Here is a 109,193-nt window from a genome sequence, read left to right as displayed (position 1 = left end):
CCAGCCTGAAAGAAGCAATTCCCTGAATGATCCTTGGCCTTATGTCTATGTGCTGCAGGTTACAACGATATAACTTCAGTGTTATTCCTTTGGGATGAGTACTGTGGTGGTGGTGGTGGTCTGTGTGTGGATTAGCTTGCTTGGGGATCTACCAAAGTCAGAACAAATAATGCAAAATTAATCACAATTGTATAAAGCATACAGAATACAGAATACAATTTTGGGTTTCAGTTTTTGATATTGGCAGAATTTGGGGGAGAATGGCACAAAGCATATCCAACTCTGGCTAAAAAAAATAGAAAAGAGTGCTAAATATTTAGCACTGATATATATAAAACCCAAATTTAAAAACAAAGGAACAGCAACATCTAAAATAGTGGGACTCTTACATGGGAAAACCTTAATACACACATGCACATTAACACACTCAGACATTATCATGCACTCTGCAGGGTACAGTTACAAGACATAGGTACGCTATTGGGACTGGAAGAAGCAAAGATCACCAGCGTCGAAGCAATGATTCTTCAACATCAACTTCTTTGGACTGGTCATGTTGTGTGGATGCCTGATTATCATCTTCCAAAGCAACTACTCTATTCCCAACTTAAGAATGGAAAGCAAAATACCAGTGATCAACAAAAGGTTTAAAGATGCTCTCAAGGCAAATCTTAAAAAAGTAGTATAAGTACTGGTAACTGGGAAGCACTGGTCTGTGAATGCTCCAGTTGGAGAACAGCCTTTACCAAAGGTGTCATGGACTTTGAAGAAGCACGAGCTCAGGGTGAAAAGGAAAAACGAGCTAAGAGGAAGACACTTTTGGCAAACCCTCACTGTGATCAACTCCCACCCGGAAATCACTGTCCGCACTGTGGAAGGTCGTGTGGATCCAGAATTGTCCTCCACAGTCACTTACGGACTCACTGTTAAGATTGTGTTCATGAAAGAACACAAAGAAGAAGAAGAAGACATTGTTGGGGTAGCCAGTCTTGGGTGGCCAGCCTAGAGTGATGAGGAGAGGAATGGAGGACGAAAGGGTGATAGATGCATCATGCAATTCAAAGATGGACACAGGCCATAGCTCAGCGGCAGAGCATTGGCCTTGCCAGCCGAAGGTCTCAAGTTAAATCCCTGGCATCTCAGATAGGAATGTCCCCTGCCTGAAATCCTGCAAAGCCACTGCCAGTCAGTGTAGACAATACCGAGCTAGATGGACCAATGGTCTGCTTCGGTACAAGGCATCTTCCTATGTTCCTATCAGGGGATCTGTTGCTCATGCCTCCTTCTTTCATTCTTTTATCTTGACCACAGGCTGTCAGAATTGACCCGAGACCTGCAACAGAGGCGACTGAGTATGCAGTAATCTTGGGGTGCTGTCCTGCACTAAGGTCATACCCACAAGCGCCTGGCTGGATGCTGCTGTTCCTTGTAGTTCTGATGAGATTAGGCATCTTGATTTGGTGTCTTCAGCCAGTTTTGTTGTGCGTACCAAGCTTTGTATGGCACTACAAGGAAGGGCTCTCGCTCAGTGGTACATTTTATCTTATGTATTTATTTACTAGGGATGCGGGTGGCGCTGTGGCTTAAACCACAGAGCCCAGGACTTGCTGATCAGAAGGTCAGCGGTTCAAATCCCCACGACGGGGTGAGCTCCCATTGCTTGGTCCCTGCTCCTGCCAACCTAGCAGTTCGAAAGCACGTCAAAGTGCAAGTAGATAAATAGGTACCGCTCTGGCGGGAAGGTAAACGGCGTTTCCGTGCGCTGCTCTGGTTTCACCAGAAGCGGCTTAGTCAAGCTGGCCACAAGACGCAGAAACTGTACACTGGCTCCCTCGGCCAATAAAGTGAGATGAGCGCCGCAACCCCAGAGTCGGTCATGACTGGACCTAATGGTCAGGGGTCCCTTTACCTATTTATTTACTATTTTGTGCCATTAACATTTATATCCTCCTTTTTACTCCAAGGAGCTTGAGGTGGCACACACACTTCTCCCCCCTTTTATCTTTACAACAACAACCCTGTGAGGTAGGTTAGGCTGAGAGAGAGTGACCGTAGATCACCTAGCAGAGCATCTGCTTTGCATGCAGAAGGACGTGGGTTCAATCCCTGCTGCCACCCTCCCCCCCCCCAATCATCTCCAGGGCTGGGAATCCCATGTGTGGAATCCTAGAGAGCTGCTGCTACACAATATGAAACTAGCTGCTGTTCAGTGCATGAACAGCTGGAAAACTGTTGGGAGTATATTATAAGTGTAGTTGTCCTATGTAGAAAATGTCTGATGTCTTTCTGGTTCTCATTTTGCCTGGTGAATCAGATAAGGTCTAAAATGCAGCACTCTATTTTTAGGCGCTTGCTTACAGACCCACCCTCTGTGTCTATGTGGTGAAAGTTTACTTTGGTGGGGAGGTTTGGGACAAGGGAGATGAGCTGGAATGACAATAGAGCCATAAAGATCCACTGATAACTTTTCCTTTTGGTCCCTTTTTATTACAGAAGAGAATCATGTTTGGAAAAGTTTGTTTGCAAAAAAACCCCACAACCCTCCTATCCATTGTGGTCGTACTACAGAGCATCTCCACCTCACAATCATCGCTTCTACAAAGTAAGGACAGAGGTTTGCCATTTTGTAACTTTCCCTTCCAGGTTGGATAGTACAACTCCAGTACAATGTCTGGTAAGGAGTTTTCTTTCAGAAGTACAGCCAGCTTCACTTTCTTGCTGTAAGGAAAAGAGAGCAATGGTCACTTAGAAACAAAAGACCAGTGTGGTGTGGAGGTTAGAGCGCCAGACTAAGACTTGGGAGACCAGGGTTCATAATCCCCCTTGAACCATGAAGCTCACTGGGCAAGAAATGTTCTTGCTTGAAATGATAGTTTCTCCTAGATGTAATGCAATAAATGAAGGTTAAAAGCATGTATAGTTGTACCGTGGAAGTCGAACAGAATCCATTCCGGAAGTCCGTTCGACTTTCAAAATGTTCAGAAACCAAAGTACGGCTTCTGATTGCCTGCAGGAAACTCTTGCAGCCAATCGGAAGATGGGGAAGGCCCGCCAGACATTCGGCTTCCAAAAGAATGTTAAAAAACCAGAACACTCACTTCCAGCCAGAATGTTCAATTCCCAAGGTGTTTGGGAGCCGAGATATGACTGTATTACATTTGGGAGAAGCTATCATTTTAAACTAGCAAATTTCTTGCCCATTGCCTTTTTCATGCTTTTTTTGACCACTCGTGCATACGCTTAAGGTGGTATAGAAACACAAGAATGCCACAGAAGAGTGTGTTCTAGCACTTAAAAGTGTAAAATGTTGTGTGTGTGCACACCCCTTGATCCTATTCAAATCATAACCAGGGCATCAGTCTTTCTTATAGCATGGCCTACCTCACAGGGTTGTTGTGACATTCAAAAGCAGGGAGGTAGGGAACAGAAGAGCCCTATGTTGTCCTGAACTCCTAGATGGGAGGATGGATTAAAATGTAAGAAATGACTACAATATTTTCCTCCTTGTCACGTGTACATTCTCACCAATGTACAACAGCTAGGTTTTAAATTACAGACTCGGCACATGCAGAAAATTATTGTAGGCCATGTTTGAAAAGTCCTTTAAGAGCCCAAAGGGCATCTGTATGAGCCTTCCTGCTTGGTTTCAAGGTTCCTGCACTATCACAAATTAGAATACCCAACACTTGTCTATTGCCTTTACTACAGTGTTCCATGAGTCTTATGTATCCTTCTCCAGTTTTTCTTTTCATCCCATATCTGTCCCTTAACCCCTGCCCCATTTTTTATTTTATTTTTAAAATTAAAGCCAAACTATATGTCACAGCTCAGCGATAAAAAAGTATCTTGGCTGCAATCATGGTAAGTATGCAGCAGAACACCGCCCTTGGCAAACGAGGCCTCTGATGTCATTATCAGAGATTATCAAAGGAAGTTTCAGGATGTTATCACTCTGCTCCCTCTCCCCTGGGATCTTTTAAAATTCCCAACAGCTCTGAATATAAGGGGGTTTCTCTTGTCTCTCAGAATTTGTCATGAAAGATGGTGGGTTGTAGCTCATGTTAGTTCTGATTAGAGGAGACCTATTGAAATTAATGAAAGTAACTTAGTCAGGTTCATTAACTTCAACAGATCTGCTCTGAGTAGAACCAAAATTGAATGCAACCCTGTATTATTTCACTTTCCTCCTTGTCCCTATTATTCTTTACACCCTGGGGCCTTTTAGTGCTACTGAGGCATTGCTCTTCTGCAGTTGGTAAAGGAGGGTCTATCGTAATTCTGTACAGCACTTAATACATCTTTGTATTCCCTGTATCTCTGTATTCCCCTTTACAATTCCACATTATCCATCTCCAAAACATAGGACAAAAAGAAGAAAGTGTGAACATTTGCTTGTCATTTCATTTTTTATATGCACAAAAACGAAACAAAAAATATAGAAAAAAGCAAACATGGGCTACTGAAAATAATCATGGAAAGAAATGGGCCACGCTTCAGTTTATGCAAGGTGGTAATTTTATTTTAATTTTTTTTTTATTTTTTTCATCTCCATGTTTTAAAACATAATCACACATCTGAATTGACAGATCCAATTAAAACATCCAATCACTGACCCTTTCCCCCTTTCTGTAGTTACTTATGTTATATCCAGTTCATATCTATCTACAGTGGTACCTCGGGTTACATACGCTTCAGGTTACATACGCTTCAGGTTACACACTCCGCTAACCCAGAAATAGTGCTTCAGGTTAAGAACTTTGCTTCAGGATAAGAACAGAAATCGGCCTCCGGCGGCACGGGAGCAGCAGGAGGCCCCATTAGCTAAAGTGGTGCTTCAGGTTAAGAACAGTTTCAGGTTAAGAATGGACCTCCGGAACAAATTAAGTACTTAACCCGAGGTACCACTGTAATAGTCATCCTTTATATTTTATTTAAGTTATTCTCACTGCACATTTTTATATCAGTCCTGCTAGTGATTTAAATTGTTTACAATAATTCTTTAGATCCTCAATAAATTGTCCCCATTCTATATTAAAACACCTCTCTTCTAGACTTCTTAATCTTCCGGTGAATTTCGCCATTTCCGCATACTCCATCAGTAAGGTGGTAATTCTAAGCAGCTTGTTCTTTTTAATTTTTTACTTGAAAGCTTGAACAATTAACATTTCGAACATGAAGAAAATGGCAAACATAGGCATTGAAGGCAAAAACTCGGACAGCATTTTCTGCGACTGCATCCTCCCATTTCTTCTTGTGAGAGGATGGCAGTCATTTTGGGCGCTGTGATCTCGCCACACAACTCCCCCCCCCAAAAAAAATGTTTTTTTCAGGCACAGTGTGCAAAAAACACAAGCTTTGGAGCACCACACAAGATTGCAGCCCAAGAAAGCACAGCATGAAATCACATTAGATCATAGCACCCAAAATGGCCGTCATCCTCTCACAAAAAACCCCAGGATGCCCCAGTTTTTCCAGAACACTTGCAGGTTATGTATCTTGTCACTCATGTCGCTCAAACCATCATTGTTTGTAAATCAAAGCAACTCACCTGCTTTCCTTCAAGTGCAGAATTTGGTGTTTAAAGTGCTGAATTGTAAATGTCCTGATCCTGGTGGCCCAATTGCCATCAGGCCTGTGCTATTCCAGACAGTTAAGGAAGTGGCTTTAATCTGCTATGGTTTTTTCTATGAGTGTGGAAGACAAAATACCTTTTTTAAAAAAGAGGGTTTGTGTAACACATTGGAGAACCCCAGACTCAGGATGGAAAAAGGTAAAACAAGACCTGGACATCTTTCCAAAGCACAAGTAAAACAAAATGTAGCAGTAACAGGTCATCCCCACCAGCAGACATTAGCTGTTAACAGTCATTGGAAGTAACAGATATTCATCTGATGATGTCTGAACTCAGTGTTTATCACACTTTAGTGCTGATATTTAGAGCCATCTGTAACTCATCATTAGCCTGCATGTTTGGCATTGGAACAATTGGGAATGGGTCTCTTGGAGCAGTATTACTATGGGGGGGAGGGGATTACCATTTATACTGAAGCAAATAATTAACTTGCTTCAACTTAATGCTTCACAGAACAAAATGGACTGAAATTGTCTGTTCCAAAGCTGACCATGTTACTGTGTTGTTCATGTGACTCCATTCAGTTGGCAGTGAGCTCCCCATCCTACTCACTGATTTTGGGTTCAGTTCTGCAGCTCTGCTTCTGCGTGAATGTGTTATAGAATAAAAATAATCATATTGTGAACGGCTGATTCAAAGTGACGATACACATGGAAATGCCCATACTTCACAAGGGTCGGCCCAATCTCCTCAGCACAGCCCAACAAATGCAGGCACTGAAAACAAAACAAACAATGCCCTGGGTGCTGAAGCTTGGGAAGAAGCTGCTGATTTATTTATTTATATACATATCGTAAGATTTATATACTGCTTAATTGTAGAAAACCTCCAAGCGGTTTAGAAAAGAAGATTAAAAAGCATATGGTGCACACAGGGGCACCCAGCAGGATAGTCACCATAAATTTAGGGACAAGTTTCTTATTCCTAATTGCAGGAAACTAGGAAATCACATTCCTCATCCAGGCAGGAAGTACTACATGTGTAAACACAGCCAGAAGTGATAACCCAGTTTTCTGTCACCTGTCAGCATTCTGTGACCACCACACATGCTCACTGCACTGTTTTTGCAGTCCCCACCTTTAGGGTTTCTTATATGAAAACTTCTGCAAAGCTGCTTGGTTCCCCTAAGCTGGCTGACACTTCCCCTCTTCTGTGTAGATGGTGCTCTTTTGACTATATAAGGACAGCCACCCAGAGATGACTATTAGTATCTATAATAATCTAGTGTTTAAAATACTTTGGGTGGTTGAGCATATAGGTGCACAAATGCATGCATTGGAAGTGTGTAGTGGTGTGTGAGTGAAATGCGGAGAAGCAGAGGTGAGGGTCTCATGGGCAACTTCCAGTGACAAACTCATTCCCTTCTCCTCAGGGCACTTGCCCTTTGAAAAGTAGCGCTTGCTGTATACATGACACATGTAAGTATCTGGTTACAGATGTAACTATCACCAGTTCTCGAATTATGGGGGCAGGAGTGTGGTGATGACAAGCAAAGGTGAAAACTACAAGTCCCACTCCTGACTCCACCAAAATATGAGCCTCCTCCCTCACCTTCTAAAAACTGTAACTAATGGGCCTACACAATTGTTTATGAGGTAAGTGGCCCCTACTACACCACCACCTTGACTATTGCTGTTACTACTGCATGGTTTGGGGTTTACCAGATCTGACTTTAACCTCCTTTAGTTCAATTCAGAGTAATTTAGGCTGTGTGCAAAATCCTGTTGACTCTTCATACAGTGTGCTTGCACCACTGACTTGGGAAACGGTGTATGTGTGACGGAAGCCACAATCCATATGTCCATACCATCCAACATCCTGGGAGTGCATATTGGGACGCATACACTCTGAGAAAAAGAACTAGATGTCTTCTAAGCCACTTCAGGTGTACCCAAACTAACGTGGGCAAAAATAGACTAGATGTTGCCCCTGAGCCTAAGAAGTTTATGTTTCTAGGGCAGCCATCCCTGCTCGCTCCACTCACTCACCCTCACTCCTTTGTACCTCCCAGCCCCTTTCCTCTCTGACAAGGCTGTTATGGAGGTGCGATTCCATAACAGATTCTTAGATTCCCTAAGAATAGGGAATGGATAGCCCATTCTGTATTTTTTGCAAACTCTGTTGAGTCTTCCTACTTGATAACTGTTAAAGACGGGACGCTGAATGAGATGGACAACGGGTGTTACCCAATACAGCTACAGCTATTTACTATTGCAATCTCTCTAGGAAATCCTAGGCAAAATCTTACACTGATGCAATACCAAACAACAAACAGTTACCCCAATTTATCTTCCAGTCTTGCTCCTCCCGATTCCTTGGGAGGAGGAGGAGGAGGAGGAGGAGAAAACTTTGGCCAGTGTCAGAAAGCAGCATGTCTGGCACTGAGTTGCCATGTTGCAAAACTGCTGCAAAGGAGCTTGGACCCGAGTGCTGAAGCATTCTGCTATAAAGCACTACTGCTGTGTGGGTTGGTGGTTGATGCAGTAAGACACACCCAAAGTTCTGGAACTTGGAGAAAGCAGAACGAAAGCTGGCCTTAGTCTTCCTCCTCCTACCAGCCTTGCTTGCTGTAGTCTCTCTGCATGTTTGCACTGGGCGGGGAAGATGGCAGCTTCCTTGTTGCAGTTCCCCAAGTTGCAGTTGCTTTCTCCCTTCTGTACTTTTCCAGTGATGGGTGATCTCGGCAGCTGCAAGGCCTCAGAGTCCTTCTACAAACTCCTCTGGGCAAGAACTACTGCAAACAATGTCCGCTTTGGAATACCCTCTAGAAGTCCTTGAGCCCACCCAACCTCCTCTCACCTGATTACGAATCACAGAATCAAGAGGGAGCAGCAAACCAAGCACTTTATTGTCCCAGAGTCAGATGCATCAGTCTTTGCCTTAATCTTTTACAGCCAGTCAAGGGCAGATTAAAGCAAAGGCTAGAGGCCCTTGGCTCTGTAATCCCCTGAAGCCTAGATGCAAGAACATGGATCAATGGAGGCAGAGATCAAAGGGAGCACAGAATAAAGAAAGGAAAGATGGAAGGAATTGTTTATTTAATTCCTGTTACTTATACCCCACTTTTTAAAGAGTTGCCAAAGTGCTTCACATTACAAAGAATGGGAGAGAGATCAAAATATGCCAACCATAAAACATTAAAAATAGTGAGTAAAAATGCATTAAAACCACCAGAAAAGAGGTGATCTAACTAGAACAGCAATAATTCAATCAAAATTATCTTTTGGGATTTTTTTAAAAAAAGTTTTCATCATTCATAGTAAAACAGGAAATGGTGATCTTGCTGGATCTCCCCAGGGAGAGAGTTCAATAGTGGTGGTGCCATCACCGAGAAGGCCCTGTCCCTGGCAGGGCATCAGTGATTGGAGATGGGCTCTGTGGCATTGTGCAGCAGGCCACTGCTGTCACAATCTCTTGAGTTTACTATACTTTACAAGGCTGTTGTGAAGAAAACTATATATGCTGCCTCGGAGTCACTGGAAAAAAGTGGGGCAGGGGGAGGTGAATGCAATAAATGAATGCAACCACTGACCCTTACGTATATGAACAGGCATGTGCACTGCAGTGAGAACAGCTTAGGTAGACCCCACTCCTCCATAATATTGCATCCTACAGTTCTGTTTCCTGGTCAAAGGAGCCCAATTCTGGCCTTTACACTTTTGTCTGGGTAGCACATCAAAGGGTGAGGTAGTGAGAAGATTGCTCAGTTAACAGAGCACACGACTCTTGATCTCAGGGTCGTGGGTTCAAGCCCCATGTTGGGTGAAAGATTCCTGCATTGCAGGGGGTTGGACTAGATGATCCTTGTGATCCTTTCCGACTGCTGTGATCTACCAATGTCTGCTTGTCTTCAAGATGGGGTTTAGGAATTCCAGCACCCTAGGAGAGACAGGCTTCCCTGTACTCAGTTCTCGGACAAAGGCTATTCATTTATCACATTGATTATATACAGCCTGTTCTAACTCCCATGTTTGTTTCTCCTTGATACGTTAGATAAGCTGCTTGGATGCAGCAGCTGCTAACAGCAATGCTCTGTCTTCGCTGCAGAATATCTGTAGGCAGAAGCTGGCAATGCTGCTATAATATAGGAAGAACTGACAGCCTGATGTCAAATTGATCTTGCCACTGGCTCTTGCCACTGTCTTTCTAGAGAGTTGCTTAGTGGTGCCTAGCAAGGAGGGGATATCTACACAGTTTTCAGGGATATTCAGGGCAGGTGAACAGATGCTATTGTCAGTTACAGTATGAAATGGCCCTGCCAGTCTGATTTCATTTCATTTATTTATTGCATTTACATCCCGCCTTTTCCTCCAGAGAGCTCAAGGTGGCGCCCATAGTTCTCTTCCTCATTTAATCCCCACAACAACCCTGTGAGGTAGGTTGGGATGAGAGTCAGTGACTGGCCCAAAATCACTCATTCAGCTTCATGGCTGAGTGGGGATTTGAACCCCGGCCTCCCAGGTCCTGATCCAACCCTCTGACCACTACACCACACTGGCTCACTAGATGCAGGGCCAGAGATGCTGTAGGAGACATACAGTATTGTGATACTGGGCAAGATATCCTTGTTTCTCAGTTTGAGTTTTATTCATTCGACTTCCGCATCAAGTGGAAGAGCCCTTCATTTTGAACCAGTTACAGTGGTGCCTTGCAAGACGAAATTAATTCGTTCCACGAATTTTTTCGTCTAGCGAATTTTTCGTCTTGCGAAGCATGAAATCCCATAGGAATGCATTGAAAATCAATTAATGCGTTCCTATGGTCAAAAAAAGTCCAAACAAAGCCAAATTTGGTACAACAAGAGTTTATTAAGTGCTCTTTAAAGTCACACATACTGTAAAGAGCATTTCAAAATTCAAACCCAGAATTTTTTTTAAAAAACAGCAGAGTGGCCCAATGATCACAGAAAATCATAAAATGCAGGAAAAAAATCACAAGCTTCCAGATTCTTGCAAACCCCTCCCCAACTGTTCCCCCAGCCACCCAGCACACAGAAATTCAAATCCAGAATTTTTTTTAAAAAAACAGCAGAGTGGCCCAATGGTCACAGAAAATCATAAAAATGCAGGAAAAAAAACACAAGCTTCCAGATTCTTGCAAACCCCTCCCCAACTGTTCCCCCAGCCACCCAGCACACAGAAATTCAAATCCAGAATTTTTTTTAAAAAAACAGCAGAGTGGCCCAGTGGTCACAGAAAATCATAAAAATGCAGAAAAAAAACACAAGCTTCCAGATTCTTGCAAACCCCTCCCCAACTGTTCCCCCAGCCACCCAGCACACAGAAATTCAAATCCAGAATTTTTTTTAAAAAAACAGCAGAGTGGCCCAGTGGTCACAGAAAATCATAAAAATGCAGAAAAAAAACACAAGTTTCCAGATTCTTGCAAACCCCTCCCCAACACCAAGTCCTTGAATTCCAAACACCCCAACCCAAAATCCAACCCCCCCCCCAAAAAAAAGATTTAAAAGCTTTACTTACCAAATGGCTGCCAAAGAAGTTTTGGAAAAGCTTCAAAAATCACCAAAGTCTTTAAAAACCTCAAAAAAGGCTACTATGTACACTGCGTTCTATGAGTTGCTCCTCAAAGTCAAGTCGCAACTGTATTAATGGTGTTAAGAAAAAGGAAACAAACTTGCAAGACGTTTTCGTCTTGCGAAGCAAGCCCATAGGGAAATTCGTCTTGCGAAGCAGCTCAAAAAACGGAAAACCCTTTCGTCTAGCGAGTTTTCCGTCTTGCGAAGCATTCGTCTTGCGGGGCACCACTGTACATTGTCTTACTGAGCTCTTCCTTGCCTACAAATGCCAATGGTGTTTCCTGCTTTGTGCTTCTGAGTCTAGCTGGTGTAATATGTTAGTGTTTGAAATTACTGTAGAGTCCGGAAGGTCAAGTCTTATGCATCTATGGATTTTAATTGTGACATGGTTCTGTTCCCCCCTTCATTTGTCATCTCTAGAAAATGTTTTTTATTCTTATTAAAAAAAGACAGAATCCAGAAAGTAAACTGATAAAAGAACGACCAAGCTTTTACGCACAAAGTCCTGGGCAGAATAAAGTAGGGAAGTCTTGGGATGCTAAATAATAGCCAGAAATTAGCCCATAAAAAGCCATCACACTCTCTGCTTTCCAAGTCACAGGTAGCCAGGTTGGCCCATAAGAAAAATATCAAAATCCACATTTGGGCAATACCTTTTTTAATCTAACCGATATGTTACAAAATAGTGAACTAACTTTTGAGTTCTCCAGAAATCAGACTAGATGATAAATAAGAGCATAGGCCTAATTTGAATGTATGCTGAATGTCTGCTACTTCCTCCCACATTTCTTCTTAAGACTGTGAGCACAGACTGTGATGGTGAATTTAAGAATCCCTGGCCAACTTTCTTTCCATCTAGCTTGATGGAACAGTTGGGGAGAACTCAAAAGCCTCCACCCTCTTTTGTGACAGATTAGTTGGCCTAATTTATTCCCCTACGGTAGATCTTAAAAATAATGTATTCTGTATCTTTCTCTGTGGGGCACTTCTTGTTATCTCTGATATAACAGTGCCACCTTGTGGGAAATGCAAAGAAACTTAAGGCCACACAAGATGTCCAGAATGCAAGGAAGGAAGGAAAAACAAACAGAAAGGGAAGTGACTGTTGCAGGATTGAAACAAGAGGCATAGAATCTGTTTCCATCTCTACAATGAGTTGTTCATTTGCAGAACAGTCTGTATCAGGAAAGATCTGAGGGCTATTTCACATAAGGATATTGAATGATTTACTTTTAGATGTATGGCTTGTTTTTCAATTCAAATAAATCCCCAAAGTAGTTGATAAGGATATAGAAACTATAATTATAGAGTTAGAAGGGACCCCAAGGATCGTCTCGTATTCAAACCTCCTGCAATGCAGGAATCTCAACTAAAGCATCCATCACAGATGGCAGGAAGAGAGCATCATAGAAGTATCGGCAATACATTTAGTAAAAGGAACAGATAAAATAATTTTAAAACTATGAACAAATATATTTGGCCGAAGTTCCCTGTTTGGTCAAAAATGAACAAGAATTTTAAAAGTTCCGCACAGGCAACTAGTTCTGCTTGGTGTGTGTGTGTGTACACACACACACACACACACACGTAGCCCTTATAATATGTGAAAAGCATGGATAGCACTTTTGTGTGTGTTCATAATCAGAAATATTAATGCAAGTACTTACAACTAGAAATGTGCTACCCTTTGCGGACTATCATCATATAGTTTCTCAGTCACATTTTCAAGGCAATGCATGACATTTTAAAAAAATATGTTGCATAACAAGGTTTATGCTTTTCCTTGGCAGAAAAGGTACAGTAATGCATGAAATGACTTTAAGACCCTACATATACTGTTGTACAAAGAAATGGTCAAGTGCATTACACTTCACAGTTCGTATGGCACACAAAAAAGCAACGTTTCTTGTATGTAATGGTACATTACCCTGTGGTCACCACTGTAATGTAAGGATTCTAAAGCTGCAATCCTACTCTCACATACCTGGGGTTAAGGAAAAACAGAAGTTAACTCTATACAATAGAGATACTATCTGGGGTAAAAAAATCTCCACATAGAAGATTTGTAGGATTGCACTGTGAGTCATTTTTTCTGATGGTGGGGGCAGACTTACTGTTTGTTGCTCCTCTGGCTTCTGTTGTGTGTTTGTGTGTGTGTGTGTGTAATGCAGCATAGAAGTTTGAAAGAAATCCAGCATGGTCAGTGGGGGCATTTGAAAATGCATGTTAACACTCATCAGGGGTAGACAACCTGGTTTCCTCCAGACGTTATTGGACCCATCAGCCCCAGCCAGCATGGCCAGTGGTCAAGAATGATGGGTGCTGTAGTCTGGCAACATCTGGAGGGCTCAAGCTGGTGGTGGCTGCTGTAGATTATGAGAGCAAAGATGCACCCCATCTGGGTTCACACTTGGTGATGGAGTTTAATATGACAGTGGTTCTAGGCAAAGCAAGGCACAGCTTGAAGAAAAGGCTCTGGCAAGTAGCAGGAGCTTGGTGGAGCCTTTTTATTATCCAGAAATGAGACTTTAAGTTTATATATGAGGGAATGTCTAGTTATTTGAGTCTGGGGATTGTCTGCCTGATTATCTATATAGTTATGTATAACTCTGTCTCCAAAGGCAGCTTCTGCTTGGACAGGAGTACTGCTGCAGTTACCTCCTGTGATCAGCAGGTGGTGCAGTGAGTAGGGAATTGACAGCAACTTCCTCATACAGCGATACCTCTGGTTACGTACTTAATTCGTTCCGGAGGTCCGTTCTTAACTTGAAACTGTTCTTAACCTGAAGCACCACTTTAGCTAATGGGGCCTCCTGCTGCTGCCGTGTCGCCGGAGCACGATTTCTGTTCTCATCCTGAAGCAAAGTTCTTAACCCGAGGTACTATTTCTGGGTTAGTGGAGTCTGTAACCTGAAGCGTATGTAACCCGAGGTACCACTATATTAGGCATGGCTAGAAAACTATAGTGCCCCATGTACATCCAACTGCAGCCCCTTTTTTCCAGGAGCAGTCCCAGATTTACAGAAGCCGTAACAGTTTCTGCTTTGATCCCAGAATGCCCCGCTCCTTAGGACATCCCTATTTTCATCGGATAAATGTCAGAGGATATGGAGTAATGCGACCCCAAGCCAACCTTTAGAAGACACCTGAAGAGAGTCCTGCATAGGGAAGCTTTTTAATGTTTTATGTTTTATTATGGTTTCTATATATGTTGGAAGCTGCCCAGAGTGTCTTGGGCAACCCAGTCAGATGGGTGGGGTATGAATAATGAAATTGTTGTTGTTGTTATTTAATAGGACGTCCCTATTTTCATTGGAGAAATGTTGGAGGGTATGCAAGTACAGTGAGGTACTTGGATATTCAAAGATTAGAAGCAAGGCTGGAGGACACACAGAGTTTGATGTAGAGTTTGCTACATTTTGCATTGAGTTTGCTACAGTTTGCATTTGCTTAATATGCAGGGGGAAATGCAGAAAGAATGGGGAAAGGCAAAAATCAGCTGATAAAATGTGGCCTTGTCTTTTTAATTATTTTTTAACTGGCAATAATTCCTGCCCCACGCAAGTCCATTCCAAGGCATACGTACCGCTGAACTTTATGCCTGTGGCATGCTGAAGGCAACAGAGGCAGCTCAATCTCTGCCTCAATCCAAATAATTTCAAGTATTTGGAATGCATTGTTTCCATTCCTGCAATCTAGTGAGATGAACTCCCTTTGCTTGTCCACTAAGGGGACCAAAAAGCAAACAAAATAAAGAAACAAATAAAAAGCAGCAGTGGAATTTAACACCTATGTAAAAGGTTTTTTTAAAAGACCATGAAGGAATTTTTAAAAAATAAAATAACGAGAAGCAGCTTCAGGCTGAAATAGCAAAATAGCAGAAAAAGGAGGGTTACTAATTTCTCTACCAGCCACTTAACTGCTCCAAATTAGTCTGCATGCATTGGAAACTTCACAGAGGAGGCAGAAGGGGCATACAGGGAAAGAGTTAAATATTCTTTCTTCCCCCTCTCGCAGCTTCCCAACTCTAGCCTCCCCCCTCCAGAAATTAATTAAAAAATGAAGGCTGATTGGATTTTTCTGCATGCACTTGTATGGAATACATATTTAGGCAGATACAAAATCTATATGCTTGTTGACACTCTCAAAGAATCCTCAAAAGTTTGTGAGAAAGAAGCCATGCTGACTCTGCCTCAGTATTGTTCTTCTAGATCCCTGATTATTTTATCTTTAACAATACTTTCCATTATTTTACAGCTGACTAGCTAACAGGGGTCAGTTGCCAAGGCTCAATTTAGAAGTCACAGAATTTGATCTCCAAACAATGGGAATGTGCTATGAACTCTCTCTGCTCCCTCATCCCCTCTCATGTGCAGATTTGCACTCTACCCCACGGAATGACAATATTTTTGTCATACTGCCCAAATGCAGTAATTATGATTAGCACCAATTAGGAATTGTCCCCTAACTGGTGTTTGAAGCTATGGTTTAAAGTAGGTCTGTAAACCATGGTTTGATGCAAACCCCTTGTTAGCCCTGTTAGCTCAGTTCAGATGCCATTGCAAAGTCTATGATTATTGCAAGCCATGAAACGGAAGGAGCATCTATGTGTAAGGGGGGAAGACAGAGGGGAGGGACCGTGCAAGCCCAAGAGTTAATAAGTTTCTAGATGTAGGTGGGCCCAGGCACACACAGCATTTGCAGCCCAGTACTAAATCTGCATAACTTGCAGTTTCTAGGATTAGTCTCCATTTTTATTTCTCTCCTTTCTGCAGGCATGCAGTAGATCACTTTAAAAAACATCAGCTCCACAACCCACCTTCTCTGAGAGGTTGTTTGTGGAGTGAGTGGAGAATATCCAGTGTGATAAGTTAAAGGTAAAGGGACCCCTGACCATTAGGTCCAGTTGTGACCAACTCTGGGGATGCAGTGCTCATCTCGCTTTATTGGCCAAGGGAGCCAGTGTACAGCTTACGGGTCATGTGGCCAGCATGACTCAGCTGCTTCTGGCAAACCAGAGCAGTGCACGGAAACGCCGTTTACCTTCCCACCGGAGTGGTACCTATTTATCTACTTGTACTTTGATGTGCTTTCAAACTGCTAGGTTGGCAGGAGCACAAACCGAGCAACGGGTGCTCACCCCGTCACGGGGATTCGAACCGCCGACCTCCTGATCGGCAAGCCCTAGGCTCTGTGGTTTAACCCACAGTGCCACCCGCCTCCTGTGATAAGTTAGAGGGATCATCATCATCATCATCATCATCATAAATTTTTATTTGTACCCTGCAGCTAACATCATATAAATAATACAATATGGGGGCAGGGGGCTTGGTGCCTGCTGTGAACAGCACTCCCTCCCCTCCCCTTGGACTTGCAAGAATCTGCAACAGCTTGGTTAGTAAATGGTTAATCTTCCCAGAATGTAAGTGGCTCCAGATGTGCTGCAATGACTGGGTGACCGGAAGGTGCTTCTATTAATATTCACACTGGAGTTGGGCCGCTGCCTGTGAGAATGCGGATTCTCCCACCAAGTTCAGTTAGGAAAGCACTTAAGGGAAGAAGACTCCAAGGAGCAGGGATGTCCGCAGATGGAAAATCAGCTTCACGTGGTGTTTCACATCAATGCATCATCATCATGGGAGAAATAAAACTGGTTTTTCCAGAATGGGTGTATAACACACTTAGATGCCCTTCTGTTCCATATTACTTCTGCTTATCTTTTGAATCCTCAGCCAGAAAACTCTGTTCTGAGTGACAGGCCTCCCTTGCAATACACATGAATAACATTAGCCCCTCCCTCTTTCCTTTCCACCACATTAGGAAATAGGAAATATCAGCCACTTGAACCCTGGGCAGGCAGTGAGAAAATGTGGCTTTCACACTAGCAGTTATTTATCAAGCTCCCGGTTATCTCACCCACCTCATTCAGATTTTTTGAGACTGGTTTTTTGTATTAGGCAAAGTGGGGAATATGTAAAAGCTTTGCCAACCTTGTTATTAGAAAAAAATTAGGGTGTGGGAAAAATACAAAAACTTATTAGAAAACAAAACACCAAGGTGGCTATCTCCAATAGAAGCTGAAACAAGGAAAAAAATTAATATGAGCGGAAACTGGGGTACCTATAACAATTTGTTAGACTTTTCAGAAAGAGAACCAAAAATGGGGGGGGGGGGGATGGAGAGAATATGTTTCAGACTGGCTAAATTATTATCAAATCAATTCAAGGTACAGTGGTTAAGTACTTAATTCGTTCCGGAGGTCCATTCTTAACCTGAAACTGTTCTTAACCTGAAGCACCACTTTAGCTAATAGGGCCTCCTGCTGCCGCCGCACCGCCGGAGCACGACTTCTGTTCGCAACCAGAAGCAAAGTTCTTAATCCGAGGTACTATTTCTGGGTTAGCGGAGTCTGTAACCTGAAGTGTATATAACCCGAGGTACCACAATAGATAAGAAATTGGGATTTGCAGAAAAACCATCACAATTTGCAAAAGTAATATTAAGATCCAGAATTAAAAATTTATCTAAAATGTGCAAGATACTATTAGAATGGGAAACTAAGGAAGAACTTGTGAAATCGTCTATGATCAGAATGGGCACAAGATGTAGGTCATAATATTGATCTGAACTTGTAGGAACATCGGTGGAAAATAAATTCAAAATTTACTGCTAGTTATGTGTTAAAGGAGAAGTGTTTAAAAATGATCCACAGGTGGCACTTGACACCAAGGAAACTAGCTAAAATGTTTATAACTAAAAGTGACCTATGCTGGAAATGTAAAGAAACAATAGGCACCTTCAATCACTCATGGTGGTCTTGTACAATAATAAGAGAATTCTGGGACGTGGTTTATAACAAACTTAAGAAAATGTTTAAAAGAATGTTTCCTAAAAACCCAGAAGCTTTCCTTCTGGGAATAATAACAACAGAAATCCCAAAAAACCAAACTACTATCTGGATGTATGTGACAACAGCTGCCCGAATTCTTGTAGCACAAAAGTGGAGAGAAGATGCAGTACCATCAAAAGAGGAATGGCACATTAAAATATCAGAAGATATAAACTTGCCAGCATGACATCTATTAAAGAAATAAAGATGATAAGAATTTTAAACTGGACTGGATATTATATATAGAAAATAAGTGTAACAGACTGAAAAAAGAATACTCAGCAGTAGATGTGACAAAGTGGGATAATGTGTAAGGCAATGAAAATAATTTAGTAGAATAAGAAAATGCAGTCAAAAAGATAACAGTAAAGAAACCAGGGAAAGAGTGGAAGGGGAGTTAAAATTAAGGCTCATAAGAGTCAATTAAATTGGATGAATAAGTTATGCTACTATTATTACTTACAGAAATATATTTTATAATTATGTTATCTCCCCCTTCCTTTTCTTTTCTACTTTCTTGCTACCATCTGTTTGACTGTAACATACTATGCATTGATGATGCATATAATGATGCAGAAAAGCAAATAAAAAAAGAGTTTTTTTGTGTGATCTTAGGTAAAAACACACACCTCGTTTTTTGTGGAAACAAACAGAGGTGAGTGTTGATTTAGATCTACAGTTCTGCTTAGGATCCATTGATAGAGTAAATAAACTGTGTAGTTTGTTAATCAGCTTATAATAATCAACTGATAATAAAATTTGAGCAGAGCTGCAACAGGAGAGGCATGCTTCACAAACAATTTGGCCCTGCAAAGGCCTTTTGGGTGATTTGTTTTATTTTTTTGCAGCCCTGTCTGAAAAGGTTCAAAAATTTTTGCTAGGAATGACTGTCTGGGGAAACAGGGATGCGTAAGATCCCCATTGCTGAGACAGCTGAGCTAATGTACTTTCAGCCCAAACCAACCACACATATTTTACTTGGGGCAGATGTGAATAGGGATATGCAATCATTTGTGCATTTGAATGCACATGTCATTTAAAGTGGACAACATCTTGTCACAGTGGACTACATCTGTATCTGGATAGTTATCTGAATTCTATCAATCTATCACATGCCCATTACTTCCAAAGTGACGTGCATCCCCATTCTGCCTGCCTGCCTGAACTAGTCACATGACTTAGGGCTGTATTGATGCAGAAGATTTGGTTTCCACTGCTCTTGGGAAGTGAAGCCATCGGTGCTGTGTGGCAAAACAGGGAGCATTGCCATGATTGCCCACGCAATAGCAGTGCATTTTGTCTTTTCTCCCATTCAAGGTGAGGGCACTGGGAAAGCTTTGTTTGTGCTCAGAGGCGTTATTATGTAGCCAGATCTAACTGGCTCTGCGGCATGGTGAAACAATCATTACCAGTGCTTGATCCCCGTGATCACACAGTGAAGGAATAGTGTGAGTAATGAGGGAGGAACTGATGCCAAGGGAGCAGCAGATTAAAATAATAATTCCAAATGAAAGCAACAAAAAATGTGAAAGCGTAGAATTTAGGGGATTTTTTGTAGATAGCCCCACCCCAAAGCATCAGATTTCACACAAAAATTGAATTTTGCACACCACTAAGCAAAATACAAGAGAATTTGTAATCTGCAAATTACAGCATCTGGTGAACTTGATACAATGTCCTGGTATGAATCACATGGATGAAACCAAATAGATCCTGAATGGGCTACATAGAATAGCTACCCCACTCTAACCTCCATCCTTGTAAAAGGAAATGTGTATAGCCTTTTAAAAATGTCATTGGGACTGTATAATCTTGTAAAACACAACGAACAATGGCTTTAAAGCAGATATCTTAAAGTATTACAACAAACCTATAATCACATTCTGGTTAATCAATGTAACCTGTAATCAAGACCATCCTATGGGGAAAACCTGTTACAATTCTCCTCTTCTCTAACAAGCTTCTCTTAAAATATTTGCATTTGAATGAGGACTGAGTCTGTTCATGGCTGACAGTTCATGAATGCTTTGAGGTGTGTTTTTTAAAAAGCAAAAAACATTAAAAACCCCACCAATCAGGCAATATATAAATTTAAATGAATAAATGTGCTTTAGGGCAGTGTTTCCCAACCTTGGGCCTCCAGATGTTTTTGGCCTACAACTCCCATCATCCCTAGCTAGCAAGACCAGTGGTCAGGGATGATGGGAATTGTAGTTCAAAAACAGCTGGAGGCCCACGGTTGGGAAACACTGCTTTAAGGTATAGGGTGTACACAGCCTCACCTGATAGATGGCACAGCAATTGACCCAGATGAAGCCAGACTGACTTCCTCCCTCCCATGGACGTCATGAACTGCAGGCTTGTGAATATGGGGGTGACCCCACTAATTTGCAAAGCAGCTGATTCTCAGTAGTCTTACTCCATGAAAATCAGTTGCCAAACTGAAAGTCTCTGCCTCTTCACAGCCGTCTTATATTCTGTCCTCTCCTGGGCTTTTCGCAAGCAATAAGAGACTATGCCTGCCTGAAGCCAACCTGTCCTCTGCCCTTTTCATGCCTCTTCTGGTTCAGATAGACAACAGTGATGGGCGTTTGTCACAGCAGGAGGGGGAGACACATGTGACTCTTCACCAGCCTGACTCATCTCTGCCTCTTGGCCTCCCTCCTCCCGTTATCCTGCTCCAGCTTCTTCCTCTGGTTCTGGAGTACTTTCTGCCACAGACTCTCCCAGCTCACTAAACCCTGTTATCTCTCCAGCTTCTGACACCTCCTCTTCCCACTTTTCTCCCTCTTCCCACTCATTTTTGTCCCACCACCACTCTCTGGGCTCTGAGCCTTCTTCCCTTGATAGTTCCCCACCTACTGTTCCCACCATTCCTCTGCTTCGAACCAGTCCATGACATCCAGATTTGGTGGTGGTAGTGGGGACTGTTGCCACTGTTACCCTACTGCTCTCTCTCTCTTGGGGCCAGTCAACACCACAGCTCAGAAGGAAAGGACAAGGCAATTAGAAACTGCTGCACCCCTTTCCCTTTGTTGCAGCTCAAATGTTGGAGGAGACAAGTGAGCAAGTGGCAAAAACAAGGAGGGAGCGTGCAGGGGGCTCTGGGAGTCAGCAGATTCCCCAAGATGTCAGGCACGCAACTCCAGTCAACACAGCAACCACTGGGGCTAAATTCAGAGGATGTCAGAGCCAGACATTTGGTGAGGGGTCAAGACTAGCAAAGGACCTATGGCATTATCCCAGTGGTGCTGTCTTCCTCACACTGCAGAGAGCACCTGAGAAGCTCGCTCAGAGGCAGCTTGGGAGAATGTTCAGCATGCATGTGCTCTTTCTTCCAGGTTACCACTGAGAGTGGTGCGCCCAGTGGTCCCTCTCAAAAGTCACTGACAACAGGTTCAACATGAGCCAGCTCACACAAGGATAATGCTTTCCGACCAATGGATGAGCCCAAGAATGTGTGAAATGAGAGGAGGACAATTCTGGCAATGCAAAAGGGGTCTTTGCCTCATCTGTAAACAGCTCCCTAGCCCCACAAAAGGAAGGGCTTTGGGTTGGGGACAACCTGGAGCCCCGGAATTTCCAACCCCTTAAAAACTATCCTTGCTATTTGGTGAGTCAGCCATTAATCTTCGGCTGCCCCTGATCTCATCTCTACAGAACATGTCAATTTTAGGACTGCCTTCCCTTTAAAAGATAATGCTGTCAGCGCCATAAAAATATATAATGTAGAAACGCCTTCAGCTTTATGCCATTCGTACTTGGTGCAGCTTTCCAGTGTTTGCTCTTTTCTTAAAGAGAGAAGGTCCAGGAGGGAAGCAACTCTACAGAACAGTTACTCAGTGCCTGGATATGTGATATCTCCTGACATCACACCAGTACTTCCTGTCTCTTTCTGGGCTCCATTTCAGCATTTGCTGCTATCGTTGCAGATAAAATAAACCATTTGCTCTTTCATCTGGGGACCACATTGCACCAATTTCCAGTCTGCTAAAATGGTTCAAGATGCCTTCGTCTCAGCTGTCCCAAAGGCAAACACTCCTTTCGAAGCCTGTGAAAAACCTGGTGCGCTGCCACCCCCACCCCAATGGAGTATTGTTGTTTTCTCTCTTGTTGCTGTTTGGGATGCCATCTAAGTTCCGTCATGAGCATTAATACACCAAGCCAATAGTGCATCTTGTTTGGGAGTCTGTTGTTGTAATCCCACATTCCATTTAAAGTTATAAAGAATACCAGCATCTTTATAGCACACATGCATACATTAAAAACTTACTGGAGGAATGGAAAATGTACCAAATTTTAATGTCAAAAACGGACAACTGGCAGCTGTGACTGGATAAGGCTTCAAAGTGATTTTACTCAGCCTCTAGTGACCCTATCAAAGACCTTTTAAAAAACAGATTCCCATCATTTATACATTTTTATGCAATATGTACATAGGGATATTTTTGTGTATTGAGCACATGTGCTGTTTAATGGGTAAGCTTTACTGCTGGCTAGTGCCAAACTTATTATGAAACTAACCTTTTCCAGCCTGGAGAACAGAGTGCCTGTCAGAATACAAAAATGGACCATCTTCATTTTAGAAGAAAATGGTAATAGACCTGTTCACATACGCTGAGTTTTCTAGAAACAGGCCCAGATTGGGGGTGGGGGGGGGGAGGAAGCAGGCATGTGTCCCAGGTAGCAGGTTGGGTGTGTGTGTGGAAAAACAGCATCTTGCATGGAAGAGAGAGGAGAGAGGCACTCCACAGGCCCACAGCACATGCTATACCTCCTTATGTTCTGCTCATAGTCTGCTGATTAAAAGGTGGCTGGCTGGCCGCACATCTCTTCTAAAAAGTGGAACCCAACTGGGAATGTTAAGGAGTGGCTGAGCATGTGCTGTGGGCCTATGACATGTGTCTCTCCTCTCTCTCTCCCACACTACATCCAGTTGTCAGGGCCTTACACCCCCTTTATGCTCTTATGGAACCAGCAGGAGCATACAGGAGACAGATGCACTGTGGCTGGCTACAGCCCACCTGCCTCATCTTAGAAGAGGTGGGTGGCTGTGGAAAGACCCATCCGCTTAGCTATAAGAGGATGGGTGGGTAAGGTATAAAGGGAGGAGAGTTTAGTCAGGGGTTGGAGAAGGGTAGTTGGCAAAAGTGTGGTGGGTACGTGAGGTTGATGAGTGGAAAGACCAAGGACAGCAGCCCTTAGTGTATATACATCTCAAGATGCTATTCCCTGATCATGTTCTCTTTATCTACTTTCTTCGAATTATATTATAAAAGATGAAGATCTAGAAAACTAAGATGCTTTGCAAATCCTCTGGAACTTCTTTACTGATTTTTGTTTCCGTTTCTGACATTTTGTCCCTGATATCTTTGGGGGTTTTGTCATCTTGTTTGTGCTACTTAAAGCAGACTGTTCCTTAAAGAGCTCTCTAGGGATTAAAAGGATCCCCCCCAAGCGAGCAAATTTATAGCACTGCTTTTGCTATAAAAAGACTCAAGTTCAGTAGAACTCCACATCTTCAAATACTGATATTTTAGTGTTCACTGTTTTTGACATCTGCTAAAAACCTTTTTGTCTAGGCAAGACATGTAATTGTATTACGTACCTGTTTTTAAAATTCATTGGTTGTCTCTAATTGCAATATACCTATGCAGTGCTTGGAATGAATTAGTTCGGTTTAAGAAATTTAACTGCATTGGTTCAAAAATTAGTTCAAAAATATACTACACCTGATAATTGCCTGGTGAACTGAACAAGTTTGTTTGGGGGTAAAACTTTGACAAACTTCATAAAATTATTGGCCTAAAGCCTGGATAAATGAAAAAAGGCTTTACAAGTTTCCTGAGTGCAGGTAAAGAGGAGAACATCCTGATTTCCCCTGAGAGAGAGTTCCATAGCCACACTACCGCCACTGAGAACGTCCTATCTTAGGTCCCCATTCTTCATCCTACAGCTGTTGAGAAGAACATGTGCAGTCCTCAAACTGCAAATTTCTGAACAGTACCTTCTTTTAAGTACCTGGCTTGCAAGATATTTAGGGCTTTGTTAACTGGGCTTGGTAGCTCACAGGCAGCCAGTGCAAAGTTGAAAAATATATACATCAAGGAAGATATATGCTAGAGAATGCAGCCTTCAATAAGGTTAAAAAAACCAAAAACAACCAAGAAGATTCATAAATGGAATTGTGTTGCAGGTAGCATTTGATGGGATGGGGCATGTCGTTCTCCGTAAATGATGTCAAGTACTGTCATGAGATGATTGTGACCCTTGCCCAACCACATTACATACAGTACTTGAAGCTGCAGTGGTCCCTCAGCATTTCCTCAGAACAATATATTGTGAGTCAAGTGCTCAGAGAATGCAATACCCATCAGATGGCCATGCTTCTTCAAAGGAAAACATGCAGCAATTGAGCAATGACACTCCTTTTAAAAAAGGACCAACTCAAGAAGCTCTTTGACAGTTTTTATAAGCAAGCAGCTCAGCTGATTAGCATCTCAAATGCACAGTGCAGTGACTCGAATGTCAGCAAGGAAGTCTTGAGAAACTTTTGAAACAGCTGATAAATTTTCCCAAACCTTAAGATTTGCCTGCTTTCCTTATGAAAAACCAACAAGGGTGTGGCATGGCAAGAACTGTTTGCAAATTCTAGTTGCAAATCCAGAGTTCAACACAAGTATCTCAGGTATGGATGACATTGATGCTTTCCGTCATCCATCACTATATAAAGAGTCTTCAGAAAAGCTTGCTCGCTATATTGTGACATTTTGGTTGGTCTTAATTCCCAGGTATTGGCTGACTATGAGTTTTGGAATTTCACAGGATTATTTCATACATTATGCATATCTGAGTCAGCCATTGAGCCAGCCAAACCTGGGCTGTACTGGTAAAGAATGTACTTGTATGATATGTGTGTGTTTGTTTGTTGCATTCACAGGACCCTAGGTAGATACTACTGCCAATGTACTGGAAGAAGCAAAGATCACCCATGTCAAAGCAATGATTCTTCAACATCAACTTTGTTGGACTGGTCATGTTGTGTGGATGCCTGATTAACGTCTTCCAAAGCAACTACTGCACTCTATTCAGAACTTAAAAATGGAAAGTATAATGCTGATGTCAACAAAAGAGGTTTAAAGACTCTCTAAAGGCAAATCTTTAAAAATGTAGTATAAACACTGACAACTGGGAAACACTGGCCTGCAAGTGCTCCAACTGGAGAACAGTCTTTACCAAAGGTGTCATGGGCTTTGAAGACGCTCGAACTCAGGACGAAAGGGAGAAACATGCTAAGAGGAAGGCACACTTGCAAACCCTCACCGTGATTAGTTCCCACCCGGAAACCTATGTCCCCACTGTGGAAGGATGTGTGGAGCCAGAATTGGCCTCCACAGTCACTTAGGACTCACTGTTAAAACTGTGTTTATGGAAGACAATCTTACTCAGCTACGAGTGATCGCCAAAGAAGAAGGTGAGCAAAATTCACAGTGGTGTGTGCATACTGATAAATCTTGCACATTCTTCAAGTAGGGGAAGAATGCACATCCTCAATATCCAGCAATGAATGTGCTTCGTTTCTCTTCCAGGCAAGGCTGGCCCACCCATGAGGCAACATGAGGCGACTGCCTCAGGTGGCACAGTATCTACAGGGGCAGCAGACCCCGATGTTGTAGATCTTTATTCCCCTTCCTTGTTCCTGGTGTATCTCTTCAGTCACCCCTTCTTCCCATGGTTTGGTTCACCTCAGATGCCGAATTGTCTTGCTTCCAGGCCTCCATCAGAAAAGAGAACCGCACAGTATGCTAATTTGCGGAGGGGCCTGAAGATGGATGGCTAAGCGGCCTCCTCTTGGCCCGCTATCAATCGGAAGCAGACGATGCTGAGTCCCACTCGGGCCTGTGAACCATTCCACAAGCTCTATTGTTCGGCAGAAAAAGAAAAAAGAAAAGCCTCTCAAAGGAGCTTGTAAACAGCGGCTCCGCCCAGCAAACAAAGCCGCCCTGTAGCAAAACGTTATCTCGGCGATAAGGAGCTGGGCAAAGCCCACCGTGGTCGCCCCCGTCAGAAACCCCCACCCCGCACGGCCCTTCCCGGGGAAGGCTAGGTGCCAGCGAGCGCGGGGTGTGGGGCAGGGGGGCCAGGGGAGGCCTGGCGCGCGCAGGGATTTTAAGACGTGGAGGCAATTTTAAGGCACAGGCCTCTCTCTTCTTTAATAAAAACATGAGTCAGCGGCTGGCGTGGGCAGCGGATTTTCTAAACATCCCCTCATATCCTCAGAAAGGGGAGAGCAGAGAGAGGAGGGGAAAGACGGGAGGGGCGGAGAGGGGAGAGAGAGGCCAGAATCGAAAGGAGGCGCGTTCACACGCACACACAAACAGCAGCGTGTGAGGGAACTTTCACGGTTTAATTCGTTAAAAGTCCAGTCATGAATTAAAACGCGCACGCTTTTGGTTCCTCTTGTTTTTATTTTGTTTGGCGCCTGGAGCTTTCCCAGAGGCTCCCCTCGCCCTCTCCCGCCCAAATTCGGCGACTGAAGTTCTGCTGGTGTCTGTCTCCTGGTACCCCACCTTGGGGCCGACGGAGGTGTTTGTTGTGTCTACCCCACGGAAGCGTCTTTCCTCTGTCTTTCCCAACAAGAAAGAAGAAGTAAATCGAGTCAGCCTTATTCCCCTGCCCTACATCTTTCTTTGCGAGAGTGGACCAAAAGGTTTGAGCCAAGTAGGAGTTCAAACACGCGCGCACACGCACACCATTCGTGGCATCTTGTTCTGAAGGAAAATAGAAAAAGGGCTCCGGAGCTGCGAGAAAGCCGCGGAGCCTTGGATGCTGGCGAATGCTCTGGGGGGTAATAAAATGCGCTAGAGGCACCAGCAAGGCAGCCGGCGCGCTGGACAGCGGGGACACCCCACCCCCACCATCGCCCAGTCCCGCCTCTCCGGGCTGCAGACGACTCTCCCTCCCCTCGGGCTCTGCAAAGGGCTGCGCAGCTCAGCCGAAGGAAGCTGGGGTCGCGGACTCAAAGCAACGGGGGGAACTTCAGGAGAAGGATAAAAGAGAGAGGTGAAAGTCCCCGCAAGTTCCGGGCGCGATTTGGCGAAAGCCGTCCTGCCCCCTCTGCGAAGTAAGGTAAGCGCTAAGCGGTCTCTCTCCTTCGCTCCCAGCAGCTCGCCTCCTTTTCGCTTTTCCAGCCTGCGAATGGAAACTCTCCTTTAACAAATCCAGATGTGGAGAGCCCGCAGCCTTGTTCCTTTTCCCCATGACAAGTTTCCAAAAGGCCAAACCCAGCCAGTTTCCTTTGCAGACGCCTGGATCCTTCGCCTGCATCTCTCGCTTTCTTTCTCCGCTGCTTTCCCAAGGCGCCGGGCAGAGGGGATGCCCCTCTATGGACGAACTCCTGGGATGCCCCTCTATGGACGATCTGTTCTCAGCATCCTGCAGGCTCCAGAGTAGAGCCGGGTGGGGAGGAGGAAGCCTGTTGCTTCTTGCAAGGTCTGGTAAGGAGAGGCAGCAGTGCTCCTGCATCTCCCTCGCTGTGCTGTGTGTTGCCCCTCTATGTGTGCAAAGGATCTAAGTTAGATCTAAGCTATGGGATGCACAAAGTGCTATTATTGGGTCTGTCTTTTTTTTCTTTTTTCTTTAATCAGCAGAAAGAGAATGCCTGTGATCCTGATGCCTGAAAATAACTTTCTGATGCTCAAAACTTCTTGGAGCTTAGATTCCTGGGGTGGATGATGGATTGATTGGCCAGAGAAGGAGAATCTTTCCCCATGACTGCCACTCTAACATCCGCAAGGAACATCTGTCTTGCATCAGAACAGGCTGTTTGTCTGTTGAAAGATTAGATTCTAACCCATGTCTGGGGTTAGAACTGTTTATCATTGAAGAGCTGCAGAGGGGTCGCAGCTCACCGTTGGCAGGAACTCCCCAAACCTGTAGGTGGGAGGGTCAGCAGATGTCAGTTGGACTAGTAGTGCAGAATCAAAACGTGGTTAAGTGCTGATTTGGACACTTTGTTTACTAGCTGGAAAGATAACAAACAAATTTCTTACACACCCTTTCACACAAGAGCAAAAGCACCAAGCACTTTAAAAGATCTTAAGCAAAGTAGAAAGGAGGGACTCTCCTGCGCTTGATGTTACCTGCATTGGCAGAGAGTTTGCCTGGATGTTATATGCGCTTCCAATGCTGCACCAAATGTTACTATTAACTTTATGCTAAAAGCTGGCAAAGCCATTGGTCAATAACATTCCCCTCCCCAAATAACAATAGGTTGTTTCAATCAGTAGAAGAGCTCCTTTGGGAGGAAGGGTGGGAAACAAATTTAATAAATAAATGGATAGGTTTCCTTCACTATATCCTGTTTTTGGTGACTTTTCATAACCACAAGTCTACCTGAAACTGATTGGCACCTCCTTCGTAACCACAAAATGTTCTATCACGCTTTGTGTCTGTCTTGTTTTCTGTTCCAGCAACAGCTAAAATACTTCTAAAAGCCTCTCACTTATGCCAATATGATTTTCTATGCCTACAAAATCTAATAAGCTTATATAGGCATATATGTTAGTGCAAAATGAATAAAGCCATTCTTGTGCACTCTGGAAGTATCTCGCCATGGTCTCTAGGCAGAAAAGTATTCCATGTTACTTGCTTCTTAAGCTTTCCTTCCTTCTCTATTTTCAGAGGAACCACGACTCTATCTATGGTTCCTTCCAGACATCTGCAGTTCTTATACATGGGACTAAAATTCCACTAAATGAACTCACACACTGGTGCTTCTCAAGGTGTAAAACAGATATACTGTGCAGTAAGAGACATCACCTGTTGCTGTCATACCTTGCATCTCTGTGCCAGGAACTAAACTACTTTAAGTTTTAGGGGAGAGGCTGTAGCTTGGTTGTACAGCACACGTTTTAAATGCGAAAGGCGTCAGGATCAGTTCCTGGTATCTTTAGATAGTGCTGGACTCCTGACCCCAAACCCTGCTTTCCAAAGGGCCAGTGAGCGCTGTCAAAACTGAGCTAGATGGACCAATAGCCTGACTTGCTGTATAAGGCAGCTTCCTATGCCCTTTTGCGAGTCCCCCTTCTTATTTATTTCTGCTGCAGCCACTAGAAAAATGCCATATACTTCTTAGATTATTGTTACTCAAAAGAAGGTTTGGACTAGAGTTCTAATAATTCGCAATTGCGCATCTCTACAACCCAACACTGATGTAGATACTGTAGACAACTTGCTTCTGTTTAGCATGATCATTTTTACTGTTTTCACAGTCAACAATCTAAAAGCTATGTTTTTACTGAGCACCGGTAAATTGACTGACGATTTGCAACTATTGTTACCACATATGCTTATCACTGTTTGATAAGCGCGTTCATTCTGATCCTTACTGGAAGCAGAGTTTCTGTTGTGACTTTCTTGAGTGCCTACACTGTCATTTCATTATAATGTTACAATCATAACAATATGGTGAGGTTCTCTACTTAAAAAATAATTTTAGAAGGGACAATAAGGACCATCTAGTCCAACTCCCTGTGATGTAAAGATATGCAGCTGTCTCATGTGGGGATCAAACCTACAACCTTGCTGTTATCAGCACCACACTCTAAGCAACTGAACTATCCACTTGGATTGGGCTATTCCCATCCAGCAGTGCTGTGCCCTTGACAAAATACCATGCAAGTATGCTAATATTACTCATCATGCTAAGGACCCAGCATATGTTTTGCCAACTACCCATATTATATATTTACATGCATAGAGAGGCACGTCTCTGAATACTAGCTACTGGGGATCCTAAATGGGGAGTGCTGGAGGAGATGAAGAGCGCCAGATCTATTCATTGATGAACCTCTCGTCTATCTATTGAGAAACAACAGAGAAGCAGACCTGGAATATTAGTTTCTCAGAGGCCAGGGTTACCCAGGGCTCATTGCTGCTCAGTTGACTGAGCTACGAGAAATAGTTAACCCATTCTCTGATACTACTTGTATACATTTATTTATTCATTTGGAGTATTTAATTTGTCCCGCCTGCAAAAAATTCATGTGTATGCCCATGAATGATATGTATGTGGATGCATTTTAAATTGGTCTTCTTGTGTGAAAGGTATGTAGCATGGACAAAAAATGCACAACTAACACATATTTGCATACACAAAACCTTTGCTGTATCAGAACCCAATCAATCTATATACAGATGATCAGCACTATCAACTGACAGTGATTATCACAAGTTTTGAGGATGGAGAGAAAAACTGATTGTAGCATCTGTTTCCCATTTTACACTTAAGGACAACCATCACAGACAGTGCTATACATCTGTTCAAAGGGCAGATCTTCATGCAAATCAACATCTCTGGATGATGACCTGAGTGATCAAAGTACTGAAACAGCCTCTAGTATTAATGTTTCAGCATGTTTATCACTCTCTTAAAAAATGGCATCTTTCTTTTTTAAAAAAAGGTTTCTTTTAAAAACAATAATTCAAAACTGCTTGCCACATTTCAAATGAAAAACTGCCCACCACTATATGCTGTTGTATGATAGTATCAGCACATTCAGTACCATTTTGTTCTTGCATCATTAATTCATTAGTTCGTAAAATGTGTATCCTACTTTTTTCTGACTATATCACAACCAAGAAATAATAGAGCCATCTGTGACAATGGCTGTCAATCACAATAATAATACCAGCAATGACAGCACAATGCAGTGAAAATTGGAATAGATATTCACACTTAATGGCTTTTTGAGAAAATAAAAGGGTGTTTCACCCCACTCTTCCAGCACATGAGTTATTCCAGATTAATTAGCGCAAAATTTTAGGATGTGGATTTGTGTGTGGTGTGGGGCTGTTTATTAGTATTCACACAATGCTTTTCTTCTATATGTGAACCATCTTGACCCAAAGGCCCAAGCTGTAATAGGATAACTCATGATAATAGATATGGCCAGAAACATTACCTGTGGCAATACAGTTTTCTGCCATGCTGACTGCAGGATGTGCCACAGTTGCTGAGTGATAGGACAGTTTACACATTACTTTTCTCCATGCAAATATGTTTTCTTCACAACAAGAAGAAAATTATTTGTTTCCAAGAGTTGTTTCCCAAATGAATAGATTGTACGCTGTAGTCCCATTGACTTCTTCCATTTCCTTTGACTCTGGTGTAAAAGGACATGTGGTTCCCACTGACCCCCCCCCCTTTCACAAAACATCCAGGGCGAGCTGTGACTCTGTGACCTGGGAATTGCGGTTTGTGTCCTTTAGTCCTGTTACAGTTTCTCAGAATGTTCTCATTGATTTTAATGGAAGAAGGCTTTGTTAAAACTTTGGAATTATTTTGGGTTAACTTATTCCAACTCAAAAAAGTGAGGCAGAGGTTGGAGTTAAGATGCTGCTGGGAGTTTAATTCCATTTAAAGAGAGAGAAATCCCAAACAGAATATTTTTGATAGGAACATCATGAGCTGTGCATTGTTTCCTGAGATGCTGAAACAGCTCTAGAGAACCTTTTTGAACTGATGGATAAACAGGGCATAATTAAGTACATAGCTTATATAGTCTCCAAATATATATATCAGTGTAGCAATTCTTGCAATTGATAGACTTATCTTAGTAGAACTCATAAATCATAGGCCTGTTCTCTTATTCTCCTCTTCCTCACATTGCTAACCTCTCTGCTGACACTAAGCAATCCAAAGAGCCATTTCTAAAAGTCTACCACCACCCAGACATCTGGTATAGTGCAAGCAGCTGGTAGCTAGAAGAGAACATTGCAAAAGCTCTTCTGCATAATTTGAGATGCTTATGGGTGGGCATGGGGACTTGAATCCCATCCATTGTTTACACATGTCTGTTCAAGATGCAATAGTGCTGAAAGGTGTTCAGAGGTCTCTGGTAGTAATGCTCCTGGGATATAAAGCTCCATTTCAACGTCAATCTTCTAATCAGGTCTTGATTTGTGTCCCTACTCCATGTGAGCTACTGTCACAACTAGAAGTAAAGCCTCTGTATCAGTTGCTTGAAGACAGTGGGGAAAAAATTGCTGTCCAGAAGTGTGTAGTGCCTTCTCACTGGCCTTTTGGGGTGAGGTTGCAATACACATCATTTTCATGGACATATATTCTTGTGGTCTGTTCATTTTTTTAAATTGGGCACTATTTTATGCTTGTTTGGGGGCGGGCGGGAGGGGTGGAAGCCACCTTGGAAACACATCATTCAAATGTTTGGAATAAATCAACAACCATATTTCTTTCAAATATGTTTTATTTTTATTTGTTGTAAACTGCTTAGAGGTTTTTTTTATTACAATCAAGCAGTGTGTCAATTTTGTGAAATGAAATGAAAATGAAACAACTAGCTATATAGATAGGTTGCTCTCACTGTGGCCCCACGACGTGTTTGGAAAAAAAATATAGAGCAATGGAAACAATAGTTTCATTACAAACAAAGGAAGAACCTTTTCAAGAACTGATCATTAGAGAAAAAAAGCAGAATAGATAGCAAACATCACCCTAACAATGCAGTTATCTTCTACTCTCCTCAAATTTCCTGGACTAGGATAAGAGATCAGGATGACTCAAAAAAGCTTTCTGTCAGCATTGTTTACATCATTTGCTCCAATAAAGAACTGTCCTACTTGCTCAGTGTTTGTAGTGAAAGTTTGCATTCATAAAAATCTAATAATAAATGACACAGATGCTGCCTAGTCGTAGGATCAGTGCTCTAGCAAATCATCCAAAGAAAAATGGCAAATTAATAATACATTTCAAAATAGCACAGGGCCATAATTCTCAAATACATTTTATTATCTGTATCTCACACTGTGATGTTAACAAGCAGGTTTTCAATATGATGATGATGATGATGATAATAATAATAATAATAATACCACCACACCCATGTGGCTGGGTTTCCCCACCATTCTAATTCAGCCTCAAGAGCCACACACACACACACACACACACACACACTTATAATATTGTTTTAAAGTTATATTTATTTGCACTTGAAAGTTAAAGTAAAAGTTGTGCATTTCACAAAACATGTTTAGTTTGCACAATTTGGCCAAATACAGATTTTTATGGACGGCCTTTTTTATTCCTTCTAAGAATGCATAATATTTTGGCAAGGTAAAGGAGAAAACCAAACTGAAGCATCCATTGGACTGGGAAACAGTAGTGACAAAGGAGCAATGAATGAAGGAATGAAGGAATGTGTGCTATTTTCCCATATTTGAATATTATTATACTTGAGGAACAAGTAATGGGACAATAAGACTACAAGATTTCATAGGGCAGCATCCAAGTAATTTGTCTCATAAATGCAAGGATTTCTCCTTGTGCAAAGAAACCCTTCCCTTTGTGTGCCCCACACACAACGCAGATCTTCTCTGAGCAGTACAGCTTCCCCCCTGCACTCCACCCCATCCCCATGTATGCTGCATACTTTGCCCCTGGCATCAGTGCCAGCTTCACCTTCCATCCTGGTGCCACCTCCCTTGTTGGATCAATGTCTTAGCTTGCTTTACCATGTATGGCACCTGCTGCAAAAGAGAAGACCTGAGTTTGAGGCTATCACCCAGGGGAAACCAGGACATTTCTGTTCCTAAGAGAAAAATAATTCTGGAAGATAATCCTAGAAGTTTCCAGTGGGATGGAATGGGTACTAATTGCTGACTTTTTCAACACCTCGCCATAACCTGGCTTCCATGCTTGGATAAGCCTTTCTTGCATCTGCTTGTTTAGCAGAAAACTATGGCCAGCAGATAGACTGCAAGCTCAACAGGGCTAGTCATTGGTACAGGGCCACTTTTCTGAGCACTACCTTCTTTTTCTTGGTGTTTGCAGTATTTTAAGGAGCTGTGACTAAATTCTTAATGCTACCGAGAAACAGTAATTGGCACCAATTAAATTGCTACATTCATGTTTGAATTGCTTTAACTGGCGAGACACACTGTCTTATTTATACTGAAAGTATGTTTGCTTTGTGGTTTGCTCTGAATCAGGGCCAGGAGAAACTAAACCATCTTGAGCCTCTTTCTCTGAAGGCATATTCTCCCTTTGCAAGCTGGATGCCACCTCAATTCCAGAGTACTGATTTATTCATTTATTTTTGCCTCCAACAAGCTGTAAAATAGAATACCTGCTTGTCTGAGGCTAGTGCATTCTCTCTCTCTCTCTCTCTCTCTCTCTCTCTCTCTCTCTCTCTCTGTGTGTGTGTGTGTGCGCGCTGTCCCTTTTTCTTAAAGTACTGCACATTTCCCCCTTCCAAACTTGGGAATTTTCCAATACATAGTTGCAGCTAAGAGAAGAATTCTTTCAAGATGGGGAAATCAGGGCATTAACTCTTCAGTACTCATAGATCCCAAAACCAGATCTTGATTCAAATGCTCAAAGTATACGTACATGAGAAGAGCCCTGCCGGATCAGACCAAAGCCCAATCTAGCCCAGTATTCTGTCCCCACAATAGCACACCAAATGCCTATGGGAAACTCCCATGCTGTTTAATAGTTGGGATTGGGTACTAGGAGATTTGTGTCATCATTATGAGACCCAGTTCTGTTTCACTGTGATATCTGAATCAGGACTGGGCCAGTGTCTGCATGCAGTGCAGGCCTGGATGAGGGCTGAAACCGAAACTGAATTCTGATATGACAGAGGTCCTGCAACCAGTGGTTCTACTTTCCAGGGCAAAGGTCAGTTCCCTGTTCTGATTGGGGTTGCATTCCCTCTGAAGGAATAGGTATGTATTCTGGAAGCACCATGTTGGGCTGCCCTTCTGCTTGGTCCAGAAGCGGTAGCTAGTGCAAAATGCAGCAACATGGCTTGTGGCCAGGATTGCCTTGTTATGTATCAGCACATAACATCATTGCTGAGGGAACTGCTAAAATGCTATTGGTCCAAGCTTAAGATTGGTCTGAGCTTCAGCTTTTATTGTTCATGTACATAAAACCCTAAAGAACTTTGGACCAAGATAGCTGAGGTACCACAATATACCTGCCTGTTCAATGCAGTTGCATGTGCGGGTCCTTCTTGAAGTGCTGCATGTGGCCAGAGGTACATTCCATGGCAGTTCAGACCAGGGCCTTCAACACAACAGTACCTGCTCTGTGCAACACACAGCCCATTGCAACTCCAGTAATATTGATAACCTTTTGTCAGGTGCTAAAAAGTGCATTATTTTTACAGGCTTCCCCACAAGGATGTTTATTCACTGGATGCTTTTAAAGAACAGTTTCACCTGTTTCTAGTTGTTCTGTTTTTTATTGTTGTATTCTGATGTACTATTATGATGATGCAAAGTGGGCTTATAAATATACCTAATAAACAAACAAGACCACAATTTATGAGTGCAACTTGAGCACAAGAGCACTCTCTCCACATGCACTCCCTTGTAGCTGGTATTCAGAGACATACTGCTCTCTGACTGTAAGTATATACTAGGGGTAATTGGTAAAGATGCACTTTTTTGGTGTTGAGAAAGAAAAGGAGACTTGAGATTTGATTGGCTGTAGTTATGTCCCTGGTAAGCACTGAGAGTTAGATTTGTTTGTTTGTTTGCTTGCTTGCTTGCTTGCTTGTTTACTCCAAGGATGTCAGATTAGGAGGTTAAAAATAAGATATATTGCAGGGCTATGGTGTCTGTGCTACCAGCTGAAGAAGGATACAAGTCACAGTGGTCTAGCTTTTTTCCTTATTATTATTTCCATACTGAGACAGTTAAGAAAAAGACTGTAAGACACTAAAGCACAACACACCAAGCTTCTAGTTCCAGGCTAGATGACAGAATGACTGTGACCTGATTCAGTAACTGTGCCTATTAGCACAGAAAAAAAGAGTATTTCCCCAGTTGAAAGGACGTACTGTCTGATGGACCATTTGCCTCTTTATTTTGCTAACTTCATGTTTCACACCATTTTCTATTTCTGTCTGTTTTCATTCCTTTTTGGCTAGAATCTGCTGGAAGTTGGTATCATGTTGCCTTCTGCTATTTCACTGTAGGTTTTTCCCATGACACTCCTGGTGCATTTTCTCCCTGGAAGAACAGGTATTCATATCAATCCAGAGCACGCCATGAAACAGTGACAGCCCTGTTTGAATTAGCATCCAAGCATTCACACCTGGGATATCCTTTCTGTATCAGTTTGAACGATCCCCTCTCTTTCTTTCGTGTGCATTGATTTTAACAATGTTTGGGTGCATTTTAGTAAATCCCAAGCTGCCTTCACAATGGCATCATTACTATAAGGGAATTGTGAGTATGTGTGAAATGCACACTATTTCTCTCTCCCCCTCCCCCTCTGTCTCTCTCTCACACACAACACATGGCTCAGGTCCAAATGAAGGCATGGGAATCTTTCTCCTGGCTTTAAAACAACTAACCAACCAACAAAACCTTAAAAGACTGTGAGTTTAAATGGAAAAATAGCAGGTGGTGGGGCGGATTAGCCCTTCCTTGGATGGCTAGTTTTCCACTCAAAACTACTACCTAAACTTCCAGGGCCAATCCCTGTTAGGCAGAGTGAAGTGGCCACCTCAGGTGTTAGATACTGGGTGGTGTGGGGAGGCAGTGGTGAAGCCCCTTCAGCCATCCACCTGAACCCACTGACTGTTGAAGGTCGGAACCATGTGTGCTTATGTGGTCTGAGCCCTTCCCCATCTTGTCCATTTCCTCGGGCAGCAAAGTATATTGGGCTGACCATGAAAACAGCTTTATATCTGAACTGGGGTGGGTGGGGAGGCACAGCTAATATCCAGTACACCTTGGGTTACATACGCTTCAGGTTACATATGCTTCAGGTTACAGACTCCGCTAACCCAGAAATAGTACCTCGGGTTAAGCTTCAGGAGGAGAACAGAAATCAAGTGGCGGTGGCGCAGCGGCAGCAGGAGGCCCCATTAGCTAAAGTGGTACCTCAAGTTAAGAATAGTTTCAGGTTAAGAACAGACCTCCAGAGCAAATTAAGTTCTTAACCTGAGGTACCACTGTAACTATATCCCATCTGTCTGACTGAAGCGTCCTGCAAAACCTAGCAGCAAGTTTGCTGCTTGGCATTGTGCAAAAAAGCTGGAATTTCTGTGTGTGGCTGCGGCTGATGGTATGCCAGGCCTGGAATGAGTATATCTTGGCTTGTTTCCCCCTTTTCCTTCTTGTGGCTTTCGTATCCCTGAGAGATGGAGAGGCTTAAGGAACTAACAGAATGTTCTCTGTGTACCAGGCCTCCTCCTGCTGCTACAGAGGGCTGAGCTTTGCTGAGGATGGAGCGGCTAACAAGCCAGTCATTTCAGTAGCATTTGCATTTTCTGTGCCACATAAGAAAAGGGGCACTTGTTGAATTGTTTCAGTAAGCAAGGCAGATGAGATTGTCTGTGAGCTGCATGCATGGTGAATAATATCCTTTTCCCCGTGGTGGCCAGTGGGGCGTGTGAATAGGGTTGTATTGCTCTCCTGCATTTCCAGTACATCACATTGCTGTTGCTTACTGAAAGGAGAAGGGGTGAGGCACAGGGAACTTGGTGTCCAGACTGGCTCCACCACCATGCTCCATGCTGAACTCCCCGTGCCTTGCGTCTCCTCTCAGTTAAGTTGCAACAATGCAGCTCTGTTGTAAAGGCGGAAGAACAAGGCATTCTTGCCCAGCCCACCCCATAAGGCGCTACTACACCTTTCTAGGAGATCAGTACCAAGGAGGACTGATAGAAGAAAGAGACAAGGATCAAGCAAGGTCTCCTAGTCAACTGCAAAAGCCATGGCAGAAACAGTACTACCTTCCCACCATCTGTGCCCTGCTTACTAGGTGGGTGTGAGCGTAGATGGCTGCATTGGCTCTACCAGTGCACCCATGCAGCTCCAACTTCCTCCCACCATCTCCAAGTAAGCAGCAGTGATTTCAAAGCCAGAAAGCTAGTGTCACTTGCTTCCACCCTACCAGGCAAGCAGCTTCTCTCTCTCTCTCTCTCTCTCTCTCTCTCTCTCTCTCTCTCTCTCTCTCTCTCTCTCTCTCTCACACACACACACACACACACACACACACACACCCCACTCCATCCTTCATACAGGCAAGCGAGAAGCATTATTACACTTCAAGGACACATTCCAGTTGGGCAAAAGCACTCAATGAGAGTGCAGAGCAGGGCAGGCGATGGGTACGGCCTGAGGAGAGAATGTGGCTGGGGCAGATAGAGAGGCCTGGAGGGCCACATTTAGTCCCCAGACCTGAGGTACCACTCTGACTCTTGATGTAGAAGAGTGGTTTTGCTTATTATAAGTATTTTTATTCCACCCTTCAACCATATTTGCAGGGAGGCTTACAGAAATACCTTGCTCTTTTGAAATACATAATTTGCATGCTAGTTGGGTTTGCACACCTTAAGTGAAGAGAAGGGGTACATTGTGCTAGGCCCTGTGCATATACATATTTACTCAAAGATTTACTTTGTAGAAAAATTTAAAGTGGCATGGGGTTTTTTAAAGATTTAATGTGGAAAAGAATGAGTCACCAAAACACCTTCTTTTTAACCAAAAAGGTAGAAGCAGACCTGGAAATTAGGCCAGGCTGACACCTGATCCATTGTTTTTCCACTGAAAAAAAATTCATTGAAAATAATATATCCATGAATGTGTGGATTTGGGACATTGGGATCATCCTTGGTAATTGCTTGTACAGAGCAATAGGGCCTGAATAGGGCCTACGTGTACATGATCAAGTTGCATGATCAAGAATCCTGGGAAAGGCAAACGTTCTGTTCAGTTGCACAGCTGTAGGCTTTGATCGGACCTGTGGCTGAACTCTCAGAGGTCAGGGGCAAGTCAGAGGCAGCAGGAGTGACCATGCATCCTCCAGTAAATACATTAGTGCTTGCAAATATGTTGCATGCACAGGGTTCAGGGTTCTCTTAACTGGAAGCTGCGCATGCATCAGCTCATCATATTGTTACATTATTGTTAGATATACAGTGGTACCTCGGTTGTCAAATGTAATCCGTTCCGGAAGACTGTTCGACTTCCAAAACATTCTAAAACTGAGGCGCATTGGGCCGTCAGCAAGTTCAATGGGGAAAATTGAGAAATGCGCCTTGGAAGCTGTTTGTCTTCTGAGGTGTGTTTGAAAACAGAAGCAGTTACTTCCGGGTTTTCGGCATTTGGGTTCCAAATCGTTCAGCTTCTGAGACGCTAAAAAACTGAGGTTCCACTCTACTTCCTTTTTCATCCATGTTCAGCATTCCCAGGCTTTGTTCTGCAAGGAAGACAAAGGGCACCTTAGCCATGCAGGAGGCTTCATGGAACTTGGGATCCTGCTTTTCTATTATTCCCATTTATACAGTCAGAATCTATGTTCATCTTGTACCCGTGTAGGCTCTGTTTTGCTTTTATCTAATAGCGGGAGATCCAGTCCTGTTCCACCCACTCTCTGCACAGCCCTTCTGAATGGTAATCTGGATTCCTTTTAACCACTTAAAACCCACTTCTTAACCTGAATGAAATGGGAACCCTGGTTAGTGTTAGTAATTGTTAGTGCACTGTCCACATAAACGTAATGTTCAACCATGGTTAAGTTCAACGAGGAAAGTGAGCAGGGGAGTTCATATTGGTGAGTGCAAAATAGAAGGTGATTGCAGTGTATGTTCCTGGTATTGGCTTCAGGCCTTCCCCTGGGAAGCAGCATGAAGACATAGGGCTTTTCCAGATGACCTGTTCATTGAACATTCATTCTGATTTGTTTGTTGAAAAATTATGCTGAGGTTATATGACATCACTGTTTATTGAGCCTTCATTCTGATTTGGTTGTGTGGAACTTATATGTTGTTGCCATTATCCCACATTTCCACAGCACTTTCCTGCCTCTTTTCTTACCACAAAAATGCAGGGTTTCATTGGAAGCAGGTTTGTTTGCAAGAGCGCTAAATCCATTTTAACTGCGCAAACAAAATTTGCTGGGTTTTGATTGACTCATACCTGCAAAATAGTGACAGTCTGGAAACAGCCACAGCACATAGCCTAACATGGGGTAGGCAACCTAAGGCCTGGGGGCCGGATGCGGCCCAATCACATTCTCAATCCGGCCCAAGGACAGTCTGCAAATCAGCATGTTTTTACATGAGTAGAATGTGGCCTTTTATTTAAAATACATCTCTGGGTTATTTGTGGGGCCTGCCTGATGTTTTTACACGAGTAGAATGTGTGCTTTTATTAAAAATGCACCTCTGGGTTATTTGTGGGGCATAGGAATTTGTTCTTTCTTTTTTTCTTTCCAAAATATAGTCCGGCCCACCACATGGTCTGAGGGACGGTGGACCGGCTCACAGCTGAAAAAGGTTGCTGACTCCTGGCCTAACACAAAGTATCCAGAAGGACTTTGGGCAGCAACTTGAAAGGTTCATGTTACGCAGAAGTTCTCCTATGGTGCTCAGATTAGGTGAACAATTCATGCTGGGAACATACATTAATTGGAGTCTGTATATTCAGGTCAATTAGTGAGACTATAAGATCCCTTTTACTGCCTAGATTTGTTTTCTTCTCAGCACCCTCATCCTTGTTATTCTTAATGATGAGGATTCAAGAGAGGGTGGATGTTTCCTGACTTTTAAATTAGCTCCCTTCCTCTTTTCCTCTTCATCTGGTCTCTCATTAAAGAATGACTGCAGCTGGTCGATACATGGGAGGATGTCTGAATCTGCTCCTAGTTTAGTTTTTACCACAGTGACAAAGTTGAAGTGATTGTAACTAAGCAGCTGAAGGATGTATCCCTCCCACACACCAGTAGCATATTGGTCTTTCTTCCTTTTTGTTCTTTCCTCATGTACTCCTTAGAAAAACATTTTTCTTTAATTAATAAAAGCTGATGATGGATCACAGCTTCCTAGCAGTTTTGAATTTGTCTGACAACACAAAAACTTCTCTGTCTGTTCATTTAAAGGGAGTCTTCTCCTCACAACCAGATAATTTTTCTATCCAGTTCTCTGGTGTTTTGTTTTTTTAAAGCTTTTTCTCACCCACTTGAATTTAAACCAGTGGTGCAGTATGGTAATTTTAGATTTTGGTTTAATAGACACTCCACACCCTTAGACTGCTCTTTAGACAGCAATGTGTATTAACTTTACTTGATCCAAAGTATATTAAGCCAGCCCATCTGTGCTTGGACACATAGCCATGCCCATTCTGCTGATCTAGGCCCCACCCATAAGTCCTGATCTGATGGCATCATTGACCTAGGTTTCTTGCTCACCAAGGGTGAGCTGGTCCCAGAAACGCAAGGGGTGTCCTCATCACTCAGGATGGTTCCAAACTGCTTGCATTTATAGAGAAAGTGACTTTGCGAACCCAGACAAACCTTATGTTCTAGTGCCTGCTGCCAAATATGCAGCTTGTGGGGTGGGGTGGGGGAGAGACAGTTGCAGTCTGGAGGGCAGATTCTGCAGATGGTGCCATGAGAAAGTGCTCCGTGCCATTAGAAGTGACAACACATCTCAAATGGAGCAGACATGCAAAATCAGCAGAATCAGAGACACAGCCCAGCACTGATCTTAAAGGGCCAGTGAATGGGAGCTTAGGAACCAGTTGGAGTAGTTTCATCTATAGAGACGGCAAATCTGGAATTATGGGATAGGAGAAGAGGGTTGTGATAAACTATAGAAGTAATCAAGTGGTTGCATGTAATTGCATCTATATGTGTGCGTTTCTCTAAAATGAACTAATAGCAATGGCTACAAAGTTGTGTGGAGGTATAACTAGTCCTTCCCCACTGTTTTGTTTGGGGTTTTTTGCTCCTAGCACTATCTTCAGGAAAGCCATTCTGCATTCTCTGTGCCTGCCCCATCTATATACATTAAGATATTTTCCCATGAACAGTTCCAAGATTTCTCGTTATTCAGAAGCAAGCGAATGCACTGTGGGGCTGTTCTTTTAACATGAAGCTGGGGGCAGAGGAAGCATACACAGTGAGTGGGGTGAATAATATCAATGCTCCAAGACTGAGGAATTATTTATAACACTGGCAGCTTGCCAAACAGATGTTCCATTTTATTTTAAACTTAAACAAAGCAGGCTCCCATTTCTACTGCCCCCATAGACCCGAATGGGGTCGGGAGCATACTATGACTTGATCCCGCATCCCCTGGAAAGCTTAGAATAAGGATGCTTTGTGCTCTCCTAGGAAATGTGGTGAATAGACTCAGAGCAGCACTTTAGTGTGGGATCACACATAACATATCATTCACGTGCCTGGCTTTACACTCAGACACACTTCTAGATCGGCGAGGCTGACCCACACACGTATGCACAAAAATTGAGAAAACCCTGCACACACAAACTAATACTGAACACTTGTGAACCTCAGAGGCAGTCTGGTTTTGTTATGAGAAAATAACTAAGATCAGAAATGCTGAGTCACACAACTGGGTCACTCACTGCATAACACAGAAAAGCACCCATCATTGTTTCCAATAGTCATTTCCTCTATTGTAACTGTGTTTCTCATTACTAGCCCTTGCCAAGTGTTTTGAAAGGTCAAGCCCTGCACTTAGCAATAAACATTCGGAAACTTGGGTTTGTTTCACATGGCTGTCACTGCATATAATTACAGACAAATGCATGTGCCCACCTTGGTCTCACTTAAGAGCATGTGGATATAGGCAAACACCCCTTCCTTGACTTACTTTTGCCTGCTGTTGGGAACAGGCCATTGTAACCAAAGCTCAGTGTGAACTGCTATCCTTCACGGCTCTAAATATAGCATGGCTGTCAGTCAAAGCTCCTGAATCCCAGAATGTGGCTTTTCATCAAGGTGGAGCCTTGAGACTCCACGAGGCATGGGGACGGTGTGGTTCTTTTCCCAGAGTGGAGAGCAAGGACTGAGCCAGCCTAATGTGAAATCAGTCTTGGTCACAGATCCCTGTATCAGTAAGGGGCATGGGTCTTACTGTTTAAAGAAAAGAGCTATCTGTGTCCACCTGGAGTGTTTCACTCGTTCTGACATGGAAGGAGGGAATGGCAGTAGAGGATAAAGCGACACATCAGCGACCTGATCCACAACCCTTTGCAGTTAGCAGCAAGCCTGCTATGGGCGCTGCATCAGAGATTATCCATCAGCAAGCACATTCCAGCACAGTATGAAAGCTGCTCAGCCCTCATGATTCATTACCACATTTAGCCCATGAAACAAAGCTGTTTCTTTTCTTTGTTTCCACTGCTAGTCTTTGTGTACAAGCTGATGCTACTATTTTATATTCTAGGCATCAGTATCCTTGCCTTGGTTTTTAGTTCTCCATTACAATTACCCAAATTAAAGGCGGGTGCATAGTGTCAGACTAGAGCCAGATTCAGCATGGTGCTGGACAGCAATAGGATCAGCTCCCCCAACACACGTATTATATATGTTTTCATTGGCATTTGAGAAAGCCTGCATTATTAAAGCAGCTCCCAGGCTGTTATTTACCTACACCAGCCTTTATGTGCATACTGTTGTACTTTCCCTTTCCACAGGACGACAAATGGAGCCTCTTTAACAGGTTCATAATACAGGGCTAGTCCTGTGCAGTCAGTGAGATAGGAGTCTTCCTGAAATTCTAACCAAACCTTTCTGCAATTCAGCTTACGTAATCAGCAGGGGTGGAAACAACCCTAAATACCTAGATCCAGGATATATTAGGGACCTACTGGTACTTAATTCCATGCTATCGAACCTGCTCCCTTCAATCAGAAGGAGAGACTGTCCCTTGTGTCCCACCTAGGGTGGGACCATGTATGACTGGGACAAGAGAGAGGGCCTTCACAGTGTCTGAACCCAGATGATGGAACATCTTGCCCTCAGAAGTATGGTTGGCCCCTTCCTTCCTGTTTTTCGTATGATTATTTTATTCTTGCAGGGTTTTTGTTGTATGTGGCAGATAAGGCTTTTATGCTTGATCTTTTATACTTCTGATCCTGTCTCCTTGGCTGGCTGTTGTATATTGTTGCTTTTTGCGGAGTGGGGGAATCTATATTTAAATGTTGTAAACTTTCCTGAGTCATGCTTGTGCATCAGAAGGGTGAGACATAAATGTTTTATAGAAATAGTGCTTTTTTCTAAAAAAATCAAAAAATGTTTAGGCATATTCTCATTTTCCTACTCATGTTAATAGTAATAATAATAATAATTTATTATTTGTACCCCACCCATCTGGCTGGGTTTCCCCAGCCATTCTGGGCAGTTTCCAACAAAGATTAAAAATGCATTAAAAAGTTTCCTGAACTTCAGATGTCTTCTAAATGTCAGATAGTTGTTTATCTCTTTGACATCTGATGGGAGGGTGTTCCACAGGGCAGTCGCCACTACTGAGAAGGCCCTCTGCCTGGTTCCCTGTAGCTTTGCTTCTCGCAGTGAGGGAACCGCCAGAAGGCCCTCAGTGCTGGACCTCAGTGTTGAACAATGGGGGTGGAGACGCTCCTTCAGGTATACTGGGCCGAGGCCGTTTAGGGCTTTAAAGGTCAACACCAACACTTTGAATTGTGTTCGGAAATACTGCCCCTCAATGAGGCCAAACTTAGATTCACAAAATGTTTAGGGGTATGCGTATCCCTGCGTACCTCCAGAAAAAAAGCACTGGGAATAAATAACATTGGCTGAGGAAGGGGGGGTCTGTTTCCCTTTCCTCTGCTGTTAGCCTCACAATTTTACCAATCGCTTACACTATGGGCCAAGATTCTGACCCAAATTGCAGCATCTTCCTCTCTTTGATTGTATGGGTTAGATAAGGTGGAAGTTTTTATCACTCTAAGTGGAAGTTATCTAGAAGATGTATGCTTTTTAAAAAAATCCACACAAAACCTGAAGCTGTTTATTTTGTTTTTAAAAATTGTGTTTTTATTGTAATTGGCTTTCTGTTGTGTCTGTTAGTTGCTTTGAGTCATTTCCATGAGTAAAGTGACTAATTAATAATCATAACAACAATAATGGAAATAGAAGATCCCTGAGACTTTGTACTTCTGTGCATACATGCACAGAGACCACCAGCCTCCTGAGGCCATCAGTCCCAGCTTAGTTTCAGTTTTCAGACATCTGCGTTTTATCATAAATTGTTTATGCACTTTCAAAGGCTCCCCACATATGTCTGCTCTTCCGGATTTCAATGAGGGGATGGGAAAATGGCTTTCTCGTGATAATCTGGACTATGAGTAAACATGGTGTCATGGGACTCTGAAGACCCCAGAGGACAGATGTTGCAATAATGGATGTTTAAAAAACACACACACACAACAGCCATAAAATGCTTTGATTTATTTAGATTATAGAGTGGGAAAGAAATGGACTTGGAGAGGAGGCCAGGTTGACAGGAAGAAGGAGGGTTAGTGCTTATTGCAAAGGCAGATCCACATGTTAGATGGTGTGTTTTTTTTTACAGTTTACCTTGGCTTGTCCCGGGAAGAATAATTTGTTGGCAAAAAGTGTGAAATGCTCAGAACTTTTTAATCAAACCAGAACCTTGCTTGAGACATTGGTACGTGCCAGAATAGTATTAGGGCTCTGACAGTGCTTCCTCGTTACACATGGGCATGTATGATCTCACTTAATGACTCAGATACATTTTTAAAAGCAAAAATAAAATGTATTTTATTTTCTTCTAATTTGTAACAGCTGTGCTCTGCTTGCTTGGCAGAGTCTCAGTCTAGCAAGGCATTGTGGGAAATCCTGAAAGTGCAGGCCAGTTAAGCAGCAGTTTCTAAAATAGACATTGTTTTCAGTAGATTAGAAGAAGGCAGGATCCAGGTCCAAATTCATAATTTTTAAATGGAGTTAAATGAAGTTTTAACTTGTAGCCTTTAGTGATATGTTTTCTTTTTTTCTATTGTGCATTAATGTATTTATGATTTTAGCTTATTGCTGTTTTAATGGGATTTGTAAACCACTCTGGACTTTGTTAATAAATATTCTAAATAATAAATAAATAAGATGTTGTTTTAGGTCAAGTAAAACATTCTGCTGGTCCATGAGCTCCCCAAATTTATTTATCTTCCTAGCTGAATACCCTGGGCAATTAAAAAAAGAAAAACGAAAAATGAGAGGGAAAGAGAGAGTGGCTATTCATAGACTCATTGGTTGTAGAGAGTGCATGTGGATCAAAGTTCTACATTTCCCCTCACTTTCTTCCCTTTGCTCTTGGATCCACTTAGCTGGAATAAGGGGTCATCTTAACCTTTGTAATGAGCACATACAAAGAGTTATAGAGTTGGAAACTGATACTTTTGGGGGGGTGTTCATTTTTTTTATGACCATTGCCTAAGTTGTGAGACAACTTGTTTGGTTGTTTTTCTTTATATATATATATATTCATCTTCCCTTTCAGACAGACTCTTGAGGTGCCTAACAAAATTTTGAAAGAAAAGACCTATTGGAACTGCCAAAACATTTACAACTAGTTCAGTCAGTAACCAGTAACAAAACAACAATAAAATCAAATAATATTAAAAGTCACCGAGACCATAAAAACATCTTTATCACTCAATTAAATGCATTGAATGTAGCTGCCTACACTGAGAGCCAGTGTGATGTAGTGGTTAAGAGCGGTAGTCTCGTAATCTGGAGAACCGGGTTCGCGTCTCCGCTCCTCCACATGCAGCTGCTGGGTGACCTTGGGCCAGTCACACTTCTCTGAAGTCTCTCAGCCCCACTCACCTCACAGAGTGTTGTGGGGGAGGAAGGGAAAGGAGAATGTTAGCTGCTTTGAGACTCCTTAAAGGGAGTGAAAGGCGGGATATCAAATCCAAACTCTTCTTCTTCTTCTTCTTCTGCCTGAGAAATTGTCAGGGAGTTCCAGTCCCACATAAGACCCCCAAAATCTGCTCCACAGAGTCCCCCAAGCCTATACTACAGAGTAGATTGTGAGGGTGTATTGGTGGCTGCAGTGGGGAGGAGAGGAGCCCCATTGCATGAACAGAAATCTTTGAAATGAAAAGTTGCATAGCCTTGGAGGTATCTTTTGGTGTTTGAGTAGGGATTTTTGGGGTTTTCCTAAACAACAACTTTCATGAGTATCCAACAGTTTCCTCTGCAGATAGCCTTGTTTGTTATGCTAGCTGATTCCGGTTGGTATTGGGCCCTGCAGAGCAGATTTTGCAGGCATAGAAGGGGGCCTGCAGGGGATGGGAAGGGGAAGTACTAAATATTACCTTCCTGTTCCCTTGACAGATGCCTTCTATTAACAAAATGGCACCCATTGGATTTTACTCTTTTTGTGGTAATACTAACCCAGGGATAGAAGAAAAGAGGCCACAGGAAAGAATCAAGCACTACATGAGGGTTTGTGTGTGCACGTGTGCACATCTGGGTGAAACAGCTGCAGTTGAGAGATTTATCATTCATGTTGATCCTACCAGTCTGCCTTTTGGCTAGCTGGGAGAAGTACAGGATTTGGCTAGCAAAGGATAAACATGGTGGTTGGCATAGTTTCTACATGGCTTAGAGGTGTTGGGCATGCTGAATCAGCATACCTGCTATTAAGAGAGGAAGAAAAACAACCTTTTGCCTCAAAGTGCCCTTCAAGTGGATTAAGGTATTTCCCCCTCCATTTCAAGTTAACCTTTTCAGTAAGCCCATATCTCATCATATTGATAGGTGCTGCAGACTAGAGGTTCAACAAATGGCACAACAATGGATGAATCCATGGTTGTTGTTGTTGTTAACAATGGCCTAAAATCTGAACACACACTGACTCGTTCAGGAAATTGAGATATGGATGATATCCACCATAAGATCATTTTTTAAAAAATGGCATTGCAATGGGGGGAAAAGGTCAGACATGATCAGTGGATTAATCTACCCCGTATAATTCATGGCTCAGATTTCGCATTTGTATATATAGACTAGCAGGGTCTAATAACTTAGAGTTGGATTTGTACCTGGTAGATTCTGTCCTGACGTCAGATGGCGACTTACACATTGGCCTTGGGTAAATCATGACCTTTCAAATCATGACCTTTCAGGATAAGTGAGACAGAAATAATAATGAAATGTGTCTAGGAAGGAGCTGGAAAAGAGGCATATTTAAAATTTTAGCCATATGGATAAAAATTTAACATACAGTAATAAATCCTGATCTGCATGTTTGCAGCACAGCATCATTCATTATTGTCCATTATCATGTACTGAAGTGTTTTGCTGTTTTTATTAAACAGAAAATAAGTGCCAGAGGTGCAACAAAATCAAAGTTGTTGCATTAACATAGCCCATAATACTATTTTGACTGTTGTGCCTAAACCCATGCAGCCTGTTTTGTGCGGACCTCATACAAGATCATGGCACACAGCAAGAGTAATCAATAAGTCAAGCTGTACACGCAATTAATCAATATGATTTAGCAACAAAAATTTTTTATAATTCAGTGGTGGGTTCAGAAAAAAATCTCATGGAAAAAGAGGCTTTTGCTTGAACATATGGAGAGAAAGATCCTAAATTACTGCAGTACGTAAAATTATAATGTTGAACTGTAATGTGAATAGCTAAGTGAAGTGTGCCACATAAACACATAATAAAATGTAAAAAATGAGCTGTATGTGCCCAGCATCTGCCCACACTTTGCCTACATTGAGGCTAGAATAATCTGCTCTTTGTTTATATTAATGCTGAAAAAGTCTCCCCCCCCCCCGCTTTTTTGCAAGCTAAACTAGTCACACACCTCCCTCGTCTCTGGATACTAGTGACCATAAGCTGAAAACTGACATCTTCCATCAAAGGAAACTACTGAGTGGTTTATCTGTTGAGTTGCAAGCATTTCTAAACTATGCAAGGCAGAGTGATAACGAGATTGGAAGAAAGGCAAGACATTACAGTTTGGACACAATGCAAAGTCATGCGTAGTAGTATCTAGTATCCATATTCTTTTCGTAGTGCTGATAACAATTCAGTGCAGCCTCCGAGGGCAGGAATGAACTCTGTGGCCACCTCTAACTCTTCCCATTAATTTTAGTGAATGATGTGAAGGTTTTTAATAATTTCCTTTAATTTAAGGGATAGGTTTTTGACATTCATTGACCCATGGATATACTTGGAAACATATTATTTAAAAAATCTGAAACCAAGTTTTTTTAAAAAAGAGTAGTTTTCAGCTATCTTGGTTTCTAAGCCCTATCTCAAGATGGAATCCATTCTCTCTCTCCCTCCCCCCCCCCCACAGTGCCGAACAAGTTGACATCACAGAAATAACCAGTCCCTTTCAGTTGGTCTGTTCTTTTTGATACAAGCAAAGAAACTCTACTAGCTTTATGACTGCCAGGGTAAGTGTTCAGGAGCTGTACGTGTGTATGGCTACGCTGTGGGAAATCCTGTCTGACACTACTGTTGAGATAGTCCAAAACTGATTTGAGCTGTTCACTACATCTGGCACTGTGCTTTTCAGGGACTGAAGTGCCTGTTTCCCATTCAGAACAGACTGTACCCCAGAGTGAAGTGACCTCTCGTCTCCTCTTCCAGCCACATTCCTTTTTTACAATAACAAATCATTCCCATGATAGGCTCCCAACTATTTCCTGTTGAGCAGTTCTGTGGTAGGGGCAAAAAGGGTGACCAGAATCATTTCTGTTGCTACAGTATAAATCCTAAAGGAATAGTGGTGGTGGAGAGAGAGAGAAAAAAATAAACAACTGGCAATGGAGAAAGATAAGGGCTGTGTAAACACAATGAGGCGTTTTCTGGGTTTATTTGGCTCTCACCATAGCTGGCACTTGGATGGATTATGAACGCATGCATATATTCTTACATTCCGAAGATGTAGGGAGCTAAGGAGGGTACTGTGCAATCAGCTTGTCAGAGGATGCTCACTTGAGCTCCTTTCTTCAGTTCTGGAAGAGTATTTTTCTAGTTCTTCTCATCCTTTAATTACTTGGGGTTTGAGTGGTAGCTGCATCATATTATACTTGACTGACTTGACTGCTACACGGTTAAGCTGTGTGTGAAAAAGACATTGTGCCTCTGCCTATTTCCTTAAAGTGAGGAGTAAAGAGGTGAGATGTACCCAGTCCATGCGGCACAGAGACGTCACTCTGCCACTGTACAGTGCCAACTGTTGATGCAACCTGCTGATGAGCTATGATAGAAATTATTCTGACAAAGGACCAGTTACACCTGCCAAGTTCCCCTCTTCTACAGAGCAACAGTGTAAGATCCTCATTCTCAGTCGATTGCATATGGTCTGAAACTCTCCAGATGTTTTGTACTACAACTCCCGGCTCTGATTGGAGTTGTGGCCCACAGAAGCCAAAGGGCACTACACTGAGAAAGGTTGACGCAAATGTCACCATTTAGTAATAACAGCTGCTGCAAAATGGATTTTCTCTGTTAGAGTCTTAACAATGCAAGTTGAAAAGGCAGAAACACAAACACCCAACACAGAGTCTGGACTCTTGAGGGTCATGTATGAGTCTGGATCACAGATCTTGCTGGCTGCACATAAGAGATTCACAACTTCCATATGACAGATTTACAGCCAACTATTTGGCCATTAAAGAAGGTGGACATTATTTTCCTCTTTTCTTACTTGCCTCTTGATGTAAGCAGGGAAAAGTAACATGGAAAGGGGTTCAAAGAGATAAAAAGGGCACACTCACTTTTGCAGTTCTGCTACAAACACTAACATATTTTTCATTGCAGCCCCTCTCTCCCAGCCTAACCCAACTGCAGCTTATCCTTTTAACCCTTTTTATCACCTCTTACTCATCCACCCCAACTTCTTGATATGCCTTCCTATCTCCAGATGCAAATGCATGGCGTTCATTATTTGTATTCCATCTGGTAAGGTCAAATGTGTGGCATTTGATGGAATCCACATGGATTTTAAATGAAATGTAGTCTTTGAGTCAGCATGAAAGCCCTTTATAGGAGTATGAGAACAGCTTTAGTGAGCAACAGAAAGATTTGTTCTCCAGTGTAGTACATTGAACCCTTCTGGGAAAGGGCCACGTTGAATAAACAGGAGTGGCCCCTTTCTTATTTTCTTTTTATCTCTTCCAGTCACAAAGTCACAATTTGAAAGAAAAAGAGCTAGGAATGATGAACATTTTCACAGAGATAGGAAATCCCCAATATTTTCTCGATGTATTCATGATTAATCATTCCACCAAGGCAGATATACAAAGGACAATGTAAAGACACCATTGCAAGCACTACTTCATACACTCCAACATTTCTCAAATGAAAATAGGGGTGTCCCATTCCACAATGATAATTTTACTATTTATACCCCACACATCTTACTGGGTTTCCCCAGCCACTCTGGGCAGCTTTCAACATATATAAAAACATCATTAAACATTAAACATTAAAAAAAAAAATCCCTATACAGGATTGCCTTCAGACAGGTCAAAAGTCAAATAACTGCATACCCTCCAACATTTCTCCAGTGAAAATAGGGACATCCTAAGGAAAAGTGGGACATTCCGGGATCAAATCAGAAACCAGGATGGCTTCTCTAAATCAGGGACGTCCCTAGAAAATAGGGACACTTGGAGGGTCTGCTACTTTACTGCAAACTGTTCTATTAAAATGAGCTATGAACTCAGATGTGAGAAGGCTGTCTGAAATAACACTGTAGCAATTGCCTCTCACACTGCTGTTGATTCTAGCCTTCATTTTAAATGATGTTATCACATGTGATGCTAAAATAAAAGCATATTTAGCCTCTTTGGCTTCACAATGCAAAATGTGAATCTTGTTAATATGGAAAGTTTTGCAGCAGAGACAATAGGATGAATAGTTTATTTTTTATTTTATTTTTTTAAAAAATATTTTATTAAGGGTTTTCTTGTTTTACAGTGTAAGTGTAATGCCTCGTCCCCCCCCCCCATGTAACATTTTTACAAATCCATTTCATTTGTTGAGGCATTAGGGGGAGAAGAAAAAAAGAAAGGGGGTGGAGGGAGGGGAGATGGATGGGGGTGGGGGTCGGGTAGCGGTGTTTCTATTATGCTTAATGTATGTAGAGTTTGGTGTCAGCGTGCTTGTGTTGTTCACTTGTGTTCCTTTGGTGGTGAGAGAGGTTGGGGTTGGCCTAGGGTGCGATTGTTTGTTTGTGATTGGCTGTGGTGATCTTTGTTTTCGTGTGTGAGTGAGGTGGGTGGATGTCTTGGATTAGGTTAGCCATTTTGATTTGTATGCTGTTGGTGGATTATTGTCATTGTCCTGTTGGGCTGTGTGATGTGATAAAGGGGAGCCATATCGGGGTGAAGGCGTCTTCTTCTGTTTGTCCCCGTGTCAGTTTCAGTTTATTAGTTAATTTTTCTAGTAGGGCTGTTTCCCATACTATTTGGTACCATTGGTCCATGCTTACTCCTGACAGGTCTCTCCAGTGTCTGGTTATGGTGTTTCTGGCTGCTGAAAGTAGGTGGGTTATGAGTTCTTTGTGGTGTAAATGGGCATTGTTGTCTTGGAAGATGTTTAGTAGGGCCAATTCTGGGGTGAAGTCTAATACTTGCTTAGTTATTTTACATATTTCTTGTATGGCTGTTGTCCAGAATAGTTGGATTTTGGGACACTCCCACCACATGTGGAGGTATGTGCCTGTGGAGGTGACCCTCTCCAGCATTTTCGTGAGGTTCCTGGGTGTATTAGCACTAGTTTCCTTGGTGTTAGGTACCAAGGATGAACAGTTTAGGCAACATTGGCTCTGCATGCACATTATTAGATAGATTTAGAGCAACCAATTTCAGCCTTATTTATAAAATCTCTCTAAATTGGGATCAGTGCTGATTCCTGCTAATCAACAGGTCCTGAAAATTCCCTTAAAGGTTCATTCATATCAAGCAGCACTCTACTTGCTTCACTTTTCTCATTTCACATCATTTTCCTTTTCATGCTGTATCCTACTTTATTCTGAAATAGATTTTATTCTCACAGACAAACCCCTTCTACCAAGATTGTATGTATAGGTTTTGTTTTCTTTCGTTGTTTTTTTAAAGGGCTGGTATAATTTTAGAAAAGTTGTGTTCAACCTGTTCTGGGTGGAGTCACACTCCCCTTAAAGGATCAGATTCACAATTTGGTGGTACTGGTACAACCATACCCCACAGTGCCTTCACCAGCTACAGGGGCTGCATGAACCGCAGCCCCTCCTGGACAGAGATAGCCAACATGGCCACTCCAAAACATAGTACATGGAACTGCCTTTGAAGACTTCTATGGAACTTCAGTTAGTACAAACACAGTGGCTAGTTTGCTAAATGGGATGGGTTAGTTACTACCTAAATGGTTTGGGAGCTGACTGCCTGAAGAACTGCCTTCCTCCACACAAGCCTGCCTGAACCCTCTGTTTTTCACTGGATAACATTCTTGGTGTGAGATTAGGCAGAGGTGACTGGACAGAGACAGGCTCTTTGGTCATAGTGCAATGAATGCCCTTCCTATTAAATGCAATCTGGCATCAATTCTGCTGTCCCTTTGGTACCAGAGAAGACATTTTTATACTCACAGGAATGTAGTATAGTATAGCTCTGATAGATTTTATTGGTTTTATGGCTTCTGTTTATATGCTTTTATTTTTGGTTTCGTGCTTTCAGAGCCGATCAGTTGTATGCTGTGCTAGAATTTTTATGCTGAGAATGATCTAGAAATTATATTAGCTAAATAGGTCTAATTAATGATTTTTAATTTTTTTAGAATGTAGAGGTTGGCACTAGTGAAAACCATGTCTCTTTAATCTATAAATAGTCTTCATTCATAAACATAGAGTAAGAAACGTTACACTCCAGCAAAAATATTCAAATCTATTTTTTTTGTAATATAAAATAATTGCCAGATCTCCTGGCATACCAGCTCCAGTTTAAATCTATGTTCTTCACATGTAATTGGAAATTGTGGCACTATATATAGAATTGGTTTAAAATTCAGATTACAATTAAAATAAATCTGATCTGCCCTAGAAGAAAATCCTTACTTTCCATCAGGGTTGTTTTACAATAGAGATGGATATAAATGCAACTAGGCTGCTTTTATGGCATATGACTGTTTAAAAAGCTAAGTAAACAGGAAGTAAATTCTTCCATGTGAACAAGACCTGGGAAAGCAGGAAAATAATAATCACAAGACTTTGGGAAAAGTTGATGACTAAATCAGAAACACATTAAGATTTGCTGGTAAATCAATTAATTCAAGCTGAAGTGATGGAATAAGAAAAATATCTGGTGACCACACGTAATTTAAAAACTCATTTCCCCTTCAAAGCTGAGCAGGCAACCAGGAGGCCAAGACAAAACGTCCTGGTTCAACAGCCGTTCTTGCAGCCAGGCCTGGCACAGTCTTTAGGAGCTCTGCTGATGCAGTGTAAGATTTTGGCATGACTTCTACTTTAGTTTTTGCTTCTCATGCCATCATGGGAAGAAAGCTGTCTTTTTGCATTATTCTGTCCAGTAAATCCAGATTAGTGCTGACACTAGTGCTATTTCTCTTTATGTTGGATATGCTGCTACTACTACTACTACTACTTATAATTACTATTTATTCATCAAGTTTAACAGCAGCTGCAAATAGCAGCTTCCCTCATGTGCCAAACAGCAGTTTCAGCAGGGGCAAGTTTCACACTGGAAAGTGTTACACGCCTATCCTTTTGCACCATAGTCTAGATCATGGGTAGGCAAACTAAGGCCTGGGGGCTGGATCTGGCCCAATTGCCTTCTAAATCTGGCCCGCGGACGGTCTGGGAATTGGCGTGTTTTTACATGAGTAGAATGTGTGCTTTTATTTAAAATGCATCTCTGGGTTATTTGAGGGCCATAGGAATTCATTCATTCCCCCCCCCCCAAATATAGTCCAGCCCCCCACAAGGTCTGAGGAACAGTGGACCGGCCCCCTGCTGAAAAAGTTTGCTGACCCCTGGTCTAGATCCTGATCCCCACCACCAGTGGCTACCATTTAACTTAAAAATGTGGAAACTTTGATCACCAAACAGTATGTTTAACATAAAGTGTAGTTTGGCCTGTAGTTGAGTTGGTATTACTATCTAGATATTATAAACTGGGATTTTTGACATGGTGGCAGTGCAGAATCTGACATTCTGCAGCCATAGTGCGGCCTACCAAATTCCATAGCCTTCCTATCTGGCGAATCTTCAGAATATGATTGCACCCAAACAGATTTATTTGTGACATTCACTTTTATGGTCCTGCATTTGGCGGTCTAGGCTGTTCAAAAGTATGACATGTTAAATGGTTTAGGCTTTAAGGTATTTCCTGTTTGTCAGCCTTTTATCTGTGCACTGGAGACAGCGACTCGTCACTTTTCTCACGAGGATAAAGTTTGGTGACTGAGCCATAATGGCAAGGACCAGTGTTTAATTTCCAGGGGGAAAGCTGATTAAGTCTACTTGAGAGCCACATCCTGTGGACCATAAAAAGTTTTTAAAGTAAAATAAATAAATACTTATGTTAGTATGGTAACATAGTGTTGGCTTGATTTGCACTAGTAATGCAGTTTCTTAGTCCCACTATTAACTCCTTGCTGCAGTGAGAAGTAGCTCTGTACTGTGCCTGTTTGCTATTCCACCCCCCTTAAAAATAAAAATTAAACCAGAGTACATGCATGCTTCAAAGGTGATTACTTAAGAGGAGGAAGGCAGAGCCAAAGAGGAACAAAATAGGAAGAAACGAGAGGGCAGGGGATGAAAGTGCAGTGAGGAAAGGTGCTAGTGTTCACCAGGATTATTATGCTTTTTAAATGTAAAGGTTATATGAACCTGATAGTCTGGTAGGGCAGAGAAAGCTCAGCTTCTTAGAAAAGCAATTTTAACATGGGCAAATAGCTTTCCAAAAGGTACCATGAGCAGCAATAAGCAGGAGTATGCCTTTGGTCACCAATGACGCCATGGGCACCATCCGTCAGCTGCTCATGACATCCAAGTGAGGTCCTTCCAAGGCACAATCAATCAAAATAGGAACACTAGCAGAGCGGGTGGGTGGGGGAACCTAGGAGGGGGTTGCATTTCCCAGCACCATTAACTTGTGGTTTGAGGGCTTGCAAAATGAAATTTCCCCACAACTGATGTACTATCTGGAGGGAAAACATTTGGATTTCCTGTGCAGCTGAGTGATGTCTGCACATTCCCTTGAAACAGTTGTCTGGAAAGGGACTTCTTGGGAAAAGAACATTTATTTGCTTCTTTGTTTTTCTAGCCTTCAACCTGAAAGCTCAAGAGGATAACAAAAATATGTATTTTTTAAGAGTGAGATGTCATTATTAAAAGCTACCCTATATGCACCTTCTGCCACCTTCACTATGAAAGCCAGCCCAGACTGATAGGACTCTGCTTGGATTTTATTACACCTGCAGGGTGAGACTGTTCCATATCTAGGGAATGGCCACAGAGAATGCCTCACTGCTGTGTGAAAACAGTATCAGAAAGATGTTCTTGGGTGATCTTACAGATTGGAATGGGATATATGGGAGGATCTAGTTTTGATGGTATATGGGGCTTAAACCATTTAAGACCTTCTATGTAGGCTAAAACCAGGAAAGAGAAGGGAGCTAATGATCACGGCTGCAATATTCTCCAGGTGAGTTGTGCAAATCGCATAACGGAGAGATGAATCCAATTTTGATACAGCAAGCAGGTGTGAGAGTGAAGGGTGCTGGTTCCTTTTCATAGTCCCCATCCCAGGTTGCTGAGCCAAGCACTCAGGGAAGAAAACTGGGGGAATAAGCCACTAGGGAGGAGAACACTGTACTCCTCAGCCATGCTCCCCCCTTTGCTGATAAAATCAGATCCACAAATGTTATTTATATATATGATATGTATGGGCGTGCTCTCTTCAGGCAGACAGCAAGTGCTGCTTCTAGCTGAACAAGTTGCTATCTCATGGCAATCCTAGCCAACTTTCCCCTCAAGCGTTTTTAATTTCCCAGGAATTTGCCATCTTCTTTGTTCTTTTGCAAGTGGAACATTCTCCTTTCTGTTTGTTTCTTTGGCTCTATGGTGTTCCTTTTCCAAGCATTTCCTCCCCACCCCCCAGCACAAGGGATAAACTAGGGTTTTTGAGGAAGAGGCTAGTACTTTTAGCGAGCGAAGCTCAATCTGGTTTGCTGTTAGTGGTTATAGTAGACTATTCTATTCTATTTGATACCGACTAATATAAGATTGAGGGCACAAGGAGAAGGGGACGACAGAGGACGAGATGGTTGGACAGTGTTCTCAAAGCTACTAACATGAGTTTGACCAAACTGCAGGAGGCAGTGAAAGACAGGAGTGCCTGGTGTGCTCTGGTCCATGGGATCACAAAGAGTCAGACACGACTAAACGACTAAACAACAACAATATGACACAAATTTGTTGTTTTACTTCACTCTGGCCAAACAGTGAGTGAGTGAATGAGAGACAAAGAGAAGAAAAGCTTTTGAAAGAAGCAGAGTACAAGGTAAAGGGTGGGGGAAAGAAATTGACTGGACCATAAGTGTTTTGTGACATAGCCTAGTGAATTTCATATCTGAGCTGTTCTGCCAGGCCTTTGGTCTGGGCCCAGTCTGACCCCCTTTTTCTGTGGGACCCTGTATGTAAGTGGCCTCCTTGGCTCTTTCCATCGGCCCATATGAGACCAGCACGGGTGGGTGGGCCTGGTGAACATTTAATATTCCTTACCCCTACGGCTTCGATTCGTGGGTTCCCACTTAATTTTATTCTGATTTTAAATGTGATTTTGAACTGTGTTTTAACCAATTGTTTGATTTTGTGTTTTTAATGTGTTATATATTTGGTGTTAGCCGCCCTGAGCCCGGTCTTGGCCGGGGAGGGTGGGGGAGAAATAAAAATTATTATTATTATTATTATTATTTATTATTATATCCTCTCTTTGAATCCTATGGGAATAAAGGGAGCAGCTGCGCATAGGAAAATTGAATGAATAGGCATTTCCCTATAAATGAGATTCTCACTCCATTATATTTATACAGTTATCAAGCTACCATTGTGATATGAAGGTTAGTCCTTGTGGGGTATGGAGAAGTTCTCGTTTCTGTTCAGAAATAGTAATACTCTAATCCTATGCATACACATTGGGTTTAGTGTAACATACCCAAGTATGTGTACATAGAATGGCAGCCTAACTTTTCTGGAATTATCCATTTATTGTTTTACAACACTTACCCATAATGCATATCCATCATAATGGCTCACAAAGCACTTCACAATAATAAAATCAGGCTGATAGATAGATTCTCAGAGTGATAGATCTGGAATAGCAAGTCTTATATCATGTGTTGTATCAAGGAAGGTCCACCAGGGACGTAGGGTTAAGGAGATGTTTTTAAAAGACCTTTCCCCAGTTAAACTGGTGTTTCTGCTGCCACTACTTCTGCCATCTCTGGGCATGTGGTATCAATCGATCACAGTTCATAAAGCTATTACGAGCAAAGGTCACTGGAGTCACTATGGACAAGTGATGTACAAAAACCTCTGCCCAGCGTTCTTGCTGCTGATGGTTGTGGCAAAGAAAGCTCATGAGGGAGGAATCTTCTTTGCAGGCCAACATGTGTCCCTATAGTTCCATAATTCTAGTCACTAGAACTGTGGAATGATAGAATTATGGACGAATATGTCTTCTTCAAACAAAGTCTTTAAAAAAAACAAACCTTGCAAAAATATTCAGAACATACTTAACACAAGAAATATGATAAACAGATTGTATAAGCTGGAATCTGTAATGTACTAATCTCTGCATGCTGGAAAGGCACATATTTCATTTTGCTAAGGAAAACATATCATAGGAAGAGGCGTACAAATTACACCAACTGTGTATTGGAATTTATTTATTATTTCAGTGGTCTCATCCAGATAGGATTCTATCCCAAGTATTGGTGGTGGGTAGGGAGCTGGGTGAGTGATTCAGATTCCAGCAAGGCAAAGCCAGTTTCCAGTTCTAGTAAGCCAATGCCAAATATGGTAAGGGTCAAGTTCCAGCAAGGCAAAGTTCAAGCAAAGCAAGTAGCACCCTGGAGAGCTCCATGCAAAGCTCAGGCTGAAAGGTCATGCAAGCAAATTCAAAATGCTTCAATGGCAATCAAACACAAAGCGAGCCCTAAATAAAGCTGCAGCTCTTTCCGGGGTGGTGATCTCCCCTTCCAGTGCTCAAAGCCTCTTCATTTAAAGGGGTCTAGCCCAATTCAGCAACCAGGGGAAATGATGGTTTCACTGAGGCAATATGAACTCACCAGACTAGGGAGGTGCTGGCAACTCAGACTCTGCTTATGCTAAACCTTCTGGTGCAGTGGGAACATATGGCAATGATATTTCCTCTGAATCCCTGGCTTTGTTCCTTGAAGAGTCATGACAACTTTCAAAGAGTCATAAGAAGACAATGAATTTCTAATTGGCCACTGCGCTTAGGAAAGTTGGGGGCTTTTTTAAAATAGAATCAGTCACACACCATATCATATATAGGCAACAGCAAATCCATATGCAACCCTGCCCCATATATTTTAGATTTTTTTAAAAGAAAGGATTTTAAAGAAACTGTGAGTGTTAGAGATCAATCACATAACCAGGCGCAGCACACCCATGAGGCAAAAGTGCTGATCTCACCAAAACCTGAGAAGATATTGTGGAGTGCACAACATCTCACAAGATTTCAGTGAGATCTTGCTGGAAAACAGCACCACTTCTTCGGAGAAGGTGGCCTAGTGGGGGGCAGGGCAGGTTGGCACTTCCTGTTTTGCATTGAGCAGCAATACAGGATGCATTGTCCTGCTCATAATCGTTCACTATTTTAGTAAAAGTACCCTGAGTGGCATACTGAATATTCATAAGAACATAGTAAAAAGTACTACAGCCAGTTTCTAAATAAAGGGTGTGGCATCCATCTTCAGGCTCACTGTCTCATCTGTAAAGTGGGAATAAAAGGAATTTACTCCACAGTTCTATAATTTGCTAACTTTGCAAAAAAATAAAATCACTGTATAAACCCCAAGTGTTATGATTAGTAGTAATCCTCACATGTACAGGAGAAGTGTTGTTGCTCAGAAGACATATATAAAAATCAGATGAGTTGTAGTGGTTTCAAGCATACACACTCTGTACACCTACTATATCCAGCTAGTAAAATAAACTGACCCTTAGATGACGCAGGAAGTACCATGAGTCGTCACAAAGATGCTTCATAGCTCATTAATCTGGAATGCTGTGGTTATGATCCTATGCTAACCCTGTTCCAAAATTAAAGCTGAGGAATTATGAGCAATCCCTGCAGACTCTGTTTGGATCTTCAGCAATCACCATGCACTCAATACACAACCAACCTATAGTGTGGAGGAAGATAGCATAGGCTGGCTGTTCACCACCATTGATCCAGTGTATGACCAGTCCAAGGATTTGCACTTTGTGGACTTGCCTTCTGTATGAGGCTCGCTTCAATGTTCATTGTCAAAAGGTTGGCAGCCAAAAACCACATTGAACTTTTGATTACCTTGGATTTCCCTTGCTGATTTCCTCTCTCCACCTACACTGGTGGTCCCTGTCTGAGGCTGAGAAAGAGGATGTTAGCAATTAAGTCTACAGGGAGAAGATGTCTCCTGTGGAATTGCTAGTCACATTTGTAATCTCATGTTTTCTCCAAAGGAACTTGGGTATTCTCCAGCTTTCTCCTCACAAAAATTTGCTTTTTTAACAGGGCATTGCTTGCTACAAAAGGAACTCCCACGATGCGACTTCTGTTTTTGAAGATGCTCCTCTTCTTGCTGTTCTTTCTCACAGGTAAGCAAACACATGACTAAGTGTCTGTGTGAACTTCTCAAGGAATCCCCACGGTGCACAGGACAGATGAAGAGAAAAGGAGGTGCAGATATGGCAGTTCTCCTGTTGAGACATGTCCCCCCGTCTTAAGCCATGTGCATGCAGTGTTAGTGTGCAGACCCAGTAGCATTTAAATGAAAGACTTTTTCCCCCTCATAGGCTGCAACATGCTCATTTTTCTGTTCTTGTAGGGCAGGCCTATACAACTCGCAAAACAGGAATAAATACGCAGCCCACAATTCCCTTTATAACAGCTATGAGGAACTAGATTTAGGTTGCAGACAAAGGCTTGGATGAACCCAAGTATGTGCAATGTGCTTCTGTATAGGTAAGGGAGAGGCTAATTTTGCTTACCAGAGGTAGCCTGTAAAACAAGAATGGGGAGCCTGTGGCCCTCTAGAAGTTGCTGGACTTCAACCCCTTTAATCTCTGGCGATTGGCCATGCAGGCTGGGAATTGGAATCCAACAACATCTGGAGGACTTCAGGTTCTCAAGCTCTGTCTTGAAGGTTGGAGGCTTTCTCGAGCATGTACTAGTTTAATGTTTAAATGCTCCCTTTTCTCCCTATAGGGTGTTATTAATAGGTCGTCAATAAATGCCAAAAGTAAATAAACATCATTTATTTTGTTGTTTATTATTTATTTAAAACATTTATATGCCACCTCTCTTTAAAGTCATTTCACTGCCTTGTAAGTGAAACAATTCAAAATGATTCAATATACAATTGCAAACAATCTGATAAGAACCGCATATATCACAATACATAAAGAAAACGGGGTGAAATAGGCTGCTGCCACAGAGGGTCCAAAACCTTTAGGGAGATTTTAAGGGGCATATAAGGGTTGCTATCAGAAAAGGGAAGTTGAAACTACCCTGTGGTTTAAGCAGAAGTACCCACATGCTTCTCTGAAGCTAAACCAAATTAAAGGATTGTGGGGGTTTTTTCAGAAAGTTTAAGTCACTTTTAAAAAGGGATGCTTCTGGTGGTTTGCTGTACACTCTTCCAGCTTTTTTCAGATGTTGTGTGGTATTGCTTCAAAAAATTGCAAAATTTCATCAGAAGTGACAGTGGGATGAAAGAAATGTTTGTGTGTGCATAGTAGGGTTGTCAGCTTTTCATCATGTTGCTGTGTCCTGAAACACAGCCAGATGGGCAGGGTATAAATAAATAATAATAATAATAATAATAATAATAATTATTATTATTATGCAGCTTTATGTGCAAACATTAGCAGACTGGCACATCCACTCAGTGAAACATTTCGTTTGAAGTTGCCATTGCTGTTGGATGGACTGAGTTCACCTTGGTCGCTTATAAACTGCAATGTTTAAGGAATTCATTATTTGTGAATTTCAGTAGGAACTGATCTGATCCACATCTCCTGGATTATTATGCAGATTGGAGCACAGTTATCCCTCAGGCTTTACACCTTTCTTGGCTTAAAAAAAATACCCTAATGCATTTAAAGATGGAGAAATACATTTAGAAATGTGTGTTTTGAGGGGGGGAGTTTCAAAATGTATATTTATTAGAAAATACATTCAAAAATATGAATTTTGAATTATTTTAAAATTGGAGATTAAATGGAGAAATGGAGCACATGCAAACTAATACAGACCAGAAATAAAGTGATCTGTTCATCCCTATTTGCAAATTGTGCAGGTCTCTTATAGTGTTTTTCTCCTTCTTTCTACACAAATGGAAGATTTCTGGCAGAGGTTTTCTGGCAGCTGAAGAAGCTGTCTGTCTGACATCCTTCAGGCAAGGGACCTTCAAAATAAAGATTTTGTGCCTTGGCACCAAATGAAACAACATGAGTACCTTCACTTTCTTTACGCTCCAAGAGCAAGGCCAGAACTGCTTCCTAGATGCCCACGCTTAAAAGTTACTGCTTCACAGTCTCCACTGCTGTCCCTCAACATCCTGTTTTCCCCCTGCTACAATTACACCTTTTATTCATGTTATTTTGTAAATGTCCTGAGCATAGTAAGTCTCTGTTGTTGTATTTGTGGGGAACATTTTTTTTTTTATTTAGATGTGGGCAAAATATGTTTAAAAAGCAGATCAGGGTGGCTGTTCATTTGTTTTAAGACAACAACAAAAACAAAAGACTTTCAAATATTTTGGGTCCCTTTATTATATTTTTCCATTTTTGTTCTGTATTATTTCATTGTTTTTAACATTTGTAAGCCACCTCTTAATGGAAAAGCAGGGTGCTGAAAAGCACCATAAATAAATAAAGTAATCCATATTTTGGAAGCTCAGATTGATGAGTTTTGAAATCCTGGAATTGGCAGTTCTACATAGAGATATAGCCTGGTGATAAATCTGCAAGACTCTTTCTGTCTTTCTAAGGACAAGCTGCAGTACACATTTCTAAACGGAAGCATTTTGCACTCTCCTTTCATTGTCCTATGCAATGGGAAATGATTTGTGACTGTTGTACTTCCATGACCAATATAATAACTGTGGGAGCACAATTACACAATGAGAAGGAGGACAGTTAAGTGGAGTATAGCATATCCTTCTTATATGGCTGTTTCCCCTCTTTAGTAACATTGGGAAACCTCTCTGCAAAAGCTAGGAAGCTGGCAGCTGTGATGGGCTCATAGGAAGCAATTCAGGAAGACATTGTCTACCTTAACATTTCCGAAATTTCCTGTTGTGATTTTCCTCTCACATTTGGAACATGACTAGATCTATCCAACACAACCTGCAAATGAAATCACATAATGGAAATAAGTGTCATGGAAGACACTTCACCTTTTAAATACATGAAATGAAATGCAGCTTGTTCCTATGACTCTCCCCTTCTTCAACAGTATTAAAAAGCCAGAATCTTAAACATTCTAAGAGAAGAAAATATATGGATTATCCTGTGGCTTTCCTATGGCCAGGCATAGGCAAACTTGGCCCTCCAGCTGTTTTTGGACTACAACTCCCATCATCCCTAGCTAACAGGACCAATGGTCAGGGATGATGGAAGTTGTAGTCCCAAAACATCTGGAGGGCCGAGTTTGCCTATGCCTGCCTATGGCCCTGTGCTGATGTCTGACAGTGCAATCCTATACACGTCTACTCAGAAGTAAATCTTATTTAATGTAATGGTACCTGTCTCTTGGTAAGTGCGTAGAGGATTGCAACCTTAATTATCCATTCACACCATATAATCATCATTGAGTAAATCTGTGTTTTCTTTATAATGTTTGGTTTTGCCATAACAAAGCAATTAAGGACCAACACCAGGCTCTCACTTTTGGTTGAGAAATAGTAGGTGGAGAAAGAGGCCAATTATCTCATATATGCCTATGAATTTTTATGAAACATCTGTGATTGACCAGTGTGTTAGAACCACTAAAGCAATCAGGATTGCGGTTGAGCTTTGCATGCAATTCAAGAGTTAAAACAATGAATGCATTATTAATGATTAATATGCTGCTTCCATTTCTGATCTCACTTTCTGAATTCACCACTGCACATTCTACTGCCATGTATTGTAAGTTGCTTGGAGACCTTTGGGTAACAAGCGGCTAACAAGTTTTAACACCACCACCTCAGCTTCTGAACTGTGGGACTTTAGTGTTTCTCTTATGATTTGTTTTTCTTCAAGGATTGCCACAAACCAGCTCCCTGGAGATTTCGCCTAATGACCAAGAAGTCATCCTCAGCCTCTACAGTGATTTTTCTGTGACATGCTCAGGGCAGAACGAGATTTACTGGAAAAAGGACAGCAAACACGTATTAGACACTGGGCTGGAGAGAAGGGACAACACTTTTATTAGCGTCCTTACACTCAGGAATGTGACCGGCTATGATACGGGTGAATATTCCTGTCTCTACAAACAATCCGCAGAGGAAAAAGCCATCTACATTTTTGTACCAGGTATTGGTGATTGCAGTGCTTTGCTCCTTTTAAGTCTCTGGGTTGGTGTGCATGCATGGAGATCTGGAAGATTAGAATATATAGGAGGATGTTGAAGAAAGGTGACACGGTGATCTGTGGTGTGGTTTGGGCCTGTGAATGCTACAAGTTTTAACTTTATGGCATATGCAAGCAACAAACAACCCAAAGTCTTGTGAACAGTGTGCTTCTAGCCCCATTCCTCTTTTCTTTACCATGTCCAGTTTCCACAAAACCCTACCATCTCCAGAGATGGCCCACCTTAAAGAAATAATTTAACTTAGATATATATAATCTTCTTTTGCAACAACTCCAGTCTGACAAGAGGGAAACGCTGCTTTGTCAAGCTAGAGAGAAAATAGGACTGTAGTATTCCAATAACACTAAACCTGATGCTGAGTCTCTTCCAATTCATCCTTATTCTGTATTGTTTTTAATATTAATAATATTTTAATATTCAGTTGGAAGTCACCCAGATTGCCTGAGGAAACCCAGCCAGATGGGTGGGGTGTAAATATTATTATTATTATTATTATTATTATTATTATTATTATTATTATTCATTGTTCAGTTTACAAATGTCTTATGCCAGGAATTCATCTTTTTTATTATTGTTACTGAATATTATCTGTGCCGTTGCATAATTAATTGGTTTCTCTCCACCTTCTTCTACCTATAGACCCCTCTTTGCCATTCGTACCTAGCAGCCAAGAGGACACATTTGTTTTCACCACAGGCCATGGTGAAGACATTATCCCATGCCGTGTGACAGACCCCAACACAAGAGTGACCCTTTATGAAAAGAAGATCGATGACCCAATCCCCAGCACTTATTTTGCACAACAAGGCTTCAAGGGGTACTTTGAAGACACGTCCTACATCTGCAGGGCAACATTGGACGAGCAGGAGTTTGACTCTGAAACATTTTATGTGTATAGCATCCAAGGTGAACCTTTTCATAATACTTTCCTCATCTAATGTGGGCAAAGGAGTTGCTCTTCAGTCAAAAGTTACGGCCTTTCTGTACTGAAATACAGCAGCCTAATTTTGTGTTTTGGTGTTGAGTCTCATCCATTGAACAACATGTAGCAGATGAAGCCAGTCCACCCTCCTGCCCAAAGTGCAAGACAACCTTTTGGAAGTGGACCTGCTCAATTAAAATTGGCCATGTCCGTAGAGTGTTCAGTGTGCTTTGCACCTGGAACAGTTGCCTGATGTATTACTCCATTGTGTTGCCATATTTATTCTCCAGCCTATGCTGAGATTTATTTTTTGAGGTGGCAGCAGGATTACTCACATCTTCATAGAGAGAAAATGAAACTCAATGTGCAAAGGAATAATCATACAACAACCATGAAGCCAGCAATATGAACTTGGTGTACATCCCATGTGCAATTTCAGTCACGTGAATCTGTCCTCCTGTAATTTTGGCTTCTTTTCATACTAATTTGAAATTTCCCCTTTTATAGTTTCCTCTTCTCCTACCTCCGTCATCAATGTCACTGTCAGTGCTGTGCAAACTATTTTGAAACAAGGGGAAAATATCAGTGTGACTTGTGCAGTGAGAGGCATTGATCTGGTCAATTATACTTGGAGTTATCCTGGTCAGAAGGTAAGTAAATGGCCGGGGCGGTGGGGAGTGGCTGGGAGGTTTGTTTTGTCTTCTCGTCCAGACTGGACATAACACAAGTGATGGACTAATTGCCCTGTTGTCTTCTCTGTAGAAGGGTGGGCAGTCATTACAGCAGAGAGGCAACTGTTTGAGTGTAATAACTGGGCTACAAAGCCAAATGTGGATGCTCCCTCCCACAATCAGTAATAATTTTGGGACTGCATACTTATGCACACTTACCTGGGAGTAAGTCTGTTCCAAGAAGGCATGCACAAGATTGCACCATTAACTTGCTTGATTTTTTTGTGGCAAAATGCCCTGGGAACATGGTTACAGGGTAACATATAAATATTATTTAATAATTTGATGACTGAATACTCCATGAGCACCCAGGATAGGATGGAAATATTAATGAATTCATTAGTGAAGTGCCCTCCATTTCTGTTCACTGCCTTGTTACTTTAAAGGCAAAGGTAAAGCTACCCCTGCCCGTACAGGCCAGTCGTGTTCGACTCTAGGGTTGTGCGCTCATCTCGCTTAAGAGACCGGGAGCCAGCGCTGTCCGGAGACACCTCCAGGTCACGTGGCCAGTGTGATGAAGCTGCTCTGGCGAGCCAGCACCAGCGCCGCACACGAAAACGCCGCTTACCTTCCCGCTATAAAGCGGTACCTATTTATCTACTTGCACTTGGGGGTGCTTCCGAACTGCTAGGTGGGCAGGAGCTGGGACCACAGACGGGAGCTCACCCCGCCGCGGGGATTCGAACCACTGACCATGCGATCGGCAAGCCCTAGGCACTGAGGTTTTACCCCCAGCGCCACCCGCGTCCCCTGCCTTGTTACTTTATGAGATGGTAATATGTAAATACTCCTATTAAAAATAAAATATAAATAAAAGAGTTAACACAATCTGCTGCTTGAATAGAAGAATGGGGAAAAGCATACCAAGCTGCCTTACTTATGTATTAGCACACTGCCATGGTGCTTTCTTCTAAGGGCCTTTCAACATCAGATGTGTTGATATGTTAGATGGAAAATAGATGCCAAATGCAAGTGCCATATGAACAGCAGAGAAGTAATTTGCACATCCCTGAATGACTCCTATAGAGGCTCCTTTACCTATATATCAGTAGCTAGTAGTCATGATTGTTATGCTGTACCTCCACTTCAAGGGGCATTACCCAGCTTTCAGGCTTTGCATAGGCACCTGGTCATCCACTGTGAGAACAGGATGCTGGACTAAATGGGCGATTGGCCTGATCCAACAGGCTTATCTCGCGTTCTTATGCTCTTACCTTCAATCATTTGAGCATGGCTACGTGGGTTCAACAAACCCTTCGACACACTTGAAAAAACTCCTGTAATGCTAAGCGCTATTTACATCATGTAATCTTTTTTCCATTCTTCTGCAGCTAGGCAAGGAGGTAAAACCATGGACCGATGTTGGAACAAGGGGCAGTCGCGATACTAGTACCACCTTAACCATCCACAATGCAGAACTGGAGGATGAAGGAGATTATATCTGTGAGGCCACTGACACCTATCATGGGCAAAAAGAAACACAAAGCATCTTTATCAGAGTGATTGGTATGTTTGTATATAAAATTCCATCAGCCTGGTGAAATGTAATTAGATGGTGTTGAACTGACTCTATAAACCTTTTTGTGTGTGTGCTTTGATTATTTTTACAGAACTATTATCTTGTAAAGGAGTTGCCAACCTTTGTGGGGCCTGTAGGCACCTCTCCCTCTGGTCACTTATTTCCCTTTTCATCCAGGTCATACATCAACAGACAGAAAAGCATAAAACATGTACACTTTTCCATGGGGTCTGGATATCCAGTAGAGTTAAAGTAGATCTTCTTGACTGTATAATTTTCAGTGGGTTCCCCCAAAAGCTTGCACTGCTGAACTGTTAAAATCACAGATCTGGTGTTTCTAAGGAGCGCAAAAGCATTGTTCCAAAACACAGAGCCTCACACGTATTCATGGTTTTTATACTAAATGACAACAAAACCACCAAGAAGTCACAAGCACACCTATGTACACAAAGGTGACCTATGTTTTGATGGTGGTTTTGAGAGGAATTGTAAAAATTACAAGGATCCCTAAGGATCCATGCCTCAGATTCATGTTTTTGCAGCATTGGAAAGTGTCAGATCTGTGATTTTGTTGTTGTTTCCATTAAGAAACAGATGTGAGCCGTGACTTGATGGTGGGATGTTGGTAACCCATGAAAGAAGTGCAATATTAAAACCATCCGTTTTACTGGATCCAACATGTGTGCACATGCACTGTCTTGGAGACTCTGTTCTTTCTCTTTTCCCCTTGTGACACTCTACATTCTCCCCTTGCTCCCAGTTTTCCTCCAATCTCTCAACTTGATCCCATTTCCTTCCTACCCACTCAGTCACTTTGCTTTCTGTTCAGCTGTTCAAACTGCAGAACACATAGATCTGAAAGAGGAAGCTGGAAAGATGGCAAAGTCAAAGCCACTCTGCTTACCTGTGAATTCTCTCTCCCACTTTTTCTTATCTAGAGCATGGCTTTGTGACCTTCCACACTATTCTGAATGACACAGTGTCTGCTGAATTACATAAAAGCCACACCTTCCATGTGCTGATTGAGGCGTATCCAAGCCCAACCATCATTTGGCTTCAGAATAATCAGCCCCTGACTTCAGAGAGCAACAGTGAATTTGCCATCAGCACCAGGAATTCCTCAGAAACCAAGTAAGTGTCTTCTGTCGGATGAGCTAGCAAAATCAGCCAGGGAGTATGACCCTGGTTGCTCCTTCTGGATCTTTCTGTGGCTGTTAATGCTGTTCACTGCTGCATCCTCCAAGAACATCTCTGTGAGTTGAAGGCACTGATCTGTTGTGGTTCCGCTCCTACCTGCAAGACTAGTCTCAAAGAATGGTATTGGGAGTCTATGCCACACCCTAGCAACATAGATACAGGGTGCCACAAAGCACTCTTTTATCCCTGATGCTACTTAGCATCTATATGAAGCCGTTGGGAGTAGTCATCTGGGGCACACAATCCTCATCACACCCATCTGTGAGTCTCCATTAAGGCTGTGCACAAGTTGAACCAGTGCCTGCCTGGATGCAGTGAATGAGGGCTCACAAAATGAATCCTGTTAAAAGCAGAGACACTGTGTCTGAGTGGTTCCTAGGTCCAGGAACTGGGCATTTCACCTTTTCTAGAAGGGGTTGCACTGCTTCTGAAGGAATAGGTATGCTGTTGAGGACATTGGGAGTACCTTTGCACATGGAGGCCCAAGTCTCCTCTGTGGCAAAGAGTGCCTATCACCAGCTTCAGATGGTATATGAACTGTGCCATTTCCTGGGCAGGAGCCACCATCACTCATACACTGGCAATCTTGTTCAGAGAAAATGGCATCCATCAGAGCAACCAAGGTGAATTTCTGGCCCGAAACCTGACCTGAACCCAGATTGGAATGGGTCCAAATAATCAATTTCCTCCAAAAGTTCCTGCAGCTGAACCACTACTCCCCTCTTGAGCACCTTGCTCAAAAAAGGGGATCTTAGTGACCAATCAGTAGTTGTCAGGTACCTCAGACTCCAGGAACCATGTTTTCCTTCAAAGTGGCAGGGACCATCCCCTCATACAAAGATGCATTAACCATTGCCTGGATCCACATGGTCACACACACCCTGCCAGCCTGCATGAACAAACCAGGATGGGAAAGAGATGACAGAGCAAGTACTGTGACTACAGTGTGCTTCAAAAGCACTGTGGCTTTCCTTTTCTGTGTATAATTGGGGGGAAATTCCTACCTTGAAAGAAAGAAAAAAGTCTCTTTTAGCCCATGATGGGCAATTTTCTGGATTGCTCCAATAATTTCACAAGAGTCTTCAAATTTAGTTTGATTGAAGGGACTTGGCAGAAATGCCACTTTAACTGTAGCAGGTTTCGTGCTTCTGCATGAGCTGATCATCTGCTCCAGCATCTTAATTTACATAAGGTTCTAATTCCTCCAGGTACCATACTACTCTAACCCTTGTGAGGGTGAAACAAAGTGAGGGAGGTTTATATACTGTCCGAGCATTCCATGAAGATGACTTGAAAGAGCTCTCCTTCACCTTACAGATTAATGGTGAGCAGATTTCTTTGCAAAAATTTATCTTGCACTAGGAAATTATTTATCAACCCAGCTCATTTAAACAAAAGCAACACAAATGTCAAGGGCAGGGAACAAGCATTGTCCCACTGCCAAAGGGATTGACTCTGCACTCACTTCTGTACCACTGAACAAATGAGTCTCTTTTCTTTTCTTTTCTTTTTGCAAATATGCTTTATTGTTTTGAAGTACAAATACAAACAAAGCCATACCACAGTAAACAAACAAAAACCAATTGTAGGGAACAGCATTGATGATAGAGGCACACCAATAAAATCAGAGTGGTCCATATTTCACATCCCTGGCTCCCTCCCACTGCACTGCACTGCAGACCTTGCCAAAGACTCACATGCAAACCTGGAGGATTAACTGAATGCAGGTTTCTATTTGCAGAGCTTAGGAAAGGAAAACGTACTTTGTCAGACTGTTCTTGTTTCATCAAGTCTCTGACCACTTTGCTGTACTGTATTAAGCACTCAGAAAGTGTGGGTACATTTTTCATGCAAAAGTTACATCTGTGCTCATGTTTACTCTGGCATTTACTCCGCCACCACATGTGGCATCCATACACGTGGAGTTTTAGCATGCTTGAAATCAGCAGTGTGGTTGTGTATGGCAGTAATGAGTGAGTGTTGCACATGAATGGACCTGCCCATGTGGCAGGTGCTTTTTAACATGGCAGGCCAAGCATTCTAGAATGTTTTCATAGGTAAGTCCAGGCCACTCTCTCTTGGCCCTCTCATTCTGCTCTCTCTTTCACGGTGTGCTTGCTAAGTCCATCAGAATTGCTTTGCTGGATCAATAGAGAGCAAAAACCCTTGCAGATAACTTTGCCTCGGGACTTCAGAGACAAACACCCCATGGGAAACTCTGCTTCACTCCTGCGACAGAGGATGCAAGGACAAAGTTCTCCACACAGGTAAGCAAGGAAGGGGAAGTCCATGCCTCAAAGTACGAATTCTGTACATGACACGACACGACACAACATGACATACCTTCCATGTTCACAATTCCTCACAATGTTGGAAACTTCATATTGGTGAACAACCCTTCACAGCAGCAGTATAGAGACATATATAGTGGATTTGAGCTGTGGAGCCATACCTGCAATGCCAGCATTACTGCAGCATATCTGGGCAGCCCTACGACAAGTCAAGATGGCAGAGGTTAGGGCCATATGGATGTCCTGGTGGAAGTAATGGAATGCTGGTAGCAGTCCCACCATTGACAGCATGATCCTAATCTCTCCACTATCTCTCCACTATCTCAGATAAGCAGTGTTGGGAGGGTGGCTCCACCCCACCTCACCCATTGCCACTGCTCAGCAGATAGCACAAATTTATCCCACACAGGGCACACAGCATAAATAGGGAGGAAGAACTACACCAGACACCATGAAGGCAGCAGAAAGCACAGCTATTTCTGCTGGTGAAAACCAATCACTCATTTCAACCACCGCGGCAGCTGCTTCTGGCCAAAAACACATGACCTCTTTTTCTTTGCAGGATCAGGACTTGGCACATGAAGAGGAATAAACAGTAGCAGCAGCCAGAATTCCACTACAGCTCCCCTACATGGGATAGGTGAGTTTTGTTTCTGTGACCATTGACAGATGAGTCTCTGAATTCAGTTCTCAGGCATCTCCAGGCTGGGGGGGACGGGTGGGTCTGAGGCACGGGACGTGGAAGAGCACTAAGGTTAAAGCATCTTGTTTTCATCACTTGCTCACAACCACCTGCTGAGCATCTGGGCACCGGAACAAGATAGCTATTGACCATTACTCATCACTGCCCCTGTGTCTCTCTTTCCAGGTAACCCTCCAACAGGTGCAGATGCAAGTCTGGTTCCAAGTCCAGCAGAATGTGGACTGTGATCGAAGCCTGCAGCAAGACCTGCCACAACAACAGCTGCCAGAGTGAATGCAATTGTTTCCACACGGGATTACCATCATTTGCTTTCATAGTGTTCCTGTACCTGTGCAAGCTGCTTCACAGACAGCCATGTAGCAGGTGCAGTCACACTCTAGGATGTGGATGCAGGAACAGTGAAATATGTTCCTGGTACCCTGTTGTGTGTCATGCACAGGGCCTAGGAGCCCTGCTGGAACAAGAAAGTTGGGAACCCCATGTGCCCACCTTAATTTCTGAACCTATTCTCCCACTGTGGCTGTTCAATAAAAAATTGCTTGTTTGACAACTGTTTCTGTGTGATAATAACGCAAAGCAGAAAGGGATTTCCCTCCCCCCACACCTGTACCCACCTTCACAATGGAGCTCCTAATGGAAGAGGGTCTGTGGCAGGAATGAAGCACTTTTGGCTCTCCAGAAGTTCCTGGGAGGACGGCAGCTTCTATCATTCCTGGCCACTGCTGATGGGAGCAGGAGTTCAGCAACAACATATTGAGTGCCATAAGTTCCTCATTCCTAGCCTAAAGCATTAAACACCCCCACATCCCACCAGAGCTCAGGTTATGCATTGTATTCAGCTTCCGAATGGAGAGATGTAGAAAGTTGAGTCCCCTAAAGATCAGTATTGGGACCTGTGCTTTTTAACTTGTTATAAATGATCTGGGGTGAGCAATGAGGTGGCCAGGTTTGCTGATGATACTAAATGGTTTATGGTCATTAAAACAAAAAGATTGTGAAGAGCTCCAAAAGGACCTCTCCAAACTGAGTGAAAAGGTGTTAAAATGGCAAATGGAATTCAGCATAAGCAAGTATAAAGTGATGCATGTTGGAGCGAAAAATCTTAATTTCACAAATATGCTCATGGAATCTAAATGGGCAGTGACTGACCAAGGGCAAGAAGTCATAGTAGATAGCTCAATAAAGATGTCAAGCCAGTGTGTGGTAGCTGTTAAAAAGGCAAATTCCTTGCTCGGGATCTTTAGGAAAGGAATTGAAAATAAAGCTGCAGATATCATAATGCCATTATACAAATCTATGGTGTGATTGCATTTGGAATACCGTGTACCGTTCTGGCTGCCTCACCTCAAAAAACAAAATATGTTGTAGGTAGGATTCGAAAACAGTTCAGCAAAGGGCCACCAAAATGATGAAAGGGATGGAGCAGCACTCCTGTGAGAAAAGATTGTAGCATTTGGGACTTTTTGGTTTAGAGAAGAGGTGAGTCAGAGGCGACACGATAGTAGTTTATTAAGTGATGCATTGCATGGAGAAAGTGAAGTGGATAGAGAATTCCCCCCCCCTCCCTCTCTCATAATAGAACTCATGGACATGCAATGAAGCTGAATGTTGGCAGTTTCAGGATAAACAGAAGAAAGTACTTCTTCACACAGCACATAGTTCAGCTATGGAACTCTCCCAGGAGGCAGTGATGGCCACCAACCTGGATGGCTTTAAAAGAAGATTAGACAAATTCATGGATGCCTATGTTCTACCTTCATTGTCAGAGGCACTATGCCTCTGAATACCAGTTGCTGGAAATTGCATGCGGGCAGACCGCTTGCAGGTTTCCATGGGCATCTAGTTGGCCACTGTGAGAACAGGATGCTGGACTATATGAGCCATTGGCCTCATCCAGCAGGCTGGTCTTATGTTCTCTAGCAAGAGGACAGCATCCTGGTATCTCACCATCTCCCTGGTGAACTATACAATCAGACTGTGTGAAGACTCTGCTACATTAGTCAAAATACAGCATTATAAATACTTTATAACACTGTGGCACCGGATGGCGCTGTAGAGCTGAAATCGCAACTCAATGATATTTTCAATTGTGAGCTTTACAATGGTTTTTTCTTTGGCCTTTTTTTTGCAGATTGTTTTCAGAGCATTTTTTGTGTAGGTGTGTAGAATTCAGAGGTCAGCAAGGTTTATCTTGCCTGGGCCAGATCGGTCCCATGGAGATCCCTCTGTGGGCTGGATTGCATGTGCGCCTGCGATTTTCAGCATCTGCGCAGACGCAATTTTCGGTGCCGTGGAAGCGAGTCCCCGTGCCATGCTGCGCCAGTTTAGTGCAGCGCACGAGTGGGCAACTCACTTTGGGGACAGCTTGTGGGCCAGTCAAACAACCTCTGCAGGCTGCTTCTGGCCCATGGGCCTTAGGTCCCTGACCCCTGGTGTAGATGAAGCCTGAAATGAAGGCTAGAGGGGCAGATGCATAACAAGATCTGCTGGAGCAATAAGCAGCAGACAATGGAAAACCACATGTGGGTGAATAGGCTCAAGGAGGTGGGAAGGATGACAAGCACCCACAAGTCAGTCCATGGAATTACTTCCTCTGACTGGCTATGGTGCTTTGCTGTTCTAGCCTCTGACCTCCCAGCCAGTTCTACCACGTGACCACATGTAGGCTTTGAACCTGGGATCTAATGTGTGTTAAACCTACAGGGCAACAGTTCCATCTGGTGGCTCCTAAGGCTTGGTCTATATGACTAGATTCAAGGGTTGGGCAGCTGGAAGGTCACAAATGTCCTATGATGGGTGCTGCTCTGTTTGTTCTCTCTGAAAGTACACAGGATCACAACTATATATTGACACACACACCAGCATTAGCAAACTACAGTGCAGCAAAAGCACAGGATTTCTCTGTAACCAGTTGACTCACAAGAGCATCACAATTGTAAGGGCCATTTTCAATGAGTTTGAGCCCTGAAATTCATCACACGTGTAAATGCCCTGATTATTAGGATGAGAAATCAGGAAATGGAATGTTTATATGTACACCATCAAAATCAGGGACTCAAATTGGACTACTATGTTTCTGATTTTGGGTATTTATCAATAATAGTATCATTTGTAACACAAATGTTTCTTTCGGGTGGCAGAGGTGGGGGTTTGTTTTCTGAGACTTGTTTATTCCAACCACCTCCTTCCTACCTTTTAAGCAGCTCCTTGTTTTCTTGTGTTCTTTCCTCCAATATAACCAGTACCAGCAAAGGTGACCCATTTGAGAGAGGACAGCAACACGACCAGTGGGGAGCAAACGGTGACCTGCATCACAGAAGGAATGCCCCAGCCAGAGGTTGTCTGGTATACCTGCAATAATGCCAAATGGTAAGGAGATCACTTCTGAAGGGCCTGTTTGGTACATTTGTGCTTGGGACTTCCAGTAGCATGGGATGGAATTAAAATATGATGGAATAGGAGACTCAATAACTGTATAACACAGAGAATGGATTCCAATAGAATGATGCTACTCATCAAAGGATTGAAATAAGTGCATGGCAGATGGGGTCTGCAACAGAATGTTGCAATATTTTTCACCTCCTGATTGGATGGAATACTCCTCCTTTTCAGTGCTCCAGGCAGCCAGAACCTTCTCTAGCAGTTTATTCCATCACCTCTTGTTTGCCCCCGTTTTTCTTTTCCAAGTGACAGCCAACATTCTGTGAGTACTGATCATGCTCAGATCTTATTAGGCTGTTTTTGTTTTACTATGCCCCATTACAGGTTGTTTTTTTTAAAGTATTTTTTACTTCCGCAAACCTCACCTAAGCATGTCAATACACCTCTCTCTTCTTTATCAGTTTTGGCTACAACACTTGACTCCCCTATTATAAGGATTATTGCTTCCAGTGACCATGCTTTTCATATAGCTATTTTCACAGTTTCAGCACTCCAAACATTTTGAACTTGAATTATATACCTACATAATTTTATTTGTATGCTGCCTTTCCATAGTTCAAACCATGTTCAAGGAGGCTTACAACAAGGGGGGAAATACATAATTACAATGTAACAAAAGTAGTAATAAACAATAATAAAACATCAAAAAGTATACAACCAAACTGAACAATTTCTACATAAATCATCAGATTTAAAACATAGATATGAAAAATTAATGTCAATAATAGCAACAACAACACCCCCATAAAACCCTCAAACAATACCCCATCCAAGAGTCTGTTCAGCAGCCTCCGCTTTTGTAGCTGGAGTCAGTCAGGCCAGGTGGAAAAGGCCTGCAAGGCAGGGAGCAGGTTTTCTGTGACTCACAGCTAAGATCAGGGGTCAGCAAGGTTTACCTCACCTGGGCTGGTTCACTCCCACGGAGATCGCTACATGGGCTAGATCGCGTCTGCGCAGACATGATTTCTGGCATCTGCACATGCACAGACACAATCTCTGGCGCCTCGGAAGTGAGTCCCCACTCCATGCTGTGCCGGTTTAGCACAGCGCTCGGGGACTCACTGAGCAGGCAGCTCGGGGGACATTTAAATGACCCCTGTGGGCCACTTGTGGCCCATGAGCCGCAGGTTGCCAACCCCTGGCCAAGATGGTCTCAGGCCTTTTCAGTTTGCAGATCAACGCCAATAAAAAATGTTGTATTGCACTTATATCCTGCCTTCCTTCCCTCATGGAACTCATGGTGGTGCACATGGGGTTCCAAGGTGATCACTGACCAGATGCAGCTTCAGCAAGGGGGCTGAATCATGTACTTTCAGGGTCATACTCGATGTCGCACTGAATGTCTCCAACTAGACCTAGCATACAATCCTGTACAAACTTACTTTTAAGTAAGCAGGCACAGGACTGGGTTGCAGCAGTTCAAATGGAGCGTGAATGAATCAAACATCTGGAGAAGCTGGGCTGTTTCCCATTGGCTGATTATCTTCAACAACAGGTGTGATGCAGAAGCCACCAAATCCCTGGTGAATGCCTCTGAAGAGATGGTTCTGGAAACAAACACCACCTACCGAGATGATATGAGGATTTACATCGTGACAAGCAAGCTGCACCTCCACAGAGTAGATGAGCCGGTCTTCCTCAGTTGTGCTACTCAAAACCTCTTGGGCACAGATACTCAGAACATCACCTTGGTCCCAGACAGTGAGTTCCACAGCATGTCTTGCATAATACGTGTGCGTGCGTGCGTGCGCACACAGCAATGTTTATTTCAGCGTAGGATTGTAGGAACATCGTCATGTCCTCGACTTATGCCATATGTCCCTTCTGATATTCCTAGAATTATATGGCAGTGTTTAAATTAACTCACAGGAGCACAAGTTATAGAGGCACAGTAAGAGAAAATGAAGAGGCATAGTTCCAAAAGCAGATGGTGTTAAGTGAGTGAGAAAATACTGAACAGGGAGGCATGAATGTGATAAATGCATAGCCTTGTTTCTCCTATGGGTTCAGTGCCTGCAAAGCTTGCCACCACCATTCCTTTTAACTGCATTTATCCTCTGTGTGCCCCAAACCATAAAAGGTTTGAGAAAGGCAAAGGGGTTGGGAGTGTACAATCTTTTAAAATGTTTGTTTTCTCTGCCCCCCCCCCTCAATCCCTCACAGGTATATACAGAGTCAGGCTAATAGTGCATTTAGTTCAACATTGTTTACTCACAGTCTCACCCCGGGGTTTCAGGCAGGAGCCTTTCCAAGCCCTGCCTGGACATGCCAGGAATTGAACCTGGGACCTTTCACATGCAAAGCATGAGCTCTGCCATGGAGCTACAGTCCTTCCCATACTAGATAAGGCAGCAAAGCAACCAGCAACATACTACAACACTGCATTGTGTTTCTCAATCCTTTGCTGTTCTCTGTGGCTCTATATAGCTATGGCTTCTTTGGCTTCTTTGTTGTGTGATCACCACAACCCTATATGAGCTGCTCTACAAAACTCTGAAGGAGACCAGCGATGCAAGCTGAGCAATGAAGTTGAGTATGTGACAAAACAGTCAATGCGATTGTTTTGGCACATGCCCACACCCCAGTTATTCTTAATGTTCAATGACAATATACCACACTACTGCAGAGACTGATGAGAAGTAGCAGAGATGTCAGCCTGTGTTGAGAAATGGGGATTGGGGCATATGGTGGTGAGTCAGTCACTCAAGACATTCCTCTTGCTCTTGAAGACACGCCTGTTTAGAAAAGCACCAACGCATGGAGAGGAAAAAGCAAAATAACCACTTAGGGCTTGGAGATGTATATGCTCAGGTGTACATGCAGGGCAGAGGTCCTTTTCAGACCTTTTTATGAATGCATAGAGGTCAGGCACCTGCAGTCCCATTCCACCTCTCTTTCATGTTGTTGTTTTTTAAAATAATATCCATAATGGTGTCTTGTTGTGATCAGAGTAGGATGCCACAGATTATGACAGATATCTGAGGTGGCTTCCTATTATATATAAATAGTATTTGGCAGGAGTTGCAGGACCTTGGATAGCTCCAAGCAGGTAATTTACACTGATAAAAGTCGTGTTTGGGCATTTCCTTGGATATATGGGGTTGTAGTCAACTAATGTTTACTCAGAGAAGACTCACTGAAATGAATGGCCATGACTAACTTAAGCCTGTTGAATAAAAAGATAGTTGACTCCAACCCATGACCTTCAGAATCACACATACACAAGACTCACCTTCAAATGTCCCTGAGTGTCCCTGCACTGCCCACTCAGTTATCAACGTTTCCCTGTCGAGTGGGGAAGGTTTACAGGTTTGCTGATTGTTTCTGGTTTTAATATGAGGTGAGCCACTGGCAGTGTTTGTGCATTTTTGTTTTTTAAACAATGGCATATTCTTTTTATTTCTCTTAGTGTAAGCATTTCTAGCTGAAAAGTGGCTTTAAAATATACATCTAAGCAAATAAAATGTGTTTTGGTATTCTCTTGATTAGAATGGGACCTTATGTTTCTGTATACATTTAATGTTTCAGATTTGCCCTTTAAAGTGATAATCATCTCAGTTATCCTGGCCTTGCTGGTGCTCATGTTTATTTTCCTAGTGATCCTCGTTGCTGTGTGGCGAAAGGTAAGAGCATGCTTGACCCTTTTCTGTGTCTCAGTAAAAGTCCTATAGCGAGCCTGGTAGTGATATTATTTCCCTACTGTTAAGCCTTTTTTGAGAGAATGAGTTCAAAAATTTGGAAAAGGGCCTGAAGGACTAGGGGACAGATTCCTGACCCAAACCCCAGAGATCAGCTGGTATCAGTGTAGAAAATATTGAACCAGATGGACTAATAGTCTGACTTGGTGAAAGGCAGCTTTCTATGTTCCTATGCCCTTGATTGGTTGGCTGAGCAACCATGAAGCTTTAGCTATTCAGCTACAGGGAACCTCAGGAATCCAATGGTAATAGTTGATAGGCTGAAACAGTTCAGTTACCATATGAACTGTCAGTAGGCAAGGATTTAGGCATGCGCATCTAGAATAAGCCTGGTATATAAATAAGGAATTATTTCCAGAAAATCCACTAACGTCTGTAGGAGAATCTTACTCACCAGAGCTAGTAGGAGACACAATATATTTTACAGATTGTAAAACAATTTCCCCTCATTATGAATTGCCAACTTATTTTTTTAAAAAACAGAAAACAAAAAAACCCACCAGTTAGTAAAAATGGAAGGTTTCAGGAACCTAATGGACATTTGGAAATTTGGGGGAGCACTTCCTTTTGATAAGATGATAAATAACAATGGAAGTGTGGCTGCTTTCATGTGGCTGTTCCATGGTGGGCAGGTGGATAAAGCTATAGAACAGTTCAGGATGGCTGTGTCCACTTAAGCCTCACTGATTTCAATAAGAATTAGGTGTGCATAATTCTGTGGTCATTGTGTTCATAATGTCATCACTTCACTTGATTAGCCTTCCTGGAGAGGCAGAAACCATCCCTCGGATAGAGGTCTTGATATGTGGAGATTGGGAAAATGTGTGGATTTGCTTACTGAAAACTACATGGACACCTAATCTTGCCAGGCTTCTTGGATACCAACACAGCACAGTCCTTTCTAACACCTTCCTTTCCCTTTCCTTAGAAGCCTCGCTATGAAATCCGCTGGAAGGTGATTGAGTCAGTCAGCTCTGATGGACATGAATATATCTATGTGGACCCCATGCAGCTTCCATATGACTCCAGCTGGGAAGTTCCCAGAGACAAGCTTGTGCTAGGTGAGGGGAAGAACAGGCCATGGGAAAGGATTCGTGCTTAAATGGTTAGTGCCACTAAGCAGAAGAAGGGCAGATCTGTTCCAGGACTACTACCTCCATGTCTTGCTTGGACTACAACTTCCAATACTACAGGAAATGAGGAATGATTTTTGTAGTCCCTCGTAGAGCCACCTTCTTCAGTCCTCTGCATTTGGATACTGGAGGGTAGTACACAGAAAAAGCACTTCAAGTTTCCATAGCAGAATTCAACCGCTGCAGCACTAACTCAACTTCCAGGTAGTCAGTGCACCACTAGGGGGAACCAGAAAGCTGTGGCATACTATTGCGACACTTGTTCAGCAATAGCATTAATTTGCAAGTTGCTCCTGTCTTAGAAGGAGCGGTACAGAAAGACTCCTGCCATGCAGAGAAGAGGAAGCAGCGCCATGCAATAGCGGCTGGGGTGTGATCAGCAAATACACTAATGGGGATTGGTTCCCAATTATACTGAGGCCGCTAGGCACATATTCTCATAATCAGAGAATATGTAAAGAGATAAGCAGCTAGGAATGAGATGCTGTGGAATTTGCAATAAATTCCCCACCTAGCGGTCTCAAGTAGAGTGCATCCAATGTTGTTTAGAAGAAAGCGTGACTAGTGCAGGAGTCTTATCAGTCATGTGGAAACCATCTCTTGCCCAGACATCATAACTCCCAACTTTAGTCATTCCCCAGTGGAATAACTCATGCTGTCCAATCGTTCAAGTAAAGAGCTGAACATTTTCCATGCAGCTGTTCTGCGGACTCCTCCCATTACTGTTAATAGCTGGAAAGTCCTAAAGTTATGGTTTTCTTATGTTGTTCCTGATGGAGAATATGCCTTCATCTTCCTGCTGCAGGGCGCACACTGGGCTCCGGGGCCTTTGGGCGTGTGGTGGAAGCAATAGCCCACAGCCTGAGCCACTCACAGTCTACCATGAGAGTTGCTGTGAAAATGCTTAAGTGTGAGTTTGGAATCTTCTCTCCCCCTTGCTACCAAGTGTTCACACCCCCTTTCCATGCACCTTGTCTTTCTGATATATTTTCACCATCATCTGCCTGTGTCTTCAGTGTTCACTGGCCTTGCTCATGAGACACGCGTAAAAGCATGTCATTAAGCAAACTGTTTCCCCAAAGAAAAAATACATAGTAACCTTTAGCCATTTCCTGAATCCAAGGTGATGTGAAATCACTTGTGGTTTGTGGCTTGCTTATGTGGTAGCCACAATATAACAGTCCACAGTATGAAATACAGCCACATGGAAATCTACTTTTTGGTAGTGGCCAGGTGAGGTGAGTAATGTCTGGATCATACTGCAATCTATGCTCACCTGGATGTAATCTTTTTTGAACCCAATACTTCTGAGTAGTCACAATAAAGGATTGTGCTGTCAGCACTCAAGTGTATAATCCAGAGGAGGCTTCCCATTACCTGTTGTCACTTGTTGTCTCTTTCTTCCCACTTCTGATCATCTCTCTGTGTCTCTCCGATGTTAACATTTTTCTGAAGATGGATGTGTCTAGAGCACTCCCCCCCTTGTACTTCTAAGCTGCTGTTCTGCATTTCATAATTTGATCCACCCATCTTACAGCTACTGCCAGAAGCAGTGAGAAGCAGGCACTAATGTCGGAACTGAAGATCATGAGTCACCTTGGGCCTCATCTGAACATTGTCAACCTGCTTGGAGCCTGCACCAAAGGAGGTACCAGCGTCACGACTGTGTTCTTGTGCCCTTGCCTTTCTCTTCCCCTCCACGCACATTGAAACGTTTATCATTAATAGATCTTATTTTAACCTGAGAAAATAACAAACCTGCATTGGGGCAAGGAGAGTCAGGAGGGTCTCATGCTTTGCTGTTCCGTTAGCTAAAGTGCTGTTCCATGTGGTTGTTTTCCGGCAGGCGAAGAAAACCTGCCAATTGCCCTGCCACTATCCAAACCTCCATGTTATGGAACTGGTTCACCCACCCTCTCCACCTTTTTATTTTAGACTGCCCACCAGAATGATAGCCCCCCCTCCGCCCCGCCCCCTGTTGTGCACTTTTAATGGGTCCATTTTTATTTTGCCTTGATACTTTTAATTATTCCATTATTTTCAAAACCACATTTTCCTTTTCTCTCTCTAGGCCTTTAGTGCTATAGAGACTGATCTCACAACAAGACAAGTTAGACACAGTATGGGAGAGGCAGTTATTTTGATACAATGCGTAGTCCTTCCACACTTCCTGTTGCAGCTTTATGACAGCATTGTCACATTTTCCCCATTTTCAAAGCACTAAGTAGCACACCCATCAACTGCTACAGCTGCCAGTAGATGCTTGCATGCCTTTCTTTTTGGCAGTCCCAGATTCTCTCCCCTAGAGAATGCTCTGTCCCATTTGTGCCCACAGATATTCAATACATGACACTTATAGAAATGATTAGTTGTTTGGCCAGCCGGCTTGCATACTTATGAACCAGTGCTAGTGGAGGTCCGCACAACAACTTGTGCACACATCTATGCAACTCCTCAGAAGATGCCTCTACTTAATCTAAATAAATGAAAGCAGAAAATGTGAAATGCAAATGCAAACAGGCAGCCTTGAGCAACAAAAGGCTTGGTTCGCACACTAACCTAGCACGGGATCTGTGCTGTGTGGTCAAATAGCAGGCAGGAGGCAACATGCAAGGCAAGTGCTTCAGAGGGAGCACTTGCTTTAAAACATGTGGAGACTAAGCAAGCAATGTTGCTTTCAACTCTGATAAAGATATAATGCACACACACCTAGTTTTCACACTTGGGTGGTAAAATCTATGTCTAGCTGCACCACTGCCAGCAGGGATTCACTTAACAGAATATCCCTCCTGGCATGCATGTTTTCAATGCAGAGGGTTGGCTGTTGTTGTTGTTGCTTGTAGAAGTATTCAGCAACATGAGCCCCACACTTGCAGTCTGAAGTGGATTACCATTTCTGTAAGGCCACAATTGCCCTATTCTCGAGTTATATTCAAGGAAAGCAATACTCCTACCTGGATGGCTAGAGCTGTTCTTCTTCTCTGCAGGCCCTATCTACATCATAACAGAGTACTGTCGCTATGGAGACCTGGTGGACTACTTGCACAGGAACAAGCACACCTTCCTGCAGTGCTGCAGTGAGAAAGCCAAGCAGGAAGCAGAGGTGTATGGGAATGCCCCCACGGAGGACAGGGTGCAGAGGTACCTGCTGTTTGACACTCTCCCCTCTCTTTAGTGCATGCTACTGTTATTCCATCACCATCTACATACAGGAGTGTGGCCTTTCTGAAATGGAAACCTGTGAATTATAGCGTCTCTGTAAACAGGTTTAAAGGATAGCAAATTCAGCACAGAGCTGGCTTTCCCTTGCATTTGCGTGTGTGCTTATTTTAGTTCTACATTTTTAAGGCGGACTCTTTTGCAATCGGTATCAAGGGAGTTGACATCTAGATTCCAGTACAATTTTGCCCGAGTTGTTTGTTTTGCTCAAAGAGGATTTACATAAGCATTTCCCTCAGTCATGGGGCTGACATTTGGAATCGCCCCAAGGTGAGAGCCCCCTGGAACTCAGTTCCATGTAACAAAGATCCATATGCATTTGCCCCACATGTGACTCTTTACTACTTAATTCACTCCATTGAGATTATCGTGAATTGCAGCATGTAGAAAATCAAATGCCAACTGTTGATCCCATTCCAGATGTGCAAGGAATATTTTAGCAGAACAATGCAGATGGTTGAAGCAATTCCCTCAAGCCAAACTAAAAATAAAATAAAATATGCCCACTAAGGAAGGGGCATTCTTCAGGAAGATTATTGTTGTTGTTTAGTCATTTAGTTGTGTCCGACTCTTCGTGACCCCATGGACCAGAGCACATCAGGCACTGCTGTCTTTCACTGCCTCCCGCAGTTTGGTCAAACTCAAACTCATGTTGGTAGCTTCAAGAACACTGTCCAACCATCTCATCCTCTGTCGTCCCCTTCTCCTTGTGCCCTCCATCTTTCCCAACATCAGGGTCTTTTCCATGAGGTCTTCTCTTCTCTTCTCTTCTCTTCTCTTCTCTTCTCTTCTCTTCTCTTCTCTTCTCATGAGGTGGCCAAAGTATTGGAGCCTCAGCTTTAGGATCTGTCCTTCCAGTGAGCACTCAGGGCTGATTTCCTTAAGGATGGATAGGTTTGATCTTCTTGCAGTCCATGGGACTCTCAAGAGTCTCCTCCAGCACCATAATTCAAAAGCATCAATTCTTCGGCGATCAGCCTTCTTTATGGTCCAGCTCTCACTTCCATACATCACTACTGGGAAAACCATAGCTTTAACTATATGGACCTTTGTTGGCAAGGTGATGTCTCTGCTTTTAAGATTCTTACATGGTCTAAATAAACTTCTCCCCTCTTTGCAGCCATGTTTCCTTATCTGTGGAAAGTGATGGGGGCTACATGGATATGAGCAAGGATGAGTCATTGGATTATGTGCCCATGTCAGTGCCCATGTCAGATATGAAGGGTGAAATCAAGTACGTGGACATTGATGCCTCCAATTATGGTACTACCTATGAACTGGACAGCTATTCACCATCAGGTAAGAGAAGTGACAGAGACAGGCTGCATGCATGGATGTCCAGTCATACCAATGTGAAACAGTTTGATTGCTTAAAAATCCAATATGCAGAACTGAAGGTGTTGTCTGTGTCATCCTTAAAATGTATTTTCAGTGTCAGGAGAAGTAAGCATCTAATATTACTCCTGATATCTCCTGGTCCCATGTTTTAGCAAGGCTTTTATTGTGTGGGTTTAGGTGTAGTTAGACCTGATTGTATCTCTGCTCTTTGTTTTCAGCTTCTGAAAAGGTGGCGTTGATAAATGAGTCTCCTCTCCTCAGCTATGTGGATCTTGTTGGAATTAGTTTTCAGGTTGCCAATGGAATGGAGTTCCTAGCTTCCAAAAATGCAAGTACTTTTTATATTCAGAATGATGTAATAATACCTAGGGATGACTGGCTTCAAAGTCTTTTTGGGCATGTCTGTAGAATATGAAATTAATGGAAGCAGGTAGAGGGGTTTAGGATCAGCTATCTTTAGTACATTTCATTATAAACAGAGACAGGATGTTTGAGTCATGTGGTACTAGCCATCCTTTAGACATTGCTGCTTCTTCCTTCTTCTTGGGAACAGGCAATATTATCTCATTACATGAGGGTGCGGACCAGAGACATGACACCGTGAAGGTAGGCTGCATATCATGAAGTTAATTCATTCAGGTAATTTCTATCCCACTTAGATCTTTAGCAAAACCACTCCAGTGGTTTATAATATAATGAAATATGAATGAATAAATTTATTATAATGCAATGATATGCAATCCAGCTTCACTGTAAAATCAAAAGTATTTTTTACACACACACACACACACACACACACACACACACAAAATCCATCTCTTCTGGAGATATCTCATATGCTCTGGGACATCCTGCCAGAAGCCATCACTGCTTCTCCACTGGGGGCAGAGGCAGCAGAATGGGCAGGGCATCTATGGGGGCATTGCTTCTTAGGCTTCTGCTGCCCAAGGCAGCTGCCTCGCCTCATAGAGGTGCTGGCTATGTTGATATAGTAGGGAAGGTGATCTGTTAGGTACCCTGGCACTAAGCTGTTTAGGGCTTTATAAGTCAGTAGTATCTCTTCTTGGCTCAAGGCAGACCAGAGTTTAGTTATGCAATACTCAGTCCCTATTTCAGGTCTTTTCAGTGCTAATATGGACTATGGAGATACCATTAAAAATGCATCTGCCAGTACTATTCCTGAAAGCAATTCTCCTCCACTCTGAGGAAGTTACCTTTCCCGTTTCAATGTAGAAATCATTGTTCATATAAAACTGCTTTTTAAAAAAATTGTTCTACGTTAAGATTATTCAAGTTCTGTGCCAAGAAAACCTACATTTTGTGACTGGTATAAATTTTACAAGTTAATAAATTCGCATATATTTTCCATAGTTTATTTTGGTTCTCGTAGTCATGGGGGAAGGGGGGGGGAGCAAAAAGTTATGCAGCCACTGCAGTCCCACCTCCTGGCCACTGCAAATACTACTTTGTTCCCTTACTGGTTTCTGCAATTTCTGTATACTTCCTCTGACTCTTAGAGGGCTAAACTTACTTTAAAATAGAAAGAAAGAAAGAAAGAAAGAAAGAAAGAAAGAAAGAAAGAAAGAAAGAAAGAAAGAAAGAAAGAAAGAAAGAAAGAAAGAAAGAAAGACCAAGTCTCTCAAGGTGATTACCGTATTTTTCGCTCCATAAGACGCACCAGACCACAAGACGCACCTAGTTTTTGGAGGAGGAAAACAAGAAAAAAAATATTCTGAATCTCAGAAGCCAGAACAGCAAGAGGGATCGCTGCACAGTGAAAGCAGCACTCCCTCTTGCTGTTCTGGCTTCTGGGATAGCTGCGCAGCCTGCATTCGCTCCATAAGACGCAAACACATTTCCCCTTACTTTTTAGGAGGGAAAAAGTGAGTCTTATAGAACAAAAAATACGGTAATTGCACTGCCAGTCTGAATGTATGCCCTTGTGATGTATAGTCACGCACTAAACACAGCCCCCCACCTACGTGGCATAGCGTGCATTGGGCTGCCCTTAGACAATGTAAGTATTCTTAACGCTGAATTGCAAAGTAATGTTTGCTGCCACAAACTAACACAATTGCCATTTCACTGGGATAACTTCAGACTGTAAATTACTCAATGGCATTTCAGTGATGCGGCATTATTTTTTATCCTTGCTGAGTCATCCTTTTCATAGAAGGTATTAAAAAAAAATACTGGGAAAAGGAAGCATGGGGAAAGTGGTCAAACTCGTGCAGACCAAGTTACTGCTAAGAGTTACCACACCTAAGCTCTGTGGTTATTTCCCAGAGAGCTTTCCCGCAAGCCACAGTTTGTTCTGAAATATTACACATACAACACAAATGCCACAGGCTATTAATGGTACCGCAGGTAAGCATACTGAAGCAGTGCTAACCTAAAGGCTTTTGTTAGGCAACAGACTTATGCAAGAGAATGGAGAAGTGAAAATGGCAAGACAATTGCATGCAAGAAAGGTGTCATCCCTCATGAGAGGTTCCGTTCAGCAATGAACTCTGAGACTAAAAGCACAAAGGTTCAAGAAAATTAATTCCACAGTGTTAGATTCTCAGGCTGTGTACAATTATTATTCCTTTGCAACCATCATCATATATAACGTGGAGAGCACATTTTCACTGCTTTCCTGCTCTGATTCCTAAACTGCAATTTCTTGCCTATGTCCCGAGTAGGAAAGGTAAATTTGGTTCAGTTTGCATTTCAGGGCAAACCTACCCAATCTGCACTTCCTACAACAATTTGTGAACCAGAACACAGCCACCTTTCAAAATTCACAAATTCTGCATTGCAATTCTCCAGCCAAGTAATGTATACAAAAATACTAAGGGAAGATGTGCATAAAAATGCATATATACTAAATGTATATATGCAAACTAAAATGTATTATTTTAAGGGAAATTGCATAAATAAAATGCATACAGATTTATACATTAGAATAAATCTACAGTAAAAAGCTGGTGAATTTTATTGAACACTTAAAAAAACAACCACAAGTTGATGTGGAAATGTGGAGAACTAAATTTAAGATTGGAAAAATGGGAAATGGAAAAAAACACCCCAGGCAAATAAAAGATTAGAGCAGGGATAGTCAACCTTTTTATATCTACCGCCCACTAATGCAGATTTCTTGATGGCAAAATTTCCTTACCGCCCACCAGTGCTCGATGGAAGGAGCATTCAGCTTGTGCCGTAGAACCCCCTACCGCCCACCTAGAATCCTGAAACACCCACTAGTGGATGGTAGGGACCAGGTTGACAACCCCTGGGTTAGAGTGTGATGCTAATAATGGTAAGGTGGCAGGTTTGATCCCCATATGGGACAGCTGCATATTCCTGCACTGTAATTCTATGATTCTGTGACAGTAGTCAGTGTCAAGAATAAAAGGGACACTACAAAAAGAAAATGTTCTGAACTTCAGGCCTTACACCCCCTCTTCCCATTTTGTAAAGTGGTTGGCTATGCATTTGTATTTCCACATCATCAATAAAGCAGCTCAAAACCTGTATCAGTCATTTTAAAATATGTATGTCTTCTGCATTAGGGCTGGTTGCATTCAGGTTTTTCAGGGTCTTACTTGAAGCACTACAAAATCCTGCAAAACTAGAAACTGCAGCCTGACAGGAGAAGAAAATCCCCACAAATGTATGAGCCACAGGCAATAGCAGGGATGAAATAACACCAGACTGGCAGAGACTTCAACACTGGCGATGGGACTGTGTCCTCTACTGCATCTGAGGGCAGCATGCTAGCTTGAGGGGTGTAGGGCAGGCTGCATGGCACACACACAGTTCTGTTGTCTGTCACCTCACTGCTCCTTAGTATCTGCCGCCTGAGATCTGTCTAATGGAAGGGATGGTCCTCAAAGCCTGTAAAGCTATTGGGCAGGATTCACCTAACAAGTCCTATTAGTGGAAGCCCTGTGCAAAGATTTCTAACAAGGTTTTCCCTCCTCTATTCCCCTGCATGCCCCCAAAATTGGTTTGTGAGGTCAGGATAATCCCCAGACTAGTGTATAGCGGGGGGAGAGGGGAATAATTCTGTCAGGCAAGCTGAAACACTTGCACTGATGGAACAATTTCCTTAGCATGACATTGAATTCCTCCCATCGTTTGACCACAGTGCACTCACTACTATTTCACAAAAATTTCGTGTTGATGCTAATTTGGTCTGAAGGCACTTCCTGCAGAAAGCAGCAGATTTCTTGAAAAATCATAACTGTTTAACAGTTTATACACTGTGTCTTTTCCCTATTCCACAGTGTGTGCACCGAGACCTGGCTGCAAGGAATGTGTTGATCTGCGAGGGGAAACTGGTGAAGATCTGTGATTTTGGTCTAGCTAGAGACATAATGCGGGATTCAAATTACATCTCCAAAGGCAATGTGAGTGACTTGATTACATGGACTCTGAGTGTCCCTTTGAACTTCCATGAGCCTTGTCTTGTGTAAGGGCCATATGACAGATGTCTCCAACTTCTGACAGAGACTTACAAAAATGGTTCCTGACTTCTTTACAGAGCATCTGCAGGCTATTTTCTGAGAAATGGATCTCCAAGCTCCAAGTTATATATGGCCCATAAATTATTTTCATGCTCCAAAGAAGAATTTCACCTTCTTTGTGATTCACTGTCTCCATCTCTCCATCTCATTCAGCTCCTCCAGCTTTTGTTTTAAAACCTCCTTCAGTCCCCCTGAGAACTTGCTTCTACTTCCCTAGATGATCATGCTTCAGTTTCCTGAATACTGACTTAGTCATCGGCTATGAGTAAGTCTTTTAGTCCAGAGCTCCCATGGTTACTATGTCTCTTATAACTTAACCTCCAACTTTAACGCAATCTCTAGAACTTCACTGGACCTACTGAGCAGCCCCATCTCCCTCATTTGTCAGTACATGATGAACAGACATCAGTGCTACCAACCACTTGTCTCTTATAGCTGCTGAGCCTCCTAAGTGTATGAAGCAAAAGCAACCAGAGCCTCCCAACTTTCTGCAATTTCCAATCATTCAAATATTTCAGGAAGTCCTGAACCCTCCTAGGACACTTCTTTCACACCAAAAATTCTGATATTGACTTCTAGGGGAAAGAATAGCTGGTGCTGAGACCACAGAAGTCATCAGTTGTAAGGAACCTGGTCTTCATGATCTTATCTACATTCACAAGGAACCCCAGCTAAACATGGTTCCTTCTGACCCCAGTAGTCTGCATACTTAACCCCATTTGGTTTTAAGGACGTAAGAAGAGGTTGCTGGATCAGGCCAATGGGCCATCCAGGCCAGCATCTCATTCTCACAGTGGCCAACCAGTAGGAAACCTGAGCACAAGAGCTCCCCAACTCCTGCTGTTTCCAATAAATGGTATTCAGAAACATTACTGTCTCTGACTGTGGCAGCAGAGCATTTCTTTGGTTCTGGAACGCAGTATATTCCACCCCTCAAATCTGCACACCGGACATCCCCTTCCTGGTTCTAAATGCCAGGCTGTGGATGCACCCTCTCTAGCTTTGGGTTCTTCTGCTCCTTTCCTCTCACATATTTGCCTTCCATCTCCTCCTCTATACTACATTGACTGGCATGTCTCAGCTCTGGGCCTCTAACCTTCTCACAGCACAAGGCCCACATCCGTTTTCTTGATTCTGCACCAAAGCCCTTCATGACCTGTGTTCAACAATGGATTGCTTCACAATGGTTTATGCATTTCCTCTGTCCCCTTTTAATTCCATGAGTCATCTTACTAGATAAGGTAAAGGTACCCCTGCCCGTACGGGCCAGTCTTGACAGACTCTACGGTTGTGCGCTCATCTCACTCTATAGGCCAGGAGCCAGCGCTGTCCGCAGACACTTCCGGGTCACGTGGCCAGCGTGACAAGCTGCATCTGGCAAGCCAGCGCAGCACACGGAACGCCGTTTACCTTCCCGCTGGTAAGCGGTCCCTATTTATCTACTTGCACCCGAGGGTGCTTTCGAACTGCTAGGTTGGCAGGCGCTGGGACCGAACGACGGGGGCGCACCCCGCCACGGGGATTCGAACCGCCGACCTTCTGATCGGCAAGTCCTAGGTGCTGAGGTTTTACCCACAGCGCCACCCGCGTCCCGTCATCTTACTAGATACTAGGCAACAAAACTCCTTGCATCCTAACTGATCCATGCTAGCCTTACAAATTTTGGTTTCCCAAATTTCTGGGAATCTGAGTAAGAAGGCTTCTCAGCATAGACAGCTGTGGTGGATGGGGCATGGAAAGAGTATTCTTCAAGAACTTTCTAGAAGCTCCAGTCTGCAGTCTGTGCAGGCACATTCCTATATGTGGGACTATCCCAAATATCCACTGAAACAACCATTGCATATGCTTTTTTCTCCTTTACATGGCAGCCACTGAGACATTTGGCTCCTGCTGTCATTGGATAGCATCTTGTTCTAATAAAAAAATACCCATATACACAAGGCTCAAAGCACTCTGCAGTTATCCTCAAGAGCCACATATCTGATTCTTTTTGTCTTGAGCTGATTGTGCGAATGCACAGGCTGAGGTTTTCAGAGGCTTAAATAATCTAACCACTGTGAGTCACCTTGCACATCTCAGAATCTCCCTTACGCGACCCCTCTCTTAGATGAACAGGGAAATGAAACCATGGTCCTTCGCAATCCTTCCTGGAGATTATTTTTGATGCTGGTTGCACAAATAAGCCCACTAAGAGTTCAGGGAATTGTAATAGGAAAGCAGCACGCAAGCTGCTAGAGAGAAAACCAGAAGCAGGCTAGTTTCATATGTAACAAATAAGTATGGTCTGGAAACTGTGGAGACAAGTACAGGAAATGAGGGTAGCAAGAATTATATGTCTGTCCCTTTTGCCAGAGCCTCTTATGTTCATCATGTTCATTCTTTTCTATCAAGCACACTGCGTAACCTGACTGTTCCTGCCAACACTGGGCGTGTTTCTAAGCATTTAGCTCTGACTACTGGAAACTCACTAACGCCCTTCACACATTGTATTTGTGAAGAGGACTTGCCATATTGAAGGGGATTCTATGTGCTAGCTACAGGCCCTGTCCTTGGTGTCTCACTGCTCTCTGGTGTCATCTCCCCCCCCCCCGCCCCAATGCTTATGCATTGAACATGGATGTCTGAGCAGGGGAAGCCTCCACACCCAGATTTCTATGCAGGGAAGTCTATGTGCATAAAATTCTCCATGCATATATTTCCCCTGGAATATACCATAATCCTAAATAGAATACCTGGTGGCTTTTCCCATGCTACAGGCTAGGTTTCACTAAAAGTCACATGGAAGGCCCTCACTGTTAGCAAACAGATGAAAATTCATTGAAGATCACTGCATTTCTGCTGTGTCTTTTGGTTATAGACCTTCTTGCCATTGAAATGGATGGCACCTGAGAGCATCTTCAACAATCTCTACACTACCTTGAGTGATGTGTGGTCCTTTGGAATCCTCCTCTGGGAAATATTCACTCTGGGTAAGCAACTGGTCAGTGTCACCCAGACTCTGTTTGACCCATCCCACTTACTGGATTTCCTGTGTACGGAATGAAAACAATGTTTCTCACTCTCTTTAATCTACATATGCTTCATGCCACACTATAAGTACCTTCACACAAGCCCAGAATCCTTCATCTTTCAAGCTAAGGACTAAACTATGCATGATGTCCACTTACCCTCTTTTAGGGATGCAGCGGCTTTGCAGGACGCCCAGCGCCTCCCCTCCTGCCTACAATGCAGGACTGGGTGTCGGGGTCTGATCCCTGCCAGAGCATGAGATTCAGCTCTCCCTCCTGACTTGAAATCCTGCTCTGCATCAGCCTGCCGAATTGGCCAATGGCAGGCTGGCACGGAGGGCTGGTCTCTCTGGGGGTGGGCTTGAGGGGACAATCAGGCTTCCCTCAGGTCTGCTCCCAGGGGACTTAAAACAGCCCACGCCAGCCCCCGACGCCCAGCTCAGTGACAGTTTAGGCATTGGGTAACCTTAGCCTAGTTGTACCCTCGCCTTCCCCTCCAGAAATAGGGTATCCCGTTAAAGGGACCTGTGATGGAGTTGCTTCTGTCCATTTGCCTAGATGGGGGGGCTTGGGCCTTAGCGCTCCTAGAGGCTGGTATTCCTGTGAGGATCTCCCTATTTGATGTAAGTCATAGGAATCCCTGCTGCCGGGTGGACCCTGATGTCATTTCCAGAAATATATGCTTACCCAATGCTTTTGCCAAACCACTTCATCTGTAGTCAATAAAGTTGTAGCCTGATTCAGGCCCATACAACTGTGTGTTCTCCTTTATTGGTAGCTCACCTGAGCAGGGCGGAGCGGGTTGGGAGTGCACAGCCTGGGTCTGCAAGTTAATCACACCTTTGGTTAGTTCATTCACTGACCACGTTCCTGTGTGTGGGCTAGACTGGGACCCTGGCATGGGCTTAGTAGGGCTATAACCCTTTATCCATCCAAATTGCATTGAGGAAAAACTCAGAGTGGAGTGAATTTGAGTTCTTCCCCCCAATGCAAATTGCAGGCACAGACCCCTTGATCTGAAATGAGACCACAGTAGGGGCAAAGGGATAAGTGGGGGTGGGGCAGGGGCAGCATTCTGATACAGGCTGGGATCCCTGTACTGGCAATTTGTGCATGAAGAAGTTTGACCTGAAAGTCCATGTGATAAATTTCATGTGTACTGTCAGTGCGGTCCTCAGAGGGGCCACCAAACATTAGCCCTTTGCCATTACCATTGCTGTACTGGCAGTGAGAAAGAGACTAGAATGAGGTGGTGCTGGCATTGGCATGCAGTATACAGAAGTTTCCCCACTAACTGGTTTTGCTTGACCTCCTTTCTTATCTCTAGGTGGGACTCCATATCCTGAACTGCCCATGAATGAGCAATTCTACAATGCTATCAAACGCGGCTATCGCATGTCCAAGCCTACACATGCTTCTGATGAGATGTAAGTGTTAACAGCATATGTTTGCCTATCTTGTACAGAAAAAAGTCCCTTCCTTTCTCTCAGTATAAAAAAGGTAAAGGGACCCCTGACCGTTAGGTCCAGTCGTGGACAACTCTGGGGTTGCGACGCTCATCTCGCTTTACTGGCCAGTCATAACTAAACCGCTTCTGGTGAACCAGAGCAGTGCACGGAAACGCTGTTTACCTTCCCACTGGAGCGGTACCTATTTATCTACTTGCACTGCGTGCTTTCAAACTGCTAGGTTGGCAGGAGGTGGGACCAAGCAACCGGAGCTCACCCTGTTGTGGGGATTCAAACCGCCAACCTTCTGATCGGCAAGTCATTATAGCACTTCCCAAATTATTATTATTTGCTTTTTGTGTCTCTCCAGCTATGAAATCATGCAGAAATGCTGGGATGAGAAATTTGAGATCCGACCTTCTTTCTCTCAACTGGTGGTACTCGTGGGGAACCTGCTGGCAGACAGCTATAAGAAGGTAGAGTTGGGTTGGGCTGAGAGGATAAAAATGATAGGAGGAGAGCACAGAAAACATTTCTAAAATCGTCCATGACTGTTGACATCAGCCTGCAACAGACTGTGCAAAAGATTGGGAGTAAATCTGATTACAGAGGGAAAGTGGTGGGAAAAGTGGGCTGTCTACCATTTTAATATTTTCTAGTATGATTCTGGTTTCTTCATTGCCATTTTCAGTTCCAGATCTGGAGCTAGCCTTTTTCACAGACTTGTGCTCTTAAGAAACTGTAGATTCATCAGGGCTGTCCTTATATTTAGAATCAATAAAAATTCAGCAGTGCCTTTATCTTATGTAATAACCTTGTCCTTGTGTGAAAATGCCATGTGCAGAAACATTACATGTGGTATTCATGCACTCATAAGCACTTTCTGTCCTATCTGCCTTATATGAGAGCAGAAGTACCAACAAGTCAATGAAGAATTCTTGAAAAGCGACCACCCTGCTATTGTCCGCACAAGGCCTTGGAACTCAGGTCTCAACAATTCCAGGTCCACTGCCATCAATTCCAGCGCCACCTCAGGCACTGTCCTTTATACAGCTGTTGAACAGAATGAACTGGACAATGATTACATCATTCCTTTGCCGGACCTTAAACCAGAGGGAGCTAATGAAAACCCGCAGGAGGCCTCCAGCAGTCGGGCAAGGTTAGAATCTTAATCTTTCTTCCACTGTGACATTATTCACTCCCAGACCTCCATTATCTCTGTTCTACCAATTGGTTATCTGGCAGGTGAAATAGATTAAACTGTTTTTATACTCAGTAGCCAGTATGGAAGCTGAGTGGATTAGTCTTGGCTCTGTGTGCCTTGAAATGGTGGTTCCGAAAGGTTTTTCTCACCTATTGCTCTTCCTTTTGAAGTATCCTGAAATATCAGGGTGCCTGGAACACCCTGAAGTGGTGGTTGCCGAATAGCCAAATGAAGTACAAATGGAGAAAATAATCATAGGTAGAATGACTGGAGATTTTGAAACCCATATTTTGAAGGACCTTTCAGTATATAGTCCTTCAAATGGCCCACTTCAAATGGTATAGTCACTGAATGGCCCCCATATATTTACTCCATTTTGGAGATGAGGAACATGGTTGTCCAAAGCTTCTTATGGAATTTTCTTTAAGAAGAAGAACAACTGGTTTCAGAAATCAGAATGGCAGCCCACATGGCACCCAGCAAAGGCTTTCATAATGTATTTACTCCTGATTAAAGCTGAAACTTGATTCTTTCTCTTTCTCTTCTTTGCTCATTCCACCATTAGCTCTTCACTGAATGAAGCACACACATCGTCTACTATATCCTGCGACAGCCCTCTAGCCCCACAGGAAGAAGAAGAAGAAGAAAAACAACAAGAAGAAAAAGCACCAGAACTAAAGCCAGACTGCTAGGATTGTTAGAGAGGTGTGTGTGAGAGAGAGCATGTGTGTGTGCATGCATGGTGGTGCCGGGGAGTTCTGGCCACAAATTGGTGCTTCCCTCTCCTTCAGCCCTACTGCAATATGCCATTCTCTTCAGCCCACAGCAGAACCCAGAAACATTGAAGAGACTTTCTGCAGCCAGCATTGAGTAGAAGTTTATATAGCTCCTCACGCTTCATAACTGAGACTATTTTCATTCCATTGCCTAATGCAGAATTCATTTTCCATTCATACTTGTCTCTGCTAATCAAGACCATCATGATGAGAAATGTCACTCTTTGCCTGACAGCTTCACTACCTTATTGCTGGAGCGGAATGAACCTTCGTATAAGACTAATCTCTCCACCATAAGGCATGTTCCCCTTGTATCAAGCCAGAGAAAAAAACCCCAGTGGTTCTCTTGAGGAGTGCCTTTACTCTAATTGTTTCACTTTCTATTTTTGCAAGCTTATTTTTGAAGCCAGCAACTGTTCAATGAATTCTCTAATCAATGGATTATTAAATTACAACTCTTAAAACTTATCATTAAAGTGTGGATGGGGTATGAATGTACGTATGTATGGACAGTTTTTTTTGTTTTTACTTTGCTAGTGAAGGAGACACCAAGAAGTGATCTGCCCACAGTTTTATCCAATTTACAGACATTGCATGGATTCTCTGTTCAGGGCAGTATTATGATGATGACCAACAGAAGAGCAATATCAGGCATTTCACTCGGGTTGTGCTCTTCATTGCCTGGGTTCTCCACTGCTTTTGCTGAGTAGTTCCAGGATCACGAGAATGATGGTACAGATACAGGTACCATGGATTACAGGTACTAATAGATCTCAAGGATCAGAGATTGTCTAGACTAGACCTAAAGCCACAACTTTATCACCCAAGGACATACTGAGCAAATGGAGACTATCAACTAATGACTCAGCTGTGGCAACAGCAGGACAGTCCACGGCTACATTTCTCTGCATTCTGTCTTTTTATCATACTTCTCATTTTAAAAGGAACAGGTAGGTCTTTCTGAGATCAGTAGGAGAATGCTAGTGTACCTTGAGAGGAAAGACAAACTGCACTATATTTGTTTTACTTTGGAGGTCGATTGATAGCAGTTGTCATTGGTCTGTCCCATTCTGCCTCTAAGGGGAAAGGACTGTTGGCAGGTTCTTTCAGGGAAAATGCAGGTTGTGCATATGGCAGCCTTTGCCAACCTGATGCCCTCCAAATGTTTTGGACTACAACTCTGTTGCATCCCAAGGGGCAATGGTTCTTTTTGGATTCAGAACACAATGGGGTGAAGGCTGAAGATTTTATTAAACAGCCCAAAGAAAACCACAAAGCATTGCCATTTTCATACATCCATGATGCTGTTGGAGAGCCCCTCAACAGACAATGGGCATGACCCCTGCAGCTGGAGCTTGACCAGTATACAGCACTTTCCAGGTAGCCTAGTATAGAGGTTCTGACTAACAAACATGCTCTTGGGGGTATATATACACAGCTCGAATTTGGGTGATACATCTGTTTTCCACCAGAGCAAAAGACTAATTAATACATGGCAGGAAGTCAACATAGATCACTTCCAGAGCTAGCTAATGCTCCCTATAGCAGGTGTCAGGATGATATCCCTGTGAAAGCTTATCTAGAAGGTCATGTTTCCACACAGTGCTGTCTCAGCATGATGAACTGTGAGGAACTACTAGTTTGTGGAATAAACATAACCACCTAAAGGCCCAGACCCACAGGATTTTTAACGTTATTTGGGCATGAGAGGGGCAATTGCTGGGCACCACCCAAATCTCCTTGAGATAATAATTGTCTTCTGCAGTGTGGCAGTAGAAACTCCCATCGGCTGCAGTTAGCATATGCTGGCTGGAGCTGATGGAAGTTAGTCCCAAACAAGTGGAGGGCACCAGGTTGCCAAAGCCTACCATATGGCATAGCCTGCATCTCATATCAGACTTATATAGAGAACCTTTACATTTCTTGTTTTAAGCACAAAGCATTGGGAGATGATGAGGATGGACAGAGGAGATTCTACTCCAAAGATGAGCAGTAGATGGTATGTGAGGTTCTCAATATATTCTATTTAAGAGAATCATGAAAAATTCCTGCCAGTGTGCCTCAGAGCTAATCTACATTTTAGACAGAATGAGCTAGCAGAGTTCTTTCCCATGCTACTTCAAATTACAGGTAGGGGGTGGCACACTTTGAATATTCTCCCTTGTAAAAAAGAAAATCACTATGTCTAGCACAGCACACTATGTATAGCCTTCTCTTTGGAGTGCTGGCCTATTACATGCAAAGAGCTTCAAAAATATGGTTTCTCACTGTGGTCATGAACTGAAAATTTGGTTCTCATTCGTCATAATCTGTAGATCAACTCCAAACTTGCCTCAGCCAGAAATGCCCCAGTTGGAAAACTGCTTTTTCTCAAAGCCTTCCTTAACAGAAGCAATTCCTGGCAGAATTGACTCTAATGTCTCCTCCAATTCACTAAATATGCATTCTGGTTGGTGTTAACAAAATATTGTTTATTTTGTTTTGTACCATATCTTTCACTGCCTTCCATAGATGTAGATGGGGGGTGAGTCAAGTTAGGGATTTTTTAGAAAGAAAGAAAGAAAGAAAGAAAGAAAGAAAGAAAGAAAGAAAGAAAGAAAGAAAGAAAGAAAGAAAGAAAGAAAGAAAGAAAGAAAGAAAGAAAGCTTTTCAGTACATTTACTATAATGGTGACTTTTTAAAAAAGGCATTAGTACCTACCACTACCCCACTCCCAATGTTGTATTTGCTAATTTTTTAGATTGAAGTTCTAGTAATAGAAGCAGGAGGTGTTTTCAAAAGAATGTGCCACTTAAAAGGATTAGTGTTATGGCAGCGAGAAAGTATATTCCATAAATCATGGGCAGTGCCAGGTTTATCTCTTTCCAACTGAAAGACACATCCTTTTCAAGCAGTCTTTGAATTACACTCGTAATTCAAAGTAGTTGCCTACTGGATGATATTGCTGCCTGTAGAAATGACCTATTGGTATTCTACTTTAGGACACTAATATGATGGAAACATCTCTGGGTGGGGATGGGTAAGACCACTACGGCGTAGCTTCTTTTTAAGTGCTATGTAGTATAGTAACTACACCATGTTCATATATTACCATAGCATGGACAATGTTTTATCCCAGCTGGCTTAAACAGTATTAGCCCAATGGGCTTAGTACTTTTCCATGGTCAGAGACCTGTAGCCCAGTGGCAACAGCACACGATGCTTTCCATGCAGATGGTCTCCCTGGCATTGGCCAAGACATTTACTGAGATCCCGGAGAGCTATTGCCAGTCAATTTAGTCTGCCATGGTGTCAGGCGCCTTCCTGTGCTCTGTGATGGGATTTTGGTGTGACCTGAAATACAAGCCAGCATTTTAAAGAGCACAGTAACCATATATAATTATATAGCTCAATGGGCTATAGTTGTAACTGGGCAGATATGCTCTGCTACACCTAAGGTTCCTTGACAAGGATGAACAAAATGATTTGCCTTCTGTTCCACTAAGCTGAATAATTTTTTCCGTTTCGCATCTTGGTAAGGCGGTGGTTTAACAGTGTTGCTGCAAGCAAAAATGACTCCAGCCGAGGCCAGTGGAGCAGCCAAATGAAGTCACTGGGCATTTCCATTCCACTGTTTCAGACTGCTGGGTACTATGTTTTTCCCCCAAACACTGCAATTCATTTGTACCTGCTGGGCCCCAGTCGCCAGGTGGCACCAGCTGCAATGGGTTCTAGGTAATAAAACTTCCACACTAATATAAGACATCTGAGCTTTGTGCATTAGACCCCTGACATTGGCAAGACTAGAGTGAGGGCCAAAGAGGAGGTACTTAACCAAAGAACTCTTCTGTTTCCACAACTTTTATGGCCATGGTTTGGCCTATGAGTCTCCCTCCTCCAGGGGTCCATTGCTGTTTTGTATTTTTGCATTACTGTCATTTGGGTTTGCTTGGCTTTATTTTATATTTTTAGAAAATTGGCTAACCAAATCCCTGACTGAAACGTGCTAAATCTTAGAAATGCCTCAAATCCATTTTTGAAATCTTGGTCTCATTTCTAGTCTAGCATATTAGTATAGTCTCTGGAATATTTTAATCTACAGGTGTTTCACTGTTATCTGTTCAAATATAAGCACCTTTCTCCAGCCACCCACTACTGCTATGTAGCCAGAATGTACCAGAGAAATATTGTCACACTACAAAATTATGTTTTATATATATATATTTACTGCGCTTTGAAATGCTTATGGGATTGATATGTATACAGTTTTTTTTGTCTCTGCCTTTCCATTTCTGTTTGACTGTGTTGTTTTTATTAAGTGAGGGATGTAGAGAATGGCAGAGTTTTACTTTCTGTTGCTGTTGTGTGATCCATATTATGGTGGACTTTAGTTGCCTTTAGTATGGTGGACAATGAGTTGCCTTGTCTACTTTTCCAAGGGCCAACATGTCCTTCGTAGATCGAAAGACAGGATATAGAAGTGCAATTAAACAATGTTATTGAAGTTGGCCAATATTGGCATTTAAGCTCCCTTCTTCATAGTCTCACCAGCTTTCTGAAATAAGCAGGCCATTCAAAAACAGTTCGGAAACCAGTAAACACTAAATTGAGGACTGGAGAATCAAACCAGTTCCGTTTGATTTGTAAAGCATTGCACATGTTCCAAGCAAAAGGGAATCCTTTCTCAGATTACTTTCTTTACAGACACTCATAATGCAAATCTTATTGACAATTATTATAGGCAGTTATTATAGGGACACGGGTGGCACTGTGGGTTAAATCACAGCCTAGGGCTTGCCGATCAGAAGGTCGGCGGTTCAAATCCCTGTGACAGGGTGAGCTCCTGTTGCTCGGTCCCTGCTCCTGCCAACCTAGCAGTTCGAAAGCACATCAAAGTGCAAGTAGATAAATAGGTTCTGCTCTGGCGGGAAGGTAAACGGCGTTTCTGTGCGCTGCTCTGGTTCGCCAGAAGCAGCTTAGTCATGCTGGCCACATGACTCGGAAGCTGTACGCTGGCTCCCTCGGCCAATAAAGCAAGATGAGTGCCGCAACCCCAGAGTCGGCCACGACTAGACCCTTTACCTTTACTTTATATGGTCAGTGTTAAAATAATCACCTCTAAAAGGGTCAGTTCCATGTTATGTTTCTTCTATTAATTTAAAGAATCTGAGACAAAAAGGCCAAGATTGCCACTGATTCTGTTGAATCAGATAGAAGAACTTTGCCATTTGTGTGTATCAAACTTGGATTTAATAATCTTTTGACATCTACAAAAACGTCCACTTTATTCTTATTTTGTTACATGTATCTTAAAGTAACAAATAGGGGGAAAATAACATTAGAAATGAATCACAACGTATCTCTTCTTCTTCATCCATCAAATTTCCTCTTTGTGGAGGAAGTTGTTCCACTTTCCAGGCACCTTTTTGGCATTCCCATTCCTTGTCTCTGGGCAGAGCCATAGAGACTCTTTCGTATAGCAACTGACAGCAGTCTCTGAATGGGAAGCAAAATCCATTTCTTGTCTTTTTAATCCTTTGTACACCATCATGGGAGTGAAAGACAGAAAGGTGTCTTGAACTAAGGTACCAAAGATTTAATGTTATCCTAGGTTTACAAATGTATGTTAAGACTCTTATTAAGCCACATTTATACCAGTGAGATATTATTTTTTATGCTGTAAACTTGTCATATGTGTTTTCTAAAAAGATTTTTAAAATTAAAAGAGCTTCTTTTTAAAAACCCTGGGGCTTCTCTGTGATCTTACTACAGCCTACATTTCTTAGAAAACATGGGGTGTTGAGGAGGTTTCTCCTGAATTTCTTAGCAAATGAATTAACAGCATTGAGAGGAAGAATGTTAATATGCTTAGGTGCCACAAGACTCTTTGTTGAACATGGTTAATATAACTCTAGGGCTTAGAGAGAGCTTATCTGCAGTACCAAGGAGAGAGTGTACGTGACAGAGAGAGAAAGAAAGAAAGAGTTATATAGCAAAAATGATGTGCCATTGGAGACGGAGTCTGTGAGCAGATGAAGACTCAGTGGGCTGTATGAAAAAAGGTAAGTGGAAAGAAGAGCTTACAGGTGCTGTCTAGGTGTGTAAGAAGGCATACAAGCAGGTCTGCCAACAGCATAGACCTGGTCTGTTGTTTGTATGCACATCTGAGAGGTGTGAGCCAAGACTTTGAGGGCTTCTCCAATATCTGGAATCCTACCAATTAATTTACCAGGACCTCTCTTGCCTGTAGCAGTGCATTCAATGAAAATGCTTTACCTGAGAGAACATACAAGCCTTGCCCTAGCATAAATCAACACTGGAGGCTAGCCTAAAAATGTTTCTTCCATCCAACGTCTCTGAACTTTGAGAGCTCTTCTCCACTTCCATGGGGGAAACTAAATGCAAAATGTGTGTTTGTCATCAGGGATGATTATCATATACATTCATTTGTTTGCCGCTTCCCAGAGCATGTGAACAGCATACAGATTCTGCAAAATACACTTATGTAAGCTATTTCCTATATGAAAGTGCCATCTGTGCAGAGAATGTTCATGTTTAAATTGCCCTTAAGCTGCACATTCTTCTCCAGCTGAGGAAATGTGAGAGGTGTAATACCAAGCTTATATTTTACATCAAAGGTTAAGGCTCATGTTGCTGCCCTAGGGTGGTCAGGCAAGGTGAGGACCTTGCTAGGTCTGGATCCAGCCAGTCCTTGAATGGAGCATGAGAATTCCATGTATGCCACTTTGAGTTCCATGAAGAAATAAAAGGGGTGGTGTTATAAATTGCATTAAATAAATAATTGCCCTACCTGTCCTGGGGAAAGGAGGGGCTGTTGCTTTTTGCATGTATTCGTTTAAATTCTACGCAGTCAACTAAGTGTGTGGCTCACCTAAAAATGCAACCCAGACACAAGGCAATAACCAAAAGTAACCCAGAACAAGGAGATTGATCTTTACAAGGGGACACAAGGGACTCAGCCACATTGGCAAAGAAAAAGTGCTTTATATGCATTGTACTGTATATGCATTATAACACTGTGACACCAGATGGCACTGTGGAGTTCCGTTTTTGCCAACCCGATTTTTCATACAAAGTTTACATCATGTTTAACTGAAACGCTTCTTTCAAGTGTCTAGATCCAGCCAAGGACAGCTGCAGAAAGCATCGCTTGGTCTGCGGGCATCTCATGCCTGGTCTAAATGATTATTTGTTGCCCACAATTCCCCCCCCCCCATTTGCAAGACCATCTGTACTCATGTCCTGGTTGGAGTGCTCTCACATTTCCTGTGCCATGTTCCAGCTACTGCAGATTATCCGATGCAACAGCTAGTTCAGCATTTTGTCAAACACTTAAATTCCCTCTTCCTCTCTCTTGTATTACTAATTTAGTAAAATCATTCCGTCTTGTAAAACAGCTGTTTTAATGCATCTTCATGGATGTCTGCTAGCAACCTGGGTGCAGGTGACTAAGGAAATGGTTTTCTGAAAAGAGGAGGTAAAATGAGCATCCTTGGCACATCCACTTAGCTGAAACTCTCAAAACTCATTGCCTTTAAAATCAATTTGGTGCTGTGGCTACAGCAGGCTGTGTTTTTGTCCTCCTTCCTGCTTGTGTCAGCTAGTAAACTGCACTAGCCGATAGAAGATTATTCATGTGCATGTGTAAAATGAGCCCGCTTTAAGACCCTGAAATGTACCATAAAGGTGCAGCTTTAGTCCCAAAGCTAGAAGACACCCCAGTCAAAGCTTCCTGTGGCTGATTTCCCTGGATACAGATGAACTGCTACTAAGCTGAGCAGAACAGCTTGATGGCTTTTTCATTGGAGAAGGCATGATTCATAGGGGGAGGCTGAGATGTTGTCAAGACTGGCTGCTCTGTCCACTGACAGTCATTAATAGTTGAGTCAACAAAGAAGGAAAAATAATCACCCTTACCCCGTCAAAAAATATTGCATATATACAAACCCTTTTTATGTTAAGCCTTTGGGGAAAGAAAAGAACTCAGCAAACTTCAGTGGCTGTGGGGAAAATCATAGACATCCATCAAATGTTAGCAGACATGAAGTTACCTGAGCATTAAGGCCATCCAAACAAAAATTACCTCAGAACCAGTCTCAGATTTATGCACAAGCTAAGTAAGCTACAGCTTAGGGGCTCCATTTACGAAGGGCCTCCAATTATTTTTACTACATTTCTATGAGTTTGCTCTCAAAAATGTCACCAAACAGTTTTAAATTTATCTCCGCTTCCATTTAGTAAGTGCAAACTGCATGTGTGTGTAGCTGCTCCTGTGCTGCTGAACATTAAAAGTTCTTACATATGTCAAGCAAGAAATTGTAAGCTGTTTTCCATTAAAGATATTTCAAAGGCAAATAGGCTTATTGCAAGATATATGTTTTTAGGTGCAACATTGCCTATATATGCAAATATAAAAGTTTATAATTTCTGCTGGAATAACACACACTTTCTGGGTCATGTTATGGGGCCTTTTATACCTGACACAGCTTGTCTTAATTGGACCTTGATCAGAACCCACCTGGTTGGCTTGAATAATAAACCAGAACCTGCTTGGAGGCTGACATTGCAGGCAGGCAAATTCTTTTTCCTCAGCCCAAACAAGAAGCATCCCCTTCCGATGAAAGTGAGGGTCATTTTCAGTTGGCAGATTCCCCACTGGAGCAAACTCTTCATATTAAACTGGGATTTGCACCTTGGGTTACACCTACCGTGCCACAAATATTCACATCAGATTTGGACCGCATCCAAGGTTTTGATGGAGCCTTACTAGGAATGCTGGCATCTTATATTCAATAATTTTCATTACTTTTGTTAAGGATTTAGGTTTACATCTTGTTTATGAGGAAGTACGCTTACCTTTGCTTTTCATACTCAGGACCCACAGGCATCTTGGTTGGCCACTGGTGAGAAGATGACGCTGGACTAGCTGAGCCTTTGGCCTGATCCAGCAGGATTCTTCTTACATTCTGAATGGAAGTGAGTTCTGAAATGTTACCATCACCTATTATGAGGTGCCTCTTCAGTTTCATCATTTGGCTTGCAGTTGCCTTTTGCTTCTATTTCCATGCAATTAAAAGCAAAGTTTTGAGTGGAATTCCTTCAGGTTACCTGGTACTCATCAGGCTCCCCATGGGAAAGATTAGTTTGCCTGACCTTAAAGCATATCTTTAGTTTCAGAACACCATGAGTGCAACAGAATTCAAGTGCAGAAGATTCACTTAACCCCCAAGGCGCTCTCTTACATCATACCCTCCAATATTTCTCTGATGTAAATAGGGACATCCCATTCCATAATGATAATTTTACTATTTATAGACCACCCATCTTACTGGTTTGACCCAGCCGCTCTGGGGAGCTTCCAACATATATAAAAACATAATAGAACATTAAACATTTTTTAAAAAAACTTCCCTATACAGGATTGCCTTCAAACGGCTCGGGGGTCAGATAACGCCATACCCTCCAATATTTCTCCTATGAAAATAGGGACATCCTAAGGAAAATTGATGCTTTTGAATTATGGTGCTGGAGGAGTTTCTTGAGAGTCCCATGGACTGCAAGAAGATCAAACCTATCCATTCTGAATGAAATCAGCCCTGAGTGCTCACTGGAAGGACAGATCCTGAAGCTGAGGCTCCAATACTTTGGCCACCCCATGAGAAGAGAAGACTCCCTGGAAAAGACCCTGATGTTGGGAAAGATGGAGGGCACAAGGAGAAGGGGACGACAGAGGACGAGATGGTTGGATAGTGTTCTCAAAGCGAGTAACATGAGTTTGACCAAACTGCGGGAGGCAGTGGAAGACAGGAGTGCCTGGTGTGCTCTGGTCCATGGGGTCGCAAAGAGTCAGACACGACTAAACAACAACAAGGAAAAGTAGGACATTCCAGGATCAAATCAGAACCCAGGATGGCTTCTCTGAATCAGGGACATCCCTGGAAAATAGGGACACTTTGAGGGTCTGTGACATTGTCTGTGACATTATTTCCAGTTATTGAAGTGCTCGATGCTGACACAGTCCTCATAAACTAAATGTAATCCCAGACCCTTTAACAAAAGTAACATATGAACTGATAATGTCAGTTTTAAGACCTAACAATTGTCTGGCATTCATCTGTAGATAGAAACGATTGACAGACCACTGAGAGATAGTTTCCCCTCTGGGCAAGCAATTTAATATTTGTTCCTTCAAAGCAAGTCAGTTCCTTTTGAGTTGGCATTTGTTCCTGGAAAAATGGGTAAATAAGGAAATAAACGTCTTTTTTATAAAAAAAAACCCTTCCGTTAAAAATATGTGTTGGTCAAGATTTTTGAGCAGTGGCATTACCAGCCAGGATGGTATCCTTAACTCTATGCTCAAAGAATCTAGTAGTAAAACTAGATTCTAGTTTTACTACAAGATCTAGTAGTTTCTAGATCTAGTAGTACTAGATCTAGTTTTACTAGATTCTAGTTTTACTACTCTATGCTCAAAGAATCTAGTAGTAAAACTAGATTCTAGTTTTACTACAAGATCTAGTAGTTTCTAGATCTAGTAGTACTAGATCTAGTTTTACTAGATTCTAGTTTTACTACTAGATCTAGTAGTAAAACATAGAATCTAGTAGTAAAGATTTGTGTTACTGTTCTCACAAATCACTCATTGTTTCCTGCAGTTCTGGTGCACAAATCATAGAGTTGGAAGGGACCCAGGAGACACCTAGTCTGACCCCCTGCAATGCAGGAATCTCAGCTAAAGCTTCCATGACAGATGGCCATCCAACCTCAGCTTACAAACCTGCAAGGAAGGAGAGTCCACCACCTCCTGTGGGAGTCTGTTCCACTGCTGAATAGCTCTTACTGTCAGAAAGCTTTTCCTGATGTTTAGTTGGAATCTCCTTTTTTGTAACTTGAATCCATTGCCTTGAGTCCTACCCTCCAGAGCAGGAGAAAACAAGCATGCTCCCTCTTCCATGTGACAGCCCTTAAGATATTTGAAGATGGCTATCATATCTCCTCTCAGTCTCCTCTTTTTCAGGCTAAACATACCCAGCTCCTTCAAGCGCTCCTCATAAGGCTTAGTTTCCAGACCCTTGATCATCTTGGTTGCCCTCCTCTGCACATGTTCCATATTGTCAACATCCTTCTTAAATTGTGGTGCCCGGAATTGGACACAGTGAGCAAATGGGTAAATGTGGACAGGATTGCAGCATAAATAGGACCGGCTGTAATTTTAAGGGGCTCTAGTACAAATGTTCTCTGGTGAACTCTGATAAGCATACCTGACTGTGGTGGCAATGCTCACATACTGAACTGGGCAACCTTTTAATTTCTCATAATGCCCCACAGTGAGACTAGGTCAGCAGCATTTTGGGAAATTAAAAGGGCAGTGAGCTCCAGCTGTGTGGTACTTCTTGTGAGACCCCATATTTTAAAGACTGTCTAGGCTGTAAGTCCTGGAAGACCTGCTCTTTGCCTTACAGGCCTTTTCCCACCTGGCCTGGGAGGGAGGGGCCTTGATTGATTCCAGCTGCAAAATCTGAGGCTGCTGAAGAGGGCAGAGGCCATCTTGGCTGTCTCACACCCAGGTCATGGAGCCTGGGCTTCCACAGCCACCACCCACCATTGGCAGCAACAGCAGCAGATAGGTTCAATGCTTAATATTTTATTCTCTTATTGATTGTGCTGTTTAAAATGTGTATTTATATATGACTTCCTTTAGTGATGTTTTCTTCTGAAATGTTTTAAGATAATTGTTTTTGTTAACTTTGCTGCATTCGATGTGCATTCAGTAGTTGAAATCTTTGAGATAATAGGAAACAAAAATATGTAGCTTTGAATGTATACTTTGCATTTGACTTTCTTCAGTAATGTTTTATTCTGGGTTGTTTTATTTGAGGTTTTGATATAGGTTGTATAGTGTTTCGAGTCCCCTCTCCCTAAAAAAAATATAAAGCTGTATAGAAAGGAAAAGAAGAAGAAGAAGAAGTAGAAGTAGTAGTAGTAGTAGTGTGGGGGTTAGGGCAGGTATCAGCAGTGCCCCCTGGCAGGGCATAGTTACCCTAGCAGATGCCCAATGATATGAGGTGGCTGACTCAAACGATGAACTGAAAGCAAAGGAGCCTTTCAGCTCAACAAATGCCCCTGCTGATCTCTGGAACAGTACACTAGTTGGTCAGATGCAGCTGACAAAGGATTCCTCATTGCTTGTTTTGGAATCGGGGCAGAGTTGTGTGTCAAAAAGCCAGCCTGCTCTTGATTTTTCACAACACTGACAACAATTCCCTCATGGGTGACTCATTGGTTTCATCAACATCAGGCAGAAAAGCATGGATTCCTCTGGGCTAGCTTAGGGGTGATAGGGGCCATTGCATTTTGGTCCTAGCTATCATTCTGAAGTGTTCTGCTGGAAATGAAAGGAGTGTTTCTGCAAATATTCAAAATTTGCCAGCATTTCAGATTTGGGCTTTCCAGTTTGCATCTGAAATGTAAATGTTGACTTTGAAATGCAAGTGCTTTATTATGTGTTTATCACATTTATGGCCTGCCCTTTCCCCAAGGAGCTCAGGGACTTCATGCCCTGTTTGTCTTTAAGCAGAAAGCATCTTACTGGCCACCGTATAACACCAGTCTGCTAGCTGAAGATAATTTGGTCTGGTCTAGCAAGGCTCTTCTTACTGCCTTAGGGCAGTATCCAATTATATCCTTACAACAACCCAATGAGGTGAGTTAGGCTGACAGGTGCAGTGACTGGCTCAATGGTCACCTAGTAAGCTTCAGGGCTGACTGGAGATTTAAATGCAGCTTTTCCCCCTTGCCCAAATCCATTGCTCTAACTACTTCACAATACTGTAATCATTTAATGGGGTTTCATTGACTAAATTCCATCAATTGAAATACTGCTAAATGCAAATAAGCCACACCTGTCAAATATAGGGAGCTAATATATAACACTGTATGCCAAATGCCCTAAATTACAATTTTAGGTCTACGAGTGCTTCTCCGGCTGAATGAAACAATGGGGTGTGGCACATCATTTGGGAGTCAGAACCAATCAAAACAATACCAAACAAAAGTACAACCAAGAGATACTCAACCATGAGATACACTGACCCAGGCTTCCATACACATATTCCTAGCAGGATGAGGACCCTTATGCACAAATTCAGTGACTCTTTCCAGTCCAGTGTTATTGAACCTATCTGTGGTTTGAGGGGGGGGGAAACAGAGGGCTGGGTTTAGTCTTCATCCCAAACCTCCTAATCAGCATAGTGGCACAATTACTGGATGTTTCAGGGTGGTGGTGGGGCTCTCTATACACACAGTCGAAGCTTTTGT

General features: G+C 42.7%; 1 protein-coding gene across 2 annotated transcripts; it reads left to right on the top strand.

Annotated features, from left to right (window-relative positions):
- Positions 1-26,431: 26,431 nt before the first annotated feature.
- On the top strand, positions 26,432-101,597 carry PDGFRB (platelet derived growth factor receptor beta). 2 transcript variants are annotated; one of them, XM_081896863.1, is made up of 23 exons: positions 26,432-27,186; positions 60,673-60,755; positions 64,407-64,679; positions 65,377-65,643; positions 66,167-66,313; positions 67,726-67,896; positions 68,848-69,040; positions 70,315-70,430; positions 75,343-75,469; positions 77,037-77,242; positions 79,070-79,164; positions 80,168-80,300; positions 81,178-81,282; positions 81,910-82,020; positions 83,360-83,513; positions 84,712-84,890; positions 85,148-85,257; positions 89,201-89,323; positions 92,298-92,409; positions 93,776-93,875; positions 94,267-94,372; positions 94,808-95,055; positions 95,666-101,597. In XM_081896863.1, exons 2-23 carry the CDS (start codon positions 60,704-60,706, stop codon positions 95,790-95,792), a joined length of 3,255 nt encoding a protein of 1,084 aa, XP_081752989.1. In that variant the 5' UTR covers positions 26,432-27,186; positions 60,673-60,703; the 3' UTR covers positions 95,793-101,597. The 2 variants fall into 2 exon arrangements, with proteins under 2 accessions (XP_081752989.1, XP_081752988.1); XM_081896862.1 differs by lacking the exon at positions 26,432-27,186 and adding an exon at positions 60,291-60,432.
- Positions 101,598-109,193: the final 7,596 nt, after the last annotated feature.

This window comes from Podarcis melisellensis (genome assembly GCF_964234715.1).
Source record: "Podarcis melisellensis genome assembly, chromosome: 2".
NCBI classification, from domain to species: Eukaryota; Metazoa; Chordata; class Lepidosauria; order Squamata; family Lacertidae; genus Podarcis; species Podarcis melisellensis.
The sequence above is the reverse complement of the archived record's forward strand: the minus strand, read 5'-3'. Positions and strand labels throughout refer to the sequence as shown.

Coding starts and splice junctions, on each gene's coding strand:
- PDGFRB (XM_081896862.1), top strand. CDS start 60,401: ATGAGGCTCGCTTCAATGTTCATTGTCAAAAG. Junction 64,680..65,376: donor CATCTACATTTTTGTACCAG/GTATTGGTGATT, acceptor TTCTACCTATAG/ACCCCTCTTTGCCATTCGTA. Junction 79,165..80,167: donor TCGTTGCTGTGTGGCGAAAG/GTAAGAGCATGC, acceptor CCCTTTCCTTAG/AAGCCTCGCTATGAAATCCG.